The sequence below is a fragment of the Tursiops truncatus genome, chromosome 1 (assembly GCF_011762595.2).
Source record: "Tursiops truncatus isolate mTurTru1 chromosome 1, mTurTru1.mat.Y, whole genome shotgun sequence".
In the NCBI taxonomy this organism is placed as follows: domain Eukaryota; kingdom Metazoa; phylum Chordata; class Mammalia; order Artiodactyla; family Delphinidae; genus Tursiops; species Tursiops truncatus.
In genome coordinates, this window is record NC_047034.1 from 182440634 (window position 1) to 182575655 (window position 135022).

At 65.7% G+C, this 135022-nt stretch overlaps 5 protein-coding genes and 2 long non-coding RNA genes across 29 annotated transcripts in view; 4 read left to right on the plus strand and 3 right to left on the minus strand.

The window, feature by feature from the left end:
• The window catches only part of MMEL1 (membrane metalloendopeptidase like 1), a 36510-nt gene extending 31170 nt beyond the window's left edge, over positions 1-5340 (plus strand). The window contains exons 12-22 of the mRNA XM_073805460.1: positions 974-1102; positions 1507-1605; positions 2023-2106; positions 2472-2575; positions 2855-2913; positions 3120-3239; positions 3713-3846; positions 3944-4009; positions 4550-4645; positions 5092-5168; positions 5241-5340. Of these exons, the coding sequence (XP_073661561.1) occupies positions 974-1102; positions 1507-1605; positions 2023-2106; positions 2472-2575; positions 2855-2913; positions 3120-3239; positions 3713-3846; positions 3944-4009; positions 4550-4645; positions 5092-5168; positions 5241-5340 (1068 nt within the window). The remainder of the gene's footprint in view (positions 1-973; positions 1103-1506; positions 1606-2022; positions 2107-2471; positions 2576-2854; positions 2914-3119; positions 3240-3712; positions 3847-3943; positions 4010-4549; positions 4646-5091; positions 5169-5240) is intronic.
• Positions 5341-6761: 1421 nt separating this feature from the next.
• On the minus strand, positions 6762-10196 carry PRXL2B (peroxiredoxin like 2B). Of its 3 annotated transcripts, XM_033844805.2 has the most exons (7): positions 10039-10196; positions 9600-9804; positions 8676-8727; positions 7996-8059; positions 7838-7913; positions 7432-7550; positions 6762-6932 (listed from the first exon to the last, which is right to left on the minus strand). In XM_033844805.2, exons 1-7 carry the CDS (start codon positions 10099-10101, stop codon positions 6909-6911), a joined length of 603 nt encoding a protein of 200 aa, XP_033700696.1. In that variant the 5' UTR covers positions 10102-10196; the 3' UTR covers positions 6762-6908. The 3 variants fall into 3 exon arrangements, with proteins under 3 accessions (XP_033700696.1, XP_033700704.1, XP_073653335.1); XM_033844813.2 differs by lacking the exon at positions 7996-8059; XM_073797234.1 differs by lacking the exon at positions 7838-7913.
• Positions 10197-19734: 9538 nt separating this feature from the next.
• On the plus strand, positions 19735-21085 carry LOC109549706 (uncharacterized). The gene is made up of 2 exons (XR_002176090.3): positions 19735-20255; positions 20558-21085. It is a non-coding gene; the product is annotated as an uncharacterized lncRNA (long non-coding RNA).
• A 13523-nt stretch (positions 21086-34608) lies between these two features.
• Positions 34609-40043, minus strand: LOC141277303 (uncharacterized). 2 transcript variants are annotated; one of them, XR_012328439.1, is made up of 3 exons: positions 39857-40043; positions 36641-39740; positions 34609-35639 (listed from the first exon to the last, which is right to left on the minus strand). It is a non-coding gene; the product is annotated as an uncharacterized lncRNA (long non-coding RNA). The 2 variants fall into 2 exon arrangements; XR_012328438.1 differs by having other exon boundaries at positions 34610-35639; positions 36641-39744.
• Positions 39280-40856, plus strand: HES5 (hes family bHLH transcription factor 5). 2 transcript variants are annotated; one of them, XM_019933628.3, is made up of 3 exons: positions 39280-39519; positions 39595-39760; positions 39878-40856. In XM_019933628.3, exons 1-3 carry the CDS (start codon positions 39280-39282, stop codon positions 40153-40155), a joined length of 684 nt encoding a protein of 227 aa, XP_019789187.2. In that variant the 3' UTR covers positions 40156-40856. The 2 variants fall into 2 exon arrangements, with proteins under 2 accessions (XP_019789187.2, XP_033700710.1); XM_033844819.2 differs by having other exon boundaries at positions 39280-39760.
• A 1964-nt stretch (positions 40857-42820) lies between these two features.
• PANK4 (pantothenate kinase 4 (inactive)) lies at positions 42821-70886 on the plus strand. Of its 19 annotated transcripts, none has more exons than XM_073797271.1 (22): positions 42821-42978; positions 46570-46652; positions 46946-47160; positions 47598-47865; positions 48136-48228; positions 48598-48751; positions 48835-49016; positions 49659-49740; positions 50425-50525; positions 52852-53007; positions 53847-53959; positions 54240-54327; positions 55224-55375; positions 56188-56243; positions 56398-56447; positions 56824-56928; positions 57288-57388; positions 57476-57544; positions 58231-66904; positions 66999-67072; positions 67706-69612; positions 70250-70886. In XM_073797271.1, the coding sequence occupies exons 1-19, from the start codon at positions 42855-42857 to the stop codon at positions 58442-58444; spliced, it is 2406 nt and encodes an 801-aa protein (XP_073653372.1). In that variant the 5' UTR covers positions 42821-42854; the 3' UTR covers positions 58445-66904; positions 66999-67072; positions 67706-69612; positions 70250-70886. The 19 variants fall into 19 exon arrangements, with proteins under 19 accessions (XP_073653372.1, XP_073653385.1, XP_073653381.1 ...); XM_073797284.1 differs by having other exon boundaries at positions 67764-69612; XM_073797280.1 differs by having other exon boundaries at positions 58231-66544; positions 67341-69612.
• Positions 61552-87541, minus strand: PLCH2 (phospholipase C eta 2). Its single transcript, XM_073805515.1, is given in 25 exon segments — positions 61552-61968; positions 62153-62314; positions 62316-63151; positions 64587-64884; positions 67010-67089; positions 67504-67650; positions 67980-68064; positions 68144-68268; positions 68929-69036; positions 69423-69605; positions 69692-69789; positions 70159-70241; positions 70566-70584; positions 70586-70824; positions 72893-73417; positions 74458-74565; positions 74946-75117; positions 76674-76794; positions 77075-77278; positions 77432-77525; positions 78977-79147; positions 82308-82438; positions 82650-82892; positions 84670-84816; positions 87144-87541. Coding segments are annotated over 25 exon segments (4920 nt in total). The 5' UTR covers positions 87268-87541.
• Between the last annotated feature and the right edge of the window lie 47481 nt (positions 87542-135022).

The window sequence follows — 135022 nt, forward strand, 5'->3', positions numbered from 1 at the left end:
GAGAAAGCGACCGTGGAGACCTCAAGGCACGAACGACCCAGGCCAGATTCCCAGGAGCAGAAACAGCTAGTGCAGAGGTCCTGGGGCAGGGACCCCGGGGTCACATGGGGGAAGGAGGGAGATGAGGTCGGGGAGGAGGGGGAGGCAACCATGGGCCAGAGCAGCATGCGGATTCCACGTGCACTGAGAGCCACTGGGGTGTTAAGAGCGGGAACCACAGTCCGATGTCCCGCCTGGTGTGGTCATTCTGGCCGCTGCTGGGGCACAGGCCGAGTGGACGCAGGGGTCCGGCCCCGATCGGGGAGATGGGGGCAGAAGCCGTTGTGGCAATCAGGCCTCCTGCTTTGCCGTCTTGGGCTGAGGACGCCACGAGCCAAGCGTGGAGAAGGGAGCTGAATCCCAGAGCTCAGAGGACAGAGAATGAGTCACACTGACTTGCTAAGAGGCAGGAAACCCCACAGCCCCGGAGCGTGTGGCCAGATGCTGGGCAGAGCTCCGAGGGGGCCACGATTGGGGGCCAGAAATCTGACGGGGGGCACATTTCCATCTTGTGCCCTGTGTCCCCAGGGACAGATGGGCAGACATTCTCATCGTCATTTTGGAGACGGGAAAACCAGGGCCCAGACAGCTGGCGGCTCACGGCTGAGCTAGACAAGGCCCCCAAAGTCAACGCCAGCCTGTGCTTTGGGGTAGGGCTGGAGTCCTTGAGAGCAGAGTCGGCCAGACAGCCAGGCCAGGGTGGCAGGGACAGGGGCCAAGGAGGAACTCGGGGCCGGGCAGGGCACCCGCACCCCGGGGTCGGCCTGGGCCGGGAGCCCAGCCTTCCAAACTGCACACCCGGTCCTCCCACACCAGGGGCGGTGTTCAAAGGGGGTGTCTGAGTTCACCAATGTCCCCCACTGGCCCCTGGGCACACTGGGGCCGAGGCCAGGGAAGCAGACGTTGGTAAATGTGGTGAAATGAAACGTGCCAGGCGCTGTACGGCACGTCGGCACAGGAGGTGCGCTGGCGGGAGTGCGTCAGCTACGTCAACAGTAACATGGAGAGCGCCGTGGGCTCACTCTACGTCAAGGAGGCCTTCCCCAGGGACAGCAAGAACATGGTGCGTGCCCGGAGACCCCGCCCTGGGCCAGGGGACACCAGCCCGTGGCACCTCTCGCCCCAGCAGCGCCTGTGTGCTCAGCGGTACCGGGGAGCACGTGTTTGCCCGGCGCCCCATCACACAGCGGGATGCGGGGAAGCCTTGCCCGCCCCAGGCCTCTGGCCCCCAACAGCTATTGGCCCCGACCCCCAGCCCTGAGGGCCTGCCTGGGAAGGGGGCAAGTTGTACGAGGTGTGGGTCCAGGGCCTGGCAGGCCCTAGGCCCACCCAGGACAGAGTGCTGCCGTGGGGACCCTGTCCCAGGGGGTCAGATTCCGCCCCCAACCCCCCACCACGTTCGGAGCGGCCCCCTGCAGAGGCCCCAATGCCGATCAGCTGGGCACCAGGGTCACGCGCCCCCGCCAGGTCAGAGAGCTCATCGACCAGCTGCGGGCAGTGTTCATGGAGACCCTGGACGAGCTGAGCTGGATGGACAAGTCATCCAAGAAGGCGGCCCAGGAGAAGGTGGGCAGGAGGCTGGGAGAGGGTGGCCCCGGTGCGAGGGGTACAGGGTAATCGTCGCCACCCCTTCTTCAGAGATGAGGGCAGTGAGCCTGGGGGTGGGGGGCTCAGGAAGGGGCTGCGGGCAGAGGCGAGACCCCCCAGCAATGCGCGGGGGCGGCCACGGCCCCAGGGGGCAGGACCCCCTCTGGGCGGGTGTGACGGCAGCCAAGCAGCTCTGCCCGGCCCGACCCCAGACCCCTGGCTGGCGGCCGCGTGCGAAGGTCGGTCTCTGGTCGAGCCCTTCCACGCTCTGTCCCCATCAGCCTCCCCACAGCCTGCAAGGAGGGCGAGTCCCTTAGCCCCTTACCCACACGGCGGGGGCAAAGCCAGGATGCCCACAGTGGGGTGGGCAGGGACCGGCCCCCATCTCCTCCCTAGGCCGTGAGCATCCAGGAGCAGGTTGGGTATCCCGACTACATCCTGGAGGAGGGGAACAAACACCTGGACGAGGAGTATTCCAACGTACGTGCCACCCACACAGCCCCACCGCCCCCTGGCCCCAACCCAACCCGCCCCGAGCCAGCTCCCGAGGACCTGGGCCCTCAGCTACCGGGGCGGATCCGTCCGCAGCTCAGCCGCCTGGCCGCATGCTGGGGCTCTGGCATCGCCTCCCATTACAGGTGGGGAAACCATGGCTGGGAGGGACTTGGATCTTGCCCGGTAAGTGCACAGAGCCAGGCTTGGCCCCTAGTCCGCTGCAGGCAGAGCCTGTGGGCCACATTTGGGACTGCCTGGCGAGTCCTGAGGCCAGTCCCCAGCCGCCCTGGACCTCCCTTACCCCCGGGCCCCTCGAGGACCCCGCACGCATGCCCACCCGTCTCCTGTAGCTGAACTTCTCGGAGCACCTGTACTTTGAGAACGGACTGCAGAATCTCAAGGCTGGCGCCCAGCGGAGCCTCAGGAAGCTTCGGGAGAAGGTGGACCGAAACCTGTGAGTGGGGACGGCACGGGGAAGGGGGGCACATGGGCCAGCGGGGGAGGGCGCTGGGTCTGACTCAGAGCCCCCCTGCACCCGCCCTCTGCTTCTGGGGTCCCAGGGAGAAGCCAGGGCTTTGGACTGGCCTAGACCCTGCCCTGGCCGTTGGCCGTGCTGGCCTCGTGGCATGACCGCTGTGCATGGGTCAGGGTGGGCTCTGGCCAGCTGAGTAGGGGGACCTGGAGGGCAGGCCCAGGAGACCTGGGCTCTGAATGACCCACTTGTCTATCACAGCTGGATCACCGGGGCCGCTGCGGTGAATGCGTTCTACTCCCCAAACCGAAACCAGATTGGTATGTTCACCCCACGCCCCATAAGCCCTGCCGTCTTGCCTTCAGAGCCTACGTTTTCTGCTCTGTAAAATGCGGCAGGGGATCATAACCTTCACCTCCCGGCCGTGAGGTTAAATGCCAGGACGCCGAGGTGCACCCACCCCGAGCCTGGCGCACAGGTGTGCTCGCCCACAGCTCACTCCGCCCCCCGCCGCCTCCTCGCACAGTGTTTCCTGCCGGGATCCTCCAGCCTCCTTTCTTCAGCAAGGAGCAGCCCCAGGCCTTGAACTTTGGGGGCATCGGGATGGTGATCGGGCACGAGATCACCCACGGCTTTGATGACAACGGTATGGGGCTGCCTGGAGGGCAGAGCCGCACCTCCAGTCACAAACACACCCCTCCCACCGCTGCGCGGGGGCCCCCCGCCTGGTTCCTGCCTGGTTCCAGGGGCCTCCAGCTGCCACCCAGCGAGGTTGCCTTTCCCATTGGGCTAGACCAGCGAAACCTTCTGAGGGCAGCCCCATGTCCCCAGGGTCCAGCGCTCCCCTCCCCTGGGGTTTAGAGAGTGTGGACACCACAGCAAGGCTCCTTAGTCCACAGTGCCTCTGGGGTCCTGTGACCCAAGACCCCGGGCCCTGACCTTGGGGATGGCATGGACACCACTGAAGCCTTCCATCCCCCAGGGCCTGAGCAGCCCCGTGACAGGGGGCCCATTCTCTGCTCACGTGAGCTCTAGACACTGGGGTTCCCGGGAGGACGTGGGGGAGAGGCTGGCGCTGCACAGGCCGGGCCTCGTGGGCAGCCCCCCGCCCCCATCCAGGCCGGAACTTCGACAAGAACGGGAACATGATGGACTGGTGGAGTAACTTCTCGGCCCAGCACTTCCGCAAGCAGTCGGAGTGCATGGTCTACCAGTATGGTAACTACTCCTGGGACCTGGCCGACGACCAGAACGTGAGCGGCCACCACCCGGACACACCGCAGCCCTGGCCTGGGGGAGGGCGGAGCTGGGGAGCCCGGGCACCCCCGCCATCCTGTCTCCCGCCTGCAGGTGAATGGCTTCAGTACCCTCGGGGAAAACATCGCAGACAATGGAGGGGTGCGGCAGGCCTACAAGGTGCGTCCAAGCAGGGCCCCCGAGGAGGTGGGGCGGGGAGCGACCAGGTCCAGGCAGGGACGGCCCCTCAGCGCGGCAGGGACTGACCCCTTCCCAAGCCCAGGCAGATCCCGGGACCCTTCATCTGACAGGGAGGCAGCAGAGCCCTGGGGGAGCCTGCCGGCCACAGGCAGGCAGGCCCACACTTTACCCCAAGCTTAACTGAGGCCTCCGCGCTCTGGGGAGACCACTGCCCACTGCCAAGTAAGGCAGTGACAGTCACTGAACGCCCGCCAGCCTCAGCGACAGCCCTGCACCAGCAGCCTCGGGCACTGGCCGTCAGGCGCTCATTCATGTGGCGGGCTGCCCAGGCAGTGGGCTCCTACCGATGGTCCCTGGGGTTCTCAGAGGCCCCACGCTGCAGGGGCAGGACCCCCACCGGAGGAGGGCCGGAAGCCAGACCTCCCTTCCGCCCCAATGCAAGGACCCTGGAGTCCTGGCCAGCCTGGTGCTGCCCCCAGGAGGGCAGGCCCTGGCCCAGCACCCGCTTGGTGCCTGCAGGCTTACCTGAAGTGGGTGGCGGAAGGCGGCAAGGACCAGCCGCTGCCAGGACTGCAGCTGACCGACAAGCAGCTGTTCTTCATCAGCTATGCACAGGTGGGGGTCGGTCCCCTGCCCCACTGGCTGGAAACCGGCTCCCCCACTTGCACCCTTGGCGGGCCCCCACTGACGCATGCCTCCAGGGACACCCTGGCGGGCAAGCCAGGCAGAACCAGAACTAGTGGGCCAGGAAGGCTTCCTGGAGGGAAAGGATGGTGGCGGCGCTGGAGCCGGGGAAGATTCAGACGTAGCTGTGGAGGGAGAGGGGTGACCCGCTGGCTTCCCTCCCCCCACCCAAGAAAGAGCAGCGGGGGTCCTGACGGGACTCCTTTGTGCCCAGAGAGGAACCAGGCCGCACTCCCTCCGTGCCACAGCCCTAGGGGCGCCTGCCTCCCCAGGCCCATGGTGCCCCCGTAGCATCCCCTCTGGTCCTCCTTGCCCCTGCACCCCATCCCCCTGCCCCTCCTCCAAGTCCCGCAGACATGCCCCTCATGCACCCACAGGTGTGGTGCGGGTCCTACCGGCCCGAGTTCGCCATCCAGTCCATCAAGACCGACGTCCACAGCCCCCTGAAGTACAGGCAAGTGGCCCCCGTGCCCCTGAGCCCCGCGCCCGGGCCGGCGCTGTCTCAGGCTCCTCCGTCCACCCGCAGGGTGCTGGGCTCGCTGCAGAACCTGGCCGCCTTCGCAGACGCGTTCCACTGCGCGCGGGGCTCCCCTATGCACCCGAAGGTGCGATGCCATGTCTGGTAGCCAAGGCCAAGCCGAGCTGCGCGGCCCACGCCCACCCGCCGACCCGAGATGCCCCGTCCGCGCGGAGACGGTGCTGCCAGCGAGGACCCGGCGTGCGCCCCGCTCCTGGCGGCCGACCCACCCGCAGCCAACCCACCCATGCCGCGCCCGGCCTCCGCGCCCGGCCTGGAGTGCGACCCGGCCCTGAGCCCCCTCCGCGCCCGCCCGCGAGGATCCACACCGCCCACCGCAGCCCTGTAGACACGGTTATCAGTCTTCTGCCCGCTCGCCAAAGCGCGTCCTCCTCAGACGTCCACGAGCTTCAGACTTGAGCTAAGTAAAGGCTTTAAAGCAGTCGGCTGCCTTGTCTGTGTAGCAGGGCCCAGGGCCGGCCGTCGGGGTGACATACCTGAGAAAGTGCCCCACTCTCCCGCTGCACCTGCCGCTGACTGCTGGTGGCCAAGTGAGGAAATGGCAGGGCGCTCCTGACAATTTCCCCAGGGTCTCTCTGCTGGGGGCACAGCAATGACCACGATGCCCCCAAATGCCCGCCCTCGGGGATCACAGTTCAGGTAGGGAGAGGGGATCCTGACCCAGGAAGGAGCTGAGTTCCAGGAGAGGGGCGGGGGGATCTGAGCTGCAGCCCAGAATCTGGATTTGGGGTTTTGTGTAACTGGAAACCAGTGAGCGGTTAAACCTTGTCACCTGCCCTGAGTTTTTAAATGACCACAGAGAGGCTCTGCTGGGGGCTGGGGACACTGGGACGCCAGCTAGAAGGCCACTGTGGTTGTCCAGGCCTGGACCAGGGGCATGGAGGGTGCTGAGAAAGTCATCTGAACTCAGACAAGAGAGCTCCTGACGGGGCAGGACAGGAGTTCTGCTCTAGACCTGTTAGGTTTGAGGTGCTTGTCACCTCCCCGCCTCGTGACAGGGGCATCGGGGGAACCGGACATCCCCCCCCAGGCTACCCCCCACCCCCAGCGGGGCGCACATGACAAGTCTCACGTGAGTAGAGGGCCTGCTGGCAGAGCAGCCCTTTCCCTAAAAGTCCCCGACTGTCCCCCAGACTCCAGCGGGTGGAATGGAAACCATCTCCTCCCTGGAAACCCAGTCAGCTCCCACCCCTCCGGGCCAGGCTCCCGCCTGGAGCTTGGGGAGTTTCCTCACTATCAGACGGAGCCCATCCCACCCTCGTCTCCCACACCCTGGACCTGTTCTCAGACCCCTGACCCACATGTGCCAAAGGCCTGAGGTCTCCAGGGAGGCTGCAGGGGCGCGTCCACCAACAACAACCCACCAGGGAAAGCGACTCTGCTAGCAGGGAAGGTGCCGCCTCGGGAGGCATGACCGCCCCGCTGGCCTGCACGAAGCCAAGAGCGATGAAGGCCGGGGTGGCCAGGGCTGCCAAGGACGCAAGATTCAGAGGCAATGAAGAAACACTGTCCAGAAAGTGCAGTTTAATGCTCATCGCTGCCTGCAGACCAGGCAGAGTTGAGCCCCAGCCCAGAGATTCTGGAATTTGTTCACATCCAGCTCCCAGTGTGCCCAGGGCAGGAGACGCCGCTCACATCCTTGGAGGCCCAGGGCCCTCACCTTGAGCACGCCTCATCACACTGCGGAGCCAGCAGAGGCCCCGTCAGCCTGGCCACACTCCCCGGGGCCAAGAGCAGCGGATCCCACCCTCCAGGGGTCTGTGGCCCAAGCAGGAGGAGGAGTGTGCTGGACAGTCCCCTCCATTCGGGGCACAGGAGGTAGACCACCAGCACCATGCTAAACTAACGTGGGCAACGGTCACCTGGGACAAACCCCAGCCCTCCCAGGCTGAGAGGACGGGCCCCTCCTCTGCCTTGCAGCCCCTGACCAGCCCCCTGTCCCCTGGAGAGGGCCCTGCTGTGCCTGCCCATCTGGCCACCCTGCCCCTGGCCCGTCACCGCAAAGTGGGGTGGCAGTGACATCCTGGGGCTGCTGTGAGCCCAGAATCACCTAAAGCCAACAAGGTCTGGCTCAGCACCTGGCCACAGCGAGTGCTCAACCCAGGGGTTGGTGGTGCGGGGGGGGGGGGGGGGGGGGGCGGCATTCTTGGCGCAGCGCCCACCCCAGACCTGGGCTCACCTTGGGCGGCTCACTGGTACAGACCTCCGCAGAGATGCCCAGGGCCTGCAAGATGCTCTCCTGGGGGGCGTAGTCACCTGGAGACTTCTGGACAAAGTGTAGCAGCACTTTGTCTCCACCTGCAGCCGGCGGGCGGGGGGGGGGGCGTCGTCAGGGTGCCCCTGTGTGGCCACTACCCCACCTGGTTACTGAGATGAGTGAGCTGTTCTGGCCACACCCCGCCCAGTTAGGATGACAGAGCTGGGCCACTCCACTACGGGGGTAACTGTGCTGAGACCAGGAAGCCGGAGGGAGGGAGGATGAGGGCAGGGTCGAGTTCATCAAGACCTTCCCACCTGAGTATGTGGCCCTGCACCCCCAACCCCGTGACCCTGCGGTGGCCCCTGATGCCCCGCCCCTGGCCCACCTCTGGCGACCACCAGCAGCCCTCCGCTCTGCAGCAGGTCCCCGGAGAGATTGCCCTGGATGCCGACAGCCTTGGCCTGGGGGGAGGGGAGCGGGCCAGGTCAGTCCTAGACAGAAGGCCCTGCACCTGAGTCCCACACGACCTTGGCCGTCACAAACCTTGGCGGCTACATCACGAACAGGCTTCCCCAGGGAGGCCGGCAGGACGCTCAAGTTGTTGTACCTGCCGAGACACGGCTGGCTTGTCCAGGCTCTGCCTCTTCACCAAAGACAGCCCAGTGCCTGCCCCCGGTCTCTGCACAGACCAGTTCCCACAGGCAGGCCCCGCCCCATCTCACCAGGGGCTCAGGAGGCACGGGGCAGCCAGCCTGTGGGCTGGCAGGCCTGGAGCCCCACAGAGGGTGTGGGGAGTGTGGACTGGGTGAGCCCGGGGGTGCCGGCTCAGCTGGCACTGCCAATCAGAGGAGGCAGCCAGCCGGTGGGCTGGCAGGCCTGGGGCCCCACAGAGGGTGTGGAGAGTGTGGACTGGGTGAGCCCGGGGGTGCCGGCTCAGCTGGCACTGCCAATCAGAGGAGGCAGCCAGCCGGTGACAGATGCACCCGAGGTGGCTAGGGTGGCCCCTGATTGGGGCACTAGGCGCAGGTGCCCTCTGCAGCCAGTTGTGGGGAGGCCCTGGGTGAGAAGCCTAACCTACAGCCCATAATAGACACTCGGCACCCAAAAGAGAGCCCAGCAGGGCTGGCTGGAGCAGTGGATGGCCCCAGAGCCGGCTTGGCCAGGGAGAGGGGGAGGGGAGAAGAGGAAGAAGGGAGCGGTGAAGCCCCGAGCCCCCAGCTCACCGCTTGAAGCCCAGCTCCTTGTAAAACTGCTTGCTCTCATCCAGGTAGAGCTCTGAAAAGTAGAGGCCACAGGTGGGTGCCCCAGGCCCACCTGCCCCCCTGGCCCACCCTCCTGCATCTGGCCTTCTGTCCACCCTTGGTACCCAGCTCGCCCACCAAGGACCAGGAGGAGCAGAGCAGGGCTGACTGTCCCCATTGTTAGAGGAGAGGCAGAGGCCCAGAGGTACAGGTGGAAAGGGAGAAGCAGGACTTGTCTGGACTCTGCCACTGGGCCCAGGGCTCTGTGAGGGGAGGGGTCCAGCGGGGTGGGGTCGGGAGGCAGGGGAGCCTGAGCTCTGATCCCAGATACTCCTTGGGGAAAGCATCTGGAGAAGCTCAGGATCTGGCTCCTGGGGAGGCGAGGAGCTGGCAACTGACCCAGTAAAGACCTTTGCCCTGGATTGCAGGCCAGAGTCACCACTGAGCCCTCCACAGTGGGAAGAACATCATGTCTGGGGCAGGCGGGTAGAGGCCACAGCCGGAGAAGGCAGGGGAGGGGAGGGGAGGGGAGGGGAGGGGAGGGGAAAGGGGGAGGGGAGGGGAGGGAAAGGGGGCGGGGAGGGGAGGGAAAGGGGAGGGGAGGGGAGGGAAGGGGGAGGGGAGGGGAGGGAAAGGGGGAGGGGAGGGGAGGGAAAGGGGGAGGGGAGGGGAGGGGAGGGAAAGGGGGAGGGGAGGGGAGGGAAAGGGGGAGGGGAGGGAGGGAGGGGAGGGAGGGGAGGGGAGGGGAGGGGACACAGTAGCCTATCAAGGCTGCTCCTGGAGAGAGAAGGGCCTAGGCTGTGCAAGAAGGAGGCAGTGAATGCCCTGAGTTTGAGGAGGGGTCTCAGGGCGGGCTGGGCATTTGAGGGGGGGCCGCAGGGGGAGGAGGGTGGGGAGTGCAGGCACCTCCTGCGAAGTAGCCACCGTCCAGGAACTCCTGCAGGCCCAGGGCCTCGGGCCCCACGCCCACCAGGCGCACGCCGTGCTGGTCCAGGAGCCCCTTCAGGCTGCTGAGGTCCCGGGCGATCCAGCGACACACCATGCAGCCAAAGCGCCGCAGGCCGGCCACCACGCACGCCTGCTCCTGCCACAGGCTCCGCAGCTCCACGGCCTGCGCCGGGGCGGGTGAGAGGCGCCGTCGGACCACCGCCCGTGCGCACGTCCTCACCCCCGGCCCCGCTCCCGCGCCCCGTGCCCCCGGCCAACGCCGCGCACGCCCAGCCTGCGCGCCCAGCCTGCGCGCCCAGCCTGCGCCCCCAGCTCCGCCCTGTGCCCCAGCGCCAGCCTCGGATGCCGCTGCCAGGTGCCGGGGCGCACCCACCACCCTGAGCCCGTCCAGCCTCACCTCCCCGGTCACCGCGTGCTTCAGGACACACGCGCCCACGCGGGCAAGGTCCACCGTGCTCATGGCGACTGCCACCCCGGACCCCAGCAGCAAGCCCGCTCTCCAGCAGTCCGCTCAGCCTTCAGTACTACGCGCGGCCCGGCTCCGCCCCGGCCCCGGCCCCTGTCCCGCCTACCGCAGCTGCCCGTAAGCAAAATAGGCTCCCGGGCACTCGTTTTGTATATGCATGAGCCCGTCAGCCAATGGCGCCGCTGATAGTGGGCGGAGCTTGGAGGTGCGCCTGCGCAGAGTGCAGCGCCCGGCCGGGGGCGGGGTCAGTCGTGGAGTGCGGGGTGGTAAGCGACGGGGCGGTGGGGGTCCTGGAGTTCCGGCGGGGGTCCCATCTGGTGGAGGAGTCCGAGGGCTTAGCTTTTCCCGTGGTCTTGTTTCATCTTGAAAATCCATGAGAATGCAGCGTTTTCTCAGTTACACGTTCGTGTTGGCTTTAATCATAAAATACTGTCAATTTCATGCCAGCTAATACCTGCCTTTAACCCCCAAACTTTGGGTGAAAGGGACCCGAAAGGGATAACAGCAGTGTACTAGGTGCCTTGCCGATTTGTCTTGTTTTTTCCTCGCGACAGCCCTCTGACACCTTTCAGTATCACCCAATCTTACCGATGAGGGCCCTTGGCACAGAGGCTGAGGGGTGGAGCAAGGCGACTCGGACCGCGGGGTCCCACCTGGCCATGGCCCGCCCCGCTCCGAGGGACTGCGGTTCCTGGCACTCGGCCTCACTCCCCAGGTCCCACAGACGGCTCCAGGCCCTGGACAAGGCTGGAGAATGAAGGGGCAGCAATCAGCCTGCCCTGGGTTTGGGGAGGGGGGAGTCCCCCTCTTGATACCACACGGTATCCCACAGGGCCTCCCAAGAGAGAGGGGGAAAACTGAGACCCAAGGGGGTGCTGCTGCCTCCTTAGCCTGCCCTTGGTCCTGGGAGGATGACGGGGCTGGGAGTGGCTGAAGGTCCAGGCTCCAAAACCAAGTTACTATGCCAAAAAGAGAAGGACTTCAGTTTCTGGGTATTGAAGGCAGAAAGGGCAGGCCATGCAGAAACTAGTAGCAGCAGGGGGCCGTTTGCCCAGTAGGGACGGAGAAACAAGGGGAAAATGCCACAGTTCCCAAACCCAGCCGTGCAGCCCCCGAGGCCGAGGTACCTCCGGGATCGCTGTGAGCATCAGGCATCCTGGTGCTGTTCCACATCCCGCGTCTCCTGTCTCCAAAGTGCGGCAACCCTTTCGAGTGGGAGGCAAAGCCTGGGACCAGCAGCACAACATCACGTGACCTGTTCCTCCTGGAGCATTTATCTCGTGGTTATCATCCCCGTCGTTCTTGTGGGACTTGTCATAATATACTGGCAATGCATGAAAACCAGAAGGCTACCTGGTGAGCAAAGCCTGTGGTCCTGTCAGGGCTCAGGTCCCGAGGAGTGACAGCCCAGAGACCCTCCACGCCCTATCCCTCAAATCTAGAGGAGGCAGACCCCAAGAGTGTCTCCAGCATTCCTTGCCCCTTAGGGATGTGGACCTCCCACAGAGCCAGAGCCACCGTGTCATGAGATCTCTCAATGGTAGGGGGACAGGATGGGGAGCCCTCTTCCTCCCTGATGCCCACTCACAGCCATGAACTCTGAGCTCCCATCCTCCCTGAGGGGGCAGTGGGGGCACAGGGCAGGCTGCAAACAGCTGGGAGAGGCACTGGGATAAAGGGTTAGAAGCCCCGTTGTCAAGGCTGTGTCCCCACCAAGAGCCTAAGTGTCCTTCATGCCTTTACTGGTTCGTTCATTTATTCCCTTCTTCTCTTATCTGCCCTACTCTGGGCTCCTCGTCTGCACCAGGTCCCAGCTGGACACCAACATCCGGCCTGTGTAGACCCAGCTCTGGCCTTTGGGAAGCCCCATGCACATCCAAAAGGGAGCAGGTACTCAGCAAAGATATCCAAATTAGAGAGGTCGGCGACCATCTCAGGGTGTGTCAGCAAATCCTTGCTGTGTCCTCACCCGAAGTCCCCCAAGGTGCAGAGAGGTCTCGGGTTCCAGGCTCTGAGCAGACCGCCGGGCAGTGGCCAGTGTCCCTTCTCACCCCAATTCTGTGGCACCTGCTCCTTGAGGGGTGGGGGGGAACCTCCCCTCTGAAGTGCTGACCCCCTGTCTGTGCCTGACAGTCAAATTGGAGTTAGGGACCAGGGTTTGGCAACGGAGGAGGTGGGCAGGTTTGCCCCCATATCTCTTCGTGTGTCCCGGGCCCCTGGGGGTCAGGCCAGCAAGAAGCCCTGTCCGCTTTGGCCTGGCCTGTCTCTGAAAAGCTCGGTCTCCTGGGGAGAGGCCCCACATCTCTGTCTGGTTCCTCCTCATGTGTGTCTCTGTTCCACAGGAAGACCCGCCAAAGGGAGATTCTCCCTCCAGTTATTAACACCTGTCCCCCCAGCTGGATATTAACACCTGTCCCCCCAGCTGGAGGTGATGCTGCGGGGGTGGGTAGACGCTCCCAGGCCTCTGATGGTCTTGAGTCCTTAGTCTACAGCCCTGCCTGCTAAGCTGGGAAGAGAGACACAACTCCTCCCATACAAACTGGGTCCCCGGGACACCTGGGGGCTGGAGCCGGGCTGGAGCTGAGCGTGTCCAGCAGAAGTGGACGTGGCTCTCCAGGCTCTGCAGGCCCTGCCGGGTGTCACCGCAGAGGCTGTGGAGGACACTGCAACCGAGTTCACTGCGAGGGGCCGACCTGCTGATCAACGGGTCCGGGACGCAGGCGCCTGAGATACCTCGGGCCGTGCCTGCTGGCAGCTTCAGCCCCCCCGGGCCCGAGTGTGGAGGCGAGGGGAGCTGGTGGGACCCCTCCTGAGCTCGCTTCAGGCTCCACCCAGCAGAGAGAGGGGCCGCTGCTCAGGGGGCTTTGCAGACCCCTCACACACACCTCCCCGTCAGCTGCAGGAGGCCTCGCTCCTGAGCCGCCCAAGCACTGAGCCAGCCCTGTGAGGAGGCAGCCACTAGCCCTTCCTGGCGCCCCAACCCCCAACCCCCGGCCCTCTGAGCCCCAGGCGCTCATCTGGAGGACGGACCTGTGGGCACGTCCCTCCCGGGGCTGGGACTGGACCGGACGGGCCTGAATGTGGCCTTATGTGAGCATCACATTTGGAAGGGATTTCTCTAAATTGTAGTCGTGTTCTGCTCCGTTTCCTCATTTGGAAGCTCCGGCCTCCACTGGGGGTCAGACAGGTGTGGACACAGGCCTAAGGCTCCCGGCAGAGAAGATCCCCGGGAGGCGGGGCAGGGCCGGGGGCAGCACCTGGTCCTCCACGTGCTGGGGGTGGGGCAGTGGCAGGATCTGGGGGCCGGGGTCAGCTTTCCTACCTGGGTCACAGACTTGGCACTGCAGACCCTCGATCAGGCATTGAGGTGGACCATGGAGGCCCTGGGGCTGCAGGGAGCAACTCCCCACAGGGCAGCCTCGCCCAGTGCCCTGCAGCCCAGGGACCCAGGGCACTCAGGGCTGGGAGGGCCAGAGGGAGCCCCCCATCACTGGACACCCCGGCAGGTACGACCCCATCTGCAGTGACCTAAAGGCACCTGGGCTCTTCCCCACGCCCTGGTGAGCATGCTGGGGGAAGTCAGACCGTTCTGGGGGAACGTGGAGCCCTCCTGGGACACCTGGGCCTGGTTCTGTCACAGGGGCCGCCCTACAGGGCTCATGGCCCACTCCTGCCGTCTGTGCCCCCTGCCACCCCTGGTGGTGGGCGCTGTGAAGGGAGGGACTCCTGGACAGGGAAGGGGCGGGGGGATCTGCCCTCAGCCCACAGCGCTGGACCCCCAAACCAGCCCCACAGAGAGGGTCCCTCCAGGGCTGCACTCGGGCCGCCGCCTCCTCTTTGCCCAGGGTCATCGCTGGGAGCAGGAGGTACAGCACCTAAGGGAGAGGGCCCCGAGCCTCAGTCTCTCTCTCTGTGAAATGGGGCAGCAGCCCCTGCCTCTGGCCATGCCCTGCAGGGATGCCACGGTGGACCCAGGACAGGCTCCAGGAATGCCTGAGTGTGACTAGCCCGCTCAGGTCTTGGCACCCCCTGCCTGGCAGTGTGGGAACGCCACCCTCAGGGAGCCCAAGGCCCTGTGGTCTGGACAGCATGCCAGCCTCCCTGCTGGCCTGTGCTGGGCCTGCTGAGCCCTGGGGAGCCGGAAGCATCAGAGCAGGGGAGGCCCCCAGGCCTGCCCAGTCGGGGAGACAGGCTGCTCCGGGCCCGGGGCTGGGGGAGGCCACGCTGGGGCCCTGGTCCCAGGGCTGGCTCCGCCCGGCAGTCAGGGGCCCTCCCTGAGGAGTAACGGCCTGCACTGGCAGGGGACCACACTGGCGGGAGCAGGTGGCCTCTGGCCCGGTGCATGAACATCTGGGCTTATCACCCAGGACTGGGCTGCCGGCTGTGGGTGGAGATCGGCTGCCTGCTGCAGAGCCCCACCCCAAGGGCACGTCCCAGCCAGGCTTTCCCAGAGCAGCCAGGCCAGGGGGCATCCTCGCCTGCAGGGGGCTCACCTGAGACTCCTGGATGGGGCTGCGGCGCAGGGGCCTGTGGAGGACAGTTTCTGCTGGTGGTGGGCCTGGCTCTCCTGAGGTCAGGGGGGCAGGGTGCCAGGGCCTGGGTCAGCCCGGGAGAGCCAGATACTGGGGGACAGAGGCCCATGTGAGGTCAGGACAGGGACATGGCCCAGGCCGGGATGGGGAGGGAGGGGTCAGTGGGGCACACCCAGGGGGCAGGAGTGGGGACGCTGCTGGGTGGTGGGACAGGCAGACACGCTCAGGGGTCTCCCCAGGCTCCAAGCATTAGCCTTGGGCACCGGGCACCAGGGTGGCAGCCCCCCGCCTCGCAGAGGCTCCGTGTCCCTCCACAGGACCATTCAAACCCTGGCTACAGTCCCCCAGAAAGCCAGGGAGGAGGGGTCGCCTGCGGCAGGAAGTGTTTGCTCTCCAGCCCCCAGGGTCCCCTGGGCCCACAGCTGCTGGGGTAACGAGCCCTCTCGGCGACAGCTCAGACGGGGGTGCAGGCTGCGTGCAGGGGAGAGGCAGGGAGACCGGAGTCAGGCGGGGGGTGCGGGCTGCCAGCCGGGCGGGGGGGCGAGGGGAGGGGCGTGTAAGCGGGGAGGTCGGGGCAGGCGCACTTCTGTTCCTGTAGAAGCGGGCGGCCCCCCAAAAGTCATGTGCGCTCCGCCCAGTGCTCTGAGCCCACAAAGGGGGCCCAGCTTGGCTTCCCTTTGCCTGTCCCAGCCTCCACAGGTGACAGTCCCCGCCCGCATGCAGTGTGTCCCATGCGCGTCCCCACCGCCGCCAGGCTGTGAGTCCAGCTGCCTCCTGCGCCTTCCTGAGCTCAGCTCTGCGGAGTCCGAGGGGATGCGGGAGCGCACACTTTGCCACCTTTGACGGCCAGAGGGCCTCCCCACCTTGTCCACACCCCACCTGTCCCTGGAAAGGGGCAGGGCTGGGTCATTTTGCTCCATTTCACTGAAGGGGAGACAGGGGCTCAGAGAGGGACGGGCCTTGCCCAGAGTCCCCCGTGCAAGCTGTGCTCAGACCCAAACCCCGATCTTCCCGTCCAGTGGGGCTCGGGGCTCCCCACCCAGGCTTCTCACTCCACCAGTGCCCTCAGAGCTGGTGGACAGGGGCAGGCCTTGTGGGGGGGGACCACCACTGCCACCCTCTTGTGCCTCCGGGCTGCAGAAGGAGGGTGTGAAGAGCCCCACCTCACATGACACTGGAGCAGGGCGCCGGGAGGGTGGGGACCCCAGCGGCAGGTGCGCGTGTCGCCAGGCTGCAGACACGTGGGGTCAGCCAGCTTTGCCTGGATCTCCCCAGGCAGGAGCTACACGAGTAGGACTGGCCAGCGGCCACCACGTCCTCACGGTCGCCACCTACTTCCATTTCCAGGGGAGCCTGGGGAGGAGAGCCTGGGTGCCAGGGAAGGGACAGGGCAGGGGTGCAGTCATGGGCGTTGGGGTGGGGGGTTGACTACCATCCTGTTTGCAAAGCTTCCCAGAGCTCAGACGCAGAGCTAAGCACGAGCCCCTGTCCCCCAGTACAGCCAGCCCAGCCCCACAGACTCCAGGAGTCTGAGGCAGGGGGGAGGACAAGTGTGACCCAGCGGCTTGGGAGCCCCCGTGAGACGTCCACCAGCACAGGCTCCCGTCCCCCTGGGAGGGCCTGTCCTGCTATTCACCTCTCCACTGCCTGCAGGCCACCGGGGGGTTTCCAGTAAAGGGGAAGGGGCACCCCTGCATCCTTGGAGGAGGCTGGGGCGGGGCCCTTCCCCGCTCACCATGTGTCCCCATCTCTGGCTGTCATCTGCTGGTGTCCCCTCTCCTCCCTCGGCTCCAGGCCCCCAGCATCAGCAGGCAGGGCAGGATCAGAGGGTGTCCCCCAGAGAGCCCTGTGTCTGTCTGAGGCTCCGTGGGGCTCCTGCACCCAATCTATACTTGGGGGGACAGAGGCAGAGCCCGCATCCCAGGGCCTCTCCTTCCACTTCCCTGTATGACTGTGGCGCTGGGACCCAGGGCCTCCTCTCCCCTCTCCTGACTGAGCCAGAGCCTGTGCCAGAGACCCCCCGACACCCTCAGGGCCCAGGGGAGGGCTGTGCCCGGTCGGGATCACAGACCCTGACACAAGGCTGAGCATCTCCCCCATCCCAGTTCTACCGCAGCTGAAGGAGCCCCAACTCCAGCCCCCATCACCCGCTGTCCCCTCGAGATCCTCCCACAGCCCCAACTGTGCCCTCCAAGGGGCTGCCTCTCCCACTGTGTCACCCAACATCCCAGCCACCCTGTCAAGACACCTCCAGATGCACTCCTGGAAACCCCTGATCACATTTCCCCTCTCTTCTTGAGAGGGAGATTTCCAGGGTCTTGAGGGTGGAGAGAGATTGGGAGATGAGCCACAGTCCTGGGGGGCGGGAGGACGGGGCATCCCAAGCCCCACTCTGGAGGCTTCCCTTCCTGTCCTCTGTGTTCAGGCTAGCCTCAGCTCCCCCTGCTCTGTGGCAGCCCCAGGCTGGGCACGGGGCTGACAGGCAAAGCAGCCTGGTGCCCACCTTCCTGGGGCTCATGGTCTAGTGAGGAAGCCGAGTCTAAAAGCCAGAGTAGCTTCATGTGGTGAAGGCTCACTTATAGGCAGCAGATGCCAGGCAGGGCTCTGAAGGATGAATAGGAGCCCTGCGGGGGGGGTGGGAGGGACAAGGTGAGAAAGGCGTTCTCTGAGGAAGGATGTGTGCTGAGCAATGTGGCAGGGCCCACTCCTGGTGAGGCCTGCAGCGGGTGGCGACACAATGCCGGCCATGGCCCATCCTGTAGGGAGGCCAGAGCTAAGGCAAACCACCTGCCAGGAGAAAATATTCACATCACATATGTCTTGGATCCAAAAGCTATAATTCTTCCAACTCAATAAGACAAACAACCCAATTTGCAAGAGATTTGAACAGATCCTCCAAACCAGAGAAGATGCATAGACGGCACCCGCAAAGAGGCGCAACGTCATTGGTCAGCGGGGAAACCCAAACGACAACCGTCGGAGCTGCTGAGGTAAAAGTCTGACCAAGTGCTGACGAGCCTTTGGAGCCACTGGGACTCTCAACACTCCCGGTGGGAATGGAAAGTGGAACGGACACTTCGGACAACGGACTGGCAAATCGTTACGAAGTCACATACACACCTACCATAGGACCCAGCAATTCCCCTCCTGGGTAAATAACAGAGAGAAATGAGACCACGTGTCCACACCAGAACTCGTTTATAGAAGTCCAGAGCAGCTTTTCCTGGTAATAACCAAGAGCAGGAAACCACCCAGACACACAGGTGAGTGGATATGCGAAGTGTGGCATATTCATACAATGGGATACTAGTCGGTAATATGAAAATGAATTTTGATACGCACAGCATCACGGAGGAACCTCACAGTCACGATGCTGAGTGAAGAACCAGGCCCAAAGGAGCCAGGCTGCACGACTGCATGGACGTGAAATTCGGAAGCAGGCAGATACAACCTAGAGTGACCGCCGATCAGGGATGCTTGGACCAGGGCTGGGGCCTGCCTGCAAGGGGCCGGGGTTAGTGGCAAGGGCTGCCACGGCAACGTACCTGGGGCTGGAGGGCTTAAACAATGAGAACTTATTTCTCTCGGGTCTGGAGGCTGGAAGTCTGAGATCGAGGTGTCACAGGGTTGGTCTGAGGCCTCCCTCCTTGGCTCGCCAATGGCTGCCTTCTCGCCACGTCCTCACCTGGCCTTTTCTCTGTGCACATCCCTGTGTCTCTCTTCGTACAAGGACACCAGTCTTATGGGATTAGGACTCCTGCCTTTCGAGCTCCTTTGACTGGAACCACCTCCTGAGAGCCCTGTCTCCAGATCCAGCCACCCTGGGGGTCAGCGCTTCAACACGTGAATTCAGAGCAAACAGTCTCCGAGCAGAACGCCAGTTCCCCAGCGCAGGGAACTCTCTCCCCCGCTCAGTGCTATGTCGCCAGCACCTGGCGACAAGAGGGCACTTGGAACAAATCTGCTGGACAACGGTGAGGTGGAGGAAAGCCACCCGGTGCTTTCAGCCAGCATCACTGCCCTCCTGGTGAACTGAACCATGTCACACCTGCAAGGACATGCCGACCAGGTCTGACCTCAGACTGAACTCAAACGCCATCACCGCACAAAAGTGACCAGGCTGATGCAGTGACCGCAGCTCCTTCCTTCCACACCCACAGCTCCAGCCCCGCTCCATCCACCGACGTCCTGGATGAGATGTACTGAGATGCCCCATCACGGACTTACCTGGCCCCTGACAGTGAAACCGAACAGGAGCCTTTGGGGATCCTGGGCACGGAAACCTTTCTGTGTCCCCCGTTTCTTGTTTGTAGGGAATAGACTCCAGCCTCCGTGACCTTCCCTGAGTTCCAAAGGGCAGATTTGAGCAGTTGCTAATCAGGGAAGGGAGGGGATGCAGAGACAAGGGAGGAGACCACCTGAGGCCAGATTAAAGGAGCGCAGGCCCTGCACCGCAATCCTTATCAGCAAGCCCACCCTTGAGCCATGGCTATAAAACTCCTCACCAAATCCCCCCAGGCTGGGACATAATTTTCAGGGCATGAGCCCACTGTGCCCCTTTGCCTGGCAGAGCAATAAAGCTATTCTTTTCTACTTCCCCCAAACTCTGTCTCTGCGATTTGATTCGGCACCTGTGCACAGAGGCCGAGTCGTCGGCATGGAGAGTACTCCTTGAACCCTCCCCCCATCACCCTGCACAGCGCCACACCCCAGATTCCTGTCTGACACCCTCACCGGGACACCCTCACTGCATCCTTGTGGGACGCGAACGTGCTCCCAGCACCTGGCTGCAGCGCTCCGGCTAGTATCCGGCTTCTTCAGGTAAAGTAGCAACAAGATGAACAGATGCTCTTCCTCTTGCCTGTGGCAATCCACCCTGGGGCAGAACTGGGGGATCAATTTGCTAAAAGATCTGGGACACCCACACACACACGTGTGTGCACGCACATCCCAGCCACAAGGACAGGGAGGCCCAGCCGAAGCCCCTCCTGCGTGCGTATGCTTCTCCACAGCCTGAAAAACGCCAGGTGTGCTTCCGGGCTGGGGGCGATGGGGGAAGTGGGGGTGGGGGGGTAGGGGACTGCCACAGACCACGTCTGCTTTCTCCTCTATCCTCTTCTGCATGGTGTGAGTGTTGGTAACCGTAAGTTTCACCTTTTACAAGAAAAAGGCTGATCAGGACACAGATTAACATTCACTTCTGGTCAAGGCCGAGTCCCCAGGCCAGCACCGGGGGGCCCCATGCTGTCCCCAGAAGGGAGCCCCGCCAGGCACTCCCTGTCCGCTGCACCCCCCATTCCCCACTCTCCACGCTGGGCCCCCAACTCCTCAGTCCTGGACTGCGGGGTCCGGAAATGAATCGGGCCCAGCCCTTCCCGGCCACATCCAGGGCTTGGTACACCCATGTGGCAAAGCAGCGTGAGTCACCCCATCACCAAAAGGTGGAAGACACCTGGGAATCCAGCCACAGAAGAGCGGCACCCCTGTACAAGGGAGGTTTATTCACCCAGAAGAAGGAATGGAGCTCTGACGTCTGCTGCAGGGCGGATGAACCTTGAGGACACGATGCTGTGTGAGATAAGCCACCACCGAAGGACAAGTACCGACTAATTCCAGGTGTGTGAGGTGTCTGGAGTAGCCAAGCTCGCAGAGGCAGCAGGTGGAAGAAGGGCCACCAGGGCCACCGGGAGAGGGGAAAGGGGGAGTGAGTGTTTAATGGGGAGAGAGTTTCTACTGAGATGGCAAAAAAGTTCTGGAGACGGATGGTGGCGATGGCTGCAGGCAATGTTTATGTCCTTAAGGCCACAGAATTGCACACTTACCGACGCCCACGGTGGCGACTTTTATATTATGTATGTGTGTTTTATCATTATCTGAAATCAATGATTCAATAGTTTTGTTTTTTTTTTCCCCCAAAGAAAGCAGAAGTGATCCTTGCAGGGATGGGATGTTCTATATCTCGACCCGATCAGTGCCTGTTGCTCTCATCCCTGTACTATAGTTTTGCGAGACGTGACTGACAGGGAAACCAGGTGAAAGGTGCGTGGGATCCTCCTGTGTTGTTTCTTACAATTCCCTGTGAATTATCTCCAAACAAAACGTTCAACTAAAAGAATACAAATAAAAGGGAAGCACTGTGAATTGAAGTTTGCTCTCGAGGTGCAGGAAAAGTTGGCCAACAGGTGCCCAAGCTCACCGGCCGTGGACCCTGCACCTTCGGAGATGCCAATTGGGGTGTTTCGCCAGCTTCGGTCCTCGGCCAGAAACAGGAAACGCTGCCCCCAGGAGGTGACCTGGGAGGGTTAGGCCCCTTGGGCCTGGAGTGCCTGTCCTGTCCTCCATCTTCAAGAGCTATAGTTTCCTTTTTTTTTTTAATGTGAACCTTGAACATGCTTTTCCCCATAATCATGTTTGTCATCAAGAAATAAAAAAGATAGCTCACCCTGGCCTGTCGCCTTTGTTTAAACACGGTCACAGGATGTAATTTCACAAAGAAAACCTGGGACGATGGAGGGGATGTTGGTGCTGAGGCAGGAGATAGATGGGCCCCGGGCTGAGCAGCTGGGATCTGTCTGCTGTGGACAGATGCTCCGAGATAAAGAGAATCACAGAAGCAAGGAGGAGCTGAGCCCTGCCAGATAAAGAGACCACACAGTCCTCATTCTCGAGGTCAAGGAGACCTTCCCGACTACACATGCGCAGAAAGCCTCCTTGGGGGTCAAGAGGGAGGGGGTGCCACCCCATAGTACGTGATGCCAATCTACCCATAGGCCTCTGCACTAGAATCCATCTTGGCTAAGAGATGAGCAGGCACACAGGGGAGGACCCCGAGATAAACCAAATACGGACCCAGAGCCAGGCAAACCAAGATGACTGGCCAGAGGAAACCAGAAGAAATGCCCCACATAAGCGATTCAAACTCTACCCCAAGGGCACGACTCTTCCTCTGAGCCCGCCTGTGTGTGTCCATCCACACGTACCTTTTCCTCCCTTTTTCCTCCTAATAAACACTTTACTTGTTTCATTTCATTTCATTTCATTTCTACAAAGCAGACAAGCCAGGGTCTTGTCACTGGCCGCTGGCCCTCGTGGTCTAGTGGCTGGGATTCAGCACTGTCGCTGCTGAGGCCCGGGAACCGAGATCCTGCTTCAAGCCTCTGCAGGCTGAGGCCGCCGGAGATCCGTGCGTGGCAGCAGCCTGGTGAGAGGCTCCCCATCCCCCACTCATTCTCTCTCGCCCCTTCGAGCATTTGTGGGGCAGCCCTGAGCCCCCACCCACCTGTGAAATGGACACGCTGACGCGTATCCATGGAGAGCCTGCGACACCCAGGGCCGGGCTGCTCTCCCACTCCACACTCAGTGTACGGCCCACACCTGCGTTCCCGTGTCCCATAGAAGGTCCTCCGCAAGCCCTCGATCGCACAAGCCCTCGATCGACCCCCAAATAATCCCCCCATACTGCTGCTGAGATATCTGACAGGTGACAGATCGGATCCCTGGATTCGCCATCCAGCCACACTGACCAACTGCCCAAGTGACCCAGAAGCAGGGGGTGTGTCCGCGGCCCCAGCCCTGCCCCTGGGCAAAGGCCCTGAGATAGGCCGGCGGGGAGAGGAGGGGGCATCGGCCCAGGCACGCAGTGGTCGCCCGCTGCGTGGCTGAGGGTCTCTGCCCCTGCCCCCTTAGGGAAGCTGGAGGGCCCTGAGCCAGCGCGGCCTTACCCTGAGTCCAGGCTCCGCAAGCCTCCAGAAAACCATGCTCTGTTTAGCCCACATTTATTAAGCACCTACTGCATGCCAGGGAATGGGGCAGAGGGATGGCCCATTGGGGCTGTCCCCTCCCCCAGAGGAGTGATGTGCTGGTAGACAGGGTAACTAGAATCCTGAGTGCGGACAAGGGGGCTCAGAGGTGGGCACCTTAACTGGGGCGGGAGCGGCTCACGACCCCATGATCTGGAGCTGCTCCAGGCACAGAGGCCGCAGCGGTATCCACAAGGCGGCCGCAGGCTGCTGTGGTCACCACACACCCCTGCTCGCTGACCTCCCTCTCTGGTCCCTCTCCGCGTGAGGCCGGCCTCTGCCCCCCCCCCCACGGGGCGGTGCTTCCCGGAAGGTGACGCCCCTCTGGTTTCAGCGTAACCCCACGCCTTTCCCAGAACTTGCCTGAAGGCCCGCCCAGGCCGGGGCGGTCCCTGGCTGTCTGTCCCCACCCACCGTGCCCTGCACACACCCGGGGCTGGGGCAGGCTTGAGCCGAGGAGCCCTCCGCCAGCGCCTCCGCCTCCGCCTCCGCCTCCGCCGCGGGAGAGGCCTCGGCGCCCCTTCCCTTCTCGGGAGCTGCCAGGCGGCAGGGCCAGGCCGCGAGCCGCCAGGGGGCAGCAAACCCCACACCTGTGCCCCGGTCTCTCCTGGGCCGGCTTTAGCTTCCACCGCGGGCTCAGGGAGCTGGTGGGCAGGGGTCTCGGGCCACACTCCCTTTAACACTGTGACCCCACGCCCCCTCCTGTCGGGTTCAGTGCAGGACACTTCTCAGCCCTGCTGCCACGTGGGAGAAGGTGGGGAATAAACGGGGGGCGAGATTTGGGGGACCGGAAGAGGTATGCAGGGGGCGTTCCACTCCTTGCTCTGCTCCGTCATGCTGGGCGGCCACAGCAGGGGCAGGGAGGGGGCGAAGGAGGTCAGGGCGAGCCCCCACTGCTGAGGGGTACCAGCCCACCCCCGACTCCTGGTGTGTACGTGGCAGGGTCCCTGAGTCAGCAAGGTCTCGGAATGCTCTGCTGTGACAATGACGTTGCTGCCTTGGAACCCACGACATGGGCACCAAGCGGGGCTCACACAAACGGAGGCTCCCCCCCAGGAGGCCTGGGGGGGGAAGGAGCAGTGGCTGCCTCAGAGCACCCTGAGGGTCTTCTTTGTCATTAGGGGCCGGGGGAGTGGGCTGGGCATCGACCACGGTTCCAGAGGAGAGGCCAGCAGGGCAGGGGTCTCGCCCAGGATACCCTGGCACAGTGCCCCACCCCAGCAGGCCCAGTTCCCTCCCCGTGCGCTGGGCGGGGGCCCTGAATCTCGGGGGTGGTGGTCAGCTTGGGGGTGGGGCAGAGACCCAGGGGGAGTCTGCAGACCAGAACGTTTATTCAAGCCCCACGTTATCCAGCTCTGAGACATACACGGTATTTACCCTGCAAGCATCCGCAATGCACACACCTGCATCCCACGGGGATCTCACGTGCCCCTCGCCCCCACTGGTGTCAGGCAGGTGGCCACGCCCTTCAAGTGCACAGCATGCCCCCAGCCCACTCCCTCTCTAACGTAAAGCATCCAGCCCTTTCCTGGCCTGGAAGAAGCAGAGGTCCAACTGCAGGGCCTGGCTGGGATGACCGAGCACACCTACCCTCCCCCAGGCCCCTCCCCACTTCCCTGCCACGGACGATCTTGACCAGTTACAGCCTTTGTAACACACAAAACCCTTGTCCCCAGGACCCCTCCTTCAAGGTTAAGACCCAGGCACTGCCTGCAGCTGACGGCCCCGCCAGTGGCAGGCTGGCTGCTCAATGTCGGCCCTGGCGCAGGCAGGAAAAGGATGGGAACCACGTTCCTTTCTTCAGAAGAAGCGCTGCGCCTGGCCAGCCCGGGCCCCCTCTCCTTTGGGCCCAGGGGCCTGGCAAAGTCCCCACCAGGGCCTCACCCAGACCCTGTGGGAGGGGGCTGCGCGGGCGTGCTGCTCTGGGGCGGCGGGAGAGGGAGGTTCTTCTGCAAGTCGCTCTTCAGCTCCGCCTGAGTCTCCATCCTCGCCTGGTGATGGGACAGTTCAGGAAGGCTTCGCGGAGGCGGCGCACCGTGCCTTCCCTGGATCCATCCGTGGTGCTCTCAGTGTTGGGGTGCTGCAAAGAGTGAGCCCAGCTGGTGACCGCGCAGGGGGAGCGGAGACTGGCGGGGCGCCGAGCCCCCGGTTTGCGTGACACCCCCGTCACAACCCCTTCCACCCCCCAGGCCGGGCGCGGAGCTCACCAGGGAGGGTGCCACCTCCTTCTCCGTGATGTCCCTTCCCCAGCGCAGGCGCAAACGTCTCGAGCAGGAGGGAGAGCAGAGCGGTGGCGTGGCGTCCACAGTACCCTGCCGGGACCCCCGGGGGCGCCCTGTGCTGCTGTCACACCAGAGCCTGATTGGGCTTCACTTTGGGGGTACTCACGGGGCCACGCCTGCCGCCGGGCACGAGGGGCTGGAGCGCCTGGCGTAGGAGGGTGGCAGGAAGGCGGTAGTGGTGGTGCCTTTATGGGACTGGGTCGGGATGGGGGGGCCCAAGGGCAATCGGGCTTCCGCACCTCCCCACTCTCGGCAGCCAATCGGAGGCTGGAGCTGGACAAAGCTCGGGACACCAGAGGCCGCTGGGCTGGGTAAGGACGTGCCTCCGCCCCCAGCAGGTGGGGGCGTGGGCAGGGCGGTCGGGGACACGTGGGGCGCAAGCTGGAGGCCCTGCCCCTGCGTCCAGCCCTCTAAGCCCCACAGACCGGCCCCCAGCGGTCCAGCAGCAGCCCCAGGATGCAGGGCCAGGAGCAGGGTCCTTCCCTGGGGTCTTAGCATACGGAGCAGCTCCTTCCCTGACACCAAGGACGAGCGTCCCCACTGGCCACCCTCTGGTCACTGCCTGTCCACTGGTGACACCCTTGGTCCCTCTTATGAAGCTCTCCAGTTCCTCACACCTGACCAGGAGCTCTCTCAGCCAGGGAACCTGCTGGACCTGCTCATTCTCACTGGGTGACAGAAGTGGTGCAGGGGCCGCCCAGGATGTGGGAGCAGCATGGGGACACATCCTAATCAGAGAAGGGTCCCACCAGCAGAGCCGCACCCAGGGGTCAGGGCCCCCGGACTGGGCCAGCACCTCTGCCCCTGGGAGTTCCCACCCGCCCCCTTGCTTTCGAGAAGCCAGGCTCCAGCTGCCACCTCCTCCAGGAAGCTCCCCTGGCCTCCCCTGGCCTCCCCCAGGCTGGTTCTCTTCTGATTTGCTCTGGGCACCTAATTCCTGGGGCCAGGTATCCTGCCTCTCCTCCCTGCCAACCCCACCCCCGCTTCTCCAGGACCTGCTATTTTTAAACAGCTGAACTTAGGGGGCTCTTACACCAGCCCAGGGAAGTGGCAGTGCTGTCCCGCACGTCAGATGAGGAAGCTAAGGTCAGGGAGAAGGCCTTGCCCAGCCCTCTGCCCCCACCATGTCCCCCTCCTGTCACCAGCACTGTGGGGCAGAACGGGGTTGGGGTGGGTGAGGGTTTCAAAGCAAATGGGAGGTGGGAGAAGCAAGGCAGTGTGCTAGCGAGGTGACGGCCCAGCGTGGATGGGGGGGGGGGGGCAGCCCGATGGCAGCAGCAGGCACAGCAGCAGGAATGTGAGGGTCCGAGAGAGAAGGCCCAGGATGAGTGACGGGGCCCAGGAACCGTGCCAGCCTCGGGCAAATGGCGGGGGTGGCGAGTGGCTGGCCCGGGTGGCCCCACGAGGCTCTCCCAAGGGCCCAGCCCAGGGACCACTGGGCCCTCGGTGGTCAGCGGGCAGGCACCGCCCCGTGGACGCAGGCGCTGCTTGGGGGTGGCCAGGTAGGCTGCGGCGGAGCCTCTGCTCACCCCGCCCGCCTCCGGGCCCTGAAAGGCTGGGAGCCTTTTGTGGGAGAGCAGCTGGCGGCCCGGCCTTTATGTGGGGCTGTGGGAAAGTCCCCGGGCCAGCCTCTCACAGCCTCTCAAAGGCAGGGATTATCTTGGGGCCCGCAGGACACCCTCTCAAGGACATCCCTCCCAGCAGGGGTGGGGGCAGGGCGCCTCCCAGAGGTCCCGTCCACCAAGCCCTGGCCCTACAAGCCCCTTGGCCGGGAAGGGTCCCCTGGGTGGAAACCCTGCCCCCAGCCGTCCAGCTGCCAGGCTCAGAACCGCGTGCCACACAAGAGTGCCCCCCACCATGCCCCTCTGGGGCTCTCCCCGCCGATTGTCCAGGCCCCTGGCCCTTTGGGGGGCTGGCCAGCAGAGGGTCATGCTCGGGGCTGTGCCCGCACTGGGCTGACTCAGGGCAGGCCCAGGGATGAGGTCAGGAGGCCTGGAAGGGGAGGGTGGGCACACTTATTTAGCACCTACTGCATGCAGGCTGAGCGGGACGTGCGCCTTCTCCCTGGAATTGGTCGGAATCCCGAGAGGGAGGCAGGACCTCTGCTGCTCCACAGAGCAGGGGACAGAGCAGGCCCAGCTCCCTGCTGAGGTCACCCTGTCCTGGGTGCACCTTGGCACCGTGCCTGGCCTTTTCCTGTTCCATCAGCTGGCTTCCAGGTGGCGCAGACGTAGGCGGGGATCACCCACCCAAGAAACGGAACGAAGTGGGGTGGGCGGAGGCAAAGGCTCAGGGTGACCCTGGTGTTAATACCAGAAGCGGCTGCGAGGCCACCTGAATACTCTGCTTTTGACCCCTCCCCCCATCCTCAGCACATACCCACGGTGGGCTGTTATTAGGCCCATTTTACAGATAAAGATACTGAGGTCCAGAGAACCCAGGTACTAAGTGGCAGCACCTGGATTTGAATCCTGAGCCCACAGCGCTGTCCCAAATCCGTGCTGGTTCCAGAGGCTCTCTGGCGGGCGCATCCAAGGGGAGGCGATCCGAAGGGCTGGGGGCAGGAGGCAGGTGGCCCCCTGGTCCCCTCGTCCTGCCTCCTGCCGTCATGCTGTCATGCCTAGCGATGCCAGGCCGGGCGTGCACAGGACACCCGGGGGCTGTGGGGCAGGAAGGCGACGCTGGGCCAGATGTGTGGCCTTCCAGCCGCTGCCGCTTCCCCAACCTTCAAAGGCAACCCGGGGCCCCGCCCCGCTGGGACGACTGCTCCCCAGATGGCCTCTGGGCCCACAGCTCTGCACACAAAGCCAGGCGGCCCATGTAAATGAGTTTGTCGCCGGGCACGCGCCTTTTGTGCCGGATGAATGTCCTCAGCAGGGGGGCGGGGTGTGGGAAGCCACCCGGAGCGGCCTCCCGCCCGAATTCTCTCACAAGACTGGGGGCGGGCAGGGCTCTGGGGCGGCTGCGGGTGGAGGGGGAGCCCCAGAGCCAAGACCCGGTGGCACAGCGGCGGGCACCCCCCCCCCGTGCCCCATACTCCTGGGCCTTCTCAAGTGGCATCAGACAAACAGGGCTCCATGAGGCCCGCGAGACCACTGGAGTTCTCTGCGCAAACAGAGGACCAGAGGCCCTTGGGGGACTGACAGTGGCAGTCCTCACTCTCCCATGGGAGTGAGCTCCAGGGTAGGAGGCGGCTGCCCCATGGGGCCCAGAGCCTACTGGGCGAGCCCAGGTGGTGACCTGGACGCCTCTGGTTGAGACCAGGCGCCATCTGAGTCCTGGAGGGCAGGGGCAGGAGACAGGATGAGGCCACTGCCAACTCAGGGACAAGCAGAGAAGGGAGGGCCAGACTCCGGAGCCCTCACCTCTACCCAGTACCCCCAAGCCCTACCCAGCGCCAGGCTCTGGACACTCTGCCTGGCACAGAGCAGCTACTTCAAGTGGGTCATCACTGCCCAGCTGGGGGTGGGCAACCTTGCTCCGGCCTCCTCCCCTCAGCTCTCAGCCAGCTGCGAGCCCAGGGCTGGTCTGGCCACACTTGCCTTCATCTGTGGACCATGTCCCCTGCCCCACTGAGTGGGTCCAAGGAGACCCCCAGCCCAGTGGCTGTAGGAGCATCAGATGTGCCCTGGGCCACTGCTGAGCCTCACCGAGGGGTCCCCACAACGGGCTGGAAGCCCAGAGCTCCTGACAGCTGGCTCTGACTGCCAGTCTAATGCGGGGTCTGCAGGAGGTGGGAGCCCCAGCAGGTACCCACAGGGAATGCTGATGAAGTTGTTGTTTGGTGTCAGGGCAGCAGTCCTGTGGGGGGTTGGGGAGGAGCTGGGGCATCCAGGGATCAGGGAGCAATGACCGTGAAGGGCATGGAGCCTGAGTCCCACAACTGTGATCCCTCAGGTCCCCATAATACCTGGGAGCCGAGGGTCCCAGCTGGGATGGTACCTGCAGGGCTGGGGTTCTTCTCTCCTTTCAGCCGTCATAGGATGGGGGGAGGCAGGCCTGGGTCAGCCCAGTGAGGCAAAGAGAAAGGACTTCCAAGCCCAGCGCCCCAGAGCTGCAGGTCCCCTTCCCACCCCAGCCCCCATAACGGATCCACCAGCAACAGGCAGCCCCCAACCCCCATGGGGCCCTTTGTCCTCTCCTGCCAACCCCTAAAGCCCTCGTCCTCTGATCCGCCGCCCTCCTTACTTCCTGCCCCTCAAGAAAGCAGGGTACTCCCACCCCCGTGCTTGTTTTGCAAGCCCCCAGTGACCTGACCAGGAGGCAGGGGAGCTCCCTAAAGTTCAGCCAGGCCAACGCAGCCATCAGTGGGGAAAATGAGGCCCATGGCAGGCTGCCTGGTCTCCGGCAGGCTGCCTGGTCTCCTGCAGGCCCACAGCGGGACTGCTGGTGGAGGAAAGGAGTGGACGAGTCAGTCTAGGGCCCCCGATGAGAAAGCGGGGGCAGCTGGTGAAGGTGACCTTAGCCAGGGACAGGGAGCTTGATAATTTTAGGACAAAACGGATCTTCCCCAGGTGTGCAAGAGCACACGTGCTCGGGGAAGTGGGGAGGCACGGACCCACCCAGTGGGTGTGCAGGGGAAGATTCCCCCCAGGCCGTGGAGGAAGCACAAGGAGGGGCCTGGGGGCTGCGTGACCACCTTGGTGCTTTCTCCGGGGAGGGGGAGCTGCCCCATCTGCCCTAACCCGGGGTCCAGTCTGGCCTCAGCCACCACCTGTACAATGGGCAGGAAGACCCTCAGCCTCAGTACGGCAGCCACCCCTGAGTGGGGCTCCCACACCAGCCCCAGCGGCAAGAGGGATGGGCGGGGCAACCCCCCTCCCGCCCCCCGCCCCCCGTGGGTGGTAAGGACAGCAGTTACCGCAGCGACAGCGTCGTGGGCGCCATTCCACCCTGCAGGTGGGGCAAGCCTGCCCCACAGTAAATACGTTAGGGTTTAGGTGACTGTGTTTCACGCACTGGACTCTGCCTCGCATCAGGAAAGCAACACTCCTCATAGTAAAGGAATGGCCTGGCTGTGTTCCAGTAACATGTTATTTCTGTGTGCTGAAATTTGAATTCCATCTCATTTTCACTTGCCTCAAAATATTTTTCTCCTTTGGATGTTTTTTTAAGGATTTAAAAATGTAACAGAGTCCTTCTTGGAAGGCACAAAAATGGTGACGGGCCTGATGCTTCCCGGCCCTAAAATGGTTTGATCCTCCAAAACCCAGCAGGTGTGCGCAGGCATCGTCCTCGTTTTACAGGTAAGAAAACCGAGGCACCGGTAGGGTACATGGCCTACCCGAGTCATCCGGTGCCGAGACACCCCGGGAGGGGCCTCCGGGAGTCCTCCCGCCCCAGGCCCCGACCCGCGAGCCTTCCTTTGGGCGCCGGGCAGCCCCGCCGGGAGCTGCGACGCGCGCGCCCATCCGCGCCCCTCCCGCGGCCGGCGGGCTGTGGGTCCGCGCTGCCAGGCGGTTCCCACACTGCGCGGCGGGCGCGGAAGCGTGCCTGCCCCCCGCGGCATTAGTGCCGGGGTCTGCCTCTGAATGAATGGGGGCGGCCGCGGGGGGCGAGGGGGGGCAACTCCCAAAAGACCATCTGGCTCCGCGTTATAATAGAGCAATAAAGGGCTTGTCTGCCTTTCAGAGGTTGGGAACGAGCTGCTCTCTGACACCGCGGGGTTTTTAACCAGCTGGGGACAGCGACCCGGCCCTGCCCCGGCCTCGCGGGGAGGGGGCGGGGCGCGGCCACGTGGGCCCGCGCGGCCCCTAATCCGGAGGCGCCCGTGAGACGCGCGGCTCCCGCGCTTTCCCACCGCCCACCTCTACGCGTCCCTGTGCCCACCGCCCTGGCCCCTGCTTTACACCTGGGAGACCGAGGCCCGGGAAGCGGGGGTTTGAACGAGCCTGGGGTCTATGCCCATGTCTGCCAAGTCTGGAGTGCAGCCCTTTTGGGAACCTGGGGCCTGGTTTGGTCCCCAAAAGCGGGGGTCCCCAAGTCTGGCCTGGAGACTTGACAGGACTGCAGAAACTGGCTAACCACCGTCCCCACCCCCCACCCCGCCTTGGAGGGCAGGGGTCCCTCAGATCTGCCCCAACCCCACAGTCAGGTCCCAGGGTAGAACCTGACCTCGGTGAGATGAGAGAAGGGGGTGGGGGGAGCTGGACAGCCACCCAAGGGCAGCTTCGGGGGAAGGGTCCAAGCCCCCTGAATCACAGAACCTGATCGAGTCATCAGGTTTGTGACGTGACCCCCCAGCTGGCCAGACCCGGGCCAGGCAAGCCGCAGAAACGGACACCCGCAGCCCCAGCCCAGCCCTACCTCCTGGGCACCTGCACACAAGCCTTCCTGAGCAGCCCTCCGGCTCGGAGCCCCCAGCGGCTCCCGCTGCAGAGGGAGAGGTTGCTGCATGGGCCTGGGGCACGGAGGGCCCTGTCCCATGACTCCGCGCCCCTGACTCGGTGCACTGGCCATACTTCAGGCAAGAGCCGCAGGCAGCCCACGTGATCAGCCCCAGCAGCGGGGGCTCCTTCTGGGCCGGGGCGCCCAGCAACGCCCCAGCCCCGCTTTGGCCATCCTCGGTCATCTCCAGCAACCTGGAGCCAGTCCCTCCCTCAGGTGGCCTTAGCAGGGAAAGCCCATGCTACACAGGTAAACTGAGGCCACAGAAAGCCAAGGGCAGAGCCCAGCCTCAACCTGGACACCCCCTGTGCCCATCCCGCCCAGTCCCTCCTCCCCTGAGACCCAGCTCCAGGCAGCGCAGCACTGAAATGTCAGAGGGAGGGAGACTTTCTTCAGCGAGGACGATCTGTGTCTACACGGGGGGGGCAGCACAGACCCCAGAAACTGGGAGCCAGCTGCGGAGTCGACCAACCACGGGAAGGGCTTCTTGGTCCCACTCAGCACCCGGGGTGAGGCGCCACCACGGGCACTGGTTGGCTCCCACTGGTGACCTGGAAACCACCCCGCTTTGGATGGGGCCCAGCCTGGAAAACTGGGAGCTTGGGCAGCTGCTGCGAGACAGAGCTGAGGGTCTGACCCCCAGGGGCGGGCCCAGGCAGGGGCTCTGGGGCCTTAGGGCGCGAGAGGAAAACGCTAGGCAGGAGCTAAGGGGTGGGTAGAGAGGAGGTGAGCGCAGAAGACAAAGCTGCCCGCCCCTGCCTCTGCCCCTGGGGCATCCCCTCCTCTGACCCGTGGGCTAAAGAGCTGCAGGGCCCCAGGTGCCCGGCTCACTCTTTGGCCTTGGGCCAGTCCCCTCCGCTTGCGAAGCTTCAGTTTCCTCATCTGTGCGACGCACAGGATAAAGATCATCCTTCAGTCGCAGAGCTGCTGTCCAGATACAAAGCCCCTCCTCCGGGGCTCGGCGTGCAGCAGGCGCTCAGTAAATGTCAGCTTTACGTTAGTGCCCTGTGAGCTGGGGGCAGCCCCCCTCGAGGGCTGACTGGTATCCACCAATAGGATGATAAGATGCCCAACCCCTGACAGAGGAGATGTGGAGACAGGATGGCAGACACCCCCCTCCCCCAATCACCCCCTGCAGCCTGCTCTCTGTCCTGGGGCTGAATGGGCTCTGCCACCAGGAACCCCCCACCCGGCAGCACCCAGACTCAGCTGCGAAGCTGTCTGCAGCCCCAGCTGCCCTGGGGAGAGGTCTGGGGGCCACCCCTCTGCAGCCCGGCTCCCTTATGGGGGCTCCAGGCCGAGGGGCAGGAGAAGGCATCTGGCCCCTGCCCCCCTTCCTCGGGGCCTCAGGTGCCCGCTGTGTGTAAGCCTCCCCCTACCCACCATCACTGGACTCCAAGTCCCCCTCCTGGGTCCAGCATAACCCTGGGGAGGAGGGGCTGGTCCTGAGCACGGAGGGCCATGCTGGAGGGAAGGCCCCTCCCCAGCCACCCTGAACCCCCAGCCCGCTTCTGGGCTCTGGGGCCGACTGACCCACCATGTGGCCCAGGACCACAGCCCACTCCCAGGTAGGGTGGTGGCAGTCCGCGGCCACAGGCCTTTGGGCAGGCTATTGCACCCTCAACACCTCAGCTTCCTCGGTTTCCCCCATGAAACAGGGGTAATCCTTCCTGCCTCTGAACGTTGCTGGAGGCCTGGATGAGCCATGGTGCCGCACTGGGCAGGGCATTGACCCCTAGACAGTGCAGGAGAGGGGCTGCTGACAGACAGGGTCTTCCTCACACCCAGCCGGGGCCCAGGGTCCACCTACTCCAGGAGGGGTGCCCAGAGCAGCGCTCCGCCCAACTCAGGCCCCCCTCCCGTCGGGGCCTCTAATGCTGGGCAGTGAGGTGTGTCCACGCGTTGACCCGCCAAGGAAAGCCGGCCAAGCTGAGGGGCCGGGGGGCAGTGCCAGGCCCTTTACCTCCAGAGCCCAGGCACGGGTGTGTATTCACAGGCACGCACGCAGGGGAGCCCCTTCCAGCCATTCTTGGACACTTCTGGTGCCTGCTTCTGCTCACCCCCAGGTCCGTGTCCCACCATTCTCTTTTCCTGGATAAAGCTTCCCAGAATTCCTCACCTGGGACACACCCAGGCTCCCTTCAAGGACCTCCTCGGGCATCACCTCCTCCAGGAAGCCCTCCCTTGGCAACCCTGCCTTTCCCTTCATCGCCCTACATCCAGGGCTTTTCTGAAAAACGTCAGTGTCTCAAGCCTTCCCCCAAGACGCCCCCTTGTTCCCTGGGGCCCCTGTGGGAGCCTAAACGTGCCTTTTTAGAAATTATACAAACAGTAGACACTGCTTCAAGAAAATCTGGAGAAAGCAGACGTAAGAAAAACTAACCAAGTTTCTGGTCCCCAAAATGTCAGCATTCGGGAGGTTCCCTCCATCTCTCTGCCAATGTCAGGTGGACACTCGGTCTTCGATGTAACTCCATGGTGGGCTAACTACACCCCCAAAGTGACCTCCTACGTGCAGGGTCTCCCCAGCCCCAAGTTCAGCCCCCGTCCACCCCCCAGGGCAGGGTCCAGGCCTCAGTCCCTTCTCAGCCCAGGTGTGCCCAGGTGTCCGCGGCCCCAGGGAAGGGAAGGGAAGGCAAGAGTCCCGCAGCTGGGAGGGAGGAAAGAGCCCCCTCTCGCATCCACTTCTTTGGTCTGGTTCTGGGGGGCGCGGGGAGCTAGGGCAGAAGGGGGCTGGGGAGTGGAGGGCGGGGTTTCCTCCCACCCCCCAGAGCACCCCTCCCCCAGAGCGGCCACGCAGCCGGAGGTTCCCACACTCTGGACCCTCCGCCTGCGGGGCTCGCAGGCCGCCTGGGAGCGGCCGCCCTTTGTCCACGGTCCTGGCCACCCGCCATCTGGAGCAAGAGTCCGACTGGGGATGGAGGGATCAATGAGGCTGCTCCTGCGTGCCACGGGGGAGACGCATGCCACCCCTCCCCGCTTCACTCTCCGCGGCAGGCGCCACTCACGCCAGCGCCCCAGGCCCACAGCCCAGGCGCTGCGCCCCTTCCCCTCCCCCATCCCGTCTCCGCGGGTCCAAGTCCCAGCTCCCACCCTCGCCCTCCAAGTGGCCTCAGCAACCTCTCGGTGCCTGGGGGCTCTCGGAAAAAAGAAGTCATAATACTGCCTGGTCCCCAGGCAGGTCTAGCCTGGGAAATATACCAGAGCTGTTAGCCCTGCCTGGTACGTAATAATAATAATAAATGCTCAAAAACCCTCTGGTTCCTATCTGTGAAGTGGGGCAGGGACACTCCCCTCACAGGGCAGCTCTAAGAAGGCAGATTCCTGTTCCCTGCCTGGTGCCTAGTAGATTCTCAGAAACTGGGACTCTTACCCCAATCCAGCTCCCGCCCGGATCCCCAGGGAGAGACCCCACCCAAACCCCCTCCCCACCCCCGGACAAACTCAGCAACCTATAGCCACCGCCTCTCCAGTGCTCCCAGGAGCCTGCCTGGCTGGGGGCAACTGTGAGTGGCACCCAGTCCAGCCTTGCCCCTTCACGCCTGGGGACCCGAGCCGGGCGCCTTCCTGCTGTCCTGGGTGCTCTTTCAGTGGCCACCGCAGGTGGACCGGCTGGTGATGGAGGGCTGGCCGGGGACCCCGCTGGGAGCCACTGGAGGGCAGGAGAGGGGCACAGCGCTGAGTTTGGATGGGCCCAGGGCGAGAGCCATGGCACAGAACCACCCCGGGGGCACCAGTCTCTGGTCTGTGCGCAGCCTGGGGTCCTTGTGGTGGCACATGGCGGTGCCACAGTGGGTTGTCACTGTCTCTTTTCTCCCAGAAGGCCAGCCTGCCCACTCCCCACACCCCAAGAAGGAAACCCTCCCGGGACTAGAAACACCCAGGTTGTGGACAGCCTGGGACTTCACAGAACCCTGTGGATGGCACGACCTGCTCCAGGGAATCTGGCCCCAGGCTGAAGCGGAGGCGGCAGAGGCCAGTGGGTACAGCAGTGTCCCTTCCACACCAGTGCAGCCTGCAGGGCCCTGGGAGGTCCAGGGCAGGGTCACTTGGGGCTGGATGGGGGGTGGGTGGGAGGGAGCGTGTGGCTCTTCTCCAAGGAGTCCTCCTTTTTTAATTTTTTTTTAATTGTGGTAAAATACACATAACATAAAACAACCTTAATTATTTATAAGTGCACAGCTCAGTGGCGTTAAGCACAGGCACGCTGTTGTGCAAACATCACCACCATCATCTCCAGGACTTTCTCATCTTCCCAAACCGACACTCTGCCCCCATGAGACACTCACTGCCCACCCCTCCCCCAGCCCCGGGCCCCACCCTCCTCCTTTCTGTCTCTGTGAGTGTGACTCCTCCAGGGACATCACAGAAGCAGGATCATGTAGGATGTGTCCTTTCTGGCTGGCTCATCTCGCTCAGCACAGTGTCCTCAGGGTCCATCCACGTTGGAGCAGGTGTCAGAATCACCTTCCTTTCTAACGCTGAATAACATTCTGTCATAGGGCTGGACCACGTTTCACTTATCCATTCACCTGTTGATGGACACATGTTGTTTTTACCTCTTGGTGATTGTGAATAATGCTTCTGTGAACATGGATATGCGAGGGTCTCTTTGAGACCCCGCTTTCAATTCTCTTGGGTACAGAGCACAGGTGGAATTGCCATGTCACATGGTAATTCTACGTTAAATTTTGGAGGAACGACCACACTGTTTACCACAGCAGCTGCACCATCCCTATGAGAAGACCTCCCTTGTCATGGGGAGCAAATGCCCCTGGAGCACCGCCCCATCATGGTGCCCTTTGCTTTGCAGTCAGCCTGGGAGGGGTGGAATTGGGGTGTGGGTTATTTAGAAATAGGTTATGGGGCTTCCCTGGTGGCGCAGGGGTTAGGAATCCGCCTGCCAGTGCAGGGGACACGGGTTCGAGCCCTGGTCCAGGAAGATCCCATATGCCGCGAAGCAACAAAGCCCCTGCGCCACAACTACTGAGCCTGTGCTCTAGAGCCCGTGAGCCACAACTACTGAGCCCGTGCGCCTAGAGCCCGTGTTCCGCAACAAGAGAAACCATCGCAATGAGAAGCCCGCGTACCGCAACGAAGAGTAGCCCCCGCTTGCCGCAACTAGAGAAAGCCTGCGTGCAGCAACGAAGACCCAACACAGCCAAAGATAAATAAATAAATAATTTTTAAAAGAAAAAGGAAACAGGTTGTGGTCCTAGATCCCTGAATTCTAGCATAATCATACCCAGCTCGTGGGTTTGGCCTGGAGCCTCACATCCACAGCAGGCACCTTGCCTCAGCGGCTGTTTCTAGACACCTCACCCCACCCTAGACTTACCGAGCTCTCCAGGGTGGGGGCAGGACGAACTCTCCCCGCCCTCCCCCCAGCTGCTGGGGGCAGCCAAAACGGAGGGTCCGAGCCCCCTCCACGCTCTGGGATGCTTCCGCGCTAAGTCTGCCAGCCAGGAGAGGCCCTGGGCTCGTCCCGCCTCCTCCCTCCTCCGCAGCCCCCCCAGGCTGCTGGGCCACTCACCTCGGACGGACGTGTGAGCCAGGAGCCCAGCGACTTTCCCACACTTTGGCCCCATTCACAGTGTTAAACGGCCCACAAAGGCCAGGCGTGTGCCTCGGAGGCCGCGCTGCCATCTGGCCCGCACTCGGGGAGGGATCAAGCCTTTCATCCAGCCGGGCTGAGGTTTAACACCATTCATTTCATATTTCCCACAACTCAAAATTGGATCAAAGCTGCTACTGTCCAGGGGGAGGGGGGAGGGGAGGAAGGCGGGAGGAGTCAGCCTCCCACGGCCCACCCGCCACCCTCACCTCCACCCTGGCCCACTGCGGGTGGGCGTGCAGCTGGGGTGGGGTGGGGTAGGGCCTGGACCATGTCTCTGGCACGTGTCTCCCTTGGGCCGAGAGCTGGCTTGGGGGAGGTGGCCAACTGCCCCTCTGAAGCTGGCGGGGTGGGGGACAGGGGGACGGGCCCGGCCCGCGTGTTGCCCTCAGTTCCGGGCAGAGCCCTGGGGCCCCCGCTGCCCGCAGCGAGGCAGTCGAGCACACGCCCCTCGTCCCTGCATTCCCTCTTCCTTGGCCAAGCTCCTCCTTGGCGCCAGGTGCCGGGCTGGCAGGGTGTGGGCGACGGGGACACAGGCAACTAAGCCATCCTGCCCTCCCCCCGACAGTCCACCCCCAGGGAGTCCATAGGCAGGCGAGGGACCCACCAAAACGTGCTGGGCGCAAGCCCCACTTTTGGTGCAAAAATGGCTCCACTGAGCGTCACCGGGTGCCCCTTGCAGCCTGTGGGATATGCCAGCCCACGCTGACAGTGCCAGCCAGGGCTGTGGAGCAGAGGACAGAGCACATGTCTCCAGCACGCCCATCCCAGTTTGCCTGGGTGCCCTCTGCCCTTTTGCATCAAACCTGATCGGGTCGGATATCTGTGGTAGGGGGTCCACCTGCTCGAGAGGAGCCCAGGGCTCAGGGTCACCCACCTCCCAAAGCCAGCCTGGGGCCTGTTTCCCCTTCAAGAGAGGTGCTCTGGGGGTAGAGCAGGTGCCAAGGGGTGAATGGGGCTGCCCTCCACTCCCTTCCAAAGTCACCTATAGGTTCCCCCCCGGGAGCCCCCCAGCCTAATCCATCCCAGTGGGTGACCAGCAGGCTCTTGGGGCTGCCCTGGCCGTCCTGACACCATCCTCCTGCTTCCCGGATGGGCCCATCTCCGGATCCCCAAAGGCTCCTTGTGCTGCGGACCTCTTGAGCAGGTCCACCAAGCAGGCCACTCATGGCTGTGAGTCACTGCCAAGACCCTCGTCAAGGCCCTGCAATTCCCAGCTGCGCTCGGACGTGGCTGCCGTCCAGGGAACTGTGCTCCTGGGTTTCGACTCTGGCTCACGCACCCTGATGCCAGCCGCTGGCTCCCCGGGCTGAAGCCCTGCCTCCTCTTTGGACCTTGCTGGGTCCCGCCTTGCCCCTAGAAGGTACTCCCAGCCCCACCCCCTCCCGCAGTCCCCGCAGAACTGGATTCCTGGCTGCAGAGAATCCAAGTAAAGTGATTGTTTTGGGTGGAGGGGTGCTCCCAACAAGCCCTCCCCTAGGGACCCAGGGTGGGGTTGGTGGTCCCCCAAGCAGCGGCTGGCCCTCAGCTAGGCTGACCAAGTACCGGGATCAGCGGTTCCTCCAGGGCGTCTGAGTAGGTACAGCGTTCGTGTGGGCTCCAGGCAGGAGCCTCATGTCTGCCACCTGGCACCCCCTTCCTCAGCACTGGCAAAATGCCTAGGGACAGCAAGCCCTCCAAGTGCCCCTAAGGCAGTGCAGAGCGTAGCATGCAGCCAAGGCTTCCCCCGAGTCACGCAGGAGCAGTGACCACACACCTGTACAGAGCACGCCCGCAGCCACGCGCCCTCCCGTGCTCCGTGGACAGCCACGGTCAGACTCCCATCCAGATGGGGGTGGGGTGGGACCCTGGAGGCCACCTGCTGATTCAGAGCACCCCAGTTGCCACAGTCTGCTGAACTGCTCCAGGGAGGAGGGAGTGCAGCTCCTGGGGGGACCGCCTAGGTGCCGGGCTCCATGCTGGGCGTTTCGGGTACTCTGGCTCCCTGAAGCTACCCAGAGCCCAGCCAGGGAGGCGTGGCAGCCCATTTTCTAGCTCTGAAGTCACGTGTCCCAGGTGACAGCCTGGGGAGACTTGCCACATGTGCCAGTAGGTCTGATCCTGAGAGCCTGGGCCCCTCTTCCACCTGTGCAGAGGGAGGTGACTGTGTCTGTTCAGGAAAAGGGCGGCTTCCTCCGTCCCCCTCGCCTGTCAGGGACGGTGCCCACCCTCCTGGAAGCCGCCCGCACTTGTGCATTCTAAAGCTTCCCCTTATCTGGGCTCCCGGCCTCTACCAGCCAGCAGCGGGGAGTCGCTGGGGAGGGGGGGGGGACGGGAGAGAAGAGGGGGAGGGAGGGAAGGGGAGGGGAGGGGCGCAGCTCCTTCCTGCCCCCACCCTTGTCCCCGCGGCCTGGGAAAAGGCAGCATATTGAGGCGCGGGGCTCCCAGCATCAGGCCCCGGGATGCTAATGAGGGCGAGCGCGTTCCCACAGCCCGGACATTGTGCCGCGCGGCCCACCTGCTCCTCGGGGAGCGCCCATTGTGCCCGCGCCAATTCACAGGCAATTTAGCGTGCGCTAATGGGCCGGCGCCTTTGTGCGGCCCGCGCCGCCATTGGCCGCGGAGTGTGGGAACGGCCGCGGCGCCCGGGCCCCAGGCGCCAGCCCGCCGCCCGCGCCTATATAGGGGCCGGGGCCCGCGCCAGCACGGGACGCGCCCGCTCCGCTCCCTGCTTCCTCGCCTCCTCGCCTCTCCCCGCGCCAGGCATGGCCCCCAGCACCGTGGCCGTGGAGCTGCTCAGCCCCAAAGAGAAAAACCGAGTAAGTGCGCGGCCGCGGCCCCTGCGGCCCCCGCGCTGGCGCGGCCCCGCTGACGCCCCCTCCTCCCGCCCGCAGCTGCGGAAGCCGGTGGTGGAGAAGATGCGCCGCGACCGCATCAACAGCAGCATCGAGCAGCTGAAGCTGCTGCTAGAGCAGGAGTTCGCGCGCCACCAGCCCAACTCCAAGCTGGAGAAGGCCGACATCCTGGAGATGGCCGTCAGCTACCTGAAACACAGCAAAGGTGAGCCGCCTGGCGCCCTGGAGCCCCGGCCCGCGCGACCCCCGCCCCGCCCCGCTCCCCGCCGCCCCGCGCCCCGGGCTCCCCGGCCCCGCTCACCGCCGCCCCGACTCCCCGCAGCCTTCGCCGCCGCCGCCGCCGGCCCCAAGAGCCTGCACCAGGACTACAGCGAGGGCTACTCGTGGTGCCTGCAGGAGGCTGTGCAGTTCCTGACGCTGCACGCGGCCAGCGACACGCAGATGAAGCTGCTCTACCACTTCCAGCGCCCGCCGGCCGCGCCGGCCGCGCCCGCCAAGGAGCCCAAGGCGCCTGGCTCCGCGCCCGCGCCCGCCCCGGCCAAGGCCGCCGCCGCCGCTTCTGCGCGCCAGCCCGCCTGCGGCCTCTGGCGGCCGTGGTGACCCGCGGGCGGCAGCCCTGCCCGGAGGACCAGAGGGCCAGCGCGTTCCTCTGGCAGAGGGAAGGGCCTCCCCATCGTCCGTGCCGCCCCTGGCTTGGACTGGCCCCTTCTCCGGAAGGCTCTCTCTCCAGGCTGGCGGGCCAGCAGGAGGGTCATTCTCAGAGAATGTGCGTGCAGTGTCCTTGTCATTTAGGGCCCATCTTCTGCCAAATGTCTGACCCCATGGGGTTGCTCTGTGTTTGCATTTCAGCAAGTGACTTCTGGGAAGTCCCCACTGCCGGGGTTCTATGATATTTGTAGGCGGCGGGGCTCGGCCAGCCGGCGCCCCATGCGTAGAGGGCTTTCTTCAGATCCGGTGCTGCCAGGCCAGTGGGCCTGGCGCAGGCCGTGCCGTGGGCACATTTGCCTTTTGTGAAGGCGGAACTCAAGGTGTATCCTCGTAGGAACGACAGTGTCAGCCTGGATGGGCGTGGAAGGACAGGGCAGAGCCGTGGGCGCAAAGCCCCTGGGGATGCTTTGCTGTCTGGTCGGGGCTCACACCGGGGCTGTGTGGGGCGGCTGGGGGTCTCCACCACGATCCTTAAAGGATTCCCGTGTGGGTGGGTGCGCGTGGGCACAACTCTGTACTCAGAATTTGAACTCTCAGTCACGTGGGAGCCACGGGACTGCTCTAAAGACTTCTAATAAAATCCGACGAGTTCAGCCCCCTCCACTGTCTGTCTCTTGTGCCTCACACGTGTCCTCGGTGGCCACCGGGCAGGCGGGTCTGCAGGGATGACGGGGAGTGGGGACTATCATGGTCTGCAGCCACGGGTGGGCAGTGTCCTTGCCAGCGACCCCCTGGACACAAGAAGAAGGGCTGGGCTCCTGCTGAAGGGAGGGGGGAGGGAGGAGGGCAGGCAGAGGAGAAGCCCGGAGGGAGGAAGCAGAGGTGACAGGCAGGGAGGGAGGGAGGGGGCGGAGCAGAAGGTGGAAATGACGGGTGAGGGGTCAGGTCAGGAGGCCGGGGAGAAACGGGCTTGGGGGGAGAAAGTGAGTGAGAGGCAGGGAAGCAAGGGAGAGGCAGGCCGGAAGGGAGAGGGCCTCACGGAACACATCAGGTCCCCCATGTGCAGTAGGAGGGGACATGGCGGGGAACCTGGGTTCCCGCCCTAGACCTCTCACTATAGCTCCCTGCAGGTGGGGGTGGTGGCAAAGTGACAGGAATGTCCAGCTCCGTCCAGCTGAGAGCAGCCCAAAAGCCACAGCCTGCAGCAGACCTCTTGCTGCAGCAAAAAGGGGGCAGCTGGGCCAAACACACAGAAGGTGTTTGCCCCGCCACGGTCCTCCCTGCCCGGCGGCCCTGTCCTGGGACAAGCTCCTGGGGTAACTTCCTCGGCTGGCCCACAGATGGCCAGCTGCCCTGCCTTCCTGCAGGTGGACCGCTCACCAAGGCTGAAACAGGCAGTGCTGGCAATGAGCCTGCCAAGGGCAGGCCCTGGTCTCAGAAAGGGCACCTATTTTTAGGCAGGCCCAGGGTGTGGGTTGAGTCTGCAGGGACCCAGAGGTACCCAGACTTGCCCTCCCTCGTTTCTGCTTGGCACCTCTCCTTGCTCTGCCTTCCATCCCTTTCTGTCCACTCTGCAGCGGAGGTCCGTAGCACCCCTTCCAGGCCAGTACTGCTAGTGGCCTCTGGGGTCCCTGCTGAGCCCTGGGAGTGGTGAGCAAGGGATGGGAAGCCCCTCTCACACCCCTCACGTTTATTGCTGGTGCGGCAGGCACACCATTGAACTTAGCGGGGGCAATCGCTGTTCTCGTGGGTGCACCTCCTGGTCAGGCTGACCTGGTCAGGCAGCTGGTGGCACGCTCAGACCGAGGCTGAGGTCCAGAGACTCCAAGTGACTGGCCCAGGGTCACCCAGGAGGCAGGTGCCAAAGCCACCCGGGCCCTCGGCATGCTTCCAACACTGGGCTCTTTTGCAAAGTGCCCACTGCCTTTGAGGGGTACACGCCCCTTAAGAAGAGCCCCCACGCCTTCCCAGAGACGCCCTGGAAGCCTGTCCCCAACACCACATGGAAGCTTTCTCAGCTTGTTCCCTGCAAACTCCCACAGACTCCCTCTTTTGCCAGAAAACGGCCTCCTCCAGGAAGGCTGCTCGGCTTTCCCCTGCACTTTCTGAGGGTCTCACCATCATTCACACATCTCGCCCAGCTGCAAGGGTAGCTCCTACTCCGGGCGGGGTGAGAAAGGCTTCTAGAGGGCGGGGTCCCCAACTCCCCCTGTTTGCATAGGGTTTTTAACACCCACGGTCCTGCACTCCTAGGGAACCAAGCTGGTGGGTCCCACGCGTCTTCACGTGCAGGTGCCAGGCTCACAACAGCAGTCACTAAAGAAACCGATTACCCTGGTGGTCTCCAAACCCCAGGTGCCCCCTCTGCACTAGCTCATATCATTGGAGGTCAGCATCCGGCCAACTCAGTGAAGGAACAACAAAGACGACGACAGCCCAGAGGTTTTGTGTCGAGCTGCCTCGCGGTCCGGTCTGGGGGACCCGCGCCCGCCTGCCTGAGTCGGCCCTCCAGCCGCCACCGCCGCGGCGGCGGGAGGGGCGAGGGCCGGCCCGAACGCTCATTAGCATAATCTATGCGCGGGAGGCGTTTAGCAGTCAAATATATGCGCATATATCTCCATGGCTGATGAGGCTGGCCGAGCACATTCAAAATGGCGGAGTGTGGAGCGAGCGGCAGCGGGAGCAGCGGGGACAGCCTGGACAAGAGCATCACACTGCCCCCCGACGAGATCTTCCGCAACCTGGAGAACGCCAAGCGCTTCGCCATAGACATAGGTCGCCGCGGGCGGGCGCGGGGAGCGGGGCAGCGGGGGCGGGCGCGGGCGCGGGCAGCGAGGCCGGCGGGCCGGGGCGGTGGCAAGGACGAAGGGCGGGGCGCGGGCCGTCGGCGCGCACGGCCTGTCGGGCCTTGTAGTCCGCGGGCAGCCGGCGGCGCCCGCTCTCTGCGGCAGCCGGACTACGGCTCCCGGCAGGCGCCGCGCGGCCGGAGCGGGGCATGCAGGGGCTCGTAGTCCCGCGGGAGAGGCGGCCTGGCTGCCCCTCTGGCATCCCGCCTCGGGAGCGGGGGTGGGGGTCGGCCTCCGGGCGGCGCAGCTCCCCACCTGCCGGAGATCGGGGGTCGGGTGTCTGGGGCCGGGGCTTTGGAGGACCTGGGCGCAGACCTCAGGTCGGAAGCACCCCCGAGCCCCGCCCCCCGCAGGGCCCTCCTTCCCTCTCCGACGCGTTGACGCCTCCCGCCGACCGCTTTCTCAGATGTGGACGCTGAGGCGCGGATACCCGGGCGGTTCGGGGCCGGTCCATGACCTCCGGCCCGGGACCCCCGTGCGCCTGGCCCGCCGTGGCCGCTCAGTGAATGCAGGGACAGACCGTGCGCTTCTCCCCGGAGGGGTTGGGCCGCCCCGCTCCCCTGTCCTTGGGAGGGGGCGGTGTCCAGGGAAGTGGGGAGCGTCCTGAGCCCCCACCTGCAAAGCCAGAGGCCGGGCGGAGCCAGGCAGAGGGCGGGCGAGGGCAGCTGTGAGCCTGAGGTCGGCCCCCCGAAGGGGACCCGCCAGAACGGTGCCCGGCTGGACGTTGGGCCAGAGACGGTGAGCGCGAGGAACCGCCTGGGGGCTCAAGTCAGCCCCTCGGGGCCCTGCCGCTGTCCTCGGAGCCCTGTGCACTCCGGATGTGATGGCAGTCCAGTGGCCGTGTGCTCGGAGCTTCCGCACTTGATGCTGCTGCCCTGACCCTGGGGGCTCTGCTCCAACGGGTCGGCACCTAACGTTTCTGAAGCACCCCCGAAAATTGGCTGGCCACAGGGCTTACCTGGGTCGTTCTGCGTGGCCCTACCTTGTGGCGCGGAAGCGGGAGTGCCTGCCTGTCCTCCAGGGCCGAGCCCGGTCAGGGTTCCTTAGCAGAAGGACACTCAAAGGCATATTTTCAGCGTCCATGTTTATTTCCTCTCTGAAATTTCCCCCCGGCTCTGGGTCCTCTGTCTGGTTCTTTAAAAGACACGTTCATTGCTACTAAGGACAAACATTTGTGCGTTTATTTTGGGGGGGAGGCGGGGTTTGGCCACCCTGCGAGGTTTGTGGGGTCTTCGTTCTCCGACCAGGGATTGAACCTGGGCCCTCAGCAGTGAGAGCGCAGAGTCCTAACCACTGGACCGCCAGGGAATTCACAAGGACAGACTTTGTTAGTGTAGCTGATGGGAGGTCACGGGGCTCAGGGCAGGGGTCCTCCACCCAGGAATCCACAAAGCCAGAGTGCTGTCAGTGGTTCACAAGCAGGTTTCCGGTTTCCTCTCCCGTCCCCAAGCCCTCAGTCCAGCTCTGACGGGGCGCCCCTCTCCGCGGGTGGAGTCCCTGCTTCAAAAGCCTCAGGGATGCTTTGAGTCAACACATACTTGAAGCTGACTTGACTCCAGGTTTCTTCTGGGCAGAGGGAGGGTCCCTTGGGTGAAGCAGAAGGGGCCACAGGGCAGGGATGTGCACGGAGGTGCCTGGAGTGGAAGGACAGCCCCGCACCATGCCCCGGGGTTCTGGATGAACTGGCGGGTCTTGGCTCAGGTCCCTCCCATCAGTCGGGGGTGCTGTGGGCCCCAGGGTGGAGCATGGGGTGGGGTGGCCCGGAGAGCCCATGGCGTCCACCAGAGAGCGCGGGACTGTGCTGGCCGCCTGGTCACTGCCCTCGTCAGGTGTGACGTGTGCGGCCCCGGCCCGAGTTGGCATTCACTCTAATCGCAAGGGACCCTGAGAGCAGGTGGGCTCCCACAGGCGCCCCCTGTGCTGCTCTGTGAACTCACCCTGGCTCAGACTGACCGCACTGCTCTGCTCGCAGCCCCGTGCCCCATCCGCTGTCTCCTGGCTCGGGTGGGAGACAAGTCTGGGCAGTGCCGGGCTTCGCCCCACTCAGGGTACATGGTGTGCGGTGCACAGAACCCAGCTCACTCCCCACGGCCCCCCACAAACCCCAACACTGTGTGTTTTGGTTGTGATTTATAGCTGACTTGAAGAGCACACTGTCTGGAATTGGATTTCTGTGACCTGGGTAACTTACGATGAGCTTCTCAAAAGATGTCTTCATCCCTTTGCGTTGCCTGTCTTTTTAGGAAACGATTTATTCACAGAGGTGAATCGGGCAACAAGCATTTCAGTGGAAGATGCTCCGTGCCAGGCCGGGATTGGGGGCAGGGAGGAGGGATAAGGAGGCTTAAGGCCAGGTTCTGTGTCGTAAGCTGACGGTCTGGGGATGAGAGCAAGCCCAGGACGACGGGGTTCAGTGACCAAACGTGGCCCAACGAGGCCAGGTCGCAGGACGTCCCGGGAGGCCCTGTCCACACTGCCAGACAGGTGGCTCCGATGGGACAGGTGTGACTGGTCTCGGAAGCTGGGCTCTGATTTTTCTTACCTGGCAGAGCTTTGGCCTTCGGATACTGTGTTTCCAAATCTGTGTTTCTGACTTGAGTGTTTGTGGAACATTCCCTTAGTGTTTTGTCACAAAACAACAGTTGTTAATAGTTTTAGCCGCCTTCTCCAGACAAGGGGTTTCCCCCTTATTTTTGTCGGGCCTCCTAGGAAGCACAGTTGGTTCCAAGGTCACTTTGCAGAGCTGAGCCTTCTGCCTCTCTCTGCTCCGCCGTTCGTGGCTTCACAGCCGTGAATCACCTATAGCCTCCGACGCCTCCTCTCTGACTCAGGAGTGGGGCCCGCCAGAACTCCTCCTCCAGGAGGACTGCTCTGGGGATCTTTTTAACTTGCCCAAAGGCCTTATCTGCTTCCTGATATTCTGCCCCTGGTCACAGGCCAGGGGCATCCAGGCTTCCCAGGGGCATTAACAAGTCCCCGCCGCCCTCTGCAGGGCCTCCTTGGTGAGTCCGGACCTCAGCTGCTGCTCTCCGGCCCCTTCCTTGCACATTCCTGGTGAAAACAGCCCCTCCCCCGCCTGCATTGCCTTCTCCACCTCCTTCCGCGGACCGTCAGTTGTATGCTTTTCAGTGAAAACAGTGCATTTGTCAGCGTTTTCCTTTGGTTCATCCTCAAGATCAGAGTCTGAAACAGAATTTTCCTAAACCACTGAGGGTCGCCGAGTCACCCAGAAACAGCGGGTCCCTTGCTCGTCAAGGACTCAGTGCTGGTGGAGAAACGGACAGTCTCCGTTTCAGTCTGGGCCCTGAGGAGGAACAGAGCTTTTCAAGGAAGGCAGAGTGTGTTTAGGTCTCCCAGTTCATTCCCTTCCTCTGTTGGGTGCCCTGCAGGGTTTTCACGTTCAGGTAGCACCAGACTCCTTGTGGGCAGGACCCAGGGCTGGCAGAGGAGGGCCTGTGGAAGGGCAGCCTCGGGTCCCTTCCAGCCACCTCTGAATCCGCGGCATCTGTCTCCCCTGTAGGCGGCTCGCTGACCAAGCTGGCCTACTACTCCACCGTGCAGCACAAAGTTGCCAGAGTGCGGTCCTTCGACCACTCAGACAAGGTGAGCCTCCTGGAGGACCCCGGGCAGGCCCTGGAAGCTTCTAGTGCCGATGCCCCTCCCTCACGCTCCCAGCTTAGTTCCCCTTCCATCCCAGCCCTGGCAAGAGCACCCCCGCCTCCCGCCTGCTCGTGCCTCCCCCCCGAATCTCCCACCTGCGTCGCCATCAGGACTCCCACGGACTTCAGGGTAGGCAGAAATTGTCGCCGCTGCTGAGGGTGCCCAGGGGCTGTGTGTCAGCGTCGTCCCCTCCCCGAGGCAGTGCACACACGCGGGTTCCCCACCCTCACCCCCAGGACACAGAGCAGGACCACGAGCCGCCCTATGAGATCTCCGTCCAGGAGGAGGTTACCGCCAGGCTGCACTTCGTCAAGTTCGAGAACACCTACATAGAGGCCTGCCTGGACTTCATCAAAGACCACCTGGTCAACACCGAGACCAAGGTCATCCAGGCGACCGGGGGCGGGGCGTACAAGTTCAAAGACCTCATCGAAGAGAAGCTGCAGCTGAAGTGAGTGGGGACCTCGGGGCGGGGAGGGGAGCGTGGGGGCCGGTTGGCCTCCGCTCACGGGGTCGGGCCCTGACTTGGCGGCCGCAGTGGCCCCTCTCCTGCACCAGCCCGTTCGCCCGGCTCTGGGGGTTCCTAAGACCTCAGGACCCAGTGAGGCTCCGGGTGGCTGGTGGGTGGCCGCGGGCCTGAGGCCAAGCTCTGGGCCGGCTGCAGTGGGATTCAGGTGGCCGAAACTCAGGAAGGCTCGGGGGACTGAAGATGGTGGGTGGGGAGAGGCAAGGGCTGAAAGGAAAGGAACGGAGCCCCGAGACCGAGTCGGGCCCGCTCCCGCTGGACGGAGGGTCCCGGGGCCACGGCCCTGCCAGGGGCGCGGGGAGGCAGGGGCCATTCGTGCCGTGGCCCGTGCCGGTGCCAGTGGCTGGGCTGCTCCCTGGCAGGGTTGACAAGGAGGACGTGATGACCTGCCTGATCAAGGGCTGCAACTTCGTGCTGAAGAACATCCCGCACGAGGCCTTCATGTACCAGAAGGGCTCCAACCCCGAGTTCCGGTTTCAGACCAACCACCCCAGCGTTTTCCCGTACCTCCTAGTCAGCATCGGCTCTGGGGTCTCTATCGTGAAGGTGGGGCCTGGCTCGTGGGAGACGACGGGCCTCTGCAGCGCTTTGTTGAGCACTGGCTGCATGTCGGAGCCATGCCAGGCACAGGCACGCGGGCACAGGGAGGCGGACACAGACCCAGGCCTGCCTCTGGCGCTCACGGCGCGAGGCCGCACGCGGAGTGCCTGGCGCGGGCGGTCTGCGGGGAGGTGGGCCCCCTGCTTCCAGCACGAGCACCTGCCGAGCCCACCCGGACTCGGCCTTCAAGGGCGCCGCCACGCAGGGCGGGGGATACCCCTGAGCCGCCGCGTCCCCGGGACTTGCTGGGCAGTGGCTGGGGGCCCCCTTGCTAACGCACCTGCCCTCGTTTCGCTCCAGGTGGAGACAGAGGACAGGTTCGAGTGGATCGGCGGCAGCTCCATCGGGGGTGGCACCTTCTGGGGGCTTGGGGCTCTGCTCACCAAAACGAAGGTATTTGGGCAGCTCTGGGAGGATGCCCCTGGCTCCACGGAGCAGCCTGTTTCCTGGTCCCCTCAGGAGAGGGTTGGCGGCTGTGGGGTCGGAGGCTTGTGCTTGGCTGGGGTTGTTGTGAAAGTGGTTCTTCCCTGTACCTCGTCCTGCGTCCCGAGTCTCTGAAGGATGGGCGTCCAGGTGGCCAGAGTGTCGCCCAGCTGGGTGGTACACAGAGGCTGCCCGTCTCCCCCCACCTCTGGGCCATAACAGGAGAGGGCCTTCCCTACCCAGCGCGGCGGCTGGCCTCCTTCCGTGGGCTCGTCCAGGGCCGTGGGGTTCTCCCAGCTTGTGGCTCCTCAGGTGCTCCCGTCTGCTCTGTCCCCACAGAAGTTTGACGAGCTGCTGCATCTGGCTTCCAGAGGCCAGCACACGAACGTGGACATGCTGGTGCAGGACATCTACGGAGGGGCCCACCAGACCCTGGGGCTGAGCGGCAACCTCATCGCGAGCAGCTTCGGGAAGTCGGCCACCGCGGACACAGGTACGGCCTCTCGCCCGCTCTGGCTGTCGGAGGCGCGTGGCGCCCGCCTGGCCGCTTGCCCAGCGTGCCGCTTCCGCCCCCAGAGTTCTCCAAGGAGGACATGGCCAAGAGCCTGCTGCACATGATCAGCAACGACATCGGGCAGCTCGCCTGCCTGTACGCCAGGCTCCACTGCTTGGACCGGGTGTACTTCGGGGGCTTCTTCATCCGCGGCCACCCCGTCACCATGCGCACCATCACCTACAGCATCAACTTCTTCTCCAAGGTAACGGGCCGCCGCGTCCTTCCTCTGCTCTGCCCGCCCCTGGCCCGGGCCCCCATGTCTCCAAACTCTCAGGCCTGAGAGGGGACGGGAGCAAGGCGGGACCCAGCTGAGCACCCCCAAGCCCCTGCCCGCAGCCCCTTCCCACCCACTAGCTCCGGGCATCCTGCGCTTGGGGCGCCGTGGCCATGCCTGCGTTTGGCGCGTTGCCGGGGGTGGGGTCTAGAGACCGCCTCCCACTGTCCGCGAGCTCCAGGTGAGCTTCTAGGTGTCGGTCACGGCGTGGGGGGGTGTGGCCCCCAGCAAGCATGGGGAACTGGGTGGGTATCCGTTTTGTGGAAGAAGTTACCCTCTGAACCGGGGCTCCCCACGCCCCGGGCTGCGCCCCATCGCGCGCGTTACCGCCCGAACCATCATGCCCCCCGTCCTCCCCCGACGCCACCCCCGTCCATGGAAAAGCGGTCTTCCATGAAACCAGTCTCTGGTGCCGAAAAGGCCGGGCCCGCTGCTCTGAACGGTGGGCCCTTGAACTCCGCGTGTGCGCACAGCCCCGTGGACAGGCGCCGAGTCGGGAGGGAGGCCACCTGTGTCGGGTGGACTTGCAGCCTTGGGCTGAGTGGCGCTTCAGGGGCGTCTCCGTGGCAGGGGGAGGTCCAGGCGCTGTTCTTGAGGCACGAAGGCTACCTGGGCGCCATAGGAGCGTTTCTTAAAGGAGCCGAGCAGGACAGTGAGTACAGCGCGGCCTATGTTGGGCAGCGGCATCGGGAGGCGGGGAGGCCTTGGGGAGTGACTGGAATGGCTGCTCGTGTTAAGCGACGATCAAGGGCTGTGGGTGGACATGGTGTCTTCGTGGGCTCTCCCCAGCAGTGGCAGGAGCCTTTGCTGTGATTCTCCTGAGGGGCCGGTGGAAACCGACTCGCGTGGGTGCCACGTAATCAACCCATGGGTCCTTAAGTGACGGGGCTCCGTGCAGGGGCTGCGCGCACGGCCTCGCCTCCGAAGGCCTCGGCCCGCCGGCTCCTCCCGGCCGTCTGCCCAGCTGTCGCTTCAGATGCGCATCCGGTCTGTCCTCTTTGAAGGACACGTGAAGGAATCGCAGGCGTGATTCTGCACGAGGAAGCACAGGGCAGACTGCGTGGGGGTCAGCGCCAGTCAGAGCAGCCCAGGCAGACCTTCACTGCGTCCCTAAGTCCAGCTTCTCACTTGAGATAAACCACGGGTACCTTTCGGAAGCTGCCGCTCAGCTTGAGAGGTTTCTGTGCCAGTAAGGAATAACACAACAGAACAACGCCCCCGGCCCGCCCGGCGCCAGGGAGGCCTTCGGCAGCCGGTCCTCCCAGAGGCAGTCCAGCCGCCCGAGGTTTGCCGAGCCGCTCGCCCCTCGGTTGACGCCGGGTCTCTTGTCCCACAGACCCAAACCAGTACAGTTGGGAAGAGAACTACGCCGGCAGCTCCGGGCTCATGAGCTCCTCGCCCGAGCTCTGCCCAACACAGCGGCCGAGGAGCGGCACCGTGAGTACGGGCGTGGGTGGCCCTGGGTCCCACGTGCGCCGCCTCCTCTGTGGCCTCCTGGTGGTCCCCGAGGAGAGCCGCCGTGGCCGGGCTCGAAGGCGCCTCCTCCTGGTGCAGGCTGGTCGTGAACCACAGACTCTGGGGCCGAAGAGAGACGTTTGCAGCCTGCAGCTGGCTGTTCTCATTCCTCCCGTAGTGTCTCACATTCTTCGGGTGTTGAGCCGGAGCCCTCAGGGCCACGCGGTCCCTGCCGGGCTTGCAGGGAGAATATAAAGTTTCGGGACCACAGGGGGTCTTTCCTAGGGCTCTGGGACCGTTTACAGCAGAATCGGGGTAAAACTGTGGGTCGCGGGCACCAGCCTGGGCCCCTTCTCTTAGAACACGTTCTCTGCGTGATGGTTTCAAGGCGGTACCGAGCCTGCAGAGTCCGCGAATTTCCTCAGGCGATTCCACCTTTTCCTCAGTCGCCCCTTGGGGTGAGGCCCACCATGTCTGGATGGGAGCTCCCCCCGCCAGCCGAGCCGGTGTGGAGGGGGTCTCCCAGCTGGGACGGGATGGTACTGCCGTGGCCCCTTCCTGGCCCAGATCATCGTTGGATGAGCTGTTGCCATCTTTTTTTTTGCGGTACGCGGGCCTCTCACTGTTGTGGCCTCTCCCGTTGCGGAGCACAGGCTCCGGACATGCAGGCCCAGCGGTCATGGCTCACGGGCCCAGCCGCTCCACGGCATGTGGGATCTTCCCGGACCAGGACACAAACCCGTGTCCCCTGCATCGGCAGGCGGACTCTTAACCACTGCGCCACCAGGGAAGCCCGTTACCGTCTTATTGACATCACGTCCCTGGTAACCCAGGAAGTGGTTTATCAGAATCGCACGTGGGGCTGGAGGACAGGCCGAGGCCTGCAGCTGCCTGGCCTGGCCTGGCCTGGCCTGGGCACACAGGCCGGGATGCTACCTTCAGGACAGGTTGCTAGCCAGTTTGGAGGGAAAGTTGGTTTTCAGTTGTAGATGCAGATTCTCTTGTAAATCAGTGTAAACATGGCAAGAATGTGCCTCATCCGCCTCTCACTTCCTGGGGAGAGTCCCCCCCACGTGTGGCACCCCCAGTTCCCACAGCTCCACACCGCATCCTTTGCAGCCGGCTGTGCGGGGGTAGCTGGGCCCTCCCCAAAAGCAGGCACCAGGGGCAGGGTTGGCAAGGCCCAGGCCCGCCGTGACGGGTGTACAGAGAAAGGCGTTAACGTCTCTGACTTGTCGAAGGACGACGTGGATGCCGGCCACACGGACGGCAAAATGAAATGGGTGGGCGGGCCAGAAACCTTTCAGCCAACGCTGATGTGCAACGCGGCCCCTCTCCGTGACAGCTTGGGCACCCCACGCGCCTGTCGTGCTGGGGTGTCCCTGCGAGTGGGCGTGGGGATCCCCAGGGGCAGGGGGCCAGGCCGAGCTCAGATGTGAGCTCCCACTCATCGGAGGACAGGGCGGCCCCTGCCGGCCAGCCGGGCAGCAGGCAGCCATTGCTGCCTTTGACCCCCGTGGAGACACACCGGCTCCTTCCCTGCTAAACGTGCGCTCACGTGGCGCGTCCCCAAAGCCCAGCTCTCCCTCGTGGGGTGGATCTTCTCATCCAGACCATCCCTGGTCCGAGCACACCTGCCGCCTCACCCTGCTAGTGGGCCAGTCAGCAACACAGGGCCAAGTCCCAGGTGGGCAGCTCCCTGGAGGGTGGGGGGCAGGAGCGGTGCCTGGAGGACGAGCCCTGAGCTCACTCGCTTGTCACGTCCCTGGAGCAGCTGCCTGACACAGTTCTCATCCGAGAACGGGGCCAGGCGCACAGGACCCTTCGTTTGAAAGACCCTGGCGTGGGCATCGAGCGTCCCGGCCTTGCTGAGCATGGCAGGGGCAGTGGGTCTGGATGCGGGGCGTGGGGGGACGGGGCGGTGTGTCCCCCCCTGGGAACTGACCCCGGGCAGGAGCCGCAGGACAGAGCCCGGTGGGCAGGGCGGTTGGACCAGAAGGGCGGTCGGTGTGCGTGCTTCAGAGCGCGGAGCAGAGAGCATGGGGCGCGGCAGGAAGACGGGTGCGTGAGCAGACCCAGGGTCGGGGCGTCGGGCTCAGGGCCCCGGACAAGTGGAGGGCTCGCCCGGGCTGAGAGAGGCCGTGAGAGGCAGGCAGGGCCCAGGGCCGGGGAGGAGCCGGGCTCTCCATTAGCCGCGCACGGCAGCCTCCCTTCGTGCGGGGAAGCCGGTTCCAAGACCTGTAGAAGGGGCTTTTGGTCTTTCAGAAAGGACACGGCTGACGTGCCCGCCTGCTTCTCGTCCTCCCAGTTCGACTTGCTGGAAATGGACCGTCTGGAGAGGCCGCTCGTCAACCTGCCTCTCCTTCTGGACCCGTCCTCCTACGTGCCTGACACGGTCGACCTCACGGACGACGCGCTGGCCCGAAAGTACTGGCTCACCTGCTTTGAGGAGGCCCTGGACGGGGTGAGGGCCTGGGGCGGGGGTGAGGTTGGGATGAGGGCTGGGGGCGGGGCTGGACACCCCTAGGAAGAAGACACCCGTCCGTCCAGGAATTGGGCTGTGGGCCTTTGAGGTCCTGGCTACCTCTGACTGTTTCAGGTTCCCAAGGGGCAGTGAGAGGCGGGATGGGGGAGAACGGGGGTTTCCAGGAGCCTTTTATTTGAGGTGTAATTCATAGTTCCCAGGTGGGAGCCTGACTGAGTAGTTTGTTGGGACGTGGTGTCAGTGAGGTGCGTCCTCATCAGCTCGCAAGTGGCTTTCCCGGCTGCCGTGTCTCTTTAAAAAGCAAGCAGTTTGCCCAGGGCTCAGGGGCAGCGGCGGCTGGCCTCCGGCTCCAGGCTTGGGGGCAGCAGTGGCTGGCCTCCGGCTCCAGGCTCAGGGGCAGCGGTGGCTGGCCTCCGGCTCCAGGCTCGGGGCAGCGGTGGCTGGCCTCCGGCTCCAGGCTCGGGGCAGCGGTGGCTGGCCTCCGGCTCCAGGCTCGGGGGTCAAGGCCATGGGAGCCTCCTGGGAACGCCCATTCCTCCACGACGCCCCTCAGAGAGGCCCGTGGGGTCTGTCTTCAGAGCGAGGGGTCCCACAGACTTGGAGATGCTCCAGAACCACCAGTTCCCCCAGCAGAGCAGGAGCTGGTGTCCAGTGGGCCCTGGGGCTGGTATCAGAGGACACGGACATGAGCTTTGGGTCAGGGCTGGCGCAACCCCGTTCCCACCTGGCAAGGGAAGCCCCCAGTGGCTGCCGCCAACGCCTGCCGCCCACGGGCTGGGGGCTGCCCTGAGCACTGCTGGCCGCCCCGTCCTTGGTAGGTCGTGAAGCGCGCCGTGGCGAGCCAGCCAGGCTCCGTGGATGCAGCCGAGAGGGCCGAGAAGTTCCGCCAGAAGTACTGGAACAAGCTGCAGACGCTGAGGCAGCAGCCCTTGTGAGTGGCCCACCTGCTCGCCCTGGCCAGGGCCCCGAGAGGCGGCCTCTACGGGGACGCGCGCTCGCACCCGAGGGCCGAGTCCCTCGAAGTTCTCCAGGAAGCTCTGTGCCCCTCCCCTGGCACACACTCGGGGACGCTCAGCACCCCGCTGGCCTCCTGGGCTTCTCCTTTTGGCGCCTGGACGCCACGAGGACGCCCCTGGGTGGGGAGAGTGCGATGGGCAGTGCAGTCGGCCGTCCAGCCCACTCAGCCGCCCTCCGCCCGGCTCTGTCTTCAGCGCTTATGGGACCCTGACAGTGCGCAGCCTCCTGGACACGAGGGAGCACTGTTTGAACGAGTTCAACTTCCCGGACCCCTACTCCAAGGTGAGCGCCCCCTTCTCGTGGGTGGGCACATGCTTGCAGGGGGCCGTGGGGAACGGGGCGTCAGTCCCGTCCTGTCCAGCGAGCGGGTGTGCTGGCAGCCCTGATCCCCGGCACTGGCGACAGGCTGCATCCTGGAGCCGCCCTGGTGAGGGTCCATCTCCCAGGAGCTCTGGGCCGCAGCCCCTTGGTCGGCAGCACCGGCTGTGGACCGATGCCGGCGCCACTGTGACCTCGTCAGCAGCGTGTCCTGGGGGTTCTAACCCGCAGCCGGTGAGGGTGGCGGGCATGTGGCACTGAGGCCCCCTCGCCTCTTCCTGGCCTCCTGAACTCAGCCTGGAAACTCAAGGGTTGGTGCCTGAGGATGTCCGTCCTGGCCACTAGCCTTCCAGGGCCTGGCTGGTGGCCTGGAGGTGCCTCCCTGGGCTCTTTGACCAGGAAGCCGCGTGCCCTGGAGCCACGGACGGGGTCCGGAACCCACCGACCTCAGCTCCCTGCCGCCTCCTCCCTGCCCTCGCACGGGGTGTCTGGGGACAGTGGGTCAGGGTGCCGAGGGTCTCACGGTCAGGGCAGCGGGCACCCACGGGGTGTGGGTCCTCCGTGCTCGGCCACGGCACCGTCACACCTGAGCCTCTGTCCTCAGTGCACACTTCAAACCTGCACCGATACCAGCGTGCCCCCCATGCTTGCCCTCAGCCCGCGCTGCTCCGAGTCAGCGCTGCTTTTAACCTGACGCGATCTGGGTTTGTCTAGCCTCCTGCAGTGACGTCACATGGGAGTCTTCTGTCCCCTAGAACGGGCGCGCTGTTGGTGCTCTCCCGGCGCGGTGCTCTCCTCTCCCTGCTCTGCCGGGGGCCTGGGGGAGGCCAGACCACGTCTTCATTCGCATCTCCCCGCAGGTGAAGCAGAAGGACAACGGCGTGGCATTAAAGTGTTTCCAGAGGGTGATCCACTCTCTGGATGCTCTGGGCTGGGAGGAGAGGCAGCTGGCCCTGGTGAAAGGGCTCCTGGCTGGCAACGTCTTCGACTGGGGAGCGAAAGCCGTCTCTGAGTAGGTGCCCGCTGTCCTCACAGCCCCTGCAGGCCCATCCCCTCCCCTCCTCCTTCCGGCTCGGCCTTAGAGCCACAGCCCCTGGGCCCGAACTGACGCCTGGGCCACACGTGGCTCCGGCAGTCCCAGCCTCGGCCGGCCCAGCTTGGCCCTCGAGGAGGTGGCAGAGGGGGCACCGGGGGTTCTCGGGGGATGGGGTACTGCTGGGGGCTTGCTGGGCACGTGTGGCCTCGGGAACGGATGGGACAGGTGCTGGGACCCAGCCTCCCTGCCCGCACACAAGAGCAGGCGCGTAGAGGGCTGCGGGTGTGGGTGTTGTCAGTGTGAAACTCCGCGTCACAGTGACCGTGTGGGGTGGGCTTAGACGCTGTTGGGTGTTTGGAGTGAATAGGTGCCTCGTGAAGTTCAGCGGTGGGCACGCGTCTCCCCGTGCCCCCAAGGGTCCTGTCCCGGGGCCTGCTGTCTGGTGCCTTCCCCGGGGCTCCCGTGCAGGGGACTTGCTGGGTCACCCAACGTGCGCTTTCGGACCCGGGCACCCGGGACAGCCATCGCCCCCTCCCTGCCCTCAGCACTGGCTGCCCCTTGGGCGGCACGTTGGGGCGAGGCTGGTGGCCGGTGCTCCCCAGGGGCCTGGCCTGTGGCTGCAAGCACGGAGGCTTCCCCGTGCCACCTCCCCCGTCCTCGAGCCGACGCGGCAGCAGTGACGGGGGACAGCACGCTCGTCCAGCTCGGGAGGGGCTTCGTGGCCCACGGGAGCGACGGAGGCCAAGGTCCGGGGCTTTGGTGACTTTGTCTTCTCCTCCCCTGTGCAGCGTCCTTGAATCTGACCCCCAGTTTGGGTTTGAGGAGGCAAAGAGGAAGCTGCAAGGTAGGGGCGCCCAGGGCTCTCCTCCAGTGCCAGGACTCGGGCCGGTGGGGGGAAGCAGCGAGGCGGCCGCGCGTGCCCGCTGAGCCGGGGGGAGGCGAGGACCGGCTCCCCGGAGAGGCCGGCGGGCGGGTGACCGCGTCCCTGTGTCCCGCAGAGCGGCCCTGGCTCGTGGACTCCTACAGCAAGTGGCTTCAGAGACTGAAGGTACATGGAGCTGTCCCCGCCTCTGTCCTGTGCCCTAGGGGCCCGGGCAGGGTTCACGGGTGGGGAGGTGGCGCGGGCCCGCGCGGTGCACCGAGGGCCCCCCGGAGTGTCCCCCTCAGCCCCCCGCCCCGAGCTACAAGCATGAGCTGGCGTCCCTGCTCCAAGCCTGACTTCAGCGGGACAGCGATGAGGTCACTGGCCTCAGGTCAGAGGTCCTTCGGGCTAGCAGTTCTGGAAGAGGCCGGGGCTGCCCCTGTGCCCCCAGTGCCTGCAGGACCCAGCAGCCCTCGCCCGGCCGTGGGGAGTGGAGTGTGGATGTGTCTGGAACGCTTGGACGCGCCTGTTCCCAACTGAACGTCCTGGTTTTGTCTTACAGGGGCCCCCTCACAAATGTGCCTTAATTTTCGCAGATAACAGTGGAGTAGACGTCATTTTGGGAGTCTTCCCCTTTGTCAGGGAGCTTCTCTCTAGAGGGACGGAGGTGAGTGTGGAGGGCCGCATGGCGGGTCCCTTGCCCAGCTCCTGTGCTCGGTGGGGTTGGCATCACCCTGGGCCCCTCCGTGTGCAGGTAGGTGCCGGGTAGGCAGTGGCACGGCAGGAGCAGAGGAGACCTGGCCGGTCACGTCCTGGGGCTTAGGTCAGCCTGACCGCGGGGCCCTGGGGCCGTCTCCATCCTGCCCCAAGAGCCGGCCCAGCCGTGAGAGGTCGCCAGAGGCCGTGCTCCTCCGCTGGCCGCCCCAGGTGGGTGGGTGGGTGGCGGGCGGGCAGGCGGGCGAGCCCAGGCTGGCTCAGTACTGCCGGTGGCCAAGGTCCCTAAGGAGCCCGGGCATCCTGCCGCAGGTCATCTTGGCGTGCAACTCGGGACCCGCCTTGAACGACGTGACCTACAGCGAGTCCCTCATCGTGGCTGAGCGCATCGCGGCCATGGACCCCGTCGTCCGGTAAGCTGGGCGGGGGGCTGGGGCGCGGCGGGGCAGCTTCCGGGGGCGCCGCCTCACGGGTGACCTCACGGGTGCTGTGCTCGACAGCTCGGCGCTCGGAGAAGGGAGGCTGCTGCTCATGCAGACTGGCTCCAGCTCCCCGTGTCTCGACCTCAGGTAACGTGGCCCCTCTGCCCCCGGGTCCCCCGGTCCCCTGCGGAAGCCAGCTGTGCCAGCCACAGCCCCGGGCAGGGTCCAGCACCTCTTCCCTCGGGACCCTGGGAGGAAGAAGCAAGGGGGGCGTGTCCCCACCTTGGATAATTGTGCTTGGATAATCAGTTCGTCACCACAGTGCTTTCCACCCCGGGGCTTCTGGAACCTGTAGCGGCCCGTGTAAAGGAGGGCACATCCGGGCTCTGGACTGTTAGCCTCTCGGTCTGTTCCAGTGCTGATTCTCCAGTACTGACTTAATCCCCTTCCGGGTCCACTACTAACCAACAAGGAGGGACAATAAAAAGCTGTAGAAAGGACTCAGATCCTTTAAAGCTCAAAATACAAAAGTATCGTTAAGGCCCAGTTTTCAGAACCGGCTTCCTTGTAGCAACGGGAGCGCAGCTGCCAGGGGTCCCCAAGACCCTGGGCCCCGGGCCCCGGGAGGGCAGCTGCCGGGCTGGCTGTCCGGGGATCAGGCTGGACCCAAGGCCCAGGTAGTTGGGGGGGCCGAGGGTCGGGGGTCTCCGGCGTTCCCGCCAGTCGCTGCCCTTGGCTGGAGGCAGGGTGTGGCGTCTGCCCCGGGTGCAGCTCAGTGCAGGGTGCCAGGCCCCCCGCCTGCACCCTCCTCACTGCCCCCTTCCTCCCCGAAGCCGCCTGGACAAGGGGCTGGCCGTGCTGGTGCGGGAGCGCGGCGCCGACCTGGTGGTCATCGAGGGCATGGGCCGCGCCGTCCACACCAACTACCACGCGGCCCTGCGCTGCGAGAGCCTCAAGCTGGCCGTCATCAAGAACTCGTGGCTGGCCGAGCGGCTGGGGGGCCGGCTCTTCAGCGTCATCTTCAAGTACGAGGTCCCGGCCGAGTGAGGCGCCGCCGCCGCCGGGCTGCTCCGCCCGTCGCCTCTGGAACGTATCTCGACGGCAACAGGGACCCGCGTTCAAATCAGAGTATTTATATTGTGCTTCTGTGAGAGACCGGCTGCACCCAGGTGTGGGCTCAGCGCTCGCGGCCTCGGGCTCGGTGTTTCTTCAGTGCTGACGTGTTCGTGGTGGGGAGACACGACTTTTGTCCCGTGAGACGTTCTTATTGGAATATATTTAACTGTTAAATAATCTTTTATATATATATACATATATACATATATATATATATATATATATATAAAAAAATATAAATATATACGTATACGCCTCTGACAGGACGCTGAGGTCAGGGCGCGGCAAATAGCTTCCAGAGTGAGAACAGAGCGTTTCTGCCTTGGCTCGTTGGTGTGAGGGTGGGCAGCCCCCCCCGGGGGCCCTGCCCACGCCTCCCCCAGGGAGCCCAGCAGTGGGGTCTCTCCCTAGGTGATCTCTAGAACTCTCAGGCCCACCTTGGCCCGTGGGCCATGGCCGCTGCCCTGTCACGTGGCCTCCAGCATCGCTCCCCGGCGTGTCTATCTGGAGAAGGCCTCCCCCGCGCCCCTGCCCCGCCTGGCCCCGCTACGCACGGGAAGGACAGACAGGCTGCTGAGAGGAGGCCACGGGCTTCGAGGGCCCTCGAGGACTTTCAGGGACTTGGTGGCTGGTCCAGTCCTCCTGCTCGGAGCCCTCAGACCACGTGGGTTCTGTCGCCACGGCCTTGCGCCCATGCCCAGAGCCCTGCCTGACGGCAGGCGGGTGGGGGGTTCACTGGGCCCGGTGATGGAGGTGCTGTGAGATGGCAGGGGCTCCTCCCCCACTGGACCCGTCCCTCGGGGTGCAGACCTGAGCCTCAGACGCCACATCGCAGCAGGAGAACTGGCCACGGAGCTGCGAGGCCGCCTGTGCGTGCCATTGGTCTCAGGAACGAAGAGCTGCGCGGGGGCCCTGCTGCCGTGGCCCCGGGCCCTGTGCACTGAGGAAGCCCCACTGCCCAGCACCCAGGTCCCTCACTGCTGGAGCACCCAGCAACGTGAGGACGGGCGGGATGAGGAAGGCCGTTGGGGCTGCCCCTGCAGGGACCTGAGCCCCACCCTCTTTGCCCAAGATCCCCTCGCACTTGCCCTGCTGGGCCAGGGAAACCGGGGCCCTGCACCCCCTTCGGGAGCCTGAGCTCAGCGGTCTGGGACCTGCACTGAACCTCAGGGGGTGCTCGACCTGTCCTGCACCACAGCAGCCCCCCTGGGTGACCCATGTGCTGCACCCCACTCCTGGATGGAGAGGGCCCTGGCCTTCCTGTGAGCAGCCGCCAGGGGGAGCAGGGGGCACGGCCATCCAGAGGGCACAGGCTAGGCCTGTCCAGTGGGTGGTCCATGGATCCCCTTTCCGCAAAGGCTCACCCACCTTGACCCCAACACAGCCCCTCGCCGCCCCCCGGCCTGCACCTACGCACGGCTCAGCTTCCTGTGGTCGCCTCTGTGAGGCCTGGCCTGCGCCCTCTTCTGCCCAGGCCACCCTCTGTCCTCCCGTCCCTGGTGTCGCAGCAGCATCATCCCAGCTGGTCTGGGGCTCCCTGTGCAGGGCGTGCCCTGCCCAGACACCCAGGGGGATTCCAGAGGTCCAATCAGAGCCCAGCTCGGCCTGTGTCATGATGCCTCGCTGGGCCTCCCTCCTGTCAGGCCCTGGCGCTCCCCTGAGGGTCGCTGGACAGGCGGGGGGAGCCTGCGGTGGCCCCACGGTGAGTAGGGCACCAGGGCTCTGAGCACCTGCCCTGCCCTCAGGTACCCCTCTTGCGATGCCCTGTCCCTCTCTCAGCTGGGACAGGAAGGGTCTGGGCCTCCCAGCAGCTGAGGGCAGCCCCTGGGAGGTAATGGAACAAGAGGCAGCGCCCACCCGGGGCTGGAGAAGGGCTGGCACCCCCCCCCCCCATATCTTGTGAGCCCTGGCAGATTGCCCCAGGCTGTGTCCCTCCCTGCCCCCCGCCTCCCCTTCACTTCTCCCAAGATTCTAGTAGCCCAGACACAGTGCCTTGGGGACCCCTCCCTTCCGGGGTTGGGCCACAGCTCCCCCAGGCTGAGCTCCCCCAACCAGAGGAAGGAGGAGGGCCTTCCCGGTTCCGAGGGGCCTGACTGGTCCTGGGAGGAAAGTGGCACTGCACAACTGCCCATCCCCCAGGCCTTTGCTGAGTGTGGGCAAGCGGCTGGCGTGGGTCCCTGGGGCCTACGAGGGACACAGCAAGAGACAGACCGCCACAGAGCGCCTGGCGCCCACCAACACCCAGCCTTTCAGACGCCTTGCCCGGCGCCCACCGTCCCCAGGGCCTCCGACCCTGGACAGTAGGGCTGATCCTGGTGTGGGGCCCGAGGCCTCCCCGAGCTGAGCCATGGGTGGGCTGCCCCCAGCCCCTGCTTGTTGTACCAAGTGAGTCCACCCTTGGGGGGGCCTCTGACACCTCAGCTGGCTTCTGTGCAGGCCAGGTGCCCGGGTGGGCAGGGCAGTCAGCCCCCCAGCTTCTCGAGGGAGGGGCGGCCCTGACGGTCCTCTGTGCGCAGAGACTCCAGGAGCAGCAGCCCCACAGCTGGGGACCCTCTGGCCTGGGGCCCTGCCAGGGCCAATGTCTGCCCCCGATAAGTGGGGCGGGAGAGGGGGAGGGAAAGAACAGGGGTGTGTTCGGGGCTTGTGGCCCTGACCCTGGGCGCGGTCCAGCCAAGCCATCCGCGGGCAGAGGGTGGGGGGCATCTTCTGGGTTCCGGCCCCGCGACCCCGGGTACGCGGCCACAGAGGGAGCCCACTCGGAGCAAGCGCAAGCGTGTTTATTGGAGCTGTGTTCAGGAGTTTACAAGAGTCTACAGTGTCCCGTACAGAGCGGTGTGCGCAGAACAAGCCAGCAGCCGGGCCGGGGAGGCCGCGCTCCAGGTCACTGGGCGCCTCGCGTGGCAGGGCCCGGCAGACGCGCGCCCGCACACGCCCCGCAGCTGAAACCAGGGGAAAGTGGAAAAGGACACGGCACCATTTTCTTATTGTAGAAGCTTTGCCTCTAAAAATTTAAGTATCTTTCTATGTGTACGTGGATCTCAAAAGATCGTGAAAACTCTGCCCTGCCCCAGGGTGGGCTCCTTCCTCCCAGGAGGAGGGGCAGGGCCGAGGGGCACAGCCACACCGGACAGGCGGCAGCCTCGGGGGCAGCAGCTCCGCACCCTGAGCAAACGCGGGCCCCGCCCAGCCCTGGGCTGCAGCAGGAGGCCAGCGGCGGCAGCACCTGACAGCTGGTTGGTGGCACCCTTGGCGGGGGCCGGCACATCCCCACAGCCCTCTTGGCCCACGCAGCAGGCACCCTCAGGGGTGCCCCGCTCCTTCTCTGGGGAGCCCCTCGGGCCCTGCAGCCGCTGCTGCCGCTCCCGGGCCCGGTGGGCCCGGCTGGTGATGGCGCGCACACGGCTCTGGCTGCGGGAGGAGGAACGCCGCAGGAAGCCCGGGGCCCCCGCTGCCCCCTCCCCAGCCGGGACCCCCGCTGCGCCCTCCCCAGCCGGGACCCCCGCTGCCCCCTCCCCAGCCGGGACCCCGCTGCGCCCTCCCCAGCCGGGATCCCCGCTGCGCCCTCCCCAGCCGGGACCCCCGCTGCCCCTTCCCCAGCCGGGACCCCCGCTGCGCCCTCCCCAGCCGGGACCCCGCTGCCCCCTCCCCAGCCGGGCCCCCGCTGGTGGGCAACGTGATGCCCCCAGCCTGCTGGAACCCCGTGAGCCTGCGCAGCTGCTCCGTCAGGGCGTCCAGCCGCGCCCCCCGCCCTGCCAGCCTCTCCCCGGCCAGGCCCAGGCCACGGCCCGGGCTCTCCACGCGGAGGGGCAACGTCGTCCACGGTCAGGTCCCCAAGGTTCTTGGACTTGGCAGCCACAGTGCAGTCCGGGAGGCCCACCAGGGGGTGGTGGGCCCAGGGTGGCCATGGGGCCAGGGGGCGGGGCTGCAGCTCGTCAGGCCCCACAGGCAGCTGGCTAGCAGCCTGCAGGTTGGGGTTGGATTTGCTCTTGGTCACAGCAGGCAGGTCCAGGCAGGCGGCCGAGGCCAAGCAGGGCCACAGGGGCAGGCGTCCCGCCGGGGCCCCCGGGAGGCTGTCAAGTCCCAAGCCCAGGCCCTGCAGGGAGAGGTCGATGGCCGTGTCACCAGACGACAGGCTGGAGAACGGGGACACGCTGCCACAGTGGCTGCCTGGCTCCAGCGCCTGCCATAGCTGGTCACCGCCAGTGGCATCCAAGGACACGATGGGGCGGGGCCTGGCCAGGGGCCACCGTCCACCCAGGGACTCTGAGGGGACCTGCCCCTCGCTCCTGGCCCTTCTGAGCACGTGGCCCAGAGCCCGGGGGTGGCCCCTGCCATCCGTCTGGCTACCGGGGGCGCCCTTGCAGGCCCCAGCAGGGCCCCCGCCGTGGCACGCCGACTGTCTGCTTTCAGGGGCTGGCTCAGCGTTCCCTTGGCTCCCGGTCCCGAGCTGGAGGGGCCCAGAAGCTCCCAGAGCCACCCTTGGGGGGCTCGCCGAGCTGGTGCCGGGCCCCGCAGAGCACTGGGGCCCTCCAGGGGCGTGGCTGGGGGAGACGGCCCCCGGCGGTGGGGGGCCGGGACCCCAGGCTGGCTCCTCGGCAATGGTTTCCAGGCTGCACAGGGAGGAGAAGGGGTGGGCGTCTGCGGGGAGAGGGAGAGGCAGATGTCAGGGGTGCCCGCGGGGCTCCAGGCCCCTCCACGTGCTCACAGCTGCCCCCACCCTGCCCCCCCGCTCCGCTGCTGCTGGGGGAAGAGATGGGCCTGGGCGCACAGGCAGGGCCCTCCTGGGGCCGGCGCAGCTCAGGGCCCACGCGCGGCCGGGCCCCGTTACCTGGCACTCAGCCGCTCTCAATCCCTGACTAGGAAGGCAGCGTGGGGACAGAAAGGAGAAGAGGGTGGTCAGCGCCGGGGTGGGGCTGGCCGTGGACAGTCGACGCAAGGCTGGGCGGGTACGGAGGGGGAGCGGGAGGGTGGCCCAGCTTCCAGCACGCCCTCCCCGGGCTCGGATTGTGACCAGGGGCCACAGGCAGATCTGCCACGACCAGCCTGGGGCCGGGTGGGGGCTCCGGAGCAGAGCTGCTCACACACGCGTCCCCAGGGCCGAGGGCCACGGCCAGGCTGCTCCCCTCGCACTGCAGACAGAGGCCTCGACGGCGAGACTCTGAGCCCCAGCCAGGAACCCAGGCCAGACTCCCCAGAGGACTGCGGTGCCGGCCAGGGGGAGGCAGGAGGAGGGCCTGGAAGCTGCCCCCGGGCCCTGGCAGTCAGGCTGGGCTCCAGAGGCCACCCTTTGGGCTGCAGGCCTCGGCAAGTGGACCCGGCTCAGACTCCCCAGTCCCCAGCCCGGGGTGAGGACGGCTGCGGCCAGAGCTGCAATCACTTTCCCAGCCCCTGGGGAGCATTGGGGGCCTGCGGGGCAAATCATGGTCAGACGGGGGTCTGGGGGCTGAGGGGCCCATGGGACCAGCCGGTGGAACAAGGAAACGAAGGCCAGTGAACACACGGAGGCCACAGTTCTGGACACGGAAGCACAGCGGGGACGCCAGCCAGGCCATGCGGGGGCAGCGTGGGAGCCACCACGGGGACACTGCAGAGGAGCGTCTGGGCTTACCGGTGGAGAGCACGGGGGACTTACTCCTAATCGCCTCCAGCTTTTGAATGAACAGGGCGTTCATCTCCCTCTGCAGGGCCCCCGCCTGCCTGCGGGTGCCCTCGGGACAGCGGGGGGTCCCCTCGGGGCTGCCCGGGCTGCTGGAGTCCAAGGACACGAAGCCGCGGCCGCCCGGCCCCGGCTGCTGGGACCCAGGGCCCTTGGGGGCCCCTCTGCTTCTCCCGGAGGCAGTGTGGGGCGCCCCCCGCGAGCCCGCCCAGGCGCGGGGCTGCTGGCTGATGGCCGCGTGCCTGCTCTCGGGCCCCGGGCTGGGCAGCTGCCCCCTCCGCAGGCCCTCGGCGTCCTCACCGGTGCAGGAGCCCACCACACACTTCATGCAGGTGGTGGCCATCCTGGCAGGCCCAGGGCCCTCGGGGGCCCGCGGGGGCCGCACCTGCACCGGGCTCCTCTCCACCGGTGCCTTACCTCGAGGGCTGCGGCTGCCCAGCTCCTCCAGGGCTGGGGCCTCGGGAGCGGGGCCGGGGCTGGAAGGTGCCGCGTCGCTGGCCTCCCCCTCAGAGCCCAGGTCCTGCGGGCCCAGGACCAGCTCTGGGAAGGCCTTGCGGCCTGGCTTCTGACTCTTGGTTGGGGCGCTGGCCGTGCGCCGCAGGAGCCGCTGGCTAACAGAGGGCCGGGGCGGGGGCCGCCCAGCAGCATGACTGTCCAGGGAGCCGGGCTTTGGGCCTCGGAGGAACAGGCCTTTTAGGCCCAGAGCCTGCTTGACCTGCAAGAGAAGGAGACACATAGCCGGCAGCTGGGCACCAGGGGCCGGAGGCTGCCCAGCCCCGTCCAGCTGTGCTCCGGAGGCCGTGGCCCGGGAGAGCCTGCTGCGGCCCCATGGGCCTGCGCGCTTGGGGCACCACTCAGGGCTGTGTGTAAGGAGGACGGTCTCCAGGGAGGCTCTACCAGGGGCGGCGAAGGCTGTGGCTTCAGCACAGCGTGGACAGCGCCTGCCTGCACCAGGGTGGAGGGAGTGGGCGCTGGCGGAGGGTCTGTGGCTCTCAGGGCAGGTGGCCAGGGAGTGCTGGAGCGGGGAGGCCCCCCCAGGGTCTCCCGAGCAGAGACCTGGCCCCCAGCCCTGTGCCCACCGCACTCTTCACCCCTCCAGCCCCTGGGGCCCCAGCTCCAGCAGGGCAGGCTGGCAGGGCAGGCTGGCACGGGGCCCCCAGGGTGGGCCTGGTGTGGAGAGCAAGATGGGGTGTGAACCAGACAGAGCACCGGTCCCGCCCGCCCCCAGGCACCGCGGCCAAGGAAGCAGGCACAGCCAGGTGCAGCCCCACGGTCGGCTCACCCGTGCTCCTGCCCGGCCCTCTCCCCTGGAGTGCTGCCTCTTCCGGGAAGCCTTTCCAGTTGCCTGCCAGGCAGTCCTTCCCAGACGGCCGGGCCCGGGAGGCCCCTACAAGGCCTCTCCCCCCAGCCTCCCGGCCTGAGGACGGCAGCCAGGGTCCCCAGGACCGGCTGGCACGTGCCTGGGTCAACGCCGGAGAGGCCGGCAGGGTCCTCACGTGCAGAGACCCTGGAGACAGCCACGGTCCCCGCGACACGGGGCACATCTGAGCAGAGGGTTAGCGGCCAGCACTTGAATCAGTTCTCTGATTCAAGATCCCAAATCCAGAGCAATTTGGTCAAAGTTGGCTAGAAGGTCATTTAGAAGAAGGTCCAGAATTCAAGCTCGGAGCTCCTGGTCCCTGGGGTCTACCCCGCTCCCACCCACCCGCCCTCCCCCTCCAGCACTGGGCGTGGAAGCACGGACAGATCAGAGGGGCACACAGGCAGGCAGAGTGCAGAGGGAGGTGGGGGAGAGGGAGAGGGCACGGGTACTGGGAGGGCCGGCAGCTAGAGGACTGGACACAGGGAGGCGCAGGGCAGGGCGGGGGGTGGGGGAGGTGCAGGAGTCGGAAAGGCCAAGGGTAGGAGGAGATGGGCCAGACCTCGGGGCGGACACACAGGAGGCCTGGCTGAGGTCCTGGACCTGCCTCGTAAATGCTGCTCTGTGCCTGAGGATGGCCCAGGGGACCCGGAACCACGTCCCGACCCATGTCCCATGAGCTGACAGTCTCCAAAATGCTACCAGGAATTCACGGATGCTAACGGGGTGGCCTGAGCATGCAGGTGGGGGGCGGGCAGGCCACGCCGCCCCCGCGCTGGGGTACCTTCGAGCTCCTAACAGGGCCGTGCTTCTAAAAGTAGACTTTGGACATACAGAAGCCCACTGCAAGACCAAAGAGACAGAGTGAGGCCGTGAGACACGAACAGCGGGCGTGGAGCACGGAGACGGAGACACAGGACCGACAGGGTGACCACGGACGCATGACGGAGCTGGGAGGCCTGCGGGGCCTCCGTCGGCAGCACCCAGGGCCGAGGAGCACGGCAGGAGAGAGACGGTTAGTGCCGGAAGCCACGTGGACGACCACCACGTGCAGCCTTGCTAGGCCCCAAGCTTAGAACCAGGGACCCCTGGGCTCTGCAGACTGCGGAAGTCGGAGGGAGACCCCGTCCTGGGGCAAATGTACTGGGAGCAGGTGGGGGACGGGGCAAAGCCAGGCAGACGCCTTTGAGGAGGGACAGAGAACCAGGGCACCCCGAGCAGTAGAAGGGGAGGCTCAGGAGAGACGCGAGGGGCCGGGGCTGCCCAGGAAGGGCCAGGGCTTCCATGTGCTGGTGGCCACACTGGCCCCGGGACACAGAGGCGCGCCCGGGGGCCCCGCCACTCATTTCGTGGATGGAGACACGGGCCCGTCAAGGTAAGCACTAGGCCTCATGGCCCCAGGGACACGGATGGGCTGGGGCTGGGGCTGGGGCTGGGGCACCCCTTCCCAACAGCAAGTGACCTTGCAGGTGACACTCACCTTACCACTGATGTCACTGACGGCCACGTGGACAAAGATGGAGGCCTCTTCCATCCCCTCCAGGTACACATGCCGATAGCCTGAAACAGCCGGGGTCAGGCTCACCATGGCTCCTACCCACCCACGTCCCCCACACTCTACTTAAAGGTCCCAAAGCCCTGAATACAACCTGTGAGCCTGGTCCTGGGGCCGCTACCTCCTCCAGAAAGCCTACCAGGATTGCTCTCGCCTGCAGAGCAACCACCTTCTGGGGGCTAAGGGGCTCCGCAGCTGGTGCTACCATCCCCAACCCTGACCACAAAGTGCTGTGGCCTTGAACCCTCCTCCTCAGCTCCCTCGGTATCCCCAGGCCCACCCGTGGCAGAAGGCAACTCGCAGGAGGAAGCTGAGCCCCACCCTGTCCTGGCGTCCTCTGCTGGCCTGTGGGGGACGCGCTACGGGGGGCACTGGCCCAGGGCTCTGCCCTCCCCCACCCCCACTAGCCCCCTGCCCACCTGGCATCATGCTGCTGAAGGCCAGCGTCCTTTGGCCTATGAAGTCACGCCCAATGGGGTCATGGTCCCAGACGAGGAAGCGCACCAGCGCTATCTCAGGCATGTGCACCGTGAACACCAGGGTCTCCTCCCACATGGGGTTGAATCCTGGAGGCCACCAGGAGGAGGTGTCTGTCACCTTTGCCCCACCCCCACCTCTCAGACAGGCCAGTCCCATCCGCACCACAGCTCCAGCCTGGAGGCCACACGCCCTTTCCCAGCACCTCCTCCTAGGCTGGCCACCGGCTGAAAGAAGCAACACCGGAAGGCCAGGCGGCTGTCACTGGGCGTCCAGCCGAGGGGGCATCCTGGACAGTTACGTGGGTCACAGGCGGTGGCCCTCACCCTTCCCTTCCCGGTCAGACTGGTGTCAGGTGTCAGCAGCACAGGAGCTGTGACGGGGCCTCTGGGCGCCCCCGGCCCTCCCGCGTCCTCACCGTTGTCGTCCACCACGCGCGTCTGCTCCTTGCTGCAATCCACGGGGAGCCCAATGACCTCCACCTCCACGAAGGGGTCGATGATCTGGCGCAGAGTGCAGGGTGGCACCGGGGCCCAGGCCAACGGCCCGGCCCTCCCCGGCCCCCCAGGCCCTCCCTCCTACCTCCCCTCGGTCCCCCAGCATGGAGTCCCGCGGCTTGGGGAGCTGCTGTCCACTGATGATCCGAAGCACCAGCTGCTTCTTGAGCTGACCGGGCAAAGGGTCCTCGGAGTTGGGGTTGAAGACGCCTGAGGGGGGCCAGGGTGAGGCTGAGCAGGCAGGGCAAACCCACCACCGGCTCCCGGGGCAGCCCCAGTGTGTCCACTCCCTCCTCCATCCCATCCACTGGATGGGAGCCCCGGGTGCGGGAGGGGGAGGGGAGGCAGCCTTCCAGGGCAAGGGTGGGCGCGGGGGGCCATAGGCCGGTCGCCTCTGCGGCCTCCCCATGATGTGGGCCCAGCTCGCTCCTCCCACAGGTGGACCACGGGGGCTCAGTGCGAGGCCACACCGCCTCTGGGTGATGGGGCCGGGTGCCCGGGGACAGGGTCCAGGGTGGGGGGGCCCTGGGGCTGCGCACGTCGATAACTCGAAGAGGCCACTGCAGATAAACGCTGCATAGCGCAAGCCGAGAGGCCCGTGGGAGGACGGGTCGGGGTTACGACGGGAAGAGACCCACAGGTCGTTTTCGGCACATCGGGGAGAAAACTGAGGCGACCGAGAAGGGGGAAAGCGCCGGGTGGACCTCACCCAGGGCGCCTCGCCCGGGGCCTCGCGGGGCAGCACGGGGAGGGCCGCAGATGCCCGGCAGGGTGGCGGCGCTTCCCTGTGCCCCAGCCTGACCCGCCAGCTGGCCTCGCCGTGGCCGCCCCTGCCACCCCCGTGTCCCCGTCCTGGGGCCACAGCCTCACCCTGGCACATGCACTGGGGCTTGAGCACGTAGCCACAGCTGCCGTTGGCGCTGAACTTGGCCCGGTTCAGCTGGAGCATCCGCCCCTCCGACTGGTAGTTCAGGGCGACTGTGGGGAAGGATGTGAGGTGGCTGGCTCAGCGCCCAGCCCGTGTGTCCCGCCCCGCCGCTTCCTGTGAGCCCGCGTCCACTACGTGAGCAGGGGCCCTGGGGCTCACGTCGGGCACGACCAGGGCCGTGCGTTCCGGCAGGACTTCCCGCAGAGCCGGCACAGCGGCCCCGCGCACCTGAGGAGCCTGGACGCGCACCTGTGTCTTTCCCGCCTTGCCCTGGGGTCCTAAGGCCCCCGCCCCAGCAGCCCCCACCCCGGCGCCATCCTGGTGAAGTTGGCTGGATGCCGCGAAGGTTCTCCAGAGCCAAGGGCAAGCGGAGAGGCCGCGGAGAACCCAGCTGCACCCCCTCGCCAGCCCGGCCGCCCCAGGCCCCAGCGCCCACCCATCTGGCAGCCGGTGTTCCAGAAGGGCTGCGGGTTGTAGTTGCTGGAATCCACTCGGTAGGAGGAGGGGTAGATGCGAGAGAGCTGGTGCTGGTTGAAGCGCAGGTACTGAGCCGGCTTCTGCTGCAGGATCTGCTGGGCCTTGGTCTCGCTGAAGGAAGACACCTGCCAGCTGGACGCCACTGCCGGGTGAGACGGGCGGCGTCAGGGCACCGGGTCAGCCACCCCCCCAGGGCCCCGATTCCCCCGCCCCCCAGGGGCCCCTCACCCTCCATCTCCACGTCGTGGATGCCCACGGACTTGGTGTATTTGACCAGGTCTGAGAGGGCCCGGGACAGCTTCACGGTCTTCTTCTGCCGGGTGGCCCTGCGGGAGGGGTGGGGTCAGGACCTGGGTCGCACGCCTCCCTGTTCAGGCTCCGGGGAGCGTCCCTCAGGTGTCCACTATGCCCCCGTGTTCCAGGCGTCAGGACATGCGGCGGACGTGCTGAGAGGTGACACTGGGGGAGGGGGCAGGTGGCCAACCGCGACAGCTGCTACAGAAACGAGCACGGGGACCCGCGCTGGCCAGTCTGGTCCTGCACCCCGGGGTCCCTGCCCTGGGCCCCCACGGCCGCTCCCCACCGTGCGGGTCCCTGAGCCTGCGCATGTGACGCTGACCGTCGCCAGGACAAGGGTCCCAGCGCGTGCCGCCGCGCTGCCTCTTCGGGGGCCCGGCATGGAGGCAGGCACTGACCCTCGGCTCTGGCTGCCCTGGGCGTCCGGACCCTCGTCCCCCTCCTCCACGCTGGCCGCCTTCTTCAGCTTGCTGCTCTTTTTCTGTGCAGAACCAGGGCAGAGTCAGGACTGCTGGAGCGCCAGGCCCAGCCGGGCTGTCTGCAGAGACCAGGACACTGCGAGGGAAGGGCCTGCAGCCCTGGGGTCCCGGCGCCCACCCTGCACCCGGGCCTGCCCCCTCTGCAGTGCCCTGCTTGGCCCGGGCCCTGGGTGACCTGCACTCCGGGCGTCGACCATGGACCGGGGGAGGGCCATCGAGGCACCTGCTCCATCCAGCCCCGACCAGGGCCTCAGGAATCCCAGAGGCCCTCGGTCCTGGAGGAGACCCCCCAGCTCTGGCTGGCGCACGTGGGGAGCCCGGCAGACCTTGCGCTTCGAGAAGCTGCGCGAGGAGCCGGCTGTTCCGTCTGCTGGTTCCGGCCTCCTCGGCCTGGGAGGAGAGACAGGCAGGGGGGCTGGGTTGGGATGGGCAGCTCCCCCCAGAGGCCCCAGGCCGCCTCCCTGGAAGGGAGGGAGATGGGAGGGGCGTGGAGGAAGTGTGCGGGGAGCAGAGGCCTGAGAACAGCGCTTGCTCGCGCGCCCGTATCAGCTCCCCACGATGTGCCGTTCGACGCTCCTCCAGTGCCTAGTCTTGATTTCTTCCCATGGATGGTGACGGCCTAATAAATGCCGTTTGTGTGTCCGGAACATTCCTCGGCGTGCCCGCTTAGGTCATCCTCATACGGGGGTCCCGCAGCTCAGGAGTCCCCGCCTGCTTCTTGCAGCGGCAAAGCTATTACCTACTTAGACAATCCCCTGGGCTGTGGCCATTACCGTTACCGTATGCACTCGGGGCTACGGTGAGCCTCCTGAGGCTGCAGGACCAGCTTCTTCGCTGCTGTTTACAGAACATGCGCGTTGGCGGCTCCCCTCCTGCCCCCACCCGAGGGGCCCCCGCGCCTGTCCCTCCCCCCTCTGGGGCCGAGGCACAAAGCTGTCATCCATCCTGAAGCTCGGTCACACCTCTGGAGCGGCTGGGAGTCTGTGCCAGTGTCCCCGAGGTCCCTCGTCACAGCCGTCACCAGCCGCCCCCCAGCCCCTTCCACAGATGCCCCGCCCCCGCCCCCGAACTCTCCCAACTTTGCTCAGGACGTGCCCACCAGGGCGGGAGCCGGCTTCGCAGCCGAGGTTCCCTGTCAAGGAGGGGCTTCAGCCAGGGGCACACACATCTGCACGTATCTGCACACGCACCCTGCGTGCACCCACGCGAGCTTGTGCGCACCCCCCTGTGGGCGCCCCTGCGCACACACGCCTCCCTCGGCCATGCCCCTGCCTGGCTCGCTGGCCTCACCCAGGAAATGAGCAGAACCACCGAGCAGGGAGCCTGGAGCTCAAGGGCGAGCTGCGAGGCCCCCCCAGGCCCGGCCAAGGAGGGCAGAGGGGTAGGGACAGCCACGGGGCCACCCCCCACCCCCTCCTCCGCCCCCTGGGGAGTGCTGTCTCCCACCCGCCGGCTGGCTGCCCGGAGGGGCGCTGGTCCAGAGCCCAAGGCGCAGCAACGGAGGCGCTCAGAAAACCCGCGAGCTGGCAGAGGTCGGGAAGCGGCGTTCACGGTGTGTCAGGAGCCGGCGGGGTTGACCCACCCCTTGGCTCTTTACACCCCGTGGTCACCCAGCACACGAGCACCCCTGAACCTGGCCACAAGCGCGGAGAGGCGCCTGCTGGCCCAGATCCTGGAGAAGTGCTGCGGCCACAGCCAGGATCTGCTGTCACCCACTCCCACCGCGCGCACCCCAAGCTCAGCAGGGGAGGCGGCACCCGCGTGCCGTCCTCGGGGGGTGTGGGAAGCCCCTCCCACCAGGACACAGCGCCTGACGGGCCTCGTGCTCGCAAAATGGGGTCTGCGGGGCCCACGGGCACCCTCCTGGCCCCGAGGCCAGCTGCCCCGCCCATCACAGCCCGCTCAGGGCGCCGGCTTTCGGGCCACTCAGCTCATGGCACCACATATCCAGCGTTTGCCGGCCCCTCCAGACGGCCCCACAACTGCTCAGCCGCACTGGCCCGGCCCCCATATGCTTCACGTCCGCCCTGACGGCCCCCACACTGTTCTCCCACAGAGGAACCTCCCAGAGCTCGGCGGCCCTTCCCTGTGCGGCTGGAGGGCCTCCGGGTGGGGGGCTGCACAGCTGCCCAGGATCACTCGGCTCTGAGAGCCTGGAGCCCCTCCCTGTCACCACCAGACCCCCCAGGCCACACCCAGGTCCTCTTCGGCAAGGAGCTGCAGGTGCCCGGGGGCTGCCAGCCCACTCCTGCCCACAGGCAGGGAGGGTGTGGGCTAGAGGAGCTGTCCGCAGGCCTCCAGGGGACAGGCTGTCAGCCACACACAGGGCAGCCCCTCCCTGGCCATCTGCCTGTGACAGGGTGACAGCTGGGGGTCCCTCGTGGTGAGAACTGGAACAGCCAAGTGTGAGCTCCTGGAGGACCCGGGGTGGAGATGTGCACCAGGGGCAGTGTGTGTGTATGCGTGCAGGTGTGTGTGTGTGCGTGCAGGTGTGTGTGTGTGTGCAGGTGTGTGTGCAGGTGTGTGCAGGTGTGTGTGTCTGGCCACGTTTGGAGGGACAGGTGTGTGTGCGTGCAGGTGTGTGTGTGTGTGCAGGTGTGTGTGCAGGTGTGTGTGCAGGTGTGTGTGTGTGGCCAGGTTTGGGGGGTCAGGTGTGTGTGCGTGCAGGTGTGTGTGTGCGTGCAGGTATGTGTGTGTGCAGGTGTGTGTGTGCAGGTGTGTGTGTGTGTGCAGGTATGTGTGTGTGGCCAGGTGGGGGGGCAGGTGTGTGTGTGTGCAGGTGTGTGTGTGCAGGTGTGTGCAGCTGTATGTGTGTGTGGCCAGGTTTGGGGGGGCAGGTGTGTGTGCGTGTAGCTGTGTGCGTGCAGGTGTGTGTGTGTGTGCAGGTATGTGTGTGTGGCCAGGTTGGGGGGGGGCAGGTGTGTGTGTGTGCAGGTGTGTGTGCACAGCTACGCAGAAACCTCACGCTCCGGCCCCTCTCCCAGCTGCAGGCCGACCCCGCCTGCCTCGGGGCTCCCACCTTTTTGGCCTCTGCCGTGTGCCCGAGTTTGCCAGGCGGGGGCAGTGTGGACGCGGTGAAGTCACTGGGGTCTTCGCAGTCCCGAATCTTCGCCTCCTTCATTAGGGAATCCAGTTTCCTCTTGGCAATGTTTTCCACACGCTTCAGATTGGTGGAGGCCTGCAAGAGGCGGACGGCCAGCCCCTTGGCCTCGGTCCCCAGCTTGCGGGCAGCAGCGGGGACAGCGTCCGGTCTCGGGCAGGGCCAGCACCACTTCACGCTCACCCCACGTGAGCTCCAGCTCACGCCTGGAGCTGGCTCCAGGCTCGCTCCCACATCACCTTGCTGTGCACCCCGGCATGTGATTTGTCCCGGGGCCTCAGACAGTGCCGAGCAGGCCCTGAGCCCAGGCCCATCTGATTCTAACACCTGTCTCCTTCAGGTGCACGATGCTGCCCGCCGGACCAAGTGGACCGCTCACCGGGCACCCGGCGGCCGCTCTGGGCTCTGAGAGCCGCTCAGCAGCTCAGGATCTGGGAACCCACCACCAGCCACCGTGCACCTCAAGGAGATGGATGGGGTGGGGACAGACCCCAGCGTGGCCCTGACCAACTGGAACCCTCCAGGCAGGGCCTGGGCCTTGGGCATCTGGGCACCCGCATGCCCAGCCAGGCTGGAGTGGGTGCAAGGTGGCCACCACAGACCGAGGGCTTACTATCACCCCTGGCCAGGCAGGGAAACCTGCTCCAGGGAAACCTGCAAACCCACCCAGAGCGGCAGGAATCCACTGCCTCAGGGCTTTCTAAAACAATTAGCCAGCCGCACAATTATTCTCCCATCCGATGGCCCCTCAGGGAGAAATAATACCTTGGCGGTACCCAGAAGAGGGAAGAGGCTAATTAGAGCGTCCCCACCCCCACCCCCGCCTGCCGCTCGGCTGCTCAAAGCCCTTGTGGACTCCTCAGCCTCAGCCTCCCAGCATTGCCCCTGGTCCCAGCGACTCTCTGAGAAGAGGTGACAGCCGCTAGCTGGGAACTCGGGGTTCGTGCCCTGTGTGGAGGGCTGGGCAGGGGGGTGCCCAGCAGCCTGGCAGCTTTGCAAATCACCCTCAGAATCTGCCCCCTGCCCCTCTGTCCCTGCCACCTCCCTTCTACGAGGCTTGAGCTGGCTGTTCAGGTCTGCAGCTCCACCGGCCCCCAAAGCCCCCCACCCCCACTCACATCCCCGTTGAGGAGCTTGCAGTCCTCATCGATCTCGTCTGCACTGTCCTCATCAGACACCTCGCCCTCCTCAGCGTCCTCGCTGATGTTGGCTGGGAGCTTCTTGCCCTGGGGGAGGAGGTGGACCTCGGCAGGGGCCCTGTGGGAAGTGCTGGGGGGCCGGCACCCACAGGAGCAGCAGCAAAGCGTAGGAGCCTTTCCCAAGCTTGCTTGTGGCTCTCAGGCCGGGGGCAGGGCCAGCCCACCCATCCTTGCGGCAGCGGCGTGGGAGGGACATGCCCGGGTGTGATGCCAAAGGCCCCAAGTTGATTGACAGCCACGGGGAGAAGGAGGCCAGGTCAGGGGCAGGCTTGCCCTGTGGCCCCTCAAATCTATCGCAGATGGCGCGGAACCCCAGCAGGGCCTTGCCCTTGACCTGACTGCAGGTTAGAGGTCGGAGGTCGGAGGCTCAGCAGGACGCTGGCCCCAGGGGGGTAGGCAGGGCTCACCTTCACCAGGATCTTGCCCTTGAGCATCTGTGGAGAGGGTAGCGTGGTGGCATCCTCGCTGCTAACTGATGACAAGTCCAGCTTGTCCCCAAGGATGTCGGTCAGATACTGGGCCATCTTCTTCTGCTGGACGACACTGCAGTGGTTCTCGATGGACAGAATCACTGGATACCTGTGGCCCCGAGAGGGAAGGAGCAGAATAAGGCCAGGGGAAGGCTAGGTCTCACCTATGTAGGACTGCAGGTCACCTGCACCACTGGATGAGGAGGAATCTTCACAGGAGCCCAGGATAGACGGGGCTGCCAGCCACTCTGGGAAGGGGCCCACCAATGGCTTTCAAAAGCAAGAGAGTGTGGGGGAAAGGAGCTGGGAGACCTTAGGGATGGGTAACGGAGGCATGTACTTCTTCTCCCAATAAGAAAATAACAAAGGCGAACAGAAACTCCAGGAAAAACAAAAGGAAACGTTCAAGCAAGTCATGGTTTGAAAATGACGTGGGGGACCTCCCTGGTGGTCCAGGGTTAGGGCTCCGCCCTTGCACTGCAGGGAGCCCAGGGTTAGGGTTAGTCCCCCTCTGGTGGGGGAACTAAGATCCCACAAGCCACAGAGCACGGCCAAAAAAGAATGGCGTGGACTACACCGAGGTGCAATGGATAGACCGTGAGAGAGATAATCCCATTCACCGAGATACTGCAGACGCTGTCCTGTGCGTGGCCCTGGGGCCCAATAAGGAGGGAGACATAGCCTGGTACACACCATCGGGGGAACGTCATTATTACCTACGTGGTGCAGAGTGGGGAGTGCAGAGTGGGGAGTGCAGCGCGTGGACTTTCATGGTAAGTTCTTCAGTTGTTAATTTCCTTAGTCATGGGCACATTTACTTGGATTTTTGCCAAAAGGCAACAGAATCCCTTTGGAAAATGTAAATGACCCCGACCTAGAGGTCAGAAACTAGAGCAGGAGGGGGGCGAGTCCTGCGACGTGAGAGGCACGGCCTGGGGCAAAGGTCCGCCCCGCCCCATCTCCCAGTCAGGGCGCTGAGGCCTGGGGGAGGACCTTGTGCCCACAGAGATTATGCTGGCATGGGAGGTGCAAGCCCTGTCCTGAGACCCCAGCAGGAGACCTGTGTGTCCCAGCCCCCCTGCCCTGAGACGCCCCCTCACCTGCAATTCCAGAGGCCAGAAGGCCCTGCAGAGATCCCTCCCTCCCACTCCCTTCCAAGACACAGCCTGTGCCAGGTCTTCCCGGAGGGGCACCCCTGTTTCTACTTCTTAAATCAGTCTCGCTTCCCCTCCCCCCTCCTTCACCCTCACCCGCGAGCCTCACTGAGCTGAGACTCGAGGGTAGCAGTGTGGGGAGGCCGTCTTCTATTCCCAGAAACTAAACTGGATTTTGTTCAGCAGTGTCTCTAGCCGTTCTGAGTGACGCAAGTTGAGTCTGGACACAGAGTAACTTCTTAAGAGCAATTAGTGCCACCACTGTGGAAGGCCTCTGACACCAGGTGTCTGTGGCCCGGAGCCGCTGACACACACGTCCTGCCTGGCCCAGCTGCTGCTCCTGCGTCCACCGCCTTCCCTCTCCTCTGCCCCTGCCCTGCCCCCACCCTCAACAAGAAACCAGCCGCCAAAAGGCTGCGCTGCTCCGCAGAAAGGATGTACCGGAGGGGCAGGATGAGGCCCTTGAGCCCCTCCCCCCACCCGGGCCAGCCCCCCAGTCCCAGCCACTCACTCGCTCTTGACAAAGGCGTATTTGTTGATGGTTTCAATGACGTCTTTGAAGAGGATCTTGGAGGTCAGAGTGTAGCCATGGTGCACAATGGGCTCCCCGTCAGGCCCATCCCAGCAGTCCACTGCAGGCACACAGGCCTCAGTGGGTGCCAGGGCCCGGACCACCACTGCCCAGAGACCCACGGCCCGTGGACGCTAACCGGAGGCGGTCCTCTTGCGCCGCAGTTAACACCAGGAGAGACGTATCCCGGCCCCGGCCAGGCAGAGGGCACAAACCGTGCCCAGAGACTCCAGAGGGCTCCTCGGGGCCACCCCGCCCTCCCACAGGAGACATCAGCCCACGGCCTAGGCCCGGCCCCTGGGGCCGAGGGGCGTGCTGGGTCCCAGAGCCCCAGCACTCACCCTCCACGCAGCGGCAGCCGGACTGCAGGACCCAGGCGTACATGTCCACCCTCGACTGGGACATGAGCTGGTCGCCCACGAGGTAGGTGTTGTGAGACGAGGTGATGAAATAGTGGCTCAGCGGCCACGTCATGTCCTGGTGTACGCGGTGGTGCTCCGGGTTGAAGATGTCGCCAGCGGGGCTCCGAGTGTAGTTGGTGAAACCTGCTGGGGGGGCGTGGTGGGGGCAAGGGGCTCAGCCCCGTGTGCCAGCCCCACTGTGGGCTCATCTCGGGACCGCCCGCCCCCGTGCCGCGTGGACCCCTCCGCACCCCGCTGATCCGGCAGCGCAGCTGGGCCGGCGTGGCGCCCACTCACCGTCAATGCCCATGGTCCCCTTACTCTTGTTCTCCGGGCAGGGCTCAAACTGCTCGATGATGTCACGGCAGCTCTCGAGGGTCACGCCCGTCATCTAGGCCAGAGCAGGGGCTTGAGGCCAGGCTGGCCCATCTCCGGCCCCACCGCGGGCCGCCTCCCGCACGGGCGCTGACCACGCGAGGCTGAGGCCCTGGTCCCTGCGGCTGCTCCCCCGATTGGGGGCTCACTGGCCACCCCCAGTGGCATGAGACTTGGGACTCAGGGACCAGCAGACTCCAGAGGGTCCCCTGGGTTTGGAGGAGCTGGTGCTGACCGAGGACCCTTGGCATCATCAGCCGGGCCACCCGCCACCGCTGCTGTGTTAGGGGTCTCGAGGGCTGTGGACCAGGGCGGGCTGGCAGGGAACGAGGCCTGCTGTGAGAAGGACCACGTCCCACCTTGGAGGAGCCCAGGGGGCTCACCTGGCCCCTCCTGTCGCCTCCCCAAGTCCCTCGCAAGAAAGCTGTGCGTGGCAGCCGAGCCCAAGGTGGCCTTGCCCATTGGTGGACCCGTGTGTCAGAGGCTGAGTGATTTCCCAGGGCCCCACAGTGCAGCCCCCGGGAGCCTCCCACTCCCAGAGGCAGGCCCACCAGCAGGGCTACCTGGACGTCCCCAGGAATGTGGGGATGGGTATGTAGTGGGGGGAGGGGGCAAATGGGGTCAGAGCTTGGAGCAGCTGTGGACCCAGGAGGCCCAGAGTCAGGGGCCAGGGCTCAAACCACCCAGCCGGTGGATAGTTCGGGCCGCAGACGGTAAGAAGAGCTCTGGAGAGCTTAGGGCAAAGGTCAGGGAGCAACAGGTCAGTTCTACCCATCCCAGCCCGGGTCGCGTTCCCTCCCTCCACCCCTGTCGGAACAGCGGCCCCTCAGCCTCACTCGGGCGCTGCCCACGGTAGCCGCACCCACGCCGTCTGCGGTCCGAGCCCCCCTGTGGCAGCGCTGTCCCCTCAGGGGGTGGCCTTCCCCCCCCCAACCCGGGCCTGGGAGGAGGGGTCCAGACCCCTGAGCCAGGCGGGGAGCACTCGGCCTCTCAGGACGGATAGGGCGCCTGGGGCCGGGGACGGTAGAGGCAGGCGCACCCTGCTGGCACCCAGAAGCACCCGCACGTCTGCTGGACAAATGTTGGAGTGAGTTGGCAGTGGGCCCAGAGCCCTGGGGGTGGGAGCCGGCCAGACCCACGTGGCTGGACCAGGCCCGAAGGCTGGGCCAAGGGACCTAGGCCAGAAGATGCTCGACGCCGGTGCCGGGGCCGGGGTCAAGCACGGGCTCCCCTCTGGGAGCTCCGGGGGGGCCATGGTCAGGGCTGAGCCCCTCTCCTTCCCCACTGGCTTGGAGGCGGTGGCCCGAGCCAGGAACTGAGGCAGGTGCAGTAAGGGGGCCTCAAATGCCAGACTGGTGCCCACACTTCCCCAAGCTCTCAGCCACACTGTGGACGGGCTCAAATGCCCCGGGAGGCCGCGGTGAGGCCGCAGCTGCCAGGAGCCCGGCTCCTGCCGGGGACGCTCACCTTCTGCTCCACCTCCAGGAAGCGCTGCAGGTCGGCGGCGTCCAGGTGGTCTTTGTGCTCGCTGTAGGCCAGCATGAGCAGGTAGAGGTCCCGGCGGGTGGACATCATCTTGTAGAAGGCACAGAACTCCTCGAAGCCCAGTGTCCCCTGGTGGTCGTCTGTGTCTGCTTCCTGTAACGCAAGGCCTCCAGGTCCCCTCACATCCCACCCCGGGCCTCAGCCGCGAGGGTACCTCCAAGCTCCCCATCCCTCAGTCAAGCCTGAGTCGAATCACCCCTCCCGCTTCCAGCACCACTGCCCACGCCACGGGCTCACGACTGCTCCCCAAACCCGGCAGCGGCGTCCTCACTGGGCTCCCCCTCGCCTCTCCCGCCAAGAAGCCACCGAGTGACCCGTTAACACAGCTTTCATCCCACCTCCCCCTTTCCGAGCCTTCCCAGGTCAACCTGCAACTGAACCCAGCAAAGTCACCCCACCCTGGAGAAACACCCCACCCTGCAGCCAACGACACCCCACCCAGGAGCTAATGCCTACGCTGGGCTGTGATCTGTAACTAGGGTTGGCCGTCCATTGACTGGAGAAGCACAGGGCCCCCGGGCATGCAGGAATCCCAGACTCCAGCTGCCACAGCAGAGATGCGAGGACCGTGGCTGAGACCAGAGAGCAGCTCACACAATACCCACAGGAACCCCCCAGGCAAACCCACCAGGCTGCTAATGAGACCACAGACTCCTTCATGAATCCACTCACTCAGGGAGCACCTGCTGAGGTGTCAGACCCTGGGGACACCAAGAGCCCAAGCCAGGGACAGACCCAGAGGTCAAGGGCACCCAGTGCTGGAGGCCAGGCTGCCCTTAGGAAGTCATGGGGGTCCCTGGAGCTGGGCCAGAAGGACCATGTGGAAGGTACTCAAGACCCTGAGTGCCGAGGTTAGGTCCTTAGCCTGGTGAGCAGGGTGGGGGGTGGGGGTGGGTGCGACTGCCTGGCAAAAAGAGACCCCAGGTTCAGCACCATGGAGAGCAGTGCACGCCAGCCTCTCGGGGCGTCTGCATTCTTTTCTCCTATGGCCACACAATCTGGGGTGGCTGGAGATGGGAATGAGGCCCCCCTCTGCACCAGAAGCATCACCAGCGAGCCAGGTGCAGGCTACAGCCACCCCCATGTCCCCGGCCCCGGAGAGAGTAGGGCTCCTGGGAAGGCTGCCCTGCCTGCCCCGGCTTGGCCCCTAGGTGGGCGCCCAGCACAGCCCGAGCATCTCCCTCCAGGACCCGGGTGCCCATGCCGGGTGCTCACACCAAGGCCAGGACAGGGCCAGCTTGGTATGAGGGGCCCATCCCAGGGCCACTTGCACGGGGCCAGCAGATGCCACCCTGTGTCTGTGCCAGGTTTGGGGGCAGCCCTGTGTCTAGAGCTGGTGGGACGGACCCGGGCAGGGCACTCGCTGCAGGTCAAAGGGCCCCTCTGGGACGGAGTCGGGCTGGTAGCCCTCCCAGGGGCCGTGGCTGCAGCTGAGCAGAGATGCAGGGTGATCTGGCCTCTCCGCGGGCTCCGGGCTGGGCCGCATGCCGAGGTGGTGGCTGAAAATGCTCTGTGACGACGAGGCCCTCAGGGGCCCAAAAGGCGGCTCTGAGCCCTCGGCCCCAGAAACGCCTCTCTATGTGGTCACGCAGCCGCTCTCCTCTCCACAAAGGGAAACCGCGGTGGCTAAAAGCACACGCCGGCCGGAGCTGTGCTGCTGGGCCAGGCCTCAGAGCCGCCCGGGGTGCGGCCTGGCCTGTGTTCCACGGTTATTTTAGGCTTAATGAAATTACGCTCAAGCCACCCGTTACCCACCATACAGATCTCTCCTTTGATTAGGGCAGTTCCAGGCAGTGGAAACAATATTGAGATTTCTCGACCATAAAATTGTTACTAATTATCAGAGCCGCTCTGCCCGGCTGGAGGTCAGCCCTCCTTCCCTGGGCTCCCGAGTGCCCACAGAGGGCCCCGTGCAGATGGGCAGGGAGGCCCAGGTGCTCAGGGACCACCGTGGACAGCGCCCACTTGGGGCTGAGCTGCCCAGGGTCTGGGGTCAGCAGGTCTGGCCCACAGCCCCCCGCTGGCCTTTCTCCAGGGCCCCCCTGGCAGGTCCTCCTTGAAGCGGCCTGGACAGCACCCGGACACCACTAGTCCTGGGGCTGGTCAGAGGGCTTTGTGGGGAGCCCCTTTTGTGCCCAGGGGGTGCGGGAGAGGCCCAGCCTCCTTACAGGAGGGGCAGGGGGCGTGGGCTCTCCGGAGCTCCAGCGGGGGGCATTTTCAAGGAAGGTCTTGGTGGCGGACCTTCAGGCCCCAGAAGCCTGTACCCACTCGCACCCATTCCGTGGGGGGCACTCGTCTCTCGTCCTGCCTCCGAGGCCAATCTGAGCCCCTGACAGCCTCACCGTTCTGGAAGGCACCGCTGACCCCCGAGCTGCCCCTGGAAGCAGGGCAGGCAGGGAACGGTGGGGCTGCTCTGCGGGCCTGAGCTATCTGCCGGCCCCTCACTGCCCAGGCCGGCTCTGTCCCCGCTGGGGCCTTCAGGAGGGGCCCTGTGAGCCCCCCAGTACTCACCCAGCAGTCCGAGAGCACTCTGCTCACACCACCCTGCCCCCGCCATTCACGCACGGATCCACGCGCTCCGGGCCGGCCAGCTCCCCTAGCTCCAGCCAAGCACAACCTCCCGTCCCTCACGAGAGCCCAGAAGGGGGCAGCCGGGCGCCGAGCCTCTGGAGCAGTTGGCTCTGTGTGTGTGTGTGTGTGTGTGTGTGTGTCTGTGTGTGTGTGTGTGTGTGTGTGTGTGTGTGTGTTTGTTGGGGCACAGGGCCTGGTTCAAGCTCATGGAACCCTCTTCCCAGGTGGCAGCAAGACAGTGAGGCCTGAGTGAGGTGGAGTTTGCTCGCCCGTCCCCACCCGGATCCAGGACCTGCGGACACCGCCTTCCTCCCCCGGCCCAGCAGCGGTTCCACAAAGAGAGAAACTAATTACAGACAATAAAGGCCGCCGCTCAGCTGAGGATGCATTTTCATAACTGCTAACACCGGGGTGGCTGGGGACCACAGGCTGCGCGGTGGGTAACCAGAGCTGCTGCCCAAAAGGCCGGGCCCGTGCACCCCACTAAGTCTGGGGAATCGCGGGGCAGTGTGGGGCGTGGGGTGCGGGTCCTGCGGGTGCTTCCCCTCGCTGACCCGGCGCCTGCCCGCGTGTCCGGCCCGCCGGCCTGGGGAGGCCCCGGGACCTCCTGCAGCTTGGACAGGGCCGGCCTGCTGCCGGACACACGCCTGTCCCCAGGACCCTGGCGGCCCCGCGGCCTCACCTTGAACATCTGCTTCACCCTCTGCCGCGGCAGGTTCACGTTCAGCTTGTGCAGCAGCTGCAGGACCTCCCCGATGCTCAGGCTGCCGTCGCCGTTCTTGTCGGCCTCGTCAAACGTCTGCTTCAGCCACTTTGGGGCCAAGTTAGGGGCCAACGGAGGTGCAGCAAGGCCAGCTGCGCCTCCCTCCCCTCCCCTCCCCTCCCCTCCCGGGGCAGGAAGGCGTGGAGGACCCCGCCCAAGTTCCCCTTCCCGAAATATGTGAGCCAGCTGGGGCTCACCTGCCCCCCACGGTGGACAGCGAGGGGTGGTCCCCGGGGCCCTCCCGCCGTCCGTGAGGATATTGGTCCCGGGTGCGCTGGCGGCGGGCCAGGCTGTCCTCGTCACGGATGCCAGCCATGAGGTAGCGCAGGCCGGTGACCCAGGTGCGCGCCTCGTCGCCGCTGGGCGAGACCAGGTCCAGCGACTCTCGGTGGCTGCCGTGGTAGATGCTGAAGCAGCAGCTGGGGTCGAAGCTGCTGTCGGGGAAGCGCTGGAAGACCTCTGACTGCCGCCCCTCGCTCACCTCCTGGATGGAGTCGATGGAGACTGCAGGGGGCGGGGGGCACGGTCACGGCCCTCCCCGGGGCCGGGCGTCCTCCACCCGCAGGCCCCAAGGCGCTCTCAGCAACAGCTGGGGCCCGTTGGGGTCTCCCGCCCCGTCTGAGCCTGGGGCCGCCTCGGTAATAAAGGCTGGCACCAGGTGGGGCCGGGGGGCAGCGGGGCCCGGCTTGGCGCACCAGCTCAGGCGTCATCGGGAATTTCAGCACTGGCTGCAGCGCCTGCAGCTCCGCGGGGCCTCCGTTCAGAAGCTGAGTCACCGCGAGAAGATGAGCTGAGAAGGGCGTTTGTAGGGCCTGTTCCCGTGCCTGAGGCAGGGCCCCTTCCCAGGCAGTCGGGGCACAGGTGGGCAGCATCCCCGCTGGGAGCAAGCACCCTGGGCTCGGCACAGCCAGGGACTCCAGCACTGCACCCCCTGCCCGGCCCCTGCCCCCGGCGGCAGGCTCGGCACCACCCTGGACGTCATCGTGTCCCGTGCAGTAACGATGGGTCTTCCCCACTCGCACAGTGAAGGGTGCGCGAGTCCTTCTGTCTTCTGCCCCCACTACCCCCTCCCCGGGAGCTCCCGCCTCCCCAGCTCCCTGTGCACACGCATGTTCATGGTGGGGGTGGGGGTTCTGGGCCCCCAGATTAGGGGGCACTGGCAGTCAGGAGACAGCTGCCCGCACACTGTTCCTCCCTCCTGGGGACCCCTCCATGGCCAGAGTCAGCTGGTCTCCCCCCGTCCTAGCCTGCTGGTCTCTGCCCTGTCACCCCTTCCCCAGAGGGGTCTCCACGACCCCCACCCACCTGCTCCCCTCTATTTGCCATCCTGTGTTCTCATCACTCAGCATGATGTGAAGTTATCCTACCGTTAGGTGGTGTCACCCACCTCGCACTCAAAAGACCAGCTTCATGGCGGCTCAGTTCCCAAAGGAGGCCCAGTGCCGGGAACTGTGCATGGCACAGAGCAGGCGCTCCGAATGGAGCACAGGGGCTCCTGCCTGAGCAGCCAGTGGCGGTTCCACCTCCCCGGGGCCCACAGGGCAGTCCCAGCCCCCTCCTCCAAGACACCCTCCCAGGGGGCTCCACAGCGTGGCTCTCTCCTGGGCCCCATGGTGGCAGCAGTGCCCTTAGCAACCATGGGGCTGAGGCCCTGCCCCGGCACACCTGCGTCTCTCCAGTCGCCAAAGCCAGAGGAGGGGCCATAAAGTCCCCTCTCTCGCCTGTAAGGACTCACGTGTCTCTTCCTGACCCCCAGGACCCCCAGCCTGGTCCCTGCCCAAATCCTCACAGCTCATTACCCGCCACCACCCATCCAGACGGCTCTGCAGCCTCCACACGCCTGTCAGCTGCTCACACCCCAGGCTGCCTGGGCCAGCATTCGGCAGGCACCGGGGTCGCACCCTCAGGGTGCCCAGCAGGGTCTCTCTCTGCTCACGAGCGTCTTATCTCCCCGGCTAGACTGAAGGACTTTTGCCTCTCAGCGCATCTCAGCATCCGGTGCAGGGCTGGGCGCTGGGGCTACTCAGTCTCCACTGAGTCCCAAGGGCTCTGCTAGGTGGGCAGCAGGGCCAGGGCCCTCACCCCACCGCGTCCAGATGTCACCGAGGATCTCCAAGGCCAGCTGAGCCCATGGGCCGGGCCTGGGGACTTCCAGGGCTCAGGTCTTGCTGCCCCTTCAGCTGCCCAGTGGCTGCTCTGGGAGGGTCCTCTGGCCCCCTGGGTGCTGGTCTGGGGGCTCTGCCCTGCCCACCGCTCCCCCACGCAGGGCCACCCCACTCACTCTTGGCCTTCTCGTTCTTGCGTGAGGGCCGCCAGCGGATGCAGGAGCGATGTTCGTCCAGGAAGTAGAAGCGGGCCAGGCCCTTGGAGCCGCCACGGAGCTTCACCATCTGCGTCCCCGCCTGCATGGCACGCATGCATCGCTCCACTGGCGGCCACCGACCCGGCACACAGACGGACCGACGCAGACAGACACAGACAGACACAGACGGACACAGACGGGTGCCGGTGAGCGCTGCAGCGGCCCCTCTGTGCTCACTGCAGCCTCAGCCCCACGCCCCACGTGCTCAAGGGGGTGCAGAGACCACCCACCCACCAGGGCACCGAACTCAGACCCCAGGCCTGCCTGAGGCCCCAGGTGCTGGCCCAGGTCACAGATCCAATCTGGGACCCTGATGAGAGGCCAGAGTCCACACAGAGAATTGGACCGATTCTGCCCAGCCGGGCTCCTGTTGGCCTCCCCAATGGTCCTGCGGCCCAAGGGCCAGGCGAGGTCCCAGACGGGACCCTTCCCACCCCCCAGCTCTGCCCTGCTTCAGCGGCCTCCCACCCACCCCCTTCCACCACCATGACCTGCCCCAAAGGCTATGACACACGAGAGGACACAGGAATGGGTGGCCGAGCCCGCTCTCAGGAGCTGCTAGGCAACGAGGTCCCGGGCCAGGCACAGGGTGGACCCAGGTGGGCGGCATGCAGGCAGCCCCCCACGATGCCCAGCCTGGCTCACTGGCCCGGCCGCAGGCGCTCCTGAGAGCCTGCATCCCCTTCCCGTGGCATCTTCAGGAAAGCTGCCCTCCTCACACGCACACACATCCACCCCGAGGCCACAGAGGAGGCTCCCCGAGGCCAAGGCCCCACACAGGTCTGGGAAGGTGCAGAGCCGACACCTTCCCCCAGGGGGCCCCACTGCCTCTCCCCTCCCCTCCCCTCCCCTCCCCTCCCCCCTCCCCTTCCTCCCCTCCCCCTCCTCCCCTCCCCCCCCCCCCCCCCTCCCCTCCCCTCCCCTCCCCTCTCCCCCTTCCCCTCCCTCCTCCTCCCCTCCCCTCCCCTCCTCCCCCTCCCCTCCCCTCCCCTCTCCCCCTTCCCCTCCCTCCTCCTCCCATCCCCTCCCCTCCTCCCCTCCTCCCCTCCCCTCCCCTCCCCTCTCCTCCCCTCCCCTCTCCCCCTTCCCCTCCCTCCTCCTCCCCATCCCCTCCTCTCCTCCCCCTCCCCTCTCCTCCCTCCCCTCCCCTCCTCCCCCTCCCTTCCCCCTCCTCCCCCTCCCCTCCCCTCCTCCCCCTCCCCTCCCCCTCCCCTCCCCTCCCCTCCCCTCTCCCCCTTCCCCTCCCTCCTCCTCCCCATCCCCTCCTCTCCTCCCCCTCCCCTCTCCTCCCTCCCCTCCCCTCCTCCCCCTCCCCTCCCCCCTCCTCCCCCTCCCCTCCCCTCCTCCCCTCCTCCCCCTCCCCTCCCCTCCCCTCCTCCCCTCCCCTCCCCTCTCCTCCCTCCCCTTCCCCTCCCTCCTCCTCCCCCTCCCTCCTCCTCCCCCTCCCCTCCCCTCTCCTCCTCCCCTTCCCCTCCTCCTCCTCCTCCCCCTCTCCTCCCCCTGGTAAAGCACCAAGTAATTAGCCCACGAGGTCCCCCCGATGAGGAGCCTCAGGTGGTGGCGTGGAGGCCCGTGGGCAGTGTCAGCCCGAGGGAACAGTCAGTGAGGACTTCTCAGAGGAAGCCAACCTCTGACCTTGAACTGCAGGCATTGGGTGGGGGGCACAGAGGGGAGCCGTGCACAGGGAGGCTGGGCTCCAGGGGAGACATCGGGAGGTAAAGATGCGGTATGGCTGCCAGGACGCAGGTAGCAGGTGGGAGGGGGGAGGCTGGGGATGGGGACAGGGGCGGGCCCCCGAGGCCTAGACCAGGTTCTGGAAGGCGGTACCTGGGCCAGGCCCCATCTGCCAGTTGGAACAGAGAGCCGGAGGGGCCCCGCCAAGACAGACACTGTACCCTCCAGAGTCTCACCGCAGTGTCGGGCACTCTGCCGGCCTCTAAGGGCCGACACGTCTGGCACCAGCATGCTGGCCTCACCACACCTGGGCGGAAGGTGCCACTGCCCCCCAAAGTAACAGGGACCCCCTCAGGAAGTGTCCAGCCGCACATCCACCAGGACCGTGGCCCCGGCCCCTCCTTTACCCCTGACTCCCCCACCCCTTCCTTCCCCACTGCCCGCCTGGGGTTCAGCCTCCAGGCCCTGAGCGGGGGGTCAGAGAGGCGCACCGGGGGACGCTGCCGGAGCCCCATGACCCCCAGAGGGAGACCCAAGGGGTCAGGAGGCTACAGGTTTGCATGGAGGTGGGGTGGGAGCCACCAGGCCTTTCACAACCCCAGGAGCAGCCCCCCCCCCCAGTCTCCTGAGCCCAGTGACCCGGGGGGCTGGGCGGGGCTCTAGCCAGGGAGGAGCAGGCCGGCCCCGCCCCCGATGACCAGACAGGGCTGCTCCCTTACCTAGTGGGCCAAGCTGCCACTGCGAGGACACAGCCACGCTGCCGCCCACCCAGAGGAGAGCCTCCGCCCGGCAGGCCACCATTCCCTCGGTCCGGCTGGGGTTAAATGGCCAGGGGACAGACATGCCCCAATGATGGCCAGGGGTGGGCTCACGGAGGCCAGAGAGGGCCAGCCCCCAGCCCCACCTCAGCGGCAGGTCAGGCGGTGCAGGCAGCCCGGGGGTTCCACGGGGCCCCCTTCTCTCCTCGGCTTCTTCCTCCCCCTCACTGCCCACTGAGGCCCCCCGCAGGGCTGCTCCCAGGCGCCTCTGGCATTGGCCTCTCACCTGCTGTCCCCGATGGCCCCCGAGCCAGCCCACCCGCCACCAGGGCCACAAAGGGGTCCCAGGAGAAGCAACGCCCCAGGGCCTGAGGTGGGGAAGCTGCAGGGCCTCTGCCCGCCCCACCCACCCTCTGCCCAATCCCTGCGCTAATCCAAGCCTGGATCCAGCCCAGCTGGCAGAGGATTTAGGCCAAGGGAACTCCCGGCCAGGGACCAGGAGGGGACCAGGCAGGTGGCAGTGTCGGCCAAGGCCCCAGGCCACCCCCCACGCCCCAGCTGAGTAACGACAGGCAGGAGAGACAGGTGGTCTCCCTGGGGACCTGAAGACCACAGCTGTAAGGCCTGGGGTGGTCCTCCTGGGACCCCCACCGGGGCGCACTCTCAGGCCCCACCAGGAGGTCTCCCTACACCCCTCCGCAGGCTGGATGCTCTGCTCCATCCCAGCCTGTGCCCCAGGAGAAGGCCCTGATCTCACCCCACAGCTCTCGTACTCCAGGGGAACTCCGAGTGGATTCCTGAGGTCCCAGTGGGCCTGGAGGTGGGATGGAAGCAGTAGTACCCTGCCCCCCAGCACCCAGCTCCCTGTGGGCTGGCGCCCTACAGCCAAGCCGGGCGGGACTGCCTGGCCGGGCCTGTTTGGCCCACGGGCGACCCGGGGCCTACTGGGCCCCTTTGTGCTGCGACTCCCAGCACTGGCTGAAGGATGCAGGTCCCCAAGCCTGGGTCTAGCCCTCCTTGCCTCCGTCACCCAGCTCCAGGCCCCTGGCATGCAGCTGCAGTCCCCGAGGACCAGCCCTCAAGACTGACCTTTCCCAGCGGAGGGGGCACATTCCTCACAGCATTCTGCCCCCAGAGGCTGGGCTGGCCTGGGCCAGCTGCCCTGCTCATGACCGACCTGTCCTGGGGGAGGAGGGCCGGGCCTAGGGAAGGCCCGCCTGCTGCCTGCTGACCGGACACAAGGCCCAGTCAAGGCCACCCAGCTAAGGCCCAGACGAGGGGCAACCAGCAGAGGCAGAGTGGGCGGCACTCCCTCCTCTTCTGGGCCAGGGGCTGCCGGGCGTCGGAGGCTCCCAGGGCAGGCCAGCCTGGTAGACAAGGGGGCACAGGCCAGGGGGCAGAACCCCACCCCAGTCACGGCAGCAGGGAGGACTGGGGTCTTGCCCCGAAGACCTCGTGTTCCTCCTGCCGCTGGGCCCGCGAGCCCCCAGCCCACCCTGTGCCCCCTGCCCAGGCACCGCAGGGACAGCATGAACCCGTGTCCCAGGCCGCCTGTGGCAGTGCTAGGCCTGCACCCCTCAGTCCTCACTGCCCTAAACCCCACTGCTCCTGGGCTGTGCCGGGGCCCGTCCGCCTCCCCTCCCCAGCCAGAGGGGCGGAGCCCGGGCCAGGCCACAGAGCCAGGGCCAGAGGGCACCAGAGACCGGGCAGCCCGGGACACTCCCTTGGGTCCAGGGTCAGGGAGGGTAGGTGGCGCAGGCTCTGAGGAGACAGGACAGGTCACCTGGGTTGAGCACAAGAACCAGGGTCCCGTCATCGACTCAGAATCAAGTACCCAAACCCAGTTAGGAACTTTGCCCAGGAGGCACCGGCTCCGTCCCTGCAGGAGGTGGCTCTGCGCGGAACTGGAAAGGGGACTCGTCCTGGGCGTCCTCAGGAAGACACAGGCTGCCGGAGCCCCTGTGATGGGCGGGGTGGGGGGAAGGGGAACCAGAAAGCCCCGGGAGCATCAGGCCAGAGCAAGGCCGGGGTAGCCCCGGCAGAGGCCCAGTGGCCCACACTCTCGGTGCCCTGGGCCCCGTGTGATACCCACCCCTCCTTCCTGCTGACCCTGCTTGTGGTCACCGCCCTCATCCCCTCCGTGGCCCTGGACCACACACTCCCGCCCCAGAGCCTGCGTCTCCTCGAACCCAGCTCACACCTGTCCCTCCTCCTCTCCCCTCCCCAGAGCTGGCTCCAGTCTGGAGGTGCCCTCGCCTCCCCCCCGCAAAGCTCCCCCATCCCAAGCTCTCCCCCCAGGCCACGCCCTTGGGCTCTCAGCCACTGGTTGATCAAGGGTCTCCTGCCGCCACCCCAGGGGGCTTCGGTGCCCCCATCTTCCTGGGCAGGGGCTCTGGGAGGGGGCCCGGCCCCTGCATCCCAGGCTCCCTGAGTCTCCACGGCTGCCCCAGGCCATAATCCTCCACTGACCGGGCAGATGAGGTCCGGCTAATCTGCCTCAGCAGGGCTCTGCTGGCGAGGCCGCTGCCCAGGGGACCCCCACTCCTCCTCTGATGCTCCAGGAGTCAGGGGGGCGCAGAACCACAGCTGCTGTGCGAGACGGGGATGCCCCAGGGCTGCAGGCCGCCGGCGGGGAGCACCCCTCCCAGGGGGGGCTGTGTCACCCGCACGGTGCCGCCGAGCACACTGGGTGCGAAGTCACGCCCCCGATAACTGCCAAGCCGGAGGCGACCCCCCTACGGGCCCCAAGCCCACATGGCTCAGCCCCCAAACCAGGAGGTGTGGGACCCCTGCCTCGCACCCCCAGCAGCCCCCCAAAGGTGCCAGGCCAGCAGCACCAGCTGGGACCCCCACTCCCGCAGAGTCACACTCGGGGCCCAGGTCCCAAGGCCTGAGAAACAGCCCCCCAGGGGGCTGCCTGAGAGCAGACTTGGGTGACCCCTGGAGGGAGCAGGGCCTAGCGCCCCACCTGGCCCCCTAACGGGGGGCACAGATGGGGCCCTGGAGCGCCCTTCACACCTGGGCCAGGTTCACCCCACCCCCACAAAGGCAGGTAACCTGGTGTGCTCCCCCCATTGCCTGGGACCCACACACCCCTCCCCGGGGTGGGGGCTGCCATTCCTCACAAGGCCCCAGACCCCAACTGTGGTCGACGCCCTCGGTCAGGGGCCTCCCTGCTCGAGCCTGGACACCTGCTGCAGGTGCCCAGTCCGCCGCCCTGGCCCAGCCCTGTGGGGCTCAGGTGGGAGGAAGCAGCACACCTGGCCTCCAGGCCCTCGTACCTGTCCCACCCTGAATGACAGGCCCACCCGGGAGGCCTGCCCTGCACTGGGACCCCCTGCACCCCCAGGCCAGGACAGCTGGGGGCCAGCTACCCAGGTCAGGAAGGGGCAGGAGGGCTCCGTCGTGGAGGGGGTCCCCAGGCCCCTCCATCCTCACGCCCACCCTGCACCCAGAGGGGCCCTCCCCTGTGCTCCCTCTCCAGGTCCTGTCCCGTGACCCTGGGGGATTCCTTCAAGGCTCCTCACGCTGCCTCGTGGCTGCTGACAGGACCACGCGTATTCGCCTGCACACCGTGTGCTCCAGGGAGGGGACGTCCAGGCCTGTCCAGCTCTGCCCCTGCACCAGCTGGGACCAGGCGCTCGAGTGGGGGTGGGCACAGGGCCCGGGCCACCAAGCCGGCTCCAGGAGGCGACACGGAGCCGGCGTCTGGCCTGGCCGTCCAGCCTCCCAGGGCTCAGCCTCACCAGGCAGCACTGACACCTCCAGCCGCAGAGCCTGGCGTGCAGACGCGCCCAGCAGACGGGACGGGCAGGGCCAGCTCCTGAGGCGAGGACAGTGCACAGCACCCTCGACCCCACACGACCCCCAGGGGAGAGGCGCCCGGGGCCGTCCTCGCCTCGGCGCGGCGGAACCGCCGCCCAGGACGCCTGGCCCAGCAGCGCCAGGAAACGGAGGCCTCAGATGGGCCTCGCCCGGCCCCCTGCCTCAGGGCCCCCAGCTGTCGGAAGGCGGCCCCCAGCCCCTGACTCCTTCCTGCCCCAAGCCCCACGGAGGATGGCGGCCGGCCGCGGGACACTGGCGGCCATGGCTCCAAGGAAGGAGCGCCCTTACGGTCAGAAGCCGGGCAGCTCTGGCTTCATTTTGTTTTTATGGCCGAGATTGATCTTGTCCTAACGCGGCAGCAACGAGGGAGCAGTGACAGCGGCATCTCCACCTCTCCCCCAGGGAGGGCTGGGAAATCAATTTAATCTTCCAATAAACCCCACAAATTACACCCACAGGCTTCCCAGCATGAGCGCACACGCACGCACACGCACGCACGCGCGCGCACACACACACGCACGTGTGCCCGCATGGACTCCTGCGGAGCCGCAGGCCCGCCCCAGAAGGGACACACACCATGTTCACTTGCCCTTCGTGGGGCAAACCAGCATCTGCCCTCCCTGCTTGTCTGCTTCCAGCCCTTTCCTCCTCCGAAGCTTCTTTGCCTTCTTGAAGGGCCTTCCAGTGGACCCTCCCCGTGTCCACTTTACTCAGAATGGTCAGTAACAGCAGGACACACAGGGTCCTCAGCCCCCCACCAGCCTCCCCCACACTGCACGGGGGGCCCAGCTAAGCGTGCAGTAGGCGCTTAGACAGTGCTCAGGTGGAGAAGGGGAAGGAGCCGGCGCCTCCAGGAGGGAGAGACGGGCCCACTCACGGATGCTGGACATGATGTAAACGTTTAGTCTGAGAAGCGGCACGCCCCCGCACGTCTGGGTGTCTCCCCCCCAACTATTTTTATTTTATCAGGCAGTGTGAGCTGCCTCCTTCGAGCCCACCCTCCCAGGCAAAACCTCAAGGTGGCTGTGCTCCGGGCCGGGGGACACAGGAGCCCTGGCTGGCCTGAGGGGTCCGGACCACGGCAGTGGAGCCGGAGGGTCCTTTGGCCGGGTCAGCAAGGCCTGGGCCTGGCCCCAGACAAGCCTGGGGGAGAGCTGAGGGTCCGGGGGGCAGGGCAGCAGCCAGGGAGGGAGACACCCTGTCACCAGGATGTGCCCTTTTCCTCCTGTAGGGCCCCCCCCACCCCACGGGGCAGGCAGCGGGGGAGATGAGCGTTCGGTGGGCGGGGGCCTGGTCCCCCTGTATCGTCCAGCTGGGCCGTGATGAGGGCCAGAGGGGGACGGGGTGCGAGCGGGCCAGGCTCTGCTCTGCCCCCTTGGGCTGCCCTCTCTGGGCCTGTACTCCTCAGGGAGTCGGGCACAGAGCGTGTCCCAGAGGGTGGGGACAGACTGGTGGCCAGCCACGCTCCATCCAGCAGGCCGACCGACCAGCGGGGCTGGGCCTGCACCCTCCACCTGCCCACAGAGGCCCCTGCTGCTACTGTTCTGGGTGGGGATGGCAGCGGCCTGCCCCCTGCCCCTCCGGCCGCGGCCTGAGCTCCTTCCAGGATCAGCCCTGGGTGGCCAGCGGGAGCCCTCTGTCTACCACCCAACAGAGAGTGACGGAGCAGAAGCGTTCGTGATGGTCACAGCTGTCCTCAGCTGTTCCGGCCTCCTGTGGCAGTGGGCACTGGTGGACACCTGCACCCTGGACAAGCCCCTTCCCCCGCAGTGGGCCCCCACGCTGACATGGCGCCGTCTGAGCACCACGGGGGGCCGGGGGGTCTCCAGCACAGCGGGGTCCCAACGTTTGGCCTTCCTCTGCCCACCCAGCAGAGCCGGGGCCTCCTCGCACTGGCCAGGGACAGGCCCAGCCCTGGCGGTCCCCCGCTGAGCTACAGCGGCGGCATTAATCACATCCGACAGACCTTCGGGAGAGGACTCCGCTAGCAGCCGTCCACGGCCTCCTGCCCTCAAAGCTGCCCTGGTGCCTGTGTTCTGGGGGCTCCTGCCCTGGCATCACTTGGGTGAGGCTGCGAGGGCGGGCAGGCGGTGGGGGGCCGAGGCTGGTGCCGGCCCACATCGGGAGGGGCCCAGGGAGCCCCAGGGACTGGCTGCAGAGGGAGAGAGAGGCTCACAGCGGCACCGGGGATGGGGGGGTACTTCCCTGAAAAGTCACCAGATGGAACCTGGTCCGCCTGTGGGGAGGAGAGGAAACTCCTGCAGGGCTGGGGGACAGCTCCAGGGGAGGTGTCCTCGCGGTACTGGCCAGCCGGCCCCACCCCAGCCCTCATCCGCCCAGGCCCGTGCGGGGAGTCCGGGGGCAGCAGCCGGTGGAGCTGGACGGCCGCCAGGCAGAGCCACAGGGGGAGACAAGAAACAGAAGAAGGCTGAGCCCTTCCCCCAGCCCGGCCACGCCTCCCAGCCAGGGTGGCCAGCCACCTCCAAGGCAGCTGCGGAGAGAGCCCTGGGGCCTCAGCACAGAGGGGACGTTCCAGAACCGGGCAGGTCCTCCAAGTCTGACTAGTGTCCCACATCTCGTGCAGGACGCCCCTCCCACCCCACTTGGGGGCTGGGCCAGCTGCCGGCCCCTGCTCCTGCCCCGAGGGGCCCGGTGGACCTGCCTGGGCCTCACCCTGACCCCGCTCCATGAAGCCCCCAGACGCACACTGCTGACCGGGAAGCATGCCCAGGAAGAGCCGCCTGCACCCGGCCCACGGTCAGCTCCACCGCGGGGGCCTGACCGCCAGGGAGAGCTTCCAAAGGAAGCAGCAGCTCCGCTGAGGCAGGGCCCGGGGCACGGGCCAGGCCAGGTCCCGTTCAGCGTGAAATCGGGACCGCCCTGAGCCACCCGGAGGCTTGTCTTAGGTCCCCAGACCTGGGCAGGCTGAGGGGACCCCCAGGACAGGGTGGCCCTCTGTCCCTGAGCAGTGGCTTCATCACGGCTCCTGAGGACCCGCCTGCGGACGGAGCCTTCCCGGGCCGCCACGCCTGCATTCCCCACCCTCGGGACACTGAGCTTGGGGGTCCACGGGCTCTGGCGCTGCTCGAGCAGGCAGACTCCTAGCAGCTCGGTCCCCTCAGCTGACCGGCTGGCACACGAGGCCCCAGCCTGGGACCTTCCACACACGCTGCCCCGGCGGGTGTGGAAACCCTGGTCGAGGGCTGCCCGGGTGGGGGACTTCCTCTCCCCACAGCTCGCAGGAGCCACGGAAACGTCCTGTCCTGGGGCGGGCATCCGCTGCCCCACCTGCAGGCCCACGCCCACCGGCCTTTCCCACACGGGACGTCCGTCCAGTCCGCGGGAGCCCACGAGCTGGAAGCAAAGTCCCAGGAAGAAACAGACATTTCCGATTACTCATGCCCCACCTCAACCCCCCTCCCACCGACAGCTCTCAGAGAACGTGGAGCCGGCCCGGCCCGGCACAGGACGGGGCCCCGCGTGCCCCTCACCCGCACCCTGCCCCTGCTTCCCGGTGGGGGCCGGACCACTGGCTGTTCAGGAGACAGGTGACAGGAGAGCCTAGACCTCGGCCGTCAGCTCATCAGCTGTGCAGCTGGAGGCCGGACCCAGGACTCCAGCCATCTGCTCCATCCTCAGCTGCACGTTTGAGACGGCTCCCTCCCTGGGAGGGGGGCCCAGCACGATCGACCCAGAAGATAAGGGCCACGCCACACATCCCCACCCTCGAGGCTGGCCGAGCCCTCAGCCCAGAGGACAGGGCACGAGGTGGGCTCACGGCGGCGCGGCTGCCACCCCGCTCCCAAGCCCAGGCTGCTCCCTCACTGGCTGAAGACACTGGCTATGTCGGGGCGACCTGGACCTTGGGGCCCTGGGGCCACATGGCAGCAGCCGTTCCTGCACCGTCTTCAAGCAGGCATCCTGCGCCCAGCGGTTCTGAACGAGGCCGGGCCGGCCCAGGACTGTTGATTCCACAGAGCTCTCTGCAGGCCAGATTGGCAGGAATGTGCTGGGCCAGGCCCTCCCCAGGGACCACCCACCATGGGAACCCTGCCCTGCGCTGGGGGCTGCGGTCAGGGAGTGGGTGCACCAGGGGTGGCCTGAGCACCCGGCCAAGCTGGGAACGTCTGCACCACCAGTCCCGTCTACACACACCACACTGTCCTCCTTCATAAAGGGCAACTCATCTTGGGAGGCAGGAGGGGACAGGCATTCCTGGAGCACCCACACGGGCCAGGCGCACACTTCTTAAGGCCACACTATGAAGGCAGCCCCACGCTGTTCCTCTCCTCCATGAGAGGCTCAGAGAGGGTCAGTGCCTTGCTTGAGGTCACACAGCTCATCAAAGGCGCCGGCGGGGACCCATCCTCAGTCCGCCTAGCGGTAATGCCCCTGCCTGCTACACATGCTTTCCAAGGTTCCCCAGGCCCTCCCCCGTGTCCATGCCAATCAGAGGGCAGAACAAATCGGGCCCAGAACAACCAGGATCCAGACGAGTCGCCAGAAGGCAGCTCTTACTCTCCTTGGAATCCCAGCCCTTAATCAGAAAGTTCTTTTGCTGTCTGGCCCAAGTCACTCCTGCTGCAGCCGTGGCGCTGGTCCCCCTTCCCTCCCTGCCACTCCCACCCCTGGTCCGGAGCAAGTGCTGCACTGGGGACAGACAGAGACCCTCTTTGGAGAAGCTCTGCCCCATCCTGTCCCTGCAGGACGGGCCCCGACGCCAAGCACCCGGCCCCTCTCCATCCAAGCTCCTCGGCGCCAGGCAGCTCCGGGCAGCCTCAGAGAGCTCCTGCCAGCCCAGCGGATCTGTGCTGTCTGCCTGGAGCAGCGCCCTGGCCCCCAGATCAAGACAGCACGACAGATCTGAGCAAGAATTTGCCCGCACAGGGGCCAGGGCTCAGCAAACAAGGGCAGGTCCCTCAGGTGGAGGCTGCCGCTGCCCTGTCCATGGTGCTGACAGAGGCTCGGGGCTGCCTGCACGGCCCTGGACGGGGAGGTGTGAACAGGCTTGGCCCCTGGGTCCCACAGGTCAGGACACCCAGATCTGACCCCCAACAAGGCTGAAGTCCGTTGGGGGCGGGGTGGCGGTCAGGGGACTGTGTCGGCTCTGACAGGGCACCGCCTCCTGCTGCCCACCGGGATTGTCACCACCCTTCAGAGTGGACGCCGGCACAGGTAGGGATGATGTGGGGGCCGGAGGCTGGGGGTGGGGAGACGTGAGCGGGTGTTGGTGCGAATGGGGTCGTCGGAGAGGCCCCTGGCCGGGGGCGTCAGGCACTGCCCACGTGGGGTCGGTGGGTCACCGATGGGCAGCTCAGCACCTGGTCCTGGGCTCCCCACAGGGCCGATCACAGCCTTCTTCCTTGAGCCCCTCCTGTCCCCCTTACCTTGGTCCCGGCTGAGCCCGCCAGGGTCCCCGGGCACTGCCATGGCCCGCAAGCTCCACCCCGCCTGCCACCGGCACAGCCTGAGGGGTCCCCAGGCAGCGAGCTGGCCCCGTGTGTCCCCGTGTCCAAGTCGGGCACCCCTCACGTGCCCATGCCCGATCAACGCGCTGCCCGCGCCCGGCTGCCGCTGCTGCCGGGACCGCCCCTCCCGCGGGCTCCCCGCCTGCCTTAACCCTTCGCTGCCACTGCCACTGACAGGCTGGGAACCACAGAGGGAGGAATGGTGCACGCGGGGCACGTGTAGGGGTGGGAGTCGGGGGCAGGGGGCACGGGCAGAGGCAGGAGCATGGGATGGGGGTGGTGCTGCGCGCTCCTCCAGCTGGGGCTCTGCCCACCACCCCTGGCTGTTCCTGGCCTCCCTCCCACCCTCCAGGTTGGCCCCCCTACCAGAGCGGGTAGACGCTTGCATCCCCCCAGGAGCCAAATGTCCCCCAGCTGGCATCCCCCCACGTCACTGCACAGGGCCTCCTCCCAGGACAAGTCACCCCACCCCACAAGGGGCCCCCACGAAGGCTCGGCGCTTCAGAGGTGGCTAGGGTGACATTTCACTGGCTGTCCTGGTGGGGGGTGTGCAGGATGACGACAGTGGGGGTCCCAGAGCCCCTGGTGACAGCCCAGCCCCCCCTGCATCCAAACCCCTCCTGTGCTCCCTCCCTGCCTTCCACGCATCCCCCAGTGAGGGTCCTGCAGAGGCCTGTGGGGGCTGGGAGGTGGCGGGGCTGCTGGGGGTACCGGAGAATAGCCCCCCACGCCCGCCTCTGCACACCACCTGGAGGGGTCCTGCTGGGAGCGAAGCGGGGGGCAGAGTCTCAGGAGGGCAAGCGCCAAGCAGTCCCTACCTGGCCCGACCCCCAGCAAAGCCTGCCTCCCCCGCCGTGCTCTGGTTTGACCTGCGGCAGCCCGCATCTGAGGGAAATTACATTTCCCACCTCAACAGAAGAGATTTCTGTCCCTCGGGGGCTGTTTGGAAAGCTGCCGCTTCTGCCCGACGCCCTGTCCGTCAGGGCTGACCCACAGCCCAGGGGGCGGCCTGGGGAGGGTTACGGGAACGCGGAGCCCGGCGGGCGTCAGGCCTGAGCGGGAGGGCCTGGGGCTCCTCAGGGCTTGCTGAGCTGCCGCCTTCCAAGGGGTGACTGCCTCTTGCCAGGCAAGGCGCCCAGGTGCCGATGGGAGGGCAGCACATCAGCCGTCACCACCACCGCCTGGATCCCACCCAGGGCAGGCCCAGGCCCACTGCCCAGCTCCCTTAGAGGGGCAGCCGTCCCCCCTGGCTGCCCCTCCCGGAGACCTGGCCCTTGGGCCAGACTGGCCAGCGCCTGGGCTCTGGGGACCTGCCCTCGTGACCTGACACCGTGACCCTCCCGTGTCCACGCTGGTCATGGGTTTGCTCAGCACAGCCAGGGTCCGCAGGGCTGGCAGAGACCACGGAAGGGAGGGGCAGCACCCTCCCTCCGGCACCAAGTCTGACCGAAGTTCCCGCTGGTGGCAGCAGGAGGGGGTCCTAGAGCTGAAGCCAAGGACAGGGGTCCAGTCAGTCCAAGCAGCGGCACTGAGTGCAAACGTGCAAGAGCCGACCAGGGGCGGGGAGCGCAGCGGGGAGGGGCGGCCCAGCAGCCCACACCTGGGCTTGGTAAGTCCGGTCGCCTCTGGGAAAGGCCCAGCAGCCCCAAACTCTCAGAAGAGGAGAAACCGAGGCAGGGAGAGAGGGAACCAAGGGAGAGGAGATGAGAGGCAAAACCAAAGGCAGACCCGAGAGAGTGAGAACGTGCGGGAGGGGAGGGCGTGCGGACCACAGGGTCCCCGGGGGAGGGGGCTCTGGCCGGCCCAGCCTCGTCTCCCTGGAGTGGACCGAAGGTCCCTGAGCCCCACCCTGCGAAGAAGTCGGATGAAACTCAGGTTCAGGTTCTAATGAATAATCGATCGGTGTCGCCAGCCCTGCCCACCGCGCTCCGTTACCTGGGCCTGCGAGTCACAAGGGCGGTGATTAAAAGCCGCCTGCTGCACGTGTTAATTTGCTTAAGGTTCTGATCTCCTAAATCTCCTTTCTGGGCATTTAAGTAAAATTCCGCCTTTGACAGCCTTTGGCCTGGCTAGCAGTGGGTGGGAGGAAGGGCCTGCCGGCCCCCAGGAGTTTAATTTCCTTCTTGTCTGAGGCAGGGGACTGGAATACACAGTCAGGTGATGGGAAGTGGGCGCGGGGCCCCTGCCTGAGCCCCTCTCGCTGGGGTGCGCACCTTGTGCCCTTGAGCCCCACTTCTGTCCCCGGCCGGGTGCACTGTCCTTCTATGGCCTGAGCTGCCTCCCGTCCACCACCCTGCTCCTGTGCGCAGCACCCCTGCTTCGGGGTCAGGCCCAGCTGCATAAACCTGCCTGACTCGGGGGGCAGAGGGCCTTCCCCAGCCCTGGGGACAGAGCCCGGGCCCGGACACCCAGGGCAGGGGCAGTGGGTGTGGCCTCCCAGGTCGAAACAGCGGAGGAGGATTGAGCCTAGAGCAGTCGGCCCTCTACTGCCTCTCTGGGCTGGGGTTCCTGCGTTCCAGGTCTGAAGCGCTGTGTCCGGACAGGGGCCAGTCTGAGCTCCAGCTGGGTCCACCCAAGCATTGCCGGGAGGAGACTGTGCCCTAAGCCGTGGAGGCCAGCCTGGACCTTGGACCCAGAGCCCTGGCTTCCCGGCCAGGCCTGTAAGTGGACAAACCTCACGTGTCACCTCGGTTTCCCTGCCTGAACGATGGGACCACTGCACACGTGCTCCCGGGGCCAGGCCCTGCAAAGGGGGGCAGCCCCTCGCTGTCTGCGCCCAACAACCAGGGCCGCATAGGGACCCTGCCGAGCCCTCCCCTGCCCCCGGCCCTGGGCTGCCCCACCCAGACGTGGCCCTGATGTTCCCCACACGTGCCCAAGAAGGGCAGGGGCAGCCCAGGGTCTCAGGGGGCAGAATCTGGGTCCCCGACTTCCATGGCCCACCAGTGCCCCGCCACAGCCTGAAACCCACTTTCCACTTAGAGTTTCACGTTTACTTGAAGGGTATAACGCAGCCCCTCTCTGTGGTCCTGCAGGAAACACTCTTACACCTCTGATCTCCCAAAAAAACCATTAGGCAGCCCCTGTCCCAGGGCGAGGCTGGAGACGTGGGCCATGACCAGGCCAGGGCCTCTCCTGTCTTGGGGGGGCCGCAAGGGCCTGTGTGTGTGCACGTGTGTGTGCCCAGAGGCTCGCAGGGGCGCCTCCGTGCACAGCCTGGGTCAGCCTCCACGTGACACGTGGAGTTCACCGACCTCTGCCCTCAGCGTCCGTGTCTGTCACCGAGGAAGGTCCGGCAGCTCTGAGGGGGTGGCCAGCCTGGAGCCCCGCCCGAGGCCACGGAAGAAGGTCTGGAGGGCAGTGCGGAGCAGTGGGCACCCGGTGGGGTACCGGCGGGGCCAGGCCATCTTGCGCCGAAGGTCCAAAGGCAATGCCCGCTTTGGGGGGGGGGGCCGCTACGCGAAGAGCGCGGCCCTGACCTGTGCCTGGGCGGCAGCAGCCACTGAGCCTGACAGATCCCGGGAGCAAGAGGCTGTGAGCGATCGCCTTCCCACCGGTGGAGAAAAAGCAGACGTACACCCTCAGAAACCTCCACGGGGCACCTCGATGTCGGCTTCCGACTTCCGTCCTACATAAACCTCCAAGGAAACACTTCCGCACGACCCGCTCGAGAAACCAGTTTGAGGCTGCAGCCTAGGTGCAGGCAGGGCTCTGCCAAGGGCCCACCAGCAGCAGGGACCCCGTGCACAGCAGAGGGGCCCCGGCAGGTCCCTGATTCTGCTTCTCCAAGGCTGCTCTTCAGAATGTCCCAGTTAGAAGGGGCCCCAGAGGCCACCGGGTCCAACCTCTCTGCTCTTCCGAAAGGAAAACTGAACAGAGGGGTCTTGCCCGGGGTTCACAGCCAGGCAGAGGCAGAGCCGAGACCAGGACCCAGGCCCTGACCCCAGGCAGCTCCCCTTCCAGTTGGGTCATCCCAAAGGTCACACCAGCCCCTCCTGCCACCTCAGGTGTGGGCACCGCGGCCCACCCCAGCCAGCACCCGGCACATCTCAGCCACCTCTCCAAAGGGTCGAGCGCTTGTTGAAAGATGGAAAGGCGGCCGCTTGGGTGACGACACAGTACTGACGGCCCCGTTGTTGGGAGAGACACAGGGCCCGGCAGCCACGCAGGGCAAGTTTTATTAATTATTCAACACTGAAGCCAATTTAGTGTCACTTTCTTGGTTGATTTAAGAGCTCTGTAAACGGTAAGGCTTCTGTTAAGGGGCTGAGCCGCTCGGGAGGCCCTCGTGGGTGGCCGGACCCACCCCCCTACCTGAGACACACGCTCAACACACCAGTACGGGCTGAGCAACGACCTGCCTCGGGAAGCAGCTGGGGAGGGAGGAGCAAGTGGCACACGGGGACCAGGCAGGGGATGGCCCCTCTGTCTGGGCCCCGCGACGTCCCCCCTATGAAGAGTCCCTGCCCCCCCAGGCCCGGATTAGGGTACGGGTTAGGATTAGGGTACGGGTGAGGGTCAGGCTTCGGGGAATGGTTAGGGTTAGGGTTAGGGTTAGGGTTAGGGTTAGGGTTAGGGTTAGGGTTAGGGTTAGGGGTTAGGGTTAGGGTTAGGGTTAGGGTTAGGGGTTAGGGTTAGGGTTAGGGTTAGGGTACGGGTTAGGGTTAGGGTTAGGGTTAGGGTTAGGGTTAGGATTAGGGTTAGGGTTTGGTTTAGGGCTAGGGTTATGGTTAGGGTTAGGGTTAGGGTTAGAGGGTTAGGGTTAGGGTTAGGGTTAGGGGTTAGGGTTAGGGTTAGGGTTAGGGTTAGGGGTTAGGGTTAGGGTTAGGGTTAAGGTTAGGGTGTGCCCATGGGGTCACCTCTGTGATGAGCTGAGTCCAGTGCTCGGGCCTGAGGCTGTGGTCACAGACCCAGGGGAGCCAGCCTGCCCACAGCTGCCCAGATCGAGCGACCACAGGCCACTGGGGGAGATGGGGGGGCCGGCTGGAGTGTAAAGCAGCAGTGAGGTGTGCAGCCTGTGCAAACCAGGGGAGCGGCATCTGAGAAGATGCCCTGAGACAGTGGGACCCGAGGAGCCCAGAAACCTGGGGTGCAGGGTGAACAGCCCAGGAAACCCCCGACTCAGGGGCACCGGGTGGGAAGGGTGCTGCTCTGGGCCTGGCACCCCCACTGCCCCCGGCACCCCCATGCCAGCCTCCAACACGGGCATGAACCTGTCTCCTGGTCCCCCAAGCCTGCTGGAGCCAGCAGACACTTCGAAAGGACCGTCTTCGCCACACTCCCAGGCAGGAGAACGAGCCAAAGTGGAAATGGCAGCCCGGAATGGTTGGGTTCAGGGTGCACCGGGGCGGTGGAGTTCTGCTGGCCAGGGAGGTCCCCACCCCCACAGCCTCCTCAAGGGCTGCTGGGGCAGGAGGGGAGCCTAGGCCCTCACCTGGCCAGAGCCCTGGGGCAGCAGACGAACCCGTGGGAGGACGCAAGAAGAATGGGGCGATCCAGGGCAACGATGGGCTGGCAGGGAGGGAGGAGAGCTTCCAGAAGGCTCTGCCTGAATGGCCGAGGCCACACCCCCGTGCCCAGGCCCCCAGCTGCCCAGGGGCCCGGTCTGCACTCGGACAATGGTACCTGAAGCCACAGCACATCCACGCGCCTCCCTCCGCGGCCCCTCAGGATAACCTCAAGCCCTGATCAACCGGGGGCCTGGCCAGGTCACTGGGTCAGCGCCCGGCCCCAGGCTGCCGCAGCCCAGTCACTGGACAGAGCCCGTGGGAGCCGGCACTGCCCTCGCCTCCCGGCCCCCCTGCACCAGTTTGACCTAGATTCCGCGCCCGCATGCATGCCGGGCAGAGCCACGGCCAGCCTGGCACCAAGACAGGGGCCGGATGCCAGGCCAAATGTGGCCACACAGTCGCTGGCCCAGCCCACCCAGGGCAACTCCCAACACCCCCAGCAGGGTCTGTGCGGAGCTGCCCACCACTTGCCCCATGGCAGGCCAGGCCAGGCCCCCAGCACCTGGGCGTCCCCTTCAGCCTCGCCAGCCTGTGCTGCACCATCTTGGCGCCTGTGTGCCACGCAGGCATGGGGACGGGAAGCCACTTGGCAACTTGCATCGATTAAAAATACAAACATCCTTGAAATTAGAAGCACGTGCACGCAAAGCCCTGCTTTTGGCTACCAGGCTCGCAGGCCTTGCACGTGTTCCCAGGCCAGAGGGGGCGCAGGCGGCGTGCACCCACCATCCCAGGCCAGGTTCGGCCACCTGTGTGCCCCTGGGCCATCTTCCCTTGCCCTTCCCCCTACACCTATTCCACTGCCCACCCCCCAGCCGACAGCCAACGTTTATTAAGCACCTGCTGTGTGCCAGGCACTGCGCTTGGGGCCGGGGAGTAACGAGCAAAGCAGAAGCAGCCTCCACCGTCAGGGAGCGCCAGGTCAGGGGCAGAGGTGTCGGCCGGGCCAGGCTCACCACAGCGAGGAGAGCTCTCGGCCCGGGACCCAGCTCAGGGCACAAAGGGGACGAGCAGAGGGAGTCGGGGGGGCGGTACTAGACCCCTCCTCGGCCATCAGCTCCCAGCCCCTCACCGTGCCGAGGATGTACGGCCCTGTGACAGGGTGCTTGCCTGAAGCATCCTCCAGAGCCTGCCTGCCCCGGGTCTTCCCGGCAGTGCAATTTCATGTACAAATTATTTCCAACTTTACTGCATCACTACATGCAGACAACGGCTTACTTGGCGTTCATTGGGAGAATGGAAACATTCAAACATCCCGGGTGCTGGCGCACGCGTCTCCAACCACAAAACCCAATCAACAAGTTGGAGCGGGCTCACGGTGAGGGTTGAATTTGTCATGATGACTTACACGGGGCAGGCGAGGCCGCCTGGGATGAGGCCACGGAGGGAACGGCTCATGGTTCAGCCCCGGGGCTCCTGGCGCGTGCAGAGAGCCTTGCCAACCCGCGGCACCTGCCGGATTCCCAACCGGTCCCTCAGCGCATCCTGAGCTCCAGCCCCAGACGTGGACCGGGAGGGGCTTCAGGGCTGGCTCTTTACAGAGGGGCCGGGTCCCTACAAGGCCATGGTCAGCACAGGGGCGAGAACTCTCTGGAGGGTCATGTCATCCTGACCAGTGGCCACGGGCTGCCCCGGTCACTGGGAGAGGGAGCCCCAGTGCACGGAGCCGGCTGCCCACACCGCGACACCCCAGCTTTAATCTCCTTTACACCAGTGGGATGGTTGCATCCCCACAGATGTTCAAAGCCAGTGAGACTGGAGACACAAGAGGTGGACGAGGGGAGTGAAGCTCGGCCTCGAGACCGTCCTGTGGAGACGGTCTGTGGGGGGTCGGGGGGTAACCCCGTACCAGCTTCTGAGAGCGCAGGTCTGCCAGGAGGCCTCGCCGGCACCCAGTTCAGAGCCACTATCCCTCCACCCCTCCCCCCGCACTGGAGTCACTGGGGCTCTAATCCTGACCTTGCTCCTTTGGAGACTCGGGCAGTGCCCTGAGCACTTAGCAACAGGGACGCCGTGTGTTGGGGGGGGTGTGAACACAGAGCTCGGGGAGGTGGGGGGGGTGAATGCACAACTCGGGGAGGTGGGGGGGTGTGAACACACAGCTGGGGGGTGTGAACACAGAGCTCGGGGAGGTGGGGGGGGTGTGAACGCACAGCTGGGGGGTGTGAACACAGAGCTCAGGGAGGGGAGGGTGTGAATACACAACTCAGGGTCGGGGGGGTGAATACAGAGCTCGGGGTCAGGGCACCTGGAAAACATTTTCCCTCAAGACAAGACAGAGACCCCAAGATCCTACTCGACCAGGGGGCCCACCCACCAGACAGCCGTGGGTTCAGTGCCTGGTGGGATGTGGAGGGGTCCCTCCGGCGGCCCCAGGCAGAGGCTCCAGCCACAAGCGGCCGGTCCGGGCACCCGTGTCCATAAGCCTCCTGCCCAGCTTCCCCGAGGCCCCAACCCCAGCCGGTCGCCTTTCCTTCACTCTCAGGCTCCCGAAGATGACAGGCCTTGGGTGGTGACCGGTCACATCCCCTGCCCCATGGTGACTGCCACACGGGTCCCCTCGACACGCACTTTCACCCGCAGCCTGGGGGGAGTCAAGCCCTGGAGGACACGGCACTGGGAGCCCGGGCACCACGCCCTTGGCCACCTGCCCTCCCCTGTACCCTCTGCACCCCCAGCTCCCCCGCAGATGAGAGGACCCAGGAGCCATCAAGCGCTACCTACGCCAATGTTTATTTTCTCTTTCGGGCAAGGGAAGAAAAGAAGCACGAGGGTCGGCCTATGGGGCGGGTGAGTCACTGGGGTGTCCAGCAAAGGGCGGGGAGCAGCGCCCAGCACCCTGTGGGCAGGACGGAAACCGCCCCACCACACCCACCCCTGCGGGTGCCGGTGCCGCCTTGACATGGGGTGAGCGCTGGTCAGCCTCTGGGCAGTCACTTCAAGGAAAGCCTCCTCCTCCAGGGAGTCCTCACTGACCACCTGCAGTTCCTCCGTGCCTCTCAGGAGCAGAAGCCCATCCTGCAGGCTCACCCCCCACCCATCTCAGCAGACCTCGGTTCCCCTGGGAGCCTCATTCATTCGGGCGACCTGGAGAGAAGCCGTTGGCAGCTGGAAATGGAAGCAGAGGGGACAGGGACACTGTATCACAGCCCACGGGGCTGCAGAGGTGCACAGGCCTCCCAAACCCTTGGTCCCTCACAGCCCCCACCCCGCCGCCGGACGTGCCCCCAACCCCGGAGTGGGCAGGCAGGCAGGAGTCCCAGCAAATCGGGGGCAGGCTGACCCAGAACAGGCCCCCAGGGCCAGACCGCATTCCGGTCCCCGATGGATGGAGCCACCAGCCGGTCAGTCCAGGCTTTCCTCCAAGAGTGGCCGTCCCCATGCAGCCCACCACAAGAGAGCCATGAGTGCCCCAACCCCAGGCCACCCTGGGTAAGGACTCGCCAGTGTAATGACCGTCAGGGCAGGACCGAAAGCCCCTGCAGCCACACGTGGGTGCCTGAGGCCAGGAGAGGCCAGCCCGGGGGTTTGGGGGACGGCTCCCCACTCCTTAGGAAAGGACGGCGGCCCGGGACCCAGGCTAGCCAGAGGACCCGAAGCAGAGGCCCAGGGAAGGTGTCAACCACCCCCGTGGTGTCCCAATAGTGGGAGAAAACCCCGAGGTCCCTTCCCTTCTGGGAGCCTGCGTGGCCCTGGAATGGGTGGGAGGGGTCCTACCCCAGCTGAGGGCTGGTCCTCTGAGGACGGGGTGGGCTACAAGCCCGAGGCACTCCTCCCACCAAGACCCCTGGACAAGCCAAGGTCAGAGGAAGGCCCAGCTCCCGAGTCCCAGGAGGGGAGGCACCTGAGGTGGTGGCAGTGTCCAGCCTGGGTCCCCCACGCGGGCCAGCGTCCTGTCCTGCCATTTTCCCTCCCGCCCTCTGGGGCCAGGGGACGGTCGCGAACAGTGTGGGCTCCACAGGAGGCCAGCTGCCGGGGAGCTGCCTGGGGGTTTCGGTGAGGCCGAGCGGCTCCGGCGGCCTCACGTGTCCCCAGGAGCAGGGCCCGATGGTGGCGCCTGAGTCACCGCCGGGGCTTTTTAAGGCACAGCTGAGTGCAGGGGGCAATTTAGGTCTTTTTTAGGAGACGTGAGAGCACGTGGCAGAGAACACGAGGTCAGGACTGAGCACACAGCCACGTGCCCCCCACGGGATGCCTCCCAGATCCTGCAGGCACGGGGGCCGCAGCTACAGCTGGGGCCTCCGCGGGACAGGAGCAGGCGTCCCGGAGGCAGGGTGCGTGATGCTTTCGCTGGCCCGGCAGGGCCGGGGGGCCTCGCTGCACGACTGCGGGTGTCGTGTCCTAGAGACGGGCTGTGGCCCTTTGAAGGTCTTCCTAGGAGGGATGGCCTGGCAGCCCCCATCCCACTCCCGTCCTCCTGTCCCGGGCAGCTGGCGGAGGAGATCAAAGGCCAGTAGGGGTCTGGAGCTGTGGTCTGATGGGCCATCTGGTCCTGGCGGCTTGGTGACCCCAACTGCAACTACAGACCCGAGGGGCGTGGGCTCCCTGTGCCCCACGTCCCCACGTGGCCGTGCTGACTCTCCCTGGGCCTTCGTCTGTCCCTGTCCATCTGCCCGACAGTCTGCTGTCCTGAGAAAGGCCCCCCGGGATCAGACACCGCCCCTCGGCCGTCCAGCTCAAGGTGGCAGCTCTCTGCAGAGCAGCCCCTGCGAGCGGGGCCGGGGAAGGACTCCCCAGGCAAGGCCACCAGAACCCGTGGGCGGGCGGAAGGGGGCAGCCCCTGGGAGATGGCCACCTTGCCACTCCGACAACCCCCAAGGGCCCCACCTCACTCTGGGCCCCGCTTCCCAAGGTGCAGCAAGTACCCCCCGACTCAGCCTGCAACGACGCCGCTTCCTTACAGACACAGAATGTAACTCCCAATAACGCCAAGCCCAAAATAGCCCCGCAACGAGCCACGTGCCGAGCTCCCACCGGAGAGTGAGGCTGGGCTGAGCGCAGCTGCAGAGCCGCTTCAAAAATACCCTAAACATGTACACGCACTCGCAAACACACGCACACACCCGCTCCGAGGATGCCTGCCCCGCCCACTGCAGGTAGGCGGTGAAGGTGAGGGCATAGGCGGGAGGGGACCCTGTCCCCCCACCCCAGCGGCCGACAGAAGGCCCCAGGCAGCGGTGCAGGCGGAGGGGCAGACGGGGTGCCCCGAAAGTGCTCTCCCACCCCCAGCCCTCCCCAACCCTGCCCCCAACACCTCCTGCGACATGCTCCCCCAGCATGGGGGGTGGTGCTGGACGAGCTCTCCTCTTCCAGAAGGTGGGGCTACCCAGGCCACCCACCCCCACCTGCCCCGGCCCCCTCTTGGGCCCTCCGCCCCTCTCCGCTCTCCTGTGCTCCCCCCACCAACCCGAGGAGCAGCCAGTGCCCGCCACACCCGAGGGAGGCACAGGTGGGCCTGTCAGGCGGCCGTCCTCCGGCTCCGCTGAGGGGGTGGGGGGCCTCTTGCGGGCCAGGTTCACATCTGTCCAGGGCAGGTGCAGGAGGCGCCTCTGGCAGTTCCAGACCCAGAGCGGCTGGCACCCAGTTCCAGGTGCCCACTGGCCTTGGCTCCCTCGCCAGAGGGTCCTGGGACGGGCTGGCTCCCTGCAGCCCACGGCACCAGGGGCTGTACCTGAGACATCAGGTCCAGAGGCTCTTGTTCAGCCACTGAGAATCCTGCAGGGCCCAGACGCTGCAGAGGCCAATCGGACTCCATGAATGGCTGGAGAAGCCCACCAGCGCCCAAATCCTACCCTCCCCACCTCGGGGCTTTTTCTGAGAGGGGAGCTCCAAGGGCCCTACTGAGCCCCACACCCCAGGATCCCGACCCCAGGATCCCCCAGGAAGGCTGGGGCCGGCCATCAGGCCACGCCCTGCCAGTAAAGGGGTCCAGCCCACACAGGGCACTGATGGTCCAGCCCCTACAGAATGACTGGGCCAGGACTTGGACACCCACAGCCTGCACAGAATAACCCCTCATTGCAGCCACCCCCGGGGACAGCAACACAGGCCACACCAGGCTGGACAGGTGAGGGCAACGAGGACAGGCCACAGTGACATCCATTTGCTCAGTCCCTCGGGACGCAGCTCCACCCAGAGGGGCACAGGCTGGCTTTGTTCTGGGGACGCAGACCCCCTGCCCACCCCTCCACCCCCAAGGTCACCAAGACAAACGGAGCTCCGCTGGAGCCCTGGCCCTCGTCGCCCGCTGGCTGGAGCGGACAGCCACCTGCTGCTGTGGAATTCCGCTTTGCCAACCCCGCCGCAGCCTGAGAAGTGGGCCACGGCCTGGCCTGGAAAGCGGTTGCTCGGAAACGCTCCATGGTCACGGGATCTGCCTCTGCGGCAGGTGGCCTGCAGGGAGCTGCACGCAGCAGAGGTGCCCGGGCCCGGAGCCCCTTCCCCAGGGTGCGCCCACCCGCCTGGACCTGGGGAGGGGCTCCCCAACGGTCCCCTCCCTGCATCCCTGGGGGAGCAGGCCCGGGCAGCCCCAGAACTCCTGCCCACCCAGGGATGGGAGCTCCCCTCGCTACCCCTCCCCACTTGAGAAATGCAGGAAGGGCTTTCCCAGCAACCCCTGCCCCACTGTGGGCCACAGTCCTGGGGACACTGGGAGCTGCAGCAGCCCACGCCAGCTCGGGGGGGCCACACCCGGGGGGGTGCCCACTGCTGGGGTTGGCGAGAGTGGGGCGATAGCATCCCGGGGGCAGTGTGCACAGGCACGAGGACCCCAGAAGGGCAGTGGGACCTGGACCCTTGGGCACGGCTTTCCTCAGAGGGGAAGACAGAGCTTGGGGAGTGGACGGAAGGGCGGTGCAGAGGGTGGAGGGTCCTGTCCGTGCCAGGAGGAGTGGCCCTGACCCCCGCACCGCAGCCAGCATGCCGGGCCCCACGACCCCGTCCATGAAGGGAGGCGGAACCAGCACCCAGTGAGCGCCTGCTGTATGCACACACAGCCCTAGCTGACCAGACGCCGCGGGTCTCGCCCACCCCTCGCCTGCCGCCCCAGGCCCACGGCAGGTCACCCCACCCAGCCTCCACGTAAGCGGGGCGGCAGCAGGACCAAGGCCTCTAGGCCTGGGAATAAGATGCACGAGGGGGTCTCCCAAGACCCAGGCCGATGGGCGAGGCCCCCAGGAAGGGAGGCCTGTTCCTGCTTCTGGTTGGGGAGGCCGGGCCAAGCCTCCCCCACTGGCAATTATCTAGGCACCTCCCCAGCCCCACCTGCTGTCTCCTGGGCAGCGAGGGGAGGGCAGGGGCAGGAGGGGAGGGCGGGGGCAGTACCATGGCCCGCCTTGGCCAGCCCTGTCCCCGGGGCTCACTGTAGGTCGGCGCTGCTGCCTCTGAGCTGAGATGAAATCCTCCCCCCAGGCTGATCTCCCGTGCGCAGGGTGGGCCGCATGGGCAGCTGGGGATCCCGGCCCAGGCACTGCTCCGGGAAGCCCCGGTTTGCTCCCTGAAGGGTCCGGTCCAGCACCCAGGCCCAGCCATCCCCTGGGCTCACCTCTCCTTTTGTAAACCAGGGCAGACACGGTGCCCGTGAGGAGACAGTGACACAGGCCCCCACCAGTCCCTGGGGGCGCCCCCTCCCGGCAGGGGAGCTGTGCTGTACCTGTGCTGCCGGGGGGCGGGGGGGGGGGGGCTCTGCTCAGCCCGCCCTCCATAGGCCGCTGGGAACACAAGCCCCACAGCACGGGTTTGGCATCCGTGGAGGGTGACGAAGGTCCCGGGGCTCCGAACCCGTGTTCTGTCTGAACAGATGCTTGTGCTCGGTGCGCCGGATGCCAGAGCCTCCCCACAGCTCAGGCCTGAATCGACACCTCCCAGCAGCCCTGGTGCACAGCGGTGGGGCGGGGCTGGGGGCCAGAGCCCATGGATGCAGGAGGCAGAGGCCCACCCCGTGGGGCCACCCGCCTGCGCCCCGCGATGCTGGCCCAGCCCCTTGGGGAGGGGTCCGATCCACGGTCACAGGGGCACTCTGCTCCCAAGTGCAGGGGACCCTCTCTGGGCAGCCCCTGCACGGAGTGAGGGGCTGTGGCCGTCCATACCACAGACCTGCAGGGCTGCCCACGGCCCTTCTCACGAGGGGGTGTAGGGGTAGCAGCTCTGGGGGTGAGCTGTGGCCCGAGGAGCCAGTTCCCGCGGCTGGAGAGAGGCTACCGGGCAGGGGGAGGGGCCTCCGGGGAGGCAGGAGTTCACTGGGCTTCCCAGCAGCCGGCATCGCCCCTGAATCCATCTTCATCAGCCACTCTCTGGGTGGCAGCTCCCGGCCTGTCGCTGCAGGTTGCAACCCTTGGCGACACTCCCCCAATAACTGTGGGATGAGGCAGCACCACCGAGCACACACAGCTCTAGGCTCCAGACCCGCAGTTAGGAGCCGGGGCAGGGCCGCCTCCCAGCCCCCACCCAGAGATGGCGGGGCCTGCGGGATCTGGGAGCAACCATTCACTGGGAGAGGGTGAGGCCCCTGCCCGGGACCCACCTGGCCGCCACGTCCCCCAGGAGGCCAGGACCTCCAGGGCCCCCTTCCCTCCTCCCCCCAGGAGCCTCTGGAGCCAGTGTCCAGCCCAAGGAGAGACTGCGGTGGTGGGAACCCAGGAAGCAGCGGGCAGGGCTCCACCCTGGGCAGCTCTGCTCGCGCTGTCAGGGGATTCCATGCCAGCCCATCCTCAGCCCATGGGGCCCGGAGGGGTGAGATACGGGCCCTGCCTCTGGCTCACAGGCGTCCACCGGTGGGCGCGGCGGGCAGACAACACAACCATTGTCGTGGGCTGAACGGTGGCCCCCAAAGATGCGGCCACATCCCAGAACTTATGTGGAAAAAGGTCTTTGTAGATGTCATCAAGCTAAGGACCTTGAGATGAGGCCATCCTGGACGAGTGTCCTCACAAGAAGAGGGGGGACAGGACACACGGGGACCAGCCCATGTGAAGACGGAGACAGAGGCTGCAGCCGAGGAAGCCTGGGGCCGCCAGGAGCTGGACGAGGCAGGAAGGACCCTCCCCTGCGGGTTTCAGAGACAGTGCGGCCCTGCCGACACCCTGAGCTCAGACTTCCAGCCTCCAGACGTGAGAGAATAAATGTCTGTAGTGTTAAGCCCTCTAGTTTGTGGTCATTTGTTCCGGAAGCCCCAGGACACTCGTGCCGCCCTCTCGAGTTGGCCGCAGGGCATGTGGGCTCAGGAAGCAGGATGCCTTCCTGCTGAGGTGGGCGTCTCTGCTCCCGTCTGGCTGCCCAGGAGGCCACCGGGACGAGGACCACAGAGGCCTCAGGCCCAGGAGCCGCCCCGTGCTGGCAGGGAGCTCCATTAAAGAAGCACTCGCTCATAACACCCTGGAGGAGGGCAGGCACCTCGGTGACAGACCCAGGGTCCCGCAGCAGTGAGGGGACCAGGGGAGGCGAGGCGGGGAACCGGGCTCCTCGCTCAGGTCAAAGGCTCCCTGCGGGACGGGGCAGGGACATTTCAGAGACTGCACCCTGCCCCCCACCTCCCTGCCCTCCCGGCTCCTGGGGTCGGGGGTTCAGTCATAAGTGAAGCCCCAGGTAAAGCCCCCGCCCCCGGATCGCTGCATCACACCTGTAGTGCCGGCCCATGTCTCTCCCTGCTCCCCACACCAACCCAGCTGCTGGGTCCCATTAGCCAGTGGGACGGGGCCCCCTCTGCATACAGGTGGAAAGTGGGAGCCCCAACGTGCCGGCCACTCACCCTCGTCCCCGGGGGTCCTGGGAGTGAGTGTGTGTGCACGAGAGCCGGGGTCTGCACGTCTCCGAGGGCCCCACGGGGAAGGAGGCGATGACGTGGCTGCTGACCCCACGGGATGCAGGCGAGGGGAACATTTCGGAGCCTTCCCACACACGCGTTCTGGGCTGTGAGTGGACGGCCCGACCCTGGGCCTCCCCGGGCCCAGCTTGCTTGCCATTGAGCCTGAGCCTCCTGGAGCCCCCAGCCCACCCCGTCTGAGTGGAGCAGCAGCTGTGAAAACAGGTGGGAAGCGTCTGCTCCAATCCATGGGGGTGGAGACCCTGAGATCAACGCCCCAGAGGCTGCTGGGAGCAGAGAGTGGGGAAGGAGGCAGGAAGAAGAGCCGGGGTGGCGGGGCAGAACAGGAGCGGGGTGGGGCCCCCCCAGGCCACTCTGCCCCAGAGGGACACACACACACAGACACACAGACGGCTGCAGGGGCCGGAGGCTGGAGGAGACCCAAGCTAGATCAGCCCCAGGGAGCGAGCGCCCACCAGCCCTGGGCCCCTCTCCACACCTGGGCTGGGCTGGGCGGCCAGGCAGCCTCCTGTCCCTTTGTGCCCCACAGCAGAAGGGACAAAAGCTCTGCTCGGCGGGCGGGCGGGCGGCTGCGCTGGAGACGTCTCCCAGGAGCCCTTCCTACCCAAGCCGTGGATGCGGGCCTGTTACACAACAGACCTAAGAATAATCCGGGGGGCGGGCAGTGCAGGGGAGAAGGCCGTCCAGCCTCCTGGGACCCCTCAGGCTATGCTGGGCCGTGGGGCCAGGCAGGTAGGTCCTGCTTCTGCCTGGGGCCTGGGGCCTGGCTCTGTCTGGAGGTCCCGGGGGCACCTCGGGGCACTTCCACCCCTAGCACCCGGGAGACCAGACTGCAGAGTCCTGACTCCTGCCCCCACCCCTGGCTCCCAGGGACCGGCCTGGCTGTTGGGAGTGGCAGGCAGAACCCCAGAAGACCCATCTGTGCCGTGTGGCCCTTGGGGTCAAAAGCCCCCAGCTAGTCCACGAGGAAGCTGCATTTTCAGTGGCCCCTGATGGCTGTCCCTTCCCAGTGACCCCAGCACACAGGGCCTGGGGGCTACAGTGGACATGGGTGCGGGACAGGGGAGGGGACGGCTGGCCCAGCAGTGACAGCAGTGGAGCAGGTGGCAGGCAACCCGTGGGTCTGCAAAGCAGACTCCCTTCCGGGGAGCGGGGAGCGGGGAGCGGGGCGGGCACGATAGTTAGCAGCTAACGAAGTAGGCCTATTAGGCGCAGGGTAACAGAGTCTTTACAAATTGGCCCATATCTCTCCATCTACTGCAGACATTAAACATTAAAATCCAATTACGACTCGTATCGTCAAACCTGGCTGCCGCTGCTTACGGCAGCCCGTGTGCCAGGCGGGGGGATTATGTAAGCTGAGCTCTCAGCTACACAGGGTGAGGGCCTCGGGGAACCCCCAAGAGGGTCTGCAGGGGTCTCTCCACCCACAATTCCCTCTGGCACCTATGGGACCCCACAGACCTGGTCCAAGCACCGGCTGAGGGGGTCCCTGGCTGGTCACCCACAGGAGGGGTCGCTGCCAGCCTGCTGGACATCCAGTGCCCCCAGATGCCCCTCAAAAGCAGCATTCGTGGCTGGGTGTCAGGCGTGACCCCTGGACACCCCGGCCCAGCCTCGGGCTCACTGCGCACCCTGGGTGTACCACGTCCAAGACATCAAGGCCACCGGAACCCCCCCCCCCCGCCCATTCTGGGAAGCCCCAGGCGCGGCACACACTGCCTGGCCTGACAAAGGGTCAGCCCTCTCACACCCCGGGCACAGGGCGCAGCCTCTGGTCAGGTGCAGGCCAGGCGGGGCCACCGAGCAGTCGGGCCTCTGGAAAGGGGGCCGTGGGGACCCTTCAGACACGGCCAACGGCACATGCTCCTCCTGCCTCCCCACCCTTTCTGGAACCCCCAGACCCTCCCCACAGGGTCACACAGAGGATGTGGCTATGGGTTAAGTACAGAGGAAACATGACAGGGTCGGGGGGCTGCTGGGGGTCTTTAGAGCCAATTTCTCCCATTATCCCAGGGTCCTGGGGGAGACAGGCAGGCTGGCTCCTGCCCCCACCACCCAGGAGAGGAGATGACGACCTCTGACCTGCCAGCACTGCCCTCTGGGGCTGCCGCTCTTTGACTGAGCTGTGGGCTCAGAGGACCCTGGCAGAGCACAGACGGGGTCCCCATGACAGAAGCATTTGGGCACCAGGTGCCGGGGAGCCGAGTGTCCCCTCTCAGAGGTCAGGCACAGAGGGACAGAGAAGACACAGCCTGGCACATTTGCATGGGTGAGGGGTGGAGAAGGCCAGGGGGAAAGGCCAGCCTCAGCAGGGCATCTGTGCTCACTCTGTCCACCTCAACGGTGGCCGGGCAGGATGGGGGCTGGGGAGGTCTCCTGCTTCCCTGGCATCTTCCCTCTGCCAGTTCCGGAAGTGTCCACGTCCCCTAAAGGACGCCTGCCCCACAGCTCCGCTCGCAAGCACAGAGCCCCAGGAGGGCCTGCTTCCCCCACCCCACCAGCACCTGCTGACAACCTGGGCAGAGCTGCCCCGGAGCCTGGCTGGGTCCCGCCTGAACCGGCAGTGCCCGCGCACCCGCACGCACGCCTGCCTGCCAGTGCTGGGAGAGGCTGGCCCAAGGCCAGGAGCGGCACCTGCCGCCCAGGGAGATGTGCCAGGCCTCTCTCTGCGCAGTGTCCCCCCAGCCCCTCGCCGCAGACCCAAATGGCAGTGCTCCACCTACAACCAGTGAGGGGGCGGGGTGCCCTGGCCTGGGCTCAGCAGGGCTCAGTCTCCTCAGGGGCCCCGGTGAGACATCCATCCTCAACCAGGGCAGGAAAGTTCGCAGGGGGCGTCCCCCAGATCCCTCAGCCCGCCCGGGAGGCCTCCGAAAGAGCCCGGACCCCTCACCTGCCCCGCGACATCCGACACCCACACCCCGGCCAGACCCCTCCAACATCGGGGGGCCCCCCCTCCGGGGTCTGGACCTCAGAAGCATCTCGGCCGACCAGGCGGCCGTGGCGGCCGGCACGAGGGGAGCAGCGCGCGCCCCCTCCCCGCGCCGGCCGGGCCCGCCGCCCAGGGCAGCGGCGCCCCCGCGCGTCCACCGAGCCCCAGGCGCAGCAACAGGAGCGGCGCGGCACCTACTGTGCTTCCGCGGGGCGGCTCCCGCGTCCATTGTCTCCGCGGCGGTGGCGGCGGCGGCGGCAGCGGCGGCGGGGGCGGGAGCGGGGTCGGCCGGGGTAGGGGCGCCGTCAGCGGCCGGCCCAGGGCCCGGGCTGGGGCCGGGGCTCGGGCTCGGGCGGCATCGCCCCGCCGGATCGGAAGCCCGCGGCGGGCTGTGCGCGCAGCGGGCTCGGCGCGCTGACACTGCGCCCCGTGGAGGCGCCGCGCGCGGAGAGCGCTGTCACTCGTGCCGCCCGCACCACACCCCCTGCCCGCCCCGCGCGGGGAGGGGGACGGGGGCGCGGGCTCGCGGCCGGCGCAGAGCCGCGGGCGTGGGACGCGGAGCCCAGGCGCAGAGTGCGGGAGCCCGGGCGCACACTGGTGCCAGCCGCCCCCCCCCTCCCGCGCCCGCGGCCAAAGTACTTGCCCCGCAGAGATGCGCCCGTAGCCTTCCTGCATCCCCCACCTCCCCCTCCAATCCCCTCTCCGGTTGGCCAGGCCGCTGGACTGGGAAGGGGGCGGGGCCGAGAACCGCTTCGCCCTCCAGAGGCTGGGCACTTGCACGGCGGGCGGCTCAGCTCCTTGAGACGAGTGTTTGCCAGGCACTGCCCCCCACGCTCCCAACCCACCGCCACCCTGGTGCTTGAAGCGAGGGGCCTGGGCCACCCCTCCCCCAAGATGTAAGGTGGCACGTGCAGAAACCTGCACCAGTGTCTGGAGCTGGTGGGGGAGGGGTGGCAGCCCAGCCCCGGAGCGGCTCCTCTTCGGGAACCAGGCACCGCTCAGCTCACACCAGGGGGCAGAAGACCCTGGGTTGGGGGAGGGACGCTTTGCGCTGCTGTCTCGGAAATATGTGACCCCCGAGTCTGGAGAGAGCGTGGAGACCAGAAGCAGTAGTGAGAGCTGCCCACCCCCTTGTCTCCCCACACGGGCCCCCTGCCCGACGGCAGCGCCAGCCCCAGCACACTCGCCCTCTCACTGCTCCAGGTCCTGGAGGGTCCTCCAAGCAGCGACAGAGCCGAGGTCTGGACCCTGGGGACCCTCGTTCGTGGGACCTCCCGGCCAGACCAGGCTTCTGGGAGCCCCGTACAGCCTGCCTTTCTTCCCCTTCTGCTTCAGTGGAGGAGGGGCAGGAGGGGCAGGTCAGGAGAACAGGTCCGGCCAAGCACCCGTGTCCAGAGAGGCCGAGATCCCACCCGCTGGGCCTGACAACAGGAGACAAGATGCAAGCTCGTGTCCCAGCTCCGCGCGGACCCATGAGTAGCCTCAGCTAAACCCCTCCCCTCTCTGGGCCTCAGTTTCCCCAGGTATAAGACCTGCTGGTTTCTAAGGTTCTTTCCAGATTGCTGCAGCCCAGAGAGGTTCCTGACTTTCCCCAAGCCACACGGCAGATTCCTTGCCTGTGCCACAGACCCCAGGGTGGGCAGAGATCCCTCTCAGGGCCAAAGCTGACGCACGGGAGACAGCATCTTGGCATCTGCCAGGACCAGCTGAACTCCCGAGGCTTCCTGCTTTCCAGCTACGCTGGACAACGGCTGGGCTCCAGCTCCCGGCGCAGCCCTGCACACCTGCACTGGAAACTGTGCCCAGCTGTGTGTTTGGGGGTGCTTCGCTGGGCTGAGGCTGACCTGGCTCTGGCAGCCCCCGCTCAGGGAGGCATCAGGCGCTCCCACCGGGCTGTGAACTGGAGGCAAAGACCCCATCAACATTTCCGTGAGGGGCTGTCAGAGCAATGCACCCAGAGCTGCAGAGGCAGCAATTAGGGCATCCCTCCACCTTCAGGACCAACACAGCAGCTCCGGGCTGCTTCCTGTCCTGGAATACCAACTCCAGCGGCTTCTCTGCCCACCCCCCAGGGCAGGGCCTGATGCCCGGGCCGGGCCAGGGCCGTCCACTCCTCTCCCTCCTCCCCAGCTCCACCTGGACAGGGCCCAGGACCCGAGATGGCTGAGAAGGTGGAGTATGGAGACACCCAGAAACGTGCAGGGGGCTCAGTGGGGCAAGAGCGAAGGCAGGGTAAGAGCGAAGGAGCCCCCGCAGGTCCTCGGCAGCCAAGCCCGGCCAGGACGGGACTCCTGCCGGGAGGCCCCACGACATCCACACCAGTGGGTGCTCACAGCAGGGGCCTGGCGAGCAGGGCTGGGGGCTTCCTTCTGCCCTCTGCCCATCCCCAGCCTTCCAAGGCTTTCCTGAGTGACAGCTGGGCTGGGTGCGGGCAGGTGTGGAAAACTCCCGGGCACCCGAGTGGGCAGCACCTCCTACCTGCACACCTGCACACCTTTCTCAGGCAGCATGGGGCCCTGTTGTGGGGAGGGGTGGCTCATCTCACGGGGACAGAGTTGCCGGTCCTGGGCACAGGGAGATTCCAGCAGCCCACAGGGATGTGCCCTCTGTGCCCAGGGGACACGGCTGAGAGCCCGAGAGCCAGGGACAGAGAGACACACAGACACTCGCACCCAGAGACAGAGACGCGGAAAGCAAGGGCATCGACCAGACAGTGACCCCGGGCTTGCTCCTGCACGAAACCAAAACTGAAATGCAAATCAGAAACCTCGAAAGAAATCTCCATTCTGCGCCAGAGACTCCAAGAATGCTTGGAAGGAGGCCACAGGACCTCTGCGCAGGCGGGGCTCGGGGCCTCCAGACAGGAGGCTGCGCGCGGTGTGTGGTGTGTGGACGTACCTACCGCGCCCACCAGGTCCTCCCGGCAGCTTCAGCAGCCAGGACAGAGAGCCTGCCCCCCGCCCCGCCCAGCATCGCCCCCGCTGAGAGCCACCCCGGCCACCCTTCCTTACCTGTGTCTCCCAGACGGGCTGCTATCCAGGCCTCCCCTTCACCCCCTCTGGCCTCTGGACCTCCCTCTGAGGCACCCTACCCGTGCTGCTCCTACACAGGCCTGAGAGTGCTACTCCGGTTCGAAACCCTCAGGGACTCTGCTCTCCTGTCACTCGACACAGATCCCTCGGCCTGGTACCCAGGGGGCCCCACCCACTGGCCTCCGCCCCTCCCACTTGGCTCCCAAGGCCTGGAGTGAGGCCCCCTTCTCCAGGAAGCCTTCCCTGGTTCCCTCATTCCACACGCCACGCCCCCTCTGAGATTGCATCACAGAACTTCCCTTGAGATGTCACAGGGGCCTTGCCCTTGTTTCGAGTCTGTCTCCAGCAAGATGATCCCCAAACACACCAGCTAACCTGGCAGCTAGCCTCAGGCATGTCTGCTTGCCAGATTGACCTGCTGCCCTGTGTACCCAGAGACCATCCCCGTGGGCAGCGTTGCCCGGCTCTGGCTGTAACAGGTGGCCCCAGCGAGAGCCCGGCTCAGAAACCTTTCTGCAGCTGGAGGTCACCAGCGAGCACACAGGGCCCAGAGACACACACAGAGAGGCAGCAAGAGGCACAGCGAGTGCCGTGGGCAGAACGAGGGCACGCTCGCCAGGTCCATAAGCTTACTCGGGTGAATGTGCAATTCTCACCCGCTGACTTCAGGAAGTGGGTTTCAGTTCTCACCAGCAGCTGGCCTTAAGCCGTCTAGTCCTCAACCAGAACTCAGGACAACCTGCAGGACCAGATCCAGCTCTCCCGCCTCCTGCTGCCTCTACACACGGAGCCCGGGGCAGCCCTGGCCAGGCTAGTGTCAGCCTGGTGGCCGCCAGGCATCTCCATGGCACAGGAGGAGGGCTGGCCCACCTGCCCCAAGCCCCCAGGGCACTTTGCTGCACCAAGGTGGTGCCGACTGGGGGCATGTATGGTGGGCCAGAGGTCTTTGTGGGCACTGCCAGCCCTTAGGAATCATTCATTCCTGACCCCACTTTTCCTCTGAGGGGGAAGCTGAGGTGCAGAGAGAGGAAGGTACCTGCCCCAGGCCCCCTGAGACCAGATATCCTGCCCCCAAAGGACCTCTTTCTTTGGCAGGGGTGGGCGTTTCCATCTGGGTCTGGCAGGACAAGGATGGGGCCCCTGAGCTGGGTCAGGACTGAGGGGGCCTGGTCAAGGCCATGTCTAACACGGCCATCCACAGGGCCAGATCCTCGGCTCTCCCAGGCCAGCCTGGACCCCTGGGTCAGGCAGTGCAGCCACATCTGAGTGCAAGAGGTAGACCATGTGAGCAACCCCCCGGGGGCCCTCACTCCTGGGACCTGCGGGGGAGGTGCCTGTGGACGGGGAGGGTGGGAGGCTGGAGGGCAGGCAGGTGGGAGTGTGGAGGGCTGTTCCCAGCGCGAGAGCCAAGGCCAGCTGGGGAGAAGAGAGTCGGCAGCTCACGGCCAACGTGGACGTGGAGGCCAGCAGGCGAGGGAGGGGGCGCCTGGGGCTGTGGTGGGGGGGCGGGGAGGCGGGCAGAGTCCTTGACCTGCCCAGACCGGGGGTGGCTGGAGGTGGCTCCTGGCCCTGGGCGGGGGCGGGACAGGATGGAGAAGCACAGCTGCCTGCCCATCCTCCCTGCGGCCACCCCAACACTCAGTGCCCACCACTACCTTCTCCCCTAGCTGGGGGCCACTGGCCTGGGGGGAGCAGGGAAGGACCTGGGTGATGGGGAGGGATGTGCACGGGGGAGGGGAGCGTGCCTTGGAGAGTGGGAGGGAGCAAGAGGGAGGGGGTGGCCCAGGGGATGCTGGGCTCTGCCCCCTCTTCTCACCCCACGCCCAAACCCCTGGCCTACTGCACCCGCCACTGTTATAAACCAACGATGGCTCTCACGCAGCAGCCAGCCCATCTGCTGGGTGACGGCTCCGTTCGTTCGTTCATTCATTCATTCATTCATTCATTCACCTTTTTGTTCTTTCATTCCTGCAACCACTGACAAACACTCTCTGTGAGTCCCCAGGGTGCCCGGCGGGTGGCTAGGAATTCAGTGGGCCCCCATCCCAAGAGCCCTACCCTGGAGGCCTCGACCAACTCGCCAGTTTAAGAAAACTGTCACAGCTGACACTAGGCGGCTTCCTGGCACAGCAGGAGGGGTCCTCGGATGGGAGGGACTGAGCAGAGGGCTGGGCGGCGGCGAGGCAGGAAAGGGATTCAGGGGCCGGATCACAGAGGGTCTTAGAGACGAAAGTGATGAGGTTCTTGGGTTGGTCCAGAAGGTCATTAGGACAGATGGCTGGGGGGGCGGGGCGAGGAGAGGGGGAGATGGGCGGCTGTGGGAAGCAGGCGGTCTGGCTGCACGCCTTCCTCAGCGGGGCCGGGACACCCCGGTGGCTCAGACGGGCAGGGCCACGGAGGTGGAGGGAAGTGCGGGGACCTGACACCGAGCAGCGGGCCTGGGCTCCGGGGGCAGGTGCTCGCTCAGGCTGGAGAGCTGCGGAGCTCTGACGGCCACTCCTCACGCTGCTGAGCTTGAGATTCAGGCAGAACCGTCCAGCTGGCCTCGGGAGGTCCCAGGTGCACCCGGCCAGGAGCGGGGCCCGGGCACCGCGAGCGGGGTGGGCCCTGGTGGACCTCGAGTCTCTGGGGCGGGCGACCATGCTCAGAGAGGAGGGGGCCCGAGCTGGGCCAAGGGATGCCCGGCTGCTGCCCAAGTGCACCCCTCGTGTCTGGCTTGAAAGAAAGCAGAACCCGAAGCCCCTCATGCAGGGCCTGCTCGGTCCAGCACCCTGTGCCGGCACACGCTGAGGGCTGCCTGGCCCCAGTCCACGGGGCTGCCCAGCCCAGAGGGAGGGCAGAGGCTCTGGGCTCCGGCGTGAGTCCTGGCGCAGAGCCCTGGGAGGGGCCGAGCAGGACTTCGTGCCCCCCTCGCCCACTCCCCACCCAAGGGGTGTCCTTCCTGGCCCCAAGCCTTCCTCATCCAGCAAGACTCAGGAGAGACCGTGCCCTGGGCAGCCCTGCGTTCCCCGGGTCCCAGTCCATAGGGGGTGGAGCAGCAGGGCACTGGGAATAGCCAGCCAGCCCTGCACGGCCACCCCACCCCCAGCTCTCCCCAGCGACAGGGCCTGCAGGCGACCTGGTGGCTCAGCTCAGGGAGCTGCTGCCCCCAGGCGAGATGGCAGAGAGGGGCCCTCGCTTTCTCCAGGCCAAAGAAGGAGACTCCCAGTGCCCCACGCCGGGCACGGCAGGAGCCCCCAAGGTTGGGCCCCACCAGGCCCGGGCTAGGCCTCCTGTAGCAGCGGGCCTGACCCCCAAAGACTCCAGAAACCCAGGCTCCCCTGTCAAATCACAGCAGCGCCAGTGCAGGGTCACCTCCCACACAAGCCCCATCGGTGAGCGGCTGTTCCCAGCGCTGCCCTGCCCAGGCTCCATGCACCAGGAGGTTCTGACACCCAGGGACCCCTGTCGGGGCCTGGGCCCCTTCCCCAGCCCCTGCAGAGCGCCCCCCCCGCCCCGCCACCCCTAACATCCCCCACCTTACAAACCCAAAGCAGCTTCTGCTAAGCTTGCTGCTGGCCCAGCTGGCTTCCTCTGGCCAGGCTGGCTGGGTAGGGCGGTTGGAGGGCCAGCCCCCAGCACTGGTCAGCTCAGAGGAGTCCCAGGTCCAGTGCATTGGGCCCCCTGCTCCCCTGGCCCAGGCCCAGGTTTCCTCCTGCGGGAAGCAGCACGCAGGCCCCCAGCTGCAGCTTCGCTGTCCACGGGCCCCACCCACCCTGAGGACCAGCTCCCAGCTCCATCCCCTGCTTCTAGCTGCAGCAGCCCCTTCCCTGCACCCTGGTGTGGAGCCCAGCGGTCCGTCACCCCTCCCCAGGCTGCCCTGGGCTGCCTGCTCCCCTGCAGACTGGGCAGGATGGTCTGGGGCCTCCTGCCCGTCTGCCATCGAAGCCAGGTCTCTGTCCCAGGGCCCGGCCCAGCTCTAACGCACGCCGGATAGTTAGGAGCTGCAAGCCCCGCACTTCTCAGAAGAAATCTCCCCTGTGCAGCAGGCCCTGGGCACGCGGGAACCCCACACGCCACCCCGTGTGCGGAGGCTCGGGCATCCCTGTGCGCCCAGGCCCAGGGTAGGTGCCCGAGGACAAAAACAACTCGCGGCTTCATCCACACAACCTGCCCAGGATTCATGATGACAAGGAACATCAGTGCATGTGGCGCCAGGGAGAGGGGCCCGCTGGATCCCAGAGAGGGGACAGGACCAGAAAGGTTCTGTCCCCCGTCCCCTTGGCTAGGAAACCCCGCAGTCAAGCGCTTCTCTGCTTGCTTGGGTGGGGTGTTTCCTGGAAGAAAGACCCTCACCACACTCTCCAAGACTGGAGAGTCAAATTGGCCAGCTGACCCTTTGGGCTGCCTGTTAGAACTGTGCATAAACTGAGAGTTAATAGGCCATGAGAGAGCACCCGAGGGAAGCAGATGAGCTCACAGTACTTGGACTTAGTAACTTGTACTTTATCTACTCAGAGGCAGGGTTTGGTTTTGCTTTTCCAAACCAGACGGCATTCTGTATTCGTGAGGATTAGGACCCTCTGCGCAAGGGGAGCGCGTCCCTGCCCAGAGGCCCCCAGGGGCGTCCAGAGAATGAAGGAGCCCAAAGCTGCTGTCGTCCAGGAAGCCGTGATCGCTTTTTCCCAGGCGCAGATTGCCCTGAAGCTGAGTCCACGTGTCCTGCCTCCTCCGGAAAGGCCTCTGACCTCTCAGCAGGTGGGGCTGATTCTGGAAGAGCAGCGGGGGCGGCCGGCTCGAGTGCCCCAGACACCAAGGCTGCCCAGGAAGATGAAGGCGGGAGCTTCAGAGAGCTTCGGTGAACATCAAATGCCAAGGCCGCCACGCTTCCCAGGACACAGCCAGAGGCACAGAGCACGGCGCGAGCACACGTCTTCCCCGCCACGTGGTTCACAGCAGCCGGCGCTGCTGATGCTCCTGGCTGCTCGGCAGTGCCCGAGGGCCGCGGCCACCAGTGAGGAGGCCATTAAAATACAGGCTCCAGAAGAAGACGCCAAGGTTAGAGGGGGGCCGAGCAGGTCTAAGCCCCCAGGGCCAGGCTTGTGGGCTTGTGGAGGGAGTGGGGGCGGGACAGAGAGACGCAGCTGGTAACCTGGAGCAGTTAGAAACCCACGCACACAAGGGCTCGAGGAAGGTGCTGTGTTCTGTACTTTCAAAACATCTCCTCGGAGCAAGTCCTGCTTCCACAGCCAGGAAGAAAGAAATACAGGCAAGGCCAACATAGATCCGACTGAAGTCCCAGGGAAAGCAGCGGATCTGAACACACTGTGAAGGCCCCAGAGCTGGCACTCCTGCCGTGTGGACTTACACGAGTCCCCTCCCCTAGCCTCACGGCCCAGAGGCTACAGCCGCCCAGCCGCTCCAGCCCCAGGCCAATAAGGACTCAGTCAGACTCAGACACACGGTCCAGCGCCCCAGCGCTGTAAGACCCAGTGTGGTGAGGGGCCAGACCCAGGCCCCGGGCACCTCCCACGTCACCCCCAAATCCATAGCCTCAGGGCAGCTTATTTGCATTCTCCCATCCTTCGGCCTGTTGAATGGGATTAAGTAGCTCTAAATGAACCCCGTTACCAGGGACGCAGGAGAACGGGGTGAGAAGACGGCACAGTGGGGGTGTGGCCGTCCTGCTGCCCCAGCCGTGCACCCGGCCCCACACTGTCCACCCGCCCAGGCCCAGCGGGAGCTGGCTTCTCTCCAGAGTGCACACGCTCTGCTCTGGGCCAAGGGCCCAAGGCCGAGATGAGAGCCACAGCGCCACGGGAACACCAGCCACACTCACTGCCTAGGCTGGAGCAGGGCTTGCCCCCATCGTGGGCGCCGTGGACGCAAGTGGCCCCAAGTAACGTCACTGGTGCCACCTGCACCCGGCCCCAGAGCCCCTGTAGCCAGGGCTCCAGAGCGGCCCCCGGGCCCACGCCTCTTGGGCACCGCTCTGACCCGCGGCCCCCCGACTCCCCGCCTGGTCTGCCGCTTGGGGACAGAGCTGGCTTCAGCGAGGGCAGGCACTGCGGTGCAGAGGAGCCCGGACATGCTTCAGTCCAACGCAAGGAGCAGCCTCCTGGCCACAAGGAGACCAACTGTCCCCAGGCGGCCTCCAGCACACACCGGCCCAAGGGCCTCCCCTGCCCTCGTGGCTGGAACACCGCCCTTGCTCACAGGGGCTGCCTCAGGAGCCTTCTGGAAGGACTCCAGAGCCAGATCAGGCAGCCCCAGCCCTGCCCTCAGCCCCGCACCCAGCAGAGGACCTAGCCTGACGTCAGCATCAGCAAGCCAGGCATGGGGGGGACAGGGAGCTCGGGGAGGGGGGGCAGCAGGGGAAGGGGTCGGTAGTTTGAGGGTGGAGCCTCCTTTCCTCGACATCATAGCCCCTCCGCACGCCCAGAACTACAGGCTCCGTCCGTCCCGCTCCCCAGAGGAGCGGCCCAGTAGCCTCCCCACCCCAACGCTCCCCTGTTCCAACTACCCCTTCCTCTGGCGTCCATTCCAGACTGAGCTGAAAAGCAGGGTCCCAAACCCAGGCAGGGGACTAAGCGCCTCTGAACAGACACCGCCCCCCCCCACCCAGGCAGAAGAGACCTGCCCTGTCCCGGTGCGTTTGGGGAATGTAGGCGGAGCAAGTCCCCGCGGCTCGGGGCCCACGGGGGCGGGAGCACGAACGCCCACAGGCGCGCACATGCTCTCGCCATCACCGCGCATTCCTGGGGCCTCGGCCGCCCAGGAAGAGCAGGCCTCCTGTGCGTGAGCACGCGCGCGCACACACACACACACACACGCACACGCACACACACACCCCACCGAGGTGCAGACCTGTCATCATGCCCACAAGCCTGGTGCTGGCTGGCCACCATGCAGACCCTCACCCAGGACCGTCCCAGAAGAGCTGAGTCAGGGTCCCACGAGCGGCTGTGTCCGCCAAGGAGGTGCCACAAGGAACTGCCTGCCCGCCCTGCCCCGCCCCCCAGCCAGAGGTGGACCTGCCGCTCAGCAGAGGGCCCAGCAAACCAGCCAGAAATTCGCACCCCCCGGGGTCTCCCACTCCAGGTGGGCGAGATCCCAGACCCCTTCTGACCATCCCCAGGCACCCGGCCCAACCACACACCTGAGAAGGAAACACTGCCGAGATGCCAGAGACAGGTCTCTGCCCACCAATGTGCTGGGCTGCCCCCCGGCTCAACCCATCCCCTCTCCCAGGTGCACTGAGCTCCCCCCTCGTCCTGCAACTTCTGAGTCAGGGCTGGCAGGCCCAGGGCTGGTACGGGGTAGGCACACGCTGCGGCGGCCTCAACTCCAACTCAGCCCAACACGCTAGACTCTCGTGGCAGAGAGTAGCCAGGTGTCCTGGGCAGGGAGGGGATAAGCCCCCCACCTCCCGCAGGCCCAGGCCCAGCCTGGTATGGAAGTCTGCCACGCGGTGTGGGCATGGTCTCTCTGGCTGGACGTGGAGCCTGGGCTGCCCGGGGAGGACCAGGGCACCGCCAGGCACCTACCCTCCCCTCAGGCAGGGCCTCTCGCACCTGGCCAGGTCCACCTGTGCACCTGTGTGATTCCAAAAGTTGGGAGTCGAGATGCAGCAAACAAATGTTGGGTGTTGGACGTGAGAAGCACGGTGAGCCAGGGGTTGCTGGGGGCGGGGGCGCAGCCCCAGGGCAGGTGGGACGTCCCCCTCCCCAGTCTGGAGAGTGGAGCGCGTGACCTCACCCAGCTGCACCCCTGAGGTCTGCGCGCTTTCCAGTCTGGATACTATAGTCCCATGGTTTTTAAAGTTGACAGAGAGAGAGAGAGAGAGCGGGCTCCCCAACCCACACAGCCCGTTTCCAGAGGCCACAAGTGTCCCCGCCAACAGGCCACAGGACACCGAGGCCTGGAGACCGGCTGAGGCCCCGAGCCAGCACAGGGCTCGCACGGGTCTGACCAGGCCGGGCGGAGCCGCAGGGGGAGCTGGCAGCCTCCAAGCTGCCTTCCCAATAAGTCTGCTTGTGCCTCTCCCCTTGTGCCGGGAGACTCCCACTCCCGGCAGGCCGTGGCGGCCCCCCATCCTGGAGGAGCAGGCGGGGCCCCCGTACCCCAGGTGGGACCAGGACGTCACGCCCGCTGGGGAACTGAGCCCAGAAGGGCATTGCCGCCTACCCGGCGGCCTCACTCACCCACAGGCAGAACGTTCGTTCTCAGGAAAGGCCGTCTGCACTCCAGATCGGGGCCTGGGTCCTCGGGCGAGGGCACCATCGTGGAGGGACCGAGGGCTCTCGGCACTGGGGCGGCAGGTGAGAGGTGGGACTGGCCTGCATTACCACCTGGGGCCGGCCATCCGAGGGAGGCAGGGAGAGGCTGCTCTGAGGTCCCTCTGCCCCGAGGGCCCCAGCGTCCCCTGCCGGGATGGAGGCTGGGTCTCCGCTCATCACTCCTAGAGAGGCAGGGGCAGCGGGGCTGGTGAGTGAGGCCTGTCCAGCATCCAGGTTAGTGCTGGGCCGGAGTGCAAGAGGAGGCTGTACTGCAGCCCAGCTCCACTATCCACCCCGTCCCCCGACAAGCAGCCCTTCAAGGTGGGGTGCCGGGCAGCCTGGCAGGGAGTCTGGCAGGAGGGCGACCCCACCCGGGACCCTGAGGCTTGGGGGGAGGAGCCGGTGCAGCCAGAGGGCGGGGGAGCTTATCAATGGCTGCATCACCGAAGTGTTGACTGTTTCTCTGTGCCGGGACTGGTTCCATAGCTTGATAAATTTCAAAGGCAACACAGGAGTCACTTTGCAGAGAACGGCAGCCCCCCTCTGCTGTGACGGTGCTGGATGCACTGGCCAGCCCTGGGCCACCCTGGGGCCCCACGGACCACAGGAGGAGCCCAAGGCTCAGGTGGGTCCCTCAGCCCTTTCTCCAGCCCTCAGGTCCCAGTGCACTGTCACCCCCAGGTCTGCAGTCTCAGGCCCTTCCAGCCACCACTCGGTCTGGGCAGTGGGTGGAGGCCACGCTGGCCTCCCAGGCAGCCATCGGCCCCGGGGCTGCCTGGCTGGGCTCCCACCACCCCCCAGTGGGCCCAGGCCCCATCCGGCCTCCACGTGGCCTCCACAGAGGCTCAGTCCCACCCTGGCCTCTGCGCAGGACCCCCTGCTGCACCTTTCCAGCTCCTCCCCCACCAACGCCCTCCTCGCTCCCCCAGGCCAGCTCCTTCCAGAGACTTCCTCTGTGCCCACTCCCTCCTCTGGGCCTCCTCCCTGGGCCCAGCATGGGGGGCCTTGGCCGCTGGGCTCTGGAGCACGTCTGACGTGCCCAGGACGGAGCTTCTGCGGCCCGGCCCTCGGGTGCACGTCGGGACACCCGGAGCCACACTCTGCCCAGGTGGGAAAAACCGCGGGGGTGGGGGCAACACCCCTCCCCAAGGGCCCCTCAGAGCCGCCCTACCTCGTGGCCCTTCTCCAGCCACCCGGGAAGGAGGGCGCCGTGGCGGTCTGCCCTTCCTCCACCCTGGCAGGCTTCAGCCCCCAAGCCCTCCACCTGGCCCAGCCCCCCAAGACCAGCAGCAGACCCGGAACCGGCTACCCACCAGGGCCCGACAGCCGGGGCCCCGTCCCAGCCTTGCCCATCCCCCTCCCTGCTCCCCCAGGAGTTCCCTGGGGTCCTGCACGTCCCACGGGCACAGAGGCAATGCCACGCATCCCCGCTTGCCCACCCAAGCCCGGCTGGGCCCGCACAGCCCTCCACAGGCCCACTCCCCTCCTGGGCGCCCCCTGGCCGCCGCCCGGTTCCCGGGCTCACCTGCGGTGGCTCCCCCGAGGTGGCTGGACCTCCACGGCCCCTTGGCTACACAGCCCAAGAGGCCGGCGCCAGCTCTGGCCGCTGAGCCAGCTACTGCCAGGCTTCCAAGCAGGCCGCACGCTTCCTGCGGCAGCGGGAGCCCAGGAGCTGTGCCCGGACATGTCTGCCAGAGCGGGGCCGGGCGCGGGGCTCGGGCTGGGCTGGCACAGTCGGGCCTAAGTAGGCCACAGCGCCCACCAGGAGCAGAGGCGAGGCCACGGAGGGCCGTGAGGGCAGCAGTTGGCGAGCTGAGGCCCCAGCAGCACCGGCGCCCGTGAGCCCCGCGCCGCCCGCCCCCCACCCCCAGCCACGCCAGGGCCCCTGACGGCACTCCTCACTTCCAGCCACGCTGGCCCCCGTGGGGAGGGGCTGAGGGTCAGAGGGGCTGCCCGGCCGTCCCCAGCTCGGCCCCTCCTCCTCTCACAGGCTGACCCCCGGGCTAAGGAGGGGCACCGCCCCTCTCAGGCCTCCAGCCTCTGCTCAGACCCTGGCCCAGATGCCAGTGTCAGGCCCGGGAACTGGCTACTGCCCACGGGTGAGCAGCCACGGTGACATCACTCAGAGCCAGGCCGGGTCGGCGGGGGACAGGGCCGAAAGGTTCACGGGACTCCTGCCCCTCAGAGGCCGACCGTTTAATCAGGGCCCTCGGCACAGGCCCGGATAGGCCGGAGGGTGGCCCAGCCGAGCCCAGCGCCCAGGGGGCGCCGCCCACAGCCAGACGGGAAGGCCCGCCTCCATAGAATGGCCAGTGCCCAGCCTCGAGGCCCCGGGATGGAGTGGCTGCCATCGAGCAGTTCCTGGTGAGTCCACAGCGCCCACCCGCCCTGCCGTCGCCCGCTGCGGGGGCCTAGGTGTCCCTCAGGCCCGGCCTCCCGGCCTGGACACTGGCTACAGCTTCCAGCCCAACCCTGCGGTGCCCCCTCACCATGTTCCACAGAGCAGCGGGCTCGCAGTGAGAGTGCCACGGGGCCACCACGAGCCCCCCTCCGGCCACCCTCTCCCTGTTGCCTCCCGCCTTCTGTGTCAGCGCCCTGGACGTGGGGCTGCCACACCCTCCACTGGCAGCGCTGGCATGAGAAGAATCCCAGCCCCCCAACCCCAGCCCAGCGGGTGTGGCTGCACCGGGCCTGGCCTCTAACATCCAGCCTCTCTAGACCCTCTGCCCAGGTGCCCCCTGGTGTCCACCCCGGGCTGGACACCTGGCCCGAGGCCCCCGAGGGCTGACACAGCACGGAATCAAAAGGCTGGCCCATCTGCTGCCCAGGGCCCCCACCCCAGCCTTGCCCATCCCCCTCCCCGCTCCCCCAAAGCTGCCTGCGGAGTCTCCTCCCCAGGTGGGACCCTCACTGCCCAAAGCCTCCCCCGAAGCCCCCTACCACACAGAGCCTGCTTATTCCCGCATCCCTGCCACCCCAGCACAGCCTCCAGGCTGAGAGTGGGGTCCAAGGTGGAGGAGCCCTGATGACGGGGCAACAGGTCAGGGCTCCCCCGTGGCCTGCGAGTCTGGAGCTGGACCCTCTACCAGGAGCCACCTGCTGCCAGAGCCTCCCCTAGGAGGTCCAGGTGCCACATCCTGGACCTAGCAGATGAGGACGCAGAGGATGGAGGCTGGACCCCGACAAGCCCGGCCTCCCCCCTCGAGTGGGTCAAGCCAGCCAGAGCTCAGCACAGAGGCTGTCACCCAGGGCCCGCCAGGCCGCACATGGCAGCAGCCCTGACCGCGAGGCCGGGCGGGAGTGACTGGGTGACGCAGCCACACGTCTGGGTCCGGGGGCTTCGTGGAGCAGGACCCTTGCCCGGGGACAGGAGGGAAGGGCTTTGGTTGAGGGCAAGTCCTGGGTGAGAGCAGGGATCACTCAGCCAGGGCACGTGTGTGCAGCCTGGGACCCAGCCGCTCTGCTCCAGGCCCCAAGGGATTGGGGGGGGGCGGATATCCAGGGCGGCCCTGTCAGGTCGGGGAGCTGGAGGCCCCAGGGTTGGGGACACACACTTGGAACAACACAGCACTAGAAGGAGGAAGAAAGAGTGTCTCGCGGGAGAGAGACGCGTCTTGAGAGCACAGTGCCGAGCAAAGAAAGCAGAGATCAGAAGGGGGCAGACGACCAAGACCACACCACAGAGCACTGCTTCCCGAGGTGTGGCCCACGGAACCCCAGGGGTCCCCAAAAGCTTTGGGGGCCCACGAGTTCTGAACTATTTTCATGATTCCACTCTCCTTCCCCGTGCTGACGTTTGCACAACAGTGGGTAACACTCTGCACAGATCAAGGCGGAGGGATCACAGCCGCATCACCTCCTGCATCACTGCATGCTCAGGATCGAACAAAGAAAACGCCGTGTCCCCGAGCCCGCCCTCGACAGAGCAGTAAGAGTGACAAATTTGATTAAACCCCGCCTCTGGGTTCGAATCTTTCTAGTATTGTGTTCGAGACCGCGGGGAAGGGCTCCCGAGTACACACAGAGCTGCCGCCCCCGAACTGGTCGCGGACACAGCCCACAGACACCATTTTTTACCCGAAAGAACAGCTGGCAAACTGGCTATGCCGTATGGGTGTGCAGACATCCGGCAGAAGTTTCCTCAAAAACAAGTGAAGTAAGCACGCCACTTCAAAAGAAAATAAATAAAATGACCGGATCTGTCTCCAACGGTCAAAGCCACAGCTTAAGGGAACGTCGGCATTTGGAAGAACTTGAATCCACCACTGTGAGTCTGACAGCTTCCGAGCAGTGAAGGCTTTTTCTCATGAGAGCGGTGGTGTTCATATGCTCTAAGGAAACGTGTCAACATTTGGAAAATCCACCGAACTCAGCACACCAGTATTTCCCAGATGACCCAGACAGGATAATCCAAAATCACTCACAGGTGAAGATCCTGTCCAAGCGAAAACCAGACCAGTGGGTGTTAGTGTAACAGAGCCCCTGATGGCGTTGCTAGGGATGCAACTCTCACATCTCAGCTCCCTTCAAGAAGCCCTCGTTGGTTCAGCTTTGGCGGAGCACCGTTACCTGAGTCGGCACATTTCCCCGTAGTCTTCACCACAACGCGCTGGGACAGATGGAATGCCGTGTTCTCTACCCAAACACGACAGAGATTTGCAACAATGTAAAAAAATGTCTCTCTTCTCACTGAATTTTTTGTTTGGAAAAAACCAGTTATAAACTGTTATTTCTCTTAATGTGTAATTAGTTGATTGTTAGTTGATTGTTATTTTTAGTAAGGCCTCATCCGTAACTTTTTTTTAATGATCACTTTTACGTTCTACTGTGGTACCTGTCAGGTGATCATAACCAGGGGTGTGCTGGGCGAGACTGACCAACCACCTCTCGGGGGAGGAAAGCCCTGAGGATGGTGTTTGCTGATGCCCGTGGTGGAAGCACACCCACCGCAGCCAATTGCAAGCTATGCCCGTGAGATTACTGAGCGTGGAGTTGGGAAGAAATGGGCGACATTCCATCCCCTGGGATTTCCAGTCCTCAGATGGAACAGACGCAAACCCTATCTAGACAAGAACATGGATAATATAGTAAGATGTGAATAATTAGGAAGTGCTAAGTTCTGAGTGTTGATTGCCTGTGCTTTTATATAACTTATATGGTTTACATAAAATTTGATTTTAATAATGGCTATGTTTAACAACCAGCTCCCAGAATTACTGGAGATCTCACAGCCAGCTCTCGCCAGCTCTCTCTCCACTGGACACAAAGCTCTTCGGGGTCCCCAACAATTGTTCAGAGTGGAAAGGGGTCCAGAGACCAAAACCTTTGCACCGCTAACATTGATATAGATCAAAAATAATTGCAACACAAAATGTGGAAGCAACCTGAGTGTCCATCATGTCCATAACAGATGAACAGATAAAAATTACTCAGCCATAACAAAGAATGAAGTAATGCCATTTGCAGCAACATGGACGGACCTAGAGATTGTCATACTAAGTGAAGTAAGTCAGAGAGAGAAAGACAAATACTCTATGATATCACTTGTATGTGGAATCTAACAAAATACAACAAACTGGTGAATATAAGAAAAAAGAAGCAGACACACGGATATAGAGAACAAACTGGTGGTTACCAGTGGGGGGAGAGGTAATGTGGGGATGGGGGATTGGGAGGTACAAACTATTGGGGGTAAGATTGACTACAAGGATATAGTGCACAACACGGGGAGTAGAGTCAGTATCTTGTAATGACTGTAAATGGAGTACAACCTTTAAAATTGTATTAAAAAAACTTTTAAGGTAAGTGCAACAAAACACAGTATGCATTCTGAAAAGTAACTAATACAAAAGGTGCGCACTGAGCACCCATCAGAGCGCATCCCAAGAAGGGGCGGGATGGGGTGAACACGATCAGTCAACCACGCACAGTCGGTCACGAGCAGGGCCGGGATGAGAAGAGGAGGGTCCCCAGAGCCCTCTGTGCCCGAGGCCTGCAGAAGAGATTGCTGTGGAAGTGGGCGTCTCCAGGTCAGAGCTCGGTTTGAAGCCTGCCTCTTCGTAGCCAAGAAATTCTCCCTGAGCTCTGGTTTCCTGGCCCGTAGAGCAGGTGCAGAGAGCCCTTCCCCAACAGGAGACGGCAGGAGCCAGCCTGGCAGGTGGGCACAGACCCTTCCGTGTCTTCACGCTCTGGGACCCCTGCCCTTGGGGGCTCTTTCCCCACCCCTGCGCCAGGAGCACACCCCACAGGAGCCGGGCTGCAATCACTGGGGTCAACCCCATGAACAGAGATGGGCCCTGGGAGCCCCTCCCCGATCCTCCCGGCAGCTCCAGCCCCTCTGTCCTGCCTCAGCCCCACCCTCTCCATGAGAGCATCACTGCCAACCTCCGTGCTCCGCGAGAATCTGCAAAGTGTGGCGAGGTCAGTCTCCACGTCACAGTGTGGGAGGGTGCTAAATGGGTCAAACTGCCCCCCGGGGCCAGAGGAAGGGCCCCAAAAGGGACAGCAGAGGTCCTGCCTGGACCACCTCCATCAGAAGCCAGCTCCCCGCGGCCCCGAATGGAATCCTGAGTCTTTGGGCGGGGTGGTGTCTGTTGAGTGCAAGAGGTAAGTCAAGGCTTGGGGTAGGCGGCCAGGAGGAGGGAGGCACAGGGCATGTCCCTGCGTCCCTGCGTCCTTAACCCAAGGACACAGAGCTCCTGACCAGAGCCCCAGGGGCGGCTGGGGGGGCCCTGCACCCACCCTCACCCCACAGTAGTACCCAGACTGGCAGGGAGGAACGTCTCGCTCACCGCAGAGGTCCAGTGTCGGGGAGGGTCCGAAGGGGCTCAGAGGGGAGCCATCGGCGGGAGGGGCGCCTCAGGCAGAAGGGGCAGCAAGTGCAAAGGCCCTGCAGCTGGAAGGGCCCGTCTGGCCCCTGGGGCCCAGGGCTGGCTTGGAGTCCCCAGTCCCAGTCCAGCTTCCTCAGACAGAAGCCCCCTCCCTCCCCCAAGGGAGCTGAGGGAAGCATTTCTGGGCTCCTCCCGGCTCTGCCATCTCCACGGCCAGGCCCCCGACCCCGTTCCTCCCCCACCGTCCTCACGCCCCCAGGGGAGGCCGGCTGTGACCCCATGCCCCACTGCCGGGTGGGCATCAGCCCCTCCCTCTGCCGGCCTCCAGCCGTGTCCACCGCTCTCATCCAGAGGCCGGTACCTGCTCGCCCCTCCGTTTTCCCCTGGATGTCTGTTGTCTCTTGAAATTCAGCGGGAAACTCAAGGCCGGGCAGAGAGGACAGACCCCCAGAACAGCCCCGAGCTGGGGTGGCCGCTGCAGTTGCCTTCTCGGAGGAAGGCGAGGACCACCCTGGGGGGCCTGGCGCGGGGGCTGCTGGGACCCCCAACGGGAGCGGATCCCATGGTGGGGAGAGTGGAGGGGGACCCGGAGGGAGCATCCCCTCTGAGAAGTTTTGTGTCTGGACGGGCAGCGGTGGCGGGGGGCGGGGAGGGGGACTGGCGTTTGGATGAAGGAGGAGCACAGGGGATGCTGAGGTCATACTTGGCACCCGGTGAGGGTACCGGCCAGAGCTGCCACACGCAGGGGGAGAAAACTAAAGATGCGCCCTGGGGCCCCCACTCAGCTCTGGCCTCTGGGGACGGGGCAGGGGGCGGGCGGGGGATCCGGAGCCTCCTGCTGGGGACCCCGACCCCTGGCCTCCAACAGACCGGGAGCGACTGTCTGCACACAGCGCCTCGCGGGAGAAGCCCCAGGCCACGCCAGGCCACGCCGCGCCACACGCTGGGCCACGCCAAGCCACGCTGGGCCACACCAAGCCAGGGTCCTGCGCTTCTGCCTCGGGGAGCCCCCGTGCCGCATGCTTGCAGTCCCCAGGCCCTGGTTGCTTCCCGACTCTCACGTCTGAAGTGAGGAGGCTGTGGGCCTTCAATAGCATCGGCTCTTCTACTTTGAAAGTAAACACCCCGAGGTGGCAGAGGGGCTGTGAGAGCCACTGGCCGTTGGCAGCTACCGGTCGCTGTACATCAGGACAAACCCCCCAAAACCAAAGTCAGAACCACGTGGACGCAGAGGTGGAAGCCAGCGCACGGTGGTTCCTTCCAGCCCTGGCCAGCGGGGCGCTGGCAAGGCAGGCCGTGGCCTCGGGTTCCCGGCGAGCACTGGGGCCTGTCCACTCGCTCTGGCCTCGGAGCTCGGTCCACACAGACACCCTGAGCGCTGCCGCACGCCAGGCGCCCGCTGGGAACAGACAAGGGAGCCAGACAGGAGACGCCCTCGGGGACTCTCGTCACCGTCACCCAAGTCCACAGACCAAGCACTGCTGCTGCTGAGATGCTTGCAAACCTCTGAGGTCCTACCACCCATGGCCCCCACGCCACCTCCCAGCAAACCCCGAGCAGCTCAGCCCCCGGAGCCCACCCGTGAGAGGAGCCACAGCGAGCCTCGGGCTGGCCCACGCCGTCCACGCCACACACGCGTGGGTCCCGGGGGCTCCCCGGCCCAGGATGTAAGACTCTCTATCCTCCATTTGGCAGGTGAGGACCAGCACAGAGGTGGCAGCCCCCGTGGCCACCCCCATTAGGAGGATGCCGGCATGGGGACAGTGACATGGGGGGAGGGCGTCTCCAGGGAGCGTCCAGCACAGCCCCCTCCACGAAGAGCCCCCAAGCAGGCCTGACCTCCATGTGCTCGTCCACATGCGGAGCCCCGAATGGATGCCCTTCCTTGGGCTGGAGTGAGGCGAGCGTGTGGGTGACCTGCGCCAGCCACTCTCAACACCCCTGCCCAGCCAGCGGCCTCTCTCAGGCCGCCCTGGCTTTGCCTGGTGCCCACAAATCCTCACTCTTCTGGGTGCCCCACCCCACAGGGTCCTGGCTTCGCCCCCCTCCCTCCAGCCCCAGGGGAGGCGGGGAGGATGGCCTCTGGTCTGGACGGAGCCCTCCCTCTCCTGTCAGTGCAAAGCCTCCTCCTCCAGGAAGTCCTCCCAGATCACCTCTTCCTTGGG

Coding starts and splice junctions, on each gene's coding strand:
- PRXL2B (XM_033844805.2), bottom strand. CDS start 10,101: ATGAGCACGGTGGACCTTGCCCGCGTGGGCGCGTGTGTCCTGAAGCAC. Junction 7,914..7,995: donor TTCGTGATGTAGCCGCCAAG/GTTTGTGACGGC, acceptor CCCTCCCCCCAG/GCCAAGGCTGTCGGCATCCA. Junction 7,551..7,837: donor GCTGCTGGTGGTCGCCAGAG/GTGGGCCAGGGG, acceptor CGCCGGCTGCAG/GTGGAGACAAAGTGCTGCTA.
- HES5 (XM_033844819.2), top strand. CDS start 39,280: ATGGGCCGGCGCCTTTGTGCGGCCCGCGCCGCCATTGGCCGCGGAGTG. Junction 39,761..39,877: donor CTACCTGAAACACAGCAAAG/GTGAGCCGCCTG, acceptor GACTCCCCGCAG/CCTTCGCCGCCGCCGCCGCC.
- PANK4 (XM_073797249.1), top strand. CDS start 42,855: ATGGCGGAGTGTGGAGCGAGCGGCAGCGGGAGCAGCGGGGACAGCCTG. Junction 50,526..52,851: donor AGCGGCCGAGGAGCGGCACC/GTGAGTACGGGC, acceptor TCGTCCTCCCAG/TTCGACTTGCTGGAAATGGA. Junction 54,328..55,223: donor TCCCGGACCCCTACTCCAAG/GTGAGCGCCCCC, acceptor ATCTCCCCGCAG/GTGAAGCAGAAGGACAACGG.